General features: G+C 41.3%; 4 protein-coding genes across 13 annotated transcripts in view; all 4 read right to left on the bottom strand.

Annotated features, from left to right (window-relative positions):
* Nucleotides 1-58,667: 58,667 nt before the first annotated feature.
* BMS1 (BMS1 ribosome biogenesis factor) lies at nucleotides 58,668-104,502 on the bottom strand. 5 transcript variants are annotated; one of them, XM_029200978.1, is made up of 23 exons: nucleotides 104,431-104,502; nucleotides 102,344-102,553; nucleotides 101,426-101,616; nucleotides 100,364-100,443; nucleotides 96,698-96,886; nucleotides 95,919-96,061; nucleotides 95,057-95,178; nucleotides 94,552-94,745; nucleotides 93,355-93,494; nucleotides 90,802-91,559; nucleotides 90,485-90,586; nucleotides 89,421-89,578; nucleotides 84,275-84,356; nucleotides 69,205-69,278; nucleotides 68,428-68,604; nucleotides 65,065-65,253; nucleotides 64,796-64,976; nucleotides 64,538-64,596; nucleotides 63,404-63,526; nucleotides 62,498-62,645; nucleotides 61,993-62,168; nucleotides 59,728-59,889; nucleotides 58,668-59,201 (listed from the first exon to the last, which is right to left on the bottom strand). In XM_029200978.1, the coding sequence occupies exons 2-23, from the start codon at nucleotides 102,517-102,519 to the stop codon at nucleotides 58,971-58,973; spliced, it is 3,855 nt and encodes a 1,284-aa protein (XP_029056811.1). In that variant the 5' UTR covers nucleotides 102,520-102,553; nucleotides 104,431-104,502; the 3' UTR covers nucleotides 58,668-58,970. The 5 variants fall into 5 exon arrangements, with proteins under 5 accessions (XP_029056811.1, XP_029056816.1, XP_029056813.1 ...); XM_029200983.1 differs by having other exon boundaries at nucleotides 104,443-104,461; XM_029200980.1 differs by lacking the exon at nucleotides 104,431-104,502 and adding an exon at nucleotides 104,205-104,409.
* A 16,256-nt stretch (nucleotides 104,503-120,758) lies between these two features.
* On the bottom strand, nucleotides 120,759-121,968 carry LOC114908651 (zinc finger protein 33A-like). Its single transcript, XM_029245019.1, is given in 2 exon segments — nucleotides 120,759-121,342; nucleotides 121,345-121,968. Coding segments are annotated over 2 exon segments (1,182 nt in total). The 5' UTR covers nucleotides 121,967-121,968; the 3' UTR covers nucleotides 120,759-120,782.
* A 102-nt stretch (nucleotides 121,969-122,070) lies between these two features.
* Nucleotides 122,071-131,474, bottom strand: LOC114908653 (zinc finger protein 510-like). Its single transcript, XM_029245020.1, has 6 exons — nucleotides 131,407-131,474; nucleotides 130,373-130,504; nucleotides 129,441-129,499; nucleotides 123,986-124,112; nucleotides 123,641-123,733; nucleotides 122,071-122,502 (listed from the first exon to the last, which is right to left on the bottom strand). Exons 2-6 carry the CDS (start codon nucleotides 130,455-130,457, stop codon nucleotides 122,102-122,104), a joined length of 765 nt encoding a protein of 254 aa, XP_029100853.1. The 5' UTR covers nucleotides 130,458-130,504; nucleotides 131,407-131,474; the 3' UTR covers nucleotides 122,071-122,101.
* An 11,543-nt stretch (nucleotides 131,475-143,017) lies between these two features.
* ZNF248 (zinc finger protein 248) overlaps nucleotides 143,018-144,179 on the bottom strand; it is a 20,238-nt gene continuing 19,076 nt past the window's right edge. For all 6 annotated transcript variants that reach the window (XM_029245007.1, XM_029245008.1, XM_029245006.1 and 3 more), the window contains one exon: nucleotides 143,018-144,179. This exon is cut by the window's right edge. The gene's annotated coding sequence lies outside the window, so the exon portion shown is untranslated.

The raw sequence follows: 144,179 nt of genomic DNA, 5'->3' as shown, positions 1-144,179 counted from the left end.
TCTACAACAAATGCTAAAGGAACTTCTCTAAGTGAGAAACACAAGAGAAGAAAAGGACCTACAAAAATAAAACAAAAACAATTAAGAAAATGGTAATAGGAACATACATATTGATAATTACCTTAAATGTGAATGGATTAAATGCTCCAACCAAAAGACAGAGGCTCGCTGAATGGCTACAAAAACAAGACCCATATATATGCTGTCTACAAGAGACCCACTTCAGACCTAGGGACACATACAGACTGAAAGTGAGGGAATGGAAAAAGATATTCCATGCAAACGGAAATCAAAAGAGAGGTGCAGTAGCAATACTCATATCAGATAAAATAGACTTTAAAATAAAGAATGTTACAAGAGACAAGGAAGGACACTACATAATGATGAAGGGATCAATCCAAGAGGAAGATATAACAATTATAAACATAAAAGCTCCCAACATAGGATCACCTCAATATATAAGGCAACTGCTAACAGCTCTAAAAGAGGAAATCGACAGTATCACAATAATAGTGGGGGACTTCAACGACTCACTAACACCAATGGACAGATCATCCAAACAGAAAATTAATAAGGAAACACAAACTTTAAATGACACAATAGACCAGATAGATTTAATGGATATTTATAGGACATTCTATCCAAAAACAGCAGATTACACTTTCTTTTCTAGTACACACAGAACATTCTCCAGGATAGATCAAATCTTGGGTCACAAATCAAGCCTCAGTAAATTTAAGAAACTTGAAATCATAACAAGCATCTTTTCGGACCACAGTGCTATGAGATTAGAAATCTGTTACAGGGAAAATAACGGAAAAAATACAAACACATGGAAGCTTAACAATACGTTACTAAATAACCAAGAGATCACTGAAGAAATCAAAGAGGAAATCAAAAAATACATAGAGACAAATGACAATGAAAACATGATGATCCAAAACCTATGGGATGCAACAAAAGCAGTTCACAGAGGGAAGTTTATAGCAATACAAGCCTACCTCATGAAACAAGAAAAATCTCAAATAAACAATCTAACGTTACACCTAAAGGAACTAGAGAAAGAAGAACAAACAAAACCCGAAGTTAGCAGAAGGAAATAAATCATAAAGATCAGAGCAGAATTAAATGAAATAGAAACAAAGAAAACAATAGCAAAGATCAATAAAACTAAAAGCTGGTTCTTTGAGAAGATAAACAAAATTGATAAACCATTAGCCAGACTCATCAAGAAAAAGAGGGAGAGGACTCAAATCAATAGAAGTAGAAATGTAAAAGGAGAAGTTACAATAGACACCGCAGAAATACAAAGCATCCTAAGAGACTACTACAAGCAACTCTATGCCAATAAAATGGACAACTTGGAAGAAATGGAAAAATTCTTAGAAAGGTATAACCTTCCAAGACCGACCCAGGAAGAAATAGAAAATATGAAGAGACCCATCACAAGTAATGAAATTGAAACTGTGATTAAAAATCTTCCAACAAACAAAAGTCCAGGACCAGATGGCTTCATAGGCGAATTCTAACAAACATTTAGAGAAGAGCTAACACCTATCCTTCTCAAATCTTCCAAAATATAGCACAGGGAGGAACACTTCCAAACTCATTCTATAAGGCCACCATCACCCTGATACCAAAACCAGACAAAGATACTACAAAAAAAGAAAATTACAGACCAATATCACTGGTGAATATAGATGCAAAAATCCTCAACAAAATACTAGCAAACAGAATCCAACAACACATTAAAAGGATCATACACCATGATCAAGTGGGATTTATCCCAGGATGCAAGGATTCTTCAATATGCACAAATCAATCAATGTGATACACCATATTAACAAATTGAAGAATAAATCCATATGATCATCTCAACAGATACAGAAAAAGCTTTTGACAAAATTCAACACCCATTTATGAAAAAAGTCTCAAGAAAAGTGGGCATAGAGGGAACCTACCGCAACATAATAAAGGCCATATACAACATCATTCTCAATGGTGAAAAACTGAAAGCATTACCTCTAAGATCAGGAACAAGACAAGGATGTCCACTCGCACCACTATTATTCAACATAGTTTTGGAAGTCCTAGCCACGGCAATCAGAGAAGAAAAAGAAATAAAAGAGTTCAAACTGGAAAAGAAGAAGTAAAACTGTCACTGTTTGCAGATGATATGATACTATACATAGAGAATCCTAAAGATGCCACCAGAAAACTACTAGAGCTAATCAATGAATTTGATAAAGTTGCAGGATACAAAATTAATGCACAGAAACCTCTTGCATTCCTATACACTGATGATGAAAAATCTGAAAGAGAAATTAAGGAAACATGCCCATTTACTACTGCAACAAAAAGAATAAAATACCTAGGAATAAACCTACCTAGGGAGACAAAAGACCTGTATGCAAAAACTATAAGACACTGCTGAAAGAAATTAAAGATGAAGGAAACAGATGGAGAGTTACACCATGTTCTTGGATTGGAAGAATCAATATTGTGAAAATGACTATACTACCTAAAGCAATCTACAGAGTCAATGCAATCCCTATCAAATTACCAATGGCATTTTTTACAGAACTAGAACAAAAAGTCTTAAAATTTGTATGGAGACACAGAAGACCCCGAATAGCCAAAGGAGTCTTGAGGGAAAAAAACGGAGCTGGAGGAATCAGACTCCCTGACTTCAGACTATACTTCAAAGCTACAGTAATCAAGACAATATGGTACTGGCTCAAAAACAGAGATATAGATCAATGGAACAGGATAGAAAGCCCAGAGATAAACCCATGCACCTATGGTCAACTAATCTATGACAAAGGAGGCAAGGATATACAATGGAGAAAAGACAGTCTCTTCAATAAGTGGTGCTGGGAAAACTGGACAGTTACATGGAAAAGAATGAAATTAGAACACTCCCTAACACCATACACAAAAATAAACTCAAAATGGATTAGAGACCTAAATGTAAGACTGGACACTATGAAACTATTAGAGGAAAAATAGGAAGAACACTCTTTGACATAAATCACAACAAGATCTTTTTTGATCCACGTCCTAGAGTAATGGAAATAAAAACAAAAATAAACAAATGGGACCTAATGAAACTTAAAAGCTTTTGCAAAGCAAAGGAAACTGCAAATAAGACGAAAAGACAACCCTCAGAATGGGAGAAAATATTTGCAAACGAATCAATGGACAACAGATTAATCTCCAAAATATATAAACAGCTCATGCAGCTCAATATTAAAAAAAACAAACAACCCAATCCAAAAATGGGCAAAAGACCTAAGTAGACATTTCTCCAAAGAAGACATCCAGATGGCCAAGAAGCACATGAAAAGCTGCTCAACATCACTAATTATTAGAAAATGCAAATCAGAACTACAATGTGGTATCACCTCACACCAGTTAGAATGGGCATCATCAGAAAATCTACAACAACAAATATGGAGAGAGTGAGGAGAAAAGGGAACCCTCTTGCACTGTTGGTGGGAATGTAAATTGATACAGCCACTATGGAGAACAATATGGAGGTTCCTTAAAAAACTAAACATAGAATTACCATATGACCCAGCAATCCCACTACTGGGCATATACCCAGAGAAAACCATAATTCAAAAAGACACATGCACCCCAATGTTCATTGCACCACTATTTACAATAGCCAGGTCGTGGAAGCAACCTAAATGCCCATCAACAGATGAATGGATAAAGAAGTGGTACATATATACAATGGAATATTACTCAGCCATAAAAAGGAACAAAATTGAGTCATTTGTAGAGATGTGGATGGATCTACAGACTGTCATACAGAGTGAAGTAACTCAGAAAGAGAAAAACAAACATCGTATATTAACGCATATATGTGGAACCTAGAAAAATGTACCGGTTTGCGGGGCAGAAATTGAGACACACACGTAGAGAAAAAATGTATGGACACCAAGGGGGGAAAGCGGTGCGGGGTGGGGGGTGGTGTGATGAATTGGGAGATTGGGATTGACAATGTATACACTGATGTGTATAAAATGGATGACTAATAAGACCCTGCTGTATAAAAAAATAAATAAAATTAAATTAAAAAAAATAAAAGAATCTACCTGCCAATGCAGGGGACACGGGTTCAAGCCCTGGTCCGGGAAGATCCCACAGGCCACGGAGCAACTAAGCCCGTGCACCACAACTACTGAGCCTGCGCTCTAGAGCCTGCGTGCCACGATGCCTAGAGCCCACGCACCACAACAGAGAGTAGCCCCTGCTTGCCGCAACTAGAGAAAGCCTGCACACAGCAACGAAGTCCCAACACAGCCAAAAATAAATAAATCAAATAAATAAATTTACTAAAAAAAAAAGAATTAATATTCTAAACAATATCAAGATGACAGGGATTGAGGGATCAGGAAGAGATTGAAAGTGTTGTGAACATCTAATGTACTTACATCGTTAGGGTAAAGATGTACATATTAATATGCTTAGGAAAATAAAAGAGGTAAATAAACACGTATTTGGATTTTAAGGCAATTGCCGTATGAGTAAAAATAACAGTTGTAACTTTTAAATCAATGAAAAAAAAACATATTCAATGGAAGACAGTAAATGGAAATATGAAATAAGTACTCAGAAATAATCACAATAATTACAAAAATATAAAAGGATTATATCCAACAGTTAAAAGGCTGAGGGTAAAACAACAGCAAGAAAACAGTATCCAACAATATGTGGTCTCCAGAAGAAACTTTTAAAACAAAGAGACACAGAAGAGTTGAAAATAAAAGGTACAAATAGCCATTCCATGGAAATATAAACAAACAAAAAGCTTGTGGAATAATTGTAATACCTATACTGCATTGTATCTGAGGTTTCATCAGTTATATTATTTTATGTATAATTAAGAAAGAAAAAAATCCCTACTGATTAAATCATGACACAATGCTTTCTTATCACTTAGATTTTTATTTTATATACATTAAAATAACTCTTTTTAATTTTTTTTTTTTTTTTTTTTGCGGTACGCGGGCCTCTCACTGTTGTGGCCTCTCCCGTTGCGGGGCACAGGCTCTGGACACGCAGGCTCAGCGGCCATGGCTCACGGGCCCAGCCGCTCCGCGGCACGTGGGTTCTTCCCGGACTGGGGCACGAACCCGTGTCCCCTGCATCGGCAGGTGGACCAGCCCCTAAAATAACTCTTTTAGACCTACTTAGATGTAGATTTTTATCATATATCACCCTTGTTAATATATAAAAAGGAAAAATTAAAACTTCTTCACATAAGAGTATAACTCTTCTGAATTAATGTTTCACTCAGTTACCCAAGTTTTTAAGTACACTAAAATGTCCTCCAGGATAATAATAGATTTTGTGATGAAGCATTGTTTAAGAGTGCTCCGCTCTTCTCTTTGGCACTATTCTCTCTTTTCTTCTGAGACCCTGACACCAATCTGTAAGTTGATGCTAGTGCTTTTCAATCTTACCAGAACTTGCCAGTGGAAGGTTTTCAGACAACAAACAGAAATCATTTTCCTTCTTCAAATAGTTCTTAAATGGCTTGTTGATGGAATCATCAAGGGGTCATACTCTGGTCTTGCCTCATGGAAATAACAACCAACTCAATTCACTTTTTAATGAGTTTATTCTTTAGCTGATCAGATACATCAAAACAGATGTACTTGGTTAGTTGCTTAGGTTCAGATTCTTTAAGTTAGTCTGCTGTCAGTTTACCTAAAGTCCTACTTTTCTTTTCAGAGCCAGCACAGTACCATATTTGGAGAAATATCTCACTCTTAGTTATTGCTCTGTAGTTTAAAATTAAATATGGTGGCAACTTTTCATTTTGGTAGTTATTCATAGCAACATAGTGATGCATTACTTGTTATAACCTGTGCTCATAATAAAGCAACGTTAGCAGTGGCTCCACAAAAGCATCAGGGTTTTATTAGCATTTCTTATTTGATGTAATTCATAGCTTCATGTTTTTTTCCCAACTGAAACATGTGTTACTGGAAGTTAAATAGCTTCAGATCAAGTCAGCAGGAAGTTTCTGACAAATTGGTATTTGACACCATGACTCTAGTCGTGCATGACATATCAATAGGCCATACTAGCCACTTGTTTTTAATTTTCTTCATCCATTCCAAGGAATTTGACAAAGTAGCTTCCCTCTGATTGGAGCACTTGGTGTGATAGGGAGCCCTTCTGTATGAATCTTAGTAATAAAAGAAACATACCTCCATCTACTTGTATCTTCAATTCTTGGGTTCCATGAAGCATTTGATTATTGCTTTGTATAATAATTTAGAATTCATTTTTCCAATGAAAAATATTTATTTTCTTAATATTAAATGTATTTAATATTAAGAGCTCTAATATGCTCTATTTCCATGTCTTTGTGCATATATTATAACGTTCCATTTCAGTTCCAAATGCAACACATATAGTACCAGTGATGCACATAATTCAATTGAAGTAATGACAAAAAGAACAGCTATCATTATGTGCACCTAAATACAGGCAATGACAACTAGGTCACATCTGCTGCCTCCCTGACAGCAAGTGTAAGGAGAAACTCAACTTAGAGATGTTAAAATGTGGAAAAATGCTTGACTTAGAAACAAAGAAATATGGTATCTCACAAAATAGAATTTAGGATAAAATGTTAGGGAAAACTGAGGATACTGTAAACTACTGAAAGGAAAAATAAAATATACATATCACACTTATGAAAATATGTGTAACTGCCATTATAGTATCAAAATATATAAAGCCACAGTGGACAAAATTGCAGCTTACATAGATGAAACAATATTTTAACATACCATTTCCAAAACTGATAGATCAAGCAGACAAAGAAAAGAAGCACCCGTACCAAGACCTGAACACTATACTAAATAGATATATAAAGAACTCTAAACCCAATGGATATTTGATACACATTGAATTAGAGCACACATGGAACATGCACAGAACTTGACCATGCACTAGGACATAAAGGAAGCCCTAATAAATTTCAAGGGATGAATTTCACAGAGAACATGTTTCCTAAGTATAATACAATACAATTAAAAACAGCATAAGAGAGTTTTTTTAATCCCACAATTTTTGGAAATAAATATAGCCCTTGGGTTAAAAAAGATATTGAGGAATACTTAAAACTAAAAGATAAAAACACAATTTGTCAAAAAGCCATATTCAGAGGGAAAGTTATAGCTTTAAATGCATTTTTGAGAAAGTAAGATTAAGAACAAACAAGCCAAGCATTCAATTTAAAAAGTTGGAAAAAGAGCAACAAAGTAAAGCCAAAGAAAGAAACAAGATAGGGGTTTCCCTGGTGGCGCAGTGGTTAAGAATCCACCTGCCAATGCAGGGGACACGGGTTCAAACCCTGGTCTGGGAAGATCCCACATGTCGCGGAGCAACTAAGCCTGTGTGCCACAACTACTGAGCCCACGTGCCTAGAGCCTGTGCTCCACACAAAGAGAAGCCACCTTAATGAGAATCCCGCACACCACAACAAAGAGTAGCCCCCGCTTGCCGCAACTAGAGAAAGCCCACACACAGCAACGAAGACCAAACGCAGCCAATACATTTATAAAAACAACAAAAAAAGAAAGAAACAAGATAGAAGGTAATGATAACTATCAGGGCAGAGATCAAGCAAATAAAACAATGGAGAAGATTAACAAAAGCAAAACTGAAGTCATTGTAAAAGTTAATAAGATAGACACACATCTCACAATACTCCTCAATGAAAAAAGACAAGTATAAAAGCAAACATGAGAGAAAATACAGATCAAAATGGGTAATAACTGCAAACACAGTGGATATGTATTTCTAACATCTTTATTGGAGTATAATTGCTTTACAATGGTGTGTTAGTTTCTGCTTTATAACAAAGTCAATCAGCTATACATATACATATATCCCCGTATCTCCTCCCTCTTGCGTCTCCCTCCCACCCTCCCTATCCCACCCCTCTAGGTGGTCACAAAGCACCAAGCTGATCTCCCTGTGCTATGCGGCTACTTCCCACTAGCTATCTATTTTACATTAGGTAGTATATATAAGTCCATGCCACTCTTTCGCTTCGTCCCAGCTTACCCTTCCCCCTCCCCGTGTCCTCAAGTCCATTCTCTACATCTGCGTCTTTATTTCTGTCCTGCCCCGAGGTTCTTCAGAACTATTTTTTTTTCTTTATTCCATATATATGTGTTGGCATGCAGTATTTGTTTTTCTCTTTCTGACTTACTTCACTCTGTACGACAGACTCTAGGTCCATTCACCTCACTACAAATACAGTGGATATTTTTTAAAATAATAGAGGAGTATTTTATTATACATGAAAAAATTGGAAACCCTAAATGAAATGAATAAAATCCTATAAAAATAGAGAAAGCCAAAAGTTCATAACAAGAATGTGAATAGGTAAACCCAGAAAACTTAAAATTAAATTGATAGTCAAAGCTCTCCCTTCTACCCTCATCCCCTCTCCAAAAAAATCAAACAAACAAATCCTGGCCAAAATGGCTAAATCCAGGACTGAGGCAGGAAAAGTACATTGTGCCACATTTTCTTGTGCCAGAAAGTAAGAAAGTGCTTGAAAACTCATTAGGCATGACAAAGGACACAGTATCAAGAGTGAAGAGGCTCCCACTGGCAAAATCTGAGATAATCTGAGCATGAAAATGAAAAATGACAGTAATACATTATAAGACAGCAAATAAAAATAGAATACATGGTTTCATACTATTAGCGTAAGTTATAAAACGAATTAATGAACACCCTTCTTTACGAGGAATGATCTAGAGTTAGAAACCACCATTTTGCAGCCACCATTGCAATAACTGATTCAGGCAAAAAACCATCAAGGGATGCTAAACCATTAGACAGAAGTTAATTGATGAATAGATTATTTATACAAATTACATATTAGTTTTAAAGGTGAAAAAAGATACCCTTACAATGGAAAAATATGTCAGACACTACCTTGATATTGACTCAAGATTAATATCACAAGTAATAGGACAAACCAGCATCATGATGAATGCCCTAAGAAAGATACAACATAATTCCTGCAATGTTTCTGCCAAATATGCATAACCTGAATTTATCATGAAAGAACATCAAACTTAAATAAAACACATTCTACTGTTCAAAAATGTAAAAGAAAAAAATCAATGTTAAATTAGATAATCGTATTATGGTTATATAAAAGAATGTCCTTGCTTTAGGAGACAGGTTGAAATACTTAGGCATGGTTGTGATAACTGCAACTTATTCTCAAATGGTATAGCAAACGTATATACATGGAGAGAGAGAAAGACAGGGAGAGAAAGAGATAAAGCAAGTAGGACAAAGCATTGGATGGTGACACTAGGTTAGGTGAAGGACATACAGAGATGGATGGTGGGTTGCAGATAAACTCCTCTGTGTTAATCCTAAAACCAACTGAATCATGCCAGCTCAGGGGTTTTGGGCTGTTTGGATGTTTGAAGCCAACTCTCACATATATCACAGGGCTGTAAATAGTGCAGGTGATGTCTGAACATAGCTTACTATTGTCTTGGTTAAGAACTCAGACTCTCCGGGACTTCCTGGTAGTCCAGTGGTTGGGACTTTGCCTTCCAATGGTGGGGTGCGGGTTTGATCCCTGGTTGGGGAGCTGGGATCCCACATGCCTCGGGGCCAAGAAAAGCCAAGGCATGGAGCAGAGGCAGTGTTGTAGCAAATTCAGTGAAGACTTTGAAAATGGTCTACATCAAAAAAAAAAGAAGTTGGACCCCTATCCCACAACCCACACAAATCAATTTCAGGTGTGTTATAGACTCAAATGTAAAATGCAAAATTCCAAAACCTTCAAAAGAAAATATGAGAGAATCTCTTAATATCGTCAGAGTAGGAATGATTTCTTAAATAAGACACAAAACATACTACACATATAGGGAAATTTTTAAAGATATAACCACATTGAAATGAAGAACTTCTGTTAATCAGGGTACCTTAAATGGAACATTTTTAAAAGCCACGATATGGTATAAAATATTTGTAGCACATGTAATCAACAAATGACTAGAGCCTGGAAACATAAAAAACTCCTATAAGCAGTGATGTGCTAGAAAATGTCTAACGACAGACTCTCCAAACCAAAAAAGGTTCTGATTTGTAGCATTTGCTGATTTCCATGATATAAGTACTCCCACATAGCCGATTTCAAGCCACCAACATGAGGTCTCTGAGTACAGAGGGAAGAGATGGGCACAGTCGGTTCTCATGAGCCTGGTATGAGTGGCTCCATCACAGAAGTCAATAAGAAAAGAAAACTCATTGGGAAAACGTGCAAAAGACTTGAGAAGACTTTTATGAAGTCATAAAAGAGAAAGCCTGAATGGACAATAAAATATGAAAAGATGCTCCACCATGTTACTGATGAAAGAAATGCAAATCAAAACCACAATTGGATACTATTTTACATCCAGATCGACAAACATTTAAAAGTTTGGCAATAATACAGTGTTTGTAATGTTGATCAATGGGAACTTGATCAACGGGAACTCTGACTCACCACTGGTGGAACAGCTTGGCATTTCCTAGAAGAGGTGAACTGTGCACACCCTGCGACCCAGCACTTCCTCTCCTGTAAGTATATATACAAACATAAATAAATATTTCCTGCAAATAACACACACACACCCTAGAGAAATTCTTGCCCATGCATCTCATATACTTCCTGGGAGCACGGTGAACAACAGGAAAAAAGTGAAAACAACCCATATGCACATTAGCACAGAAGAAAATAAATAGATTATAGTATATACATATGATGGAATAAAATTGCGTAACAGTGAGAATGAATGAATAGATAGCTACATGCATTAACATAGCTAAATTCCAAAAATTTCATGGAGAGTGAGCATCACAAAAGAATCCATGGGGCTTCCCTGGTGGAGCAGTGGTTGAGAGTCCGCCTGCCGATGCGGGGGACGCGGGTTCGTGCCCCGGTCCGGGAAGATCCCACGTGCCGTGGAACGGCTGGGCCCGTGAGCCATGGCTGCTGAGCCTGCGCGTCCGGAGCCTGTGCTCCGCAACGGGAGAGGCCACAACAGTGAGAGGCCCGCGTACCGCAAAAAAAAAAAAACACAAACAAACAAACAAAAAAGAATGCATGCAATAAAATTGCAATAATATAAAGTTCATTATATATACTAATAAAGAAGAGCAAGGCTGCTTATCACCAAAGTCAGAAGAGTGGTTGTCTCTGGCAGGGGAGTGAGAAAGGAAGGGGGAGGGTATATTCCAAGCGACTGAAAATATCCTACTCTTAAACCAGGTGCAAGTACACAGATGTTCACTGTATTATAATTATGTAAACAATATAATTGCATCGCATAAGTTCCTTCTATATGTATATTCACATTTTGTTTCATCAAAAGGTGTGTGTGTGAGAGAGCGATCACAGGACAGCGTGTGCAGCGTGACACCTGGGGAAAGGCCAGGATGCATGGCAGCAGAGGAGTACCTGTCTTAACCCGGAGGTGGGAGTAGGTGTGGGAGAAGGCTTCCAAACTGCAAACTGAGAAGTGAATTGTGGATAGGAGTTAGCAGGCCAGAAGCAGGGCGGGAGTCTCCAAGGCAGAAAGAATATCATGTGCAAAGGCCCAGAGGTCACCTAGCTGACAGGTGGAACTCCAGTCTATCTGGTTTCACTTTCTTTTACCCCTCACTTCCTGACCTAAAACAGGCACATGTATGTACACACATGCATAAGAGTCTACATATGTATGGCCAAGCTAAGTCACAGAGGTCAATAAAAAAGAAGCACTAGTTTAACCTGTCAATCTTCCTGCTTCCTACCTCATCTCCTCTCTTCCTACCACACACACAGACACACAGACACCACACACAAAGTATGCATAAGCCTTTCCTCTAGTTGTGCCTTTTTATTCAACTTGTGACTTTCATATTCCATCATTACAACAGTCTTCATAATCCAGCTGTCATCCCCTCTGTCTGGCTTTCAAAGGTGGATCCTTGTGTTCACGTAGCTACTGGGCTCTAGTATTGTTTTGCTTGATCTTCTGTGAGTTGGTGAAGCCCTTCCTTCAGAGCACCACGAACACCGCCTTTGTAAGCTGAAATGCTCCGTGTCTTTATTCCTGACAGCACAGCTCAGGGTGACCCAGGCCACGGTGGTCAACAACAGGGAGCCAGGTGGGGTCCTGCCCTGTGTCCCTGTGAAAGGTGTCACCAAAGGAGACAGAGCAGAGCCTGCCTCTGGAGCCGGTGCTCCAGAGCAACTCTCTTCTCAGTGCTCAGCAGAAGTGGCCCCTGCAGAAAGGCAGGGCAGTGAGGGGAAGGGAGGGCCACAACAAGGGCTCAGATCCCATGGCCCAAGCTCCTTTCTGCCCTGCCCAGGGCATCTCTAAAAGTCCCTACCCAGTGCCTGAGACCTCGGACTGTGATGCACACACCTTGGCTTTGCCTTCTGTTGTGGTTGAGCCAGCACCCACTGCTGAAGGAAAAACTTTGCCACCTTCTGCTACCTTCTCTTCTCTGCCCAAGAACATCCTCCCTGCTCAGCCAAAGCCACTTTCCTAGTTCAAAGAGGCAAGCAGGGCTCCTTAGTTTACGGGGATGGATGGGGTGTGGGGCGGCAGACCTGGCCTCGGGGTCTGTTTGTAACAACTTGAGCTTCTGCCAGGCCTAGTTCTGTTCCTTTTCCAAGAAATGAGGGGAAATTCATTTCCTTTTCCAAGGTCAGCATTTAAAGGTTTCTCCTCACTTTATTACAGAAAAAAGGAGAAAAGAGACAGAACGATCCAAGACACAGACTGATGCCTTCCTTGACCTAAAAAGCACCCCCAGCCCCCAGAACTATAAATGATCCTGATTCCCAAAGAGTTCTAGGAGTTATCTCCACCCCAGACGCAGAGTGAGCAGTCGGCACCGCAGGTCCTGAGCCAGCGTTTCTGATGCCCACTTCGCGGAGAAGCCCCATTTCAAGGAGAGTCATCACCCTGATGAGAAAATGGATTTATGTGTTTATAGAAGGAGTTATGGGAGGGGGTTGCTTGGATGTTGGGAAGCAGAAGATTGAAGGAACTTGCCCTCTAGCTGCTGTGACAGGCTGGGCTTCCAGCTCTCACTGGGTCTCTTGCTGGGTGATCTAGCAGTTCTGTCCTCTCACTTTATTCCTGGCAAACATAGGTGGCCAAGACCACATGAAACATGGAGCTTTTTCCCTTTTTAAAAATATTTATTTATTTATTTGGCTGGGCCAGGTCTTAGTTGCGGCACACGGGATCTTCGTGGCCACGTGTGGGATCTTCACTGTGGCACACGGGATCTTCAGTTGGCATGCAAACTCTCAGTTGCGGCACGTGGGATCTAGTTCCCTGACCAGAGATTGAACCCAGGCCCCCTGCATTAGGAGCCTGGAGTCTTAGCCACTGGACCACGACGAAAGTCCCCACGGGGTTTTTTTCCTGTGAGCTATCACTGCTTCTGAGCAGTCCTGAACCCTAACCCTAAACTTCCACCAAATGCTGGCTCATAAGAGAGACAAATGAAATACACATTACAAGGGGATTTTTTCTTAAAGTTTTTTTAATATGCTATCTGTGTTAACATGTAATGGGCTTACTATATTTCTTTTTATTTATTTATTTTTATTTTTGGCTGTGTTGGGTTTTCGTTTCTGTGCGAGGGCTTTCTCTAGTTGTGGCCAGCGGGGGCCACTCTTCATCACGGTGCGCGGGCCTCTCACTATCGCGGCCCCTCTTGTTGCGGAGCACAGGTTCCAGATGCGCAGGCTCAGTAGTTATGGCTCACGGGCCCAGTTGCTCCATGGCATGTGGGATCTTCCCAGACCAGGGCTCGAACCCGTGTCCCCTGCTTTGGCAGCCAGACTCTCAACCACTGAGCCATCAGGGAAGCCCAGATTTTTTCTTTACTTTAGCTAAGAACATACTCATCAACTATCTGCCATGCCCACATCTCTCCAAACTAAGATGAAATAGATCCACACCCTAGTCCCCTTCTTAGGGTCCATGAATTTCAAATTCAGTCCTGTTTCACTTAAATAGGTAGAGACTGTGATGGGGATAAAGGGAGAAATTATCTTAAATAAATGCCTTTACAAATTTTAAATATATCATTCATTCCCTCTCCTCTCCAACATACACATATTCCTGCTGGAACTGTACACTTTCCAAGGTCAAGGCAAAAGAAGTTAGCCCTTCTGTAACATGGAGGGACACACACCCTCTGTTAGCATAAACAGCTAGAAACAGATGAGGAGGTGGTTCATCTTCACAGTGTGAACAGCATAACAGATTCTCTACTTCACTTATAAGAACCTATACATGGAGTGGTTGTCACACAGAAATGAGTAGCTAAAATACCAGGTTTGCTCTCAACTTACAGCGAGCCCCTATAGGAATAGCCAAGTGAGCATCCCATGGGAGACAAATGTTTGTATTCCTTTATTGTGTTACTAAGGCAACATCCAATTGTAGCCTCCTTTTTACCTTATTTGAGACACTAATGGGCAGTTTTCCCCATGGTGTTTTACGGATCTATAAAAAGCAAGCATGACTTCAAACAACAAAGGATTCCTAATAGGGGCCTGGCAAATGGGCAACCCATCTAGAATAGGTCATGAAGACCTTGGGGTACCTTGTTTAACAGGATCCAGAAACAGTAGTCACTGTTAATCCAATCAACTTGCCATGGAAAGGAAAAATTAGTACATGTGGTATAAGAAGGCCTCAGGCAAGGTCCCAGAGGACAGAGTCTCCTCCCTACTAAGACACAGTGTCCTCCCCACACCCATCCAGCAAGAAGCTCTGATGGAACAGATAACACCTGAGGAGCATAGGCAGGAGCCTGGGTGCCAGGGAAGGTGGGCTTAGGAGATAGAAAGGAAGCCAAGAGGGCCCTGAACACAGAGGAACTGTGAGGGGGGTGGTAGAGAGCCTGTGAGATAGATGCTCTCTGCCCTCTGAGGGGATGGTTGCAGGGGTTCTGAGACAGGGAGGGCATCCAGGACACACTGAAGGTAACAGAGAAGGCCTCTTGGCTGTCCCGCACCATGTAGACTCTTTTTGTTTCAAGGTCTGGAACTAATCCTCTGTGGCTCAAGGCTTAGCCCTTTGAGCTAGTGGCTCTGCCTGCAGAGTCATCCTTCTTTTTCCTTAAAGGGTAGCACATGAGTAGTGTTATGGGCTGCCATTTCTTGCCTGTAGAAATTTGGGGGTCCCACAGCCTTCTGTTTTGTATTCATTTCATTTTGTGTTCTCTCTATACTCTTCAGTCCACTCTGGCAGTGTTTCTACTGGTGTAACACCACCAAGAACCATATGAGTTTCCACGTATGTCACAGGGATTCATACCATTAGACAAGAGGATCCTCCCTAGACATTCCCTATGAAAAGCTCAGTACCACCTGCAAGGTGGTACAGATTGGGAGTCCACTATCAATAAATGGCCAGGAGAAGTGCTCACCTTCTCTGCAGGCCTGAGATTTGCCTCCCTAACCAGATATAGCAGGGTAGGGGAGAGGGCACTGGCAGAGGGAATCCCACCACAACAAACACTTAACCTGGGAGGCACTCTCTGTCCCCCACAAGCAGGAGAGATCCTGCCACAACAGGGGCCCAGACAGGAAGACCTCTTTGCCCTTGCGGGCCTGAGACTCCCTTCCCCCACTGAGTGACAACAGGCTGACAAGCCTAGAGAAACCCCTCAGCCCTCCAGGTAGCAAGAGCAGGGACCAATGGGAGCCTGGCAGCATGAGTAAAACCAAGAAAATAAAAATAACACCACAAATTGCCTGAAAATTAAATTGCCATTGGAACCACAGCCCACAAAAGTAAGCTAGGACCTTTTACTAAACCTAAACAAGGTGATCGTCTGCTAAAATAGAAAATTTAAATAAGAATCAGAGTCTTCTTCACACAGATAGCCAAAGAGCACATGAAAAGATGCTCAACATTGCTAATTATCAGAGAAATGCAAATCAAAACTACAATAAGGTACCACCTCACACCGGTCAGAATGGCCATAATTAAAAACTCTACAAATAACAAATGCTAGAGAGGGTGTGGAGAAAAGTTGGTCCTACACTGTTGGTGGGAAGGTAAATTAGTACAACCACTATGGAGAACAGTATGGAGGTTCCTTAAAAAACTAAAAATAGAACTACCACATGATCCAGCAATCCCACTCCTGGGCATATATCTGGACAAAACCGTAATTCGAAAAGATTCACGCACCCCAGTGGTCACTGCAGCATTATTTACAATAGGCAAGACATGGAATCAACTTAAATGTCCATCGACTGACGAAGGGTTAAAGAAGATGTGGTACACATACACAATGGAATATTATTTGGCCATAAAAAGAAATGAAATTGAGTTATTTGTAGTGAGGCAGATGGACCCAGAGTCTGTCATTACAGAGTGAAGGAAGTCAGAAGGAGAAAAACAAATACTGTATGCTAACGCATATTTATGGAATCTCAAAAAAAAAAAATGCTACTGACAAACCTAGTGGCCGGACAGGAATAAAGACGTAAACATAGAGAATGGCCTTGAGCACATGCTGGGGGGAGGGGGAAGGTGGGGCGAAGTGAGAGTAGCACTGACATATATACACTACCAAATGTGAAATAGCTAGCTAGTGGGAAGCAGCAGCATAGCACAGGGAGATCAGCTCAGTGTTTGCGACGACCTAGAGGTATGGGATAGGGAGGGTGGGAGGGAGGCTCAAGAGGGAAGGGATATAGGGATATATGTATGTATATGGCTGATTCACTTTCTTGTACCACAGAAACTAACACAGTATTGTGAAGCAATTATATTCAAATAAAGATCTATTTAAAAAATTAAGGGGAAAGAAAGACATTCTCAGCTAAAGGAAAACAAATAATTTGTCACCTCCAGATATATCCTTAAAAATTGGCTAAAGGATGATCTTCAAACAGGAAAGAAATTATGAAAGAAGGAATCATGGAACATCAGAAAGGAAGAAAGAAAAACAGAATAATCAGAAATATACAAAAATAGACTATCCTTTTTCTCATGAGTTTTATAAAGCATATTTAAAGATTGAAATAAAAATTACAGCATTATCTGATGCTGAAGAGTACAGTATATAGAATTAAGGAAGGTAAATGGACCTGAATGGAAGAAAGGTTTCCACATTTCACTTTAAGTGGGAAAACAATGATACTAGTACTCAGTACTAGTACATTTACCAGTACTGAGTACACTGATACTGTACTAAGTCACACATGTATATTGTAATATGTAGAACAACCAAAATGAAAACTACATTATACAAAATTATACAAAGAAATAATTCAAAAGCACTATAAACAAATAAAAATGAAATACTAAAAATTATGGAAGTAACCAACAGGAAGACAATAAAAGAGAAACAGGAATGAGAACCAGAGGACACAAACAGAAAACAAATAATAAAATGGCAAGCTTAAGCTCTAACATATCAATGATTACTTTAAATGTAAATGGTCTAAATATATAAACACAGAGACAGATAGGAGGAGTAGATTAAACACGTAAAAACCCATAGTTCAACTACCTACTATTTACCAAAACAAAACAAAACAGAAACCTCACTTCAAATTCAATGACATACGTAGGTTAAAAGTAAAATGATAGAAAAAAAATTTAGGGCTTCCCTGGTGGCACAGTGGTTAAGAATCCACCTGCCAATTCAGGGGACACGGGTTCGAGCCCTGGTCCAGGAAGATCCCACATGCCTTGGAGCAACTAAGCCCGTGCATCACAACTGCTGAGCCTGCGCTCTAAAGCCTGCGAGCCACAACTACTGAGCCCGCATGCCACAACTATGGAAGCCTGCGCGCCTAGAGCCCATGCTCTGCGACAAGAGAAGCCACCACAATAAAAAGCCCATGTGCCGCATCAAAGAGTAGCCCCCACTTGCCTCAACTAGAGAAAACTTGCGTGCAGCAACGAAGACCCAATGCAGCCAAAAATAAATAAAATAATTAAAAAATTATTTATCCTATGAACATTAGTTTTAAAAAAGCAGGAATGGCTATATCATCCACTTACGTAAACTTCAGAGCAAAGGTAATTACTAGAAACAAAAAGTAACATTACATAATGATAAAAGAATCAATCCACCAGGAAGTCATAAAAATTCTAAGCGTATATGCACCAAAAACAGTGCCTCGAAATACATGAAGCAAAAACTGATAATGTTAAAAAAAAAAAGCTGATAGAGCTGAAAGGAAGAATAGAAAATCAACAATTATAGTTGAGGATTTCAATACCTCCCTCTCAGCAACTGTTAGAACTACTAGACAGAAAATTGGCAAGGATATAGATCTGAAGAACACAGTCAACTAACAAGATCTGACTGATAGCAATAGAACACTCCACCCAACAACAGCAGAATATACCTTGTTTTCAAGTGTCCATTAAGTAGTCACCAAAACATACCATATCCAGGGCCACAAAACATACCACAACAAAGCTACAATAATAGATATCGTACAGATGTTTTTCTCTGACCATAATATAATCAAACTAGAAATCAATAACATAAAGACAACAAGGAAATCTCTAAACACATGCAAGTAACCCAATTCTAAATAACATGTGGTCAAAGTTGAAGTCCCAAAGGAAAATTTTTAAAATACCAAGAAGTGAATGAAAGTAAAAATACAATATATCAAAAATGTGAGTTGCAGCTAAAGCAGTCTGAAAGGGAAACTAATAGCAAAATGGTCTCAAAATCAATAATCTAAGAAACTAGAAAAGGAAGAGCAAGATAAACCCAAAGCAAAGCAAAGAAATAATAAAGAGCAGAAATCAACAAAATTGATCACAGAAAAGCAGTAGAGAAATTAATAAAATGAAAATCTGATACTTCAAAAAACATCAATATAATTGATAAACCTCTAGCAAGACTTACACAGATAAAAAGAGAGAATACACAAATCACTAATATCAGAAATGAAACAGGGAACTCATAAAAGATCCTGCAGCCATTAAAAGGAAATTACAAGGCCTTCCCTGGTGGCGCAGTGGTTGAGAGTCCACCTGCCGATGCAGGGGACACGGGTTCGTGCCCAGGTCCAGGAAGATCCCACATGCCGTGGAGCAGCTAGGCCCATGAGCCATGGCCGCTGAGCCTGCGCATCCGGAGCCTGTGCTCCGTGGCGGGAGAGGCCACAACAGTGAGAGGCCCGCGTACCGCAAAAAAAAAAAAGTATATTACAAGAATACTATGACCAACTTTATGCTCATATATTCAACAATTTAGAAGAAATAGGTCAAAGAAGTCTCAAAGTAAAATTACAAAAATACATAGAACTGTATGAATTGAAAATACCACATATCAAAATATGTGGGATGCACCTAAAACAGTGCTAAAGGGAAACTTATAGCAATAAATGCTTATATTAAAATGGGGGTGGAGTCTCATTTCTCAAATGAATGAAAAGTAAAATTACCAAAACTCAACAAAGATGAAATGCATAATTTTATAATCCTACAATCATTAACAAAATTGAACTTTAAATCTGTAATTTTAAATCTTCTGAAGAAGAAATCTCCAGGCCCTGATAATCTCACTGGAGAATTCTCCCAAATATTTAAAATAGGAATGACACCAATTTTATACATTATCTTCCCCCCAAATAGAAGAAGAAACACTTCTCATTTTATGAGGTTGGTATTATCACATAAAACCAGATAAAACGAGTATACAAAAAGAAAACTGCAGACCAATATCATTCATCAACTTAGACACAAATTTCCTCAACTAACTGTTAGAGAACCAATTCCAACAACATTAGCAAGTAGGATTTATTCCAAGTATGCAATGTCATCAATTATACCAACAGACTAAAGAAGAAAAATCATGTGATCATATCAGGTGATGCAGGAAAAGCATTGACAAAACCCAACACCCATTTTTGATAAAAACAAAACCCCAGAAACTCTCATCATGTTAGGAATAGAGGGGAATTATCAATACTTTAACTTGATAAAGAGCATCTTTATCACATACAACTAAGATCACACTTAATGATGAAAGACCGGATTCTTTCCCTTAATATGTCCACTCTCACCACTCTTATTTAACATAACGCTGGAAGTTCTAGCTGTTGCAACGAGGAAAGAAAAAGAAATAAAGGCATACCGATTGGAAAGAAAGAAATAAACTGTCCCTATTTGCAGATGACATGATTGTTTACATAGAAAATCCTAAGGAACCTACACATAAAATAAGAAAGAAATAAGAAGGGAGTTCAACAATGTCTCAGGAAATAAGATCAATGCATAAAAATTAACTGTATTTCTATATACTAACAATGAACAAGTGAAAACTGAAATTTAAAATGCAATACCAACTATAATCACTCTGAAGAAAATTAAATACTTAAGTGTAGACTTAACAAAACATGTACAGGGTCTGTATGCTAAAAATTACAAAATACTGATGGAAAAAATCAAAGAACACCTAAATAAATGTAGAGACATACTGTGTTCATGGATTGAAATACTCACTGTTATAAAGATGTCAGTTCTCCTCAAATTGATTTATAGGTTTAATGCAATTCCTATCAAATTCTCAGGAAGGTTTTTTGTAGGCATAAGCAAGCTTATTCTAAAATTTACATGGAAGAACACAGGGCCTAGAATAACTAAAGTAATCTTGACGAATAAAAATAAAGCACCTGATATTAACTAAAATAAAGTACTCTACCCAATATTAAGGCTTACTATATATGCAGTAATCAAAGCTGTGTGGTATTGGTGGATGGACAGAGACATAAATCAATAGAACAGATTCAAGAACTCAGAAATAGACTGACATAAATATTCTCAACTTATTTTTGACAAAGGTGCAAGAGTAATTCAAGAAGGAAGAATTTTAAAAATTTAAAAAAAAGAAGGATGGATAGCTTTTTCAACAAATGGTGCTGGAGCAATTGGATATCCTTAGTAAAAAATAAATCTCCACCGACACCTCATGCTTTATACAAAAATTAACTCAAAATGGATCATAGACTCAAATGTAAAAGGTAGACCTATAAAATTTTAGAAAAAAAATATAGGAGAAAAATCCCTGGGGTCTAGAGTCAGGCAAAGAGATCTTAGACTTGACACAAAATTGGTAATTTGGACCTTATCAAAATTGGTAATTTGGACCTTATCAAAATTTTAAAACTCTTGCTCTACAAAACAAGTGGGAACTAAAATATTAGAGAAGAGTAAGAGAAAAATGGGATACAAGACAGTGATCTGAGGTATTTCTTGAGAGTTTATTGATATTCATTAACTTTGGCCTTTGTCAAGCAAACAAATTAAAATATGAAAACAAAGTAATAAAACTGTTTTCATTTGTAGATGTTATAATGGTATACACAGAAAACCCAAAAGAATCCACAGATAAAATTTTAAATGAATAAATAATTTTAGCAAACTTGCTAGATAAAAGATCAATATAGAAACAACAATTGCACTGTTGGAACACTACACAGCCATAAAAAAGTGTGCCATTTACAGCAACATAGATGGATTTAGAAATTATCATACTAAGTGAAGTAAGTCAGAAAGAGAAAGACAAATACCATATGATATCACTTATATGTGGAATCTAAAAGATGACACAAATGAACATTTCTATGAAACAGAAACAGACTCACAGACATAGAGAACAGACTTGCGGTTGCCAAGGGGGAGGGGGGTGGGGGACGGATAGACTGGAGGTTTGGGATTAGGAGATGCAAACTATTATATATAGAATGGATAAACAACAAGGTCCTACTGTATAGCACAGGGAACGATATTCAATGTCCTGTGGTAAACCATAATGGAAAAGAATATTAAAAAGAATGTATATATATGTATAACTGAAATCACTTTGCTATACAGCAGAAATTAACACAATACTGTATATCAACTATACTTCAATAAGTAAATAAACAATTGCATTGCTATATATCTGCAACAAACATGAATTTTAAATTTTTAAGTGATATAATATAAAAAAAACATCAAAAAAGAAATCAAATACACAGGAATAAGTCTAACAAAGTGTGTGCTGGAGCTCTACAAAGAAACACAATGCCTAAATAACTAGAGGGATCTATCATGTTCTTAGATTGGAGGATTTAATAAAGTAAAGATGTTAATCATCCCCACAATGATAAATAGATTCAATGCAATCAATCAATCACAGCCAAAATCCCACCAGGGTTTTTAGGGGGATTTGCCAAACAAAATGTTTAGAATAGAAATGAAATGGCCCCCAAATAGCTAAGACATGCTTTAAGAAGACAAACAAGGTGACGGGACTTGTTCTACCAAATATCAATAAAAATTATTTTAAGCTGTCTGACAGAGTGGTCTTGGTGCAAGAATAGACAAACAGATTAGTGGAACAGAACAGAAAGGCCAGAAACAGACTCATGCATCTACGGGCACTTGATTTTAGTTGTCATTGTAGGCCAGAGAACAAAGGATGGAGTTTTCAATAAATGGTGCCAGAACAACCACATATCCATTTGGGGAAAAAATAAAGCTTGACTCCTACTTCACATCATGCATAAATATCAATTTTATGGGTACTAAAGATAATATAGGAGAGTGATCTGGGAGGTAGGGAAAAACCTCTTAAACAGGGTACAAAAAGCACTAACTATAAAGAAAGATTGCTAAGTTGGACTACTAAATTAAAGTTAATAATATCTGTTCATCAAAAGATACCATTAAGAAAGTGAAAAAGCAACCCATGTACTGGAAGAATATATTTACAATACATATAAAAGACCCAAATTATTTAATTCTCTCTATATAGCCTACTGATCAATAAGGAAAAGACAGGCAAATCAAAAGAAAAACAGCCTAGAAAACTGAACACGGAATTCATACGAAAGATATGCCAGTGGGTAATATACTTGCAAAATTGTTCAATCTCATTAGTAGTCAAGGATATGCAAATTCACACCTCTTTGAGACACAATTACACATCCACCAGAATGTCTAAAATTTAAAAGACTGACAATATCAAGTGTTATCAAGCCTGTGGAGAACGGGATGGGTACTCACACACTGCTGACAAGAGTTTATATTGTACCAATATTTTGGAAACAGATGGCATCATTGACTAACGTTTCATATAAGCATATCCTATGACCCAGAAATTTCACTCTTAGATATACACCCAATCTAAATGTCTGGACATGTATCTCAAGAGTCATGTACAAGAATGGTCACAGCAGTATCATTCATAATAACCAAAGATCAGAAACAAGCCAAATATTCACCACCATTAGGATGGACAGATCATGACATAATCATTCAATGAAATATTATGTAACAGAGAAAATGAATAAATTACAGCAACAGGTAACCATGTGGATGAATCTCACAAACAAAATACTGAGTGTAAAAAGTGAGGCATATAACAATTCATACTGTATGAATGCTTATAACACATCATCGATGAAAATAATACATATCCAAACCTGAGGGATGCCACTGAAAGGTACTTTTAGGGGACTTTTTAATGTTATCTGTTAGGAAACAATACTTAGAGTCCAAATGAAGAAGTTAATAAAAATAAAATAACAAATCTTCAGATAAAAAGAAGGAAATAATCAAGATCAGAGAAAACATTAACAAAATAGACAATAAAGATAAAATAGAAAGGATCAACAAACTCAAAAAAGTAGTTCTTTGAAAATACTAATAAAAATAAACAAACCGCTAGAACAAATAATGAAGAGAATGAAAAGAGAAAAAATATTAGCATATAATATAAGGACTCAAGAGGATATAATTTTAAAAAGAACAGAAAATTTAAAGGTAACTATAGATCATTATAATGCCAATGCATTTGAAAACATTTAGAAAATGGACAATAACTTGAAGAAACAAAACTTTTTACAGAGTCTCACAAAGAAAGAGAAAACCTGAATATGCCTTGAACATTAAGAATTTAAAATCACGGGGTCCCTTCAAGATGGTGGAGGAGTAAGATGTGGGGATCACCTTCCTCCCCACAAATACATCAAAACTACATCTACATGTGGAACAACTCCTACAGAACACCTACTGAACGCCAGCAGAAGATCTCAGACTTCCCAAAAGTCAAGAAACTCCCCACGTACCTGAGTAGGGCAAAAGAAAAAAGAAAAAACAGAGACAAAAGAATAGGGACGGGACCTGCACCAGTGGGAGGGAGCTGTGAAGGAGGAAAAGTTTCCATACACTAGGAAGCCCCTTCGCTGGTGGAGACGGCGGGAGGCGGGGGCAGCTTCGGAGCCATGGAGGAGAGCGCAGCAACAGGGGTGTGGAGGGCAAAGCGGAGAGATGCCCACACAGAGGATCCGTGCCAACCAGCACTCACCAGCCCAAGAGGCTTGTCTGCTCACCCACTGGGGCAGGTAGGGGCTGGGAGCTGAGGCTCGGGCTTTGGAGGTCAGATCCCAGGGAGAGGACTGGGGTTGGCTGCGTGATCACAGCCTGAAGGGGGCTAGTGCGCCACAGCTAGCCAGGAGGGAGTCCGGGAAAAAGTCTTGACCTGCCTAAGTGGCAAGAGACCATTGTTTCGGGGTGCGCAAGGAGAGGAGATTCAGAGCACCGCCTAAACGGGTTCCAGAGACGGGCGCAAGCTGCGGCTATCAGTGTGGACACCAGACACGGGCATGAAATGCTAAGGCTGCTGCTGCAGCCATCAGGAAACCTGTGTGCGAGCACAGGACACTATCCACAACTCCCCTCCCGGGAGCATGTGCAGCTTGCCACTGCCAGGGTCCTGTGATCCAGGGACAACTTCTCCAGGAGAACACACGGCACGCCTCAGGCTGGTGCAACGTCACACCAGCCTCTGCCACCGCAGGCTCGCCCCGCATTCCGTACCCCTCCCTCCCCCCGGCCTGAGTGAGCCAGAGCCCCTTAATCAGCTGCTCCTTTAACCCCGTCCTGTCTGGTCGGGGAAAAGACACCCTCAGTCGACACACATGCAGAGGTGGGGCCAAATCCAGAGCTGAAACCCAGGAGCTGGGCGAACAAAGAAGAGAAAGGGAAATCTCTCCCAGCAGCCTCAGGAGCAGTGAATTAAATCTCCACAGTCAACTTGATGTACCCTGCATCTGTAGAATACCTGAATAGACAACAAATCATCCCATAATTGAGGTGGTGGACTTTGGGAGCAACTGTAGACTTGGGGTTCGCTTTCTGCCTGTAATTTGTTTCTGGTTTTATGTTTATCTTAGTTTAGTATTCAGAGCTTATTATCATTGGTAGATTTGTTTATTGATTTAGTTGCTCTCTTCCTTATATATATATATTTTTTTCCTTTTTCTCTTTTCGTGAGTATAGATGTATACGCTTCTTTGTGTGATTTTTTCTGTATAGCTTTGCTTTTGCCATTTGTCCTAGGGTTCTGACTGTCTACTTTTTTGTTGTTGGTGGTAGTGGTGTTTTAGTATAGTTTTTAGCACTTGTTATCATTGGTGGATTTGTTTTTTGGTTTGGTTGCTCTCTTCTTTCTTTCTCTATTTCTTTTTTTTTAATTACCTTTTAATTTTTTTATTTTTAATAATTTTTTTCTATTTTAATAACTTTATTATGTTTTATTTTTCTTTCTTTCTTTCTTTCTTTTCTCCCTTTTCTTCTGAGCCGTGTAGCTGACAGGAGCTTGGCGCTCTGGATCGGTATCAGGCCTGAGCCTCTGAGGTGGGAGAGCTGCATTCAGGACACTGGTCCACCAGAGATCTCCCAGCCCCATGTAATAACAAACAGCGAAAGTTCTCCCAGAGATCTCCATCTCAACGCTAAGACCCATTTCCACTCAACGACCAGCAAGCTACAGTGCTGGACACCCTATGCCAAACAACTAGCAAGGCAGGAACAAAACCACACCCATTAGCAGAGAGGCTGCCTAAAATCATAATACGGTCACAGACACCCCAAAACACACCACCAGACGTGGTCCTGAGCGCCAGAAAGAGAAGATCCAGCCTCATCCACCAGAACACAGGCACCAGGCCCCTCCACCAGGAAGCCTACACAACCCACTGAACCAAACGTAGCCACTGGGAGCAGACATCAAAAACAATGGGAACTACGAATCTGAAGCCTGTGAAAAGGAGACCCCAAACACAGTAAGTTAAGCAAAATGAGAAGACAGAGAAATACACAGCAGATGAAGGAGAAAGGTAAAAACCTACCAGACCAAACAAATGAAGAGGAAATAGGCAGTCTACCTGAAAAAGAATTCAGAGTAGTGATACTAAGGATGATCCAAAATCTCGGAAATAGAACGGAGAAAACATTTAACAAGGACCTAGAAGAACTAAAGAGCAAACAAACAATGATGAACTGCACAACAAATGAAATTAAAAGTTCTCTAGAAGGAATCAATAGCAGAATAACTGAGGCAGAAGAACGGATAAGTGACCTGGAAGATAAAATAATGGAAATAACTACCACAGAGCAGAATAAAGAATGAAAATAATTGAGGACAATCTCAGAGACCTCTGGGACAACATTAAACACACCAACATTTGAATTATAGGGGTCCCAGAAGAAGAAGAGAAAAAAGAGGGGACTGAGAAAATATTTGAAGAGATTATAGTTGAAAACTTCCCTAATATGGGTAAGAAAATAGTCAGTCAAATCCAGGAAGTGCAGAGAGTCCCATACAGGATAAAACCAAGGAGAAACACACAAAGACACATATTAATCAAACTATCAAAAATTAAATACAAAGAAAAAATATTAAAAGCAGCAAGGGAAAAGCAACAATTAACATACAAGGGAATCCCCATAAGGTTAACAGCTGATCTTTCAGCAGAAACTGTGCAAGCAAGAAGGGAGAGGCAGGACATATTTAAAGTGATGAAAGGGAAAAACCTAAAACCAAGATTACACTACACAGCAAGGATCTCTTTCAGATTTGACAGAGAAATTAAAACCTTTACAGATAAGCAAAAGCTAAGAGAACTCAGCACCACCAAACCAGCTCTACAACAAAGGCTAAAGGAACTTCTCTAGGCAGAAAACACAAGAGAAGGGAAAGACTTACAATAACAAACCCAAAACAATTAAGAAAATGGTAATAGGAACATACATATCGATAAATACCTTAAATGTAAATGGATTAAATGCTCCAACCAAAAGACATAGACTGGCTGAATGGATACAAAAACAAGACCCGTACATATGCTGTCTACAAGAGACCCGCTTCAGACCTAGGGACACATACAGACTGAAAGTGAGGGGATGGAAAAAGATATCCCATGCAAATGGAAATCAAAAGAAAGCTGGAGTAGCAGTTCTCATATGAGACAAAATAGACTTTAAAATAAAGACTATTAGAAGAGACAAAGAAGGACACTACATAATGATCAAGGGATCAATCCAAGAAGAAGATATAACAATTGTAAATATTTATGCACCCAACATAGGAGCACCTCAATACATAAGGCAAATGCTAACAGCCATAAAAGGGGAAATTGACAGTAACACAATAATACTAGGGGACTTTAACATCCCACTTTCACCAATGGACAGATCATCCAAAATGAAAATAAATAAGGAAACACAAGTTTTAAATGATGCATTAAACAAGATGGACTTAACTGATATTTATAGGACATTCCATTCCAAAACAGCAGATTACTTTCTTCTCAAGTGCTCATGGAACATTCTCCAGGATAGATCATATCTTGGGTCACAAATCAACCCTTGGTAAATTTAAGAAAATTGACATTGTATCAAGTATCCTTTCTGACCACAACTCTATGAGATTATATATCAATTATACGAAAAACTCTGCAAAAAATACAAACACATGGAGGCTAAACAATACAGTACTAAATAACCAAGAGATCACTGAAGAAATCAAAGAGGAAATCAAAAAATACCTAGAAACAAATGACAATGAAAACACGATGACCCAAAACCTATGGGATGCAGCAAAAGCAGTTCTAAGATGGAAGTTTATAGCAATACAATCCAACCTCAAGAAACAAGAAAAATCTCAAACAAACAACCTAACCTTACACCTAAAGCAATTAGAGAAAGAAGAACAAAACAACTGCAAAGTTAGCAGAAGGAAAGAAATCATAAAGATCAGATCAGAAATAAATGAAAAAGTCATGGAGGAAATGATAGCAAATATCAATAAAAGTAAAACCTTGTTCTTTAAGAAGATAAACAAAATTGATAAACCATTAGCCAGACTCATCAAGAAAAAAAGGGAGAAGACTCAAATCAATAGAATTAGAAATGAAAAAGGAGAAGTAACAATTGACACTGCAGAAATACAAAGGATCATGGGAGATTACTACAAGCAACTATATGCCAATAAAATGGACAACCTGGAAGAAATGGAAAAATTCTTAGAAAAGCACACCTTCCAAAACTAAACCAGGAAGAAATAGAAAATATAAACAGACCAATCACAAGCACTGAAATTGAAACTGTGATTAAAATTCTTCCAACAAACAAAAGCCCAGGACCAGATGGCTTCATAGGCGAATTCTATCAAACATTTAGAGAAGAGCTAACACCTATCCTTCTCAAATCTTCCAAAATATAGCAGAGGGAGGAACACTCCCAAACTCATTCTACAAGGGCACCATCACCCTGATACCAAAACCAGACAAAGATGCCACAAAAAAAGAAAACTACAGGCCAATATCACTGATGAACATAGATGCAAAAATCCTCAACAAAATACTAGCAAACAGAATCCAACAGCACATTAAAAGGATCATACACCATGATCAAGTGGGGTTTATCCCAGGGATGCAAGGATTCTTCAGTATATGCAAATCAATCAATGCGATACACCATATTAACAAATTGAACAATAAAAACCATCTGATCATCTCAACAGATGCAGAAAAAGCTTTTGACAAAATTCAACACCCATTTATGATAAAAACCCTCCAGAAAGTAGGCGTAGAGGGAACTTTCCTCAACATAATAAAGGCCATATATGACAAACCCACAACCAACATCGTTCTCAATGGTGAAATACTGAAACCATTTCCACTAAGATCAGGAACAAGACAATGTTGCCCACTCTCACCACTGTTATTCAACATAGTCTGCACAGCAATCAGAGAAGAAAAAGAAATAAAAGGAATCTAAATCAGAAAAGAAGAAGTAAAACTGTCACTGTTTGCAGATGACATGATGCTATACATAGAGAATCCTAAAGACGCCACCAGAAAACTACTAGAGCTAATCAATGAATTTGGTAAAGTAGCAGGATACAAAATTAATACACAGAAATCTCTTGAATTCCCATACACTAATGATGAAAAATCTGAAAGATAAATTAAGGAAACACTCCCATTTACCACTGCAACAAAAAGAATAAAATACCTAGGAATAAACCTACCTAAGAAGACAAAAGACCTGTATGCAGAAAACTATAATACTCTGATGAAATAAATTAAAGATGATACAAACAGATGGAGAGATATACCATGTTCTTGCATTTGAAGAATGAACATTGTGAAAATGACTATACTACCCAAAGCAATCTACATATTCAATGCAATCCCTATCACACTACCACTGGCATTTTTCACAGAACTAGAACAAGAAATTTCACAAGTTGTATGGAAACACAAAAGATCCAGAATAGCCAAAGCAATCTTGAGAAAGAAAAATGGAGCTGGAGGAATCAGGCTCCCTGACTTCAGACTACACTACAAAGCTACAGTCATCAAGAGAGTACGGTACTGGCACAAAAACAGAAATATAGATGAATGGAACAGGATAGAAAGCCCAGAGATAAACCCACGCACATATGGACACCTTATCTTTGATAATGAAGGCAAGCATATACAATGGAGAAAAGACAGCCTCTTCAATAAGTGGTGCTAGGAAAACTGGACAGCTACATGTAAAAAAATGAAATTAGAACACTCCCTAACACCATACACAAAAATAAACTCAAAATGGATTCAAGACCTAAATGTAAGACCAGACACTATAAAATTCTTAGAGGAAAACATAGGCAGAACACTCCATGACATCACTCACAGCAAGATCCTTTGGACCCACCTCCTAGAGAAATGGAAATAAAAACAAAAATAAACAAATGGGACCTAATGAAACTTCAAAGCTTTGGCACAGCAAAGGAAACCATAAACAAGAAAAAAAGACATTCCTCAGAATGGGAGAAAATATTTGCAAACGAAGCCACTGAGAAAGGAGTAATCTCCAAAATATACAAGCAGCTCATGCAGCTCAATATCAAAAAAACAAACAACCCAATCCAAAATGGGCAGAAGACCTAAACAAACATTTCTCCAGAGAAGATATACAGATTGCCAACAAACACATGAAAGGATGCTCAACGTCACTAATCATTAGAGAAATGCAAATCAAAACTACAATGAGGTATCACCTCACACCGGTCAGAATGGCCATTATCAAAAAATCTACAAACAATAAATGCTGGAGAGGGTGTGGAGAAAAGGGGACCCTGTTGCACTGTTGGTGGGAATGTACATTGATATAGCCACTATGGAAAACAGTATGGAGGTTCCTCAAAAAACTAAAAATAGAACTACCATACGACCCAGCAATCCCATTACTGGGCATATACCCTGAGAAAACCATAATTCAAAAAGAGTCATGTACCATAATGCTCATTGCAGCTCTATTTACAAGAGCCAGGACATGGAAGCAACCTAAGTGTCCATCAACAGATGAAGGGATAAAGAAGATGTGGCACATATATACAATGGAATATTACTCAGCCATAAAAAGAAACAAAATTGAGTTATTTGTAGTGAGGTGGATGGACCTAGAGACTGTCATACAGAGTGAAGTAAGTCAGAAAGAGAAAAACAGATACTGTATGCTACCACATATACATGGAATCTAAAAAAAAAAAAAGTTGTTCTGAAGAACCTAGGGGCAGGACAGGAATAAAGATGCAGACATAGAGAATGGACTTAAGGACATGGGGAGGGGGAAAGGTAAGCTGGGACAAAGTGAGAGAGTGGCATGGACATATATACGCTACCAAACGTAAAATAGATAGCTAGTTGGAAACAGCCGCATAGCACAGGGAGATCAGCTCAGTGCTTTGTGACCACCTAGAGGGGTGGGATAGGGAGGGTGGGAGGGAGACACAAGAGGAAGTATATATAGGGATATATGTATATGTATAGCTGATTCACTTTTTATACAGCAGAAACTAACACACCCTTGTAAAGGAATTATACTCCAATAGCGATGTTAAAAAAAAATGAAAAAAAAAAAAGAATTTAAAATCTACTCACAGAACCAACAACAACGAAGTCAGGTTCAGAGATCCCCACAGCTGTGTTCATGAAATGTCTTCAGACATAATCTGATCTCAGACAAGCTCTGCCAGTTTGTGGACAAGGGGACCTGCCACTTCACTCACACTAGGAGACTGAGGGAGCAGTGATGTCCGGGGTCTCCCCTGGGCGGGGTCCGCCTGGCCGGCCCTCCTCCTCCAGCACCCTTGGCTTTGTCTCTCATTCTTGCACACTCACGCCACCAAGGAAGGTAATGAGGCAGTTGTTCACCCGCTTGGGGAACCAGTGGCCACACCACTGTCTCCACTGGTTCATGCTGGTCTCCCCATGAAACAGCGAACTGGCAAACCTGAAGGACACCCTTCCGTCTGTTGTCCCCTCCCTGGCCCTGATGGCCAGCTCTCCCCTCTGCTGTCCATGCCCCATGCCCCCCTCCATGGGGCCCCCTTGCTCTCCCCACCCCCACCTGCCCGCCAGCTGCCCTCAGTCTGCACACTCCCAGGGGCCTCTGGATCTTCAGTGACCAGCTCACTGGGAACACTGCAATCACGGTGACTCCAGCTTGGGTCCCCCGCACTTCTGTCTCACACAGTCAAGGACACCTCCTGTTCCATGGGTCCAACACAGAGCCAGCCAGCTCCCCTGGAGGAATGGATCCCCTCGACCCAGCCCTGGACACCCGAGCCGCACTCTGGGCAGGCCCTTGCCTCACCTCAACGCCCGTTGGGTCCCTGAGTCCTTGATCTTGCCTCCTGCCTGCCTCTCCTTCCCCCACTGTGGCCGACTCAAGGGACTTTGACACCTGGCCTTGATCACCAGAAGCCTCCTGGCCGACCTCTGCCTCCCCCTGCCTGTCGTCCTTGAGTGCAGCCTCAGGACCTTCCAGAAGCACAGTCTGACCCCGTGGGCCCCCTGGATCAAACCTATTGGTGGCTCCACACCACACAAGGGCCCAGTTGAAGCTCCTGGGCATGTCTGTCACCCTCTGAGCTGGGCCTGCTTTCCTGGCCTCTCCTCTTATACCCACACCCTGCCTCCCAGCAGGGGGACCAACCATCCCATTTGGGCTTGGTTTTCTGGCCCGTGGGATTTTTATTGCTAAAACTAGGGAAGTCCTGGTCAGAGGGACGAGCTTTTCACTCTGCCCACCGTGTCCCTCACCTCCAGTCTTGTGCTGGCTGTCACCTCAGCCTGGATCACTCTCTCCCCCTCGAGGTCAGCTCCTCCCTCTCTAGGGCTTACTTGGGGAGCCTGTCGCCCCCTGACCCCAATCCTGTGTGCTCCTGAAGTCCCCCAAGAACTTAATGCCTTAACCCCATAGGCTTTGGCTCCTGGAGAGAAGGGGCCACAGTTTTTAACTCTGCGTCCCCCATCCAGTTGGTGCCTGCAGGCATGGGGACGTATTCACTTACAGCTTGTTTAATAAGCATGAAAGATGGATTTGGTGTGTCTCTGACCTCAGCCCTCGGTCTCTCTTGGGGGAAGCAGAACCATGGAGAACATGGTAAGGCTCAGTGCCTGATTCTCATGACTCACATCCACCTACAGGGAGAGGGGGACGTGGCGGGAGGGACAACAGGGATGCCCACGGAGGCACCTCTTAGGCTGGGCTGTGAATGCGATGGCGATCCCTTAGAGCCCAGAAAGGGGCGAGGCTCCAGGGAGGGGCCCCAAATGCCTTAAGGGTCAGCCCTGGGTCCCTGGGTGTGGGGCAGACACACGGAGAGCCCTTGGTGACTAAGAGCTCCAGGAGGGAGGTGTAGGTGGCACAGGAGGGCCAGGCCGACTCCAGATCTCACTGTCCTCTGACATGAGCACGCCTCTGGCCTTGCGTCTCTGGCATAGCCCCATCCACCCCTGTTTCCAGCTGCCCAAGGGGCACTTCCAGCTGTCGCCACTTATGTAGTAACAGGGGTGGGGGCAGCAAGCAAAAGCTGCCCCACGAACCTGCCAGGAGTGACTGTGGGTGAGGCGTGGCCCAGTTCCCACGTGATGCTCACCAAGGTGGCGGAAGGGGCTCATCTCCAGGTACCATGCCGGCACCAGGGACTCTCAGCTCCCCATTGGCTGAGGCCATCCATCGCTTACCAGGCCCTGTGCCATGCTCCTGACTCCTGCTAGGGGCCAGGAAGACTGCAGGTAACGCTGTGGAAAGACCAGGTGAAGGAGCGTGACAGGCCCTCTGAGCCTGGGCAGGAAGCATGACACTGTCACAAGGAGAGGAAAATAGAAGATGCCCCAGGGAGGGAGGCTGGAGCGGGATACTCCAGATCCTCAGAGCCCGGCAAGGGCTGTGGCTCACGCCTCCCCTGCCCTGGGCAGTCTCTGCCTCAGTGCCTCCTGTAGGATGTAATGAAGACTGAAGATGCAGCCCGTCAGCCTGGCCAAGTGCCAGCTGCCTTGTCTGGGGTGGCTCCTGTGGGGGCTGGCAACTCCCCAAGCCCTGTGCTGCTCCACGGACCTGCTGAGCTTCTCCCACCTTCGCACCCGCACCCCCCCATGAGGCGGTGGTACCCACAGTGCTCTGTCCTCTACAGAGGCTGGCCATCCTCATGCGTCCCCCCAGCATTGCCATGGCCCTGCCGCTGCCGGCACAGGGTCCACCCTCTGTGCCTCTCTACTCATTCACCAGGAACTCAAGCTCCATGAGGACAGACAGGCAGCTTGTCCATCCCTGGTTCCCTAGACCAGGGCCCAGCACAGTGTTTTTTGGATGAAGAAAAGGGAGCAATTCGTGCTTGGAAAGTTTTCCTACTTAATTCCAACAGGGATATTTCATCTGTTTTGTTTTGTTTTTCATGGCTGGCTGGGCTGTTTTGATCACCTTCATATCTATGTTAGTCAGGGTTCTTCAGAAAAAACAGAACTAATAGGAAATGATAGATAGATAGATTAGATAGATAGATGATAGAGATAGATGATGATAAAGAGAGAGAGATGATAGATAGATGATAGATGATATATAGATAGATAGATAGATGATATAGATAGATAGAAAGATAGATAGATAGATGATAGAGAGAGAGATGAAAGATGATAGATAGATAGGTAGAGAGAGAGATGGTAGATAGATAGATAGATAGAGAGAGAGAGAGAGAGAGAGAGAGAGAGAGAGAGATAAGTGACTGACTTATTATGAGGAATTGGCTCCTGTGGCTATGGAGGCTAAGAAGCCCCAGGATCTGCAAGCTGGAGACTCGAGAGAGCCAGTGCTGTAATTCCAGCCTGAGTCCAAAGGCCTGAGAACTGGGGAGCTGATGATGTTAGCCCAAGTCCAAGGACAGGAGAAGACTGGTGTCCCAGCTCAATCAGACAGGCAGGAAGGGAACAAATCCCCCCTCCACTTTTTGTTCTATTCAGGCCTTCAACTGATTATATGAGGCCCACCCACATGGGAGGGCAATCTGCTTTACTCAGTCTAATCTCATCCATAAACAGTCTCACAGACACACCCAGGAATCATGTTTAATCTGGGTGCCCCATCATCCAGTTAAGTTGACACATAAAATTAGCCACAATATCTTAGTTATCCATACCTCATGCCTCATGGCTAGTGGAGTGTCCTGGTGCTCTCTTTGTCCTGTTGACAGAGGCTGCCAGAACTTCAGGGACATTGTCAAGCAAAAGGACCCCCATCCATCAGCGTAAATGCCAGTCACAGCACCTCGTGTTCCAGGCTCACGTGGCCCAAGGAGGACAGTGTTGAGAGGGTAGGCCGCATAACTCACTAGTGCAGAGCTGCAATTTGAACGCCGGTCCAGCAGGCCTCAAAGCCAAAGCTCCCAACCATTGGTCCACTGACTATCAAGGGTCCTGCAACTCTGTGCTTCCACTGCAGGGGGCACGGGTTCAATCCCTGGTTGGGGAACTAAGATTCCCCCATGCCGCGATGCAGCCAAAAAAAGAAAAATAATTGAACATCACAGCTAGACAATGGTTGTGCGTGTGTGTTTATGGAACTGTATCATACAAATACCGATTTGTTGGCTCATGCAGGCACACGTGTGTGTATCATCCACAAGCCCACATGCACGCGGGTCTGCCTATTCTTCTAGAAATGGAGCAGGCACAGCCTTCCAACCATCAGCAGCGGACTCCCTTTGCATTTGGAAAATGTATTTGATGGGAAAGTCCAGGAAAAGAAAATGGCAGTGTGAGGCTGCAATGATTTCTTAAGGACATGTTGCTAAATGATTTAATCCCTTCCTGAGACACTGCCCATGAATTGATGACCTCTGCTTTTCCTTTCTCCAGTCTGATGAGCGATGGCTTTTCTGACAGGCCAGTAAATTTCTCCCATTGCTTCTGTTAAGAAAAATTTTTTAAAAGATGATGAGGGGGAAGTGCTTTATTGCAAAGCACTCTGCACCCTGCCCCCATTTTTCACAGAAGCATAAAGCTACAGTAGAAGGAAGGACAAACCAGTGGCCGTGCTCCCAGAATGAGCCGAGTCCCGTTAAATTAAAACAAATGAGGGCGACTTCCAGATGGTGACTCATACACAAAGGAGGCCAGAGACAGGGGGGAGTCTGGCTGCCTTCCGGAACTGTGCCCAGGCTCTGCAGTGAGGCAGAAAAGGATCACCTCCCAGCCTCCCACTCCACCCAGAGCACCCTGAACTCCACACTCCCATCTTAAGGGGCTGAGGGGATCCCACAGGGACCTGAAGGGAACCTCACTTGCCTGCCAGAACCTACCATCCAACAAACACATTAGTCTGACAACCACCTACTGCGCCTAGCTGTGGGCTGTGTACACTGCCAGCCTGTGCCTGCAGGGACACCTCTACCAGGAAGTCCTCCAGGATGCCGCGCCAAGGAAGTGCTGCACAGAGGCCTGGGGATCGACTGCAGCAGCCGGCAAGGGAAGGGTCGTGGGGAGAGGACAGTACGTGATCAGCGAGACTGTCTGCCAAGGAACCCCAAGGGGAGGGCGAGGTGGGCAGGAGGCTGAGGAGACGCTGGGTCTGCAGAACGAGAAGAGCTAGGAGGGGTCTTGCTCAGTGCCTGTGACTCAGCCCCTCCCTGTTTCTGACTCTGCCGCACAAAACCCTCCACTAGGGGTGCTCCCCACCCCACCCCTACAGTGTCCTCCAGGGCTCATCCAGCACAGACCAGCATGGAGGGCCATATGGCCCCTGAGGGTCATGGGACCTCCCTTCTCAGGTGGGGGTGGAGAGCCACACAGCGCAGGTAAGAATTCCTTTTCAGGGGCTTCCCTGGTGGTGCAGTGGTTAAGCATCAGCCTGCCACTGCAGGGGACGCAGGTTCGAGCCCTGGTCTGGGAAGATCCCACTTGCCGCAGAGCAACTAAGCCCGTGCGCCACAACTACTGAGCCTGAGCTCTAGAGCCTGCAAGCCACAACTACTGAGCCCGCATGTCACAACTACTAAAGCCTGTGCGCCTAGAGCCCGTGCTCCGCAACAAGAGAAGCCACTGCATTGAGAAGCCCGTGCACCGCAACGAAGAGTAGGCCCCGCTCGCTGCAACTAGAGGAAGCCCGCGCACAGAAACGAAGACCCAACGCAGCCAAAAATAAATAAATAAATTAATTAAAAAAAAAAAAAAAAAAGAACTCCTGGGCTTCCCTTGGTGGCGCAGCGGTTGGGAATCCGCCTGCTGATGCAGGGGACGCAGGTTCGTGCCCCGGTCCGGGAGGATCCCGCATGCCGCGGAGCGGCTGGACCCGTGAGCCATGGCCGCTGAGCCTGCACGTCCAGAGCCTGTGCTTCGCAACGGGAGAGGCCACAACAGTGAGAGGCCCGTGTATCACACAAAAAAAATAAAGAATTCCTTTGCAACCGCCCTCCCGGGGCTGAGTGGGGAGCTCACCCACCCTGGTCCTTCAGGAGGCACCGTGTGCCCCCAACCCCTGTCCACGTGTCCACCTTCCCCCAGGTCCCAGGCCTCTGGGGCCCGAGTGGGAATAAAACACGATGTGTCCAGGCCTCAGTTCCACAGGATGTGCCCCCCAAGACCCCTCCCAGCCAGGCTCAGTTGGTCCCCAGACTCGGGGTGGGGAACTGCATCGGGACAGGGACGGTCCCCTCTCACCAGCAAAATCAGGGCCTTGACTTGAGTAGAAAACAATCTGAATTTCTAAGAAAAAACCTAAAATTAGAAGGAAACCAGCTAGAAACTGTCTCTATCAAATATGACTGACCTATAGCTAGTTTTACAAAATATTCACTCAAATTTTAATGAATTCAGCAAGTCCTTGATTGATAAAGGTGTGATGGGTCTGAACACATAGTTTGTGAGAATGAAACACAAATAGAAAAAAAAAATCGCACAAGAACAAAAACTAGAGCAAACTGTCCAACCACATAGCAGCCAAAGAAATTCAGATTCAGTGCTACACCAAATTAGTGTCTTAATGCCAAACCCAGCAGTGACAAGTGTGGGGCACAAGAGCAAGCATCTGGGGGGGCGTGGCCCAGGAACTGGCCCCGTCCTTCAGGCTGGTCCCACACGTTGCCTGCATTCAAATGCTCCTCCTCGGGCACACTAATTACACATTTGGGCGATTACCCCCAGAAATGACTGAAGAGAAGGGAAATGCTCTAGGCTCCAGCAGGCTCACTGTAGCACTATCTACATCAAGGGAAAAAAATAGGGAAAATCTGGGTCTCAGCAAGACGTAAGAAGGCCACTGCCAGACACGAGCTGGTGTAAAGCCTGAGGCTTCTCTTTCTGCAACAAGGTTAGTGAGCAAAGCACAACACAGACACAGGCAATGTCGCCACAAGTACGAGCCAAGACAGTCAAGAAACAGGAAAGTAGTGACCACTGCGATCCGGTTTTCCCTCCCGTGCACAGTGAGGTTCAGTCATGCTCATTTGGAACACTTCTGTGTATCTCTAGTGTCCATGTCACATGACATGCCACGACACCCCTGTAGGTGTGTGCTCCTTGACACCTGTTCCCGGGTTACCACCCCTGAGGCCTTCGGTCCCACTCCTTCCCAGCCCATAAGCCATAACCCATCTTGGGCAGAGAGCCCTTCAAGGACAAAGTCACCTGCTGTCATTTCTTACTCACTCTTTATGCCTGACCTCCTTCCAGAAAAGATGTCCCACAATCCGCAATAATGGGGGAAAATGTACGAAAATCGAGCAACAGCCTCATTCGATAGAGAGAGACCAGGGGCCGTACCAGAGAACCAGGCCAAGGAAAGTCGGTCTGGAGCTGAGCATAAAACTTGGCGCTGAGCTTCCTAGAAGCCAAGGTAAAAAGGAAAACAGGATATATTATAATTCTCATTACCCAGGACAAGCAGCCATAGTCATTTGTTCGGAAAGATCAGTATTTTCCCAACCCACTGCAGGAGACCTGTCACTGCGTGTTTGCTCATACAAAGGCCTGAAGACATTGGAGGGTCCCCAGTGGTTGCCTGACTAATACAGGGACGTTCTTCGTGTGACCAGATCTCACTCCAACCTCCTCAGAATGCCATGTTTTAAGTTCTGCTTCTGGACACATTTCTGTGGGAACTCAGTAATGTAATCAATGTAGGTCACTTTCCGAATTAATCCAAAAGTGAGTACTGTCAGAAACCAGTGGCAGGCAGAAAGCCAAACCATGGGGCTTTCCAGAGGAAAAAAAAAAAAAAAAAATGAAATGGGTGGCAGTCTTGGCCACCGCCCCTGGTTCCCTGACACAGCCTTGCTTTTTGTTCTGTGACAGGCACGAACATAAAGGAGGAAGAAATGGCAGAGCAGCAAGTAGTGCTCGGGCTCCTGGGCCAGGAGATGGGAGGACGCCCGCCTCTCAGGGGTCCTGGTCCCCTTGGGGGCACAGAAAAGCTCGCCGCCATGTGGCCCGAAGGCACCCAGAGGACTCAGGCAGAAAGTAGGAAGGAGGGAGTGCCCGCCCTCCAAACTCTCCCGGGGAGCCCAGCATGCGGTGGCTGGCAGGTCGTGGGGACCCAGCTCTCCCAAGGGAGCCAAGCCCACCGTCCACTGACACCCTTTCCTCTCACAGCGTTGCCTGTGGAGGGAGGGCCAGGGACCTGGACAAACCTGCCTCCAATCCCAGCCTCACTTCCGCGTCGGCACTGTCATCTGGGCCAGGTTACCTGGACCCTCAGGGGAGGGTCACTGAGCCTCCAGGAGCCCCATTTCCTCCTGTGTTGCCAGGAGGGTGATGGAGCATAACCTGCAAGATTGTTTTAGTGAATCTTAAAGCTCCTGGCATGTAGTAGGGTCTCAACACATAGTAACGGTACTTTTTTCTAATTTCCTGGGTTCCATCCTGACCCACAGAAAGAGCAACCATCCCAGCTCTCACTTCAGGCCTGGAGCCCTCAGAACTGTTAAGCAGGAAAGGGAGAGAAATCACAGGTGGGACTGGATCAGGCTGGTGTGGAAATCAACGACGACGTGGCCGTGTCATCATCACCATCCTGTCCATGATTGCCTCCAGGTCCAAGGCCCCGTCTGTTCTCTGTCCAACCGGCAGCTACTCTGCGTGGTCAGAAAGCGGGGCCGTGGAGTGGGCTCGTGGGGACCTCTGCTGAAGCCAGCGGCATCTGTCGGGGGACCCTCAGCCCATGTGCAGATCCGGGCCCAGAGCCCAGGGCTAAGAAACCCCCAGGGGACAGCTAACATCGCACCTCCTTCCTGACAGCTCCACCCTCAGAAGCCACAGCGCGCTGCAGAGGCTGCAAGGAGTGAGGAGGCCAGGCCAGAGGGAATTCCACTCGGGTCACATGGAGAGGGCACATGGGACAGGCAGCACATGCCCCTGGAGCCGGGCCCCGGCCGCCCGATGCACCTGGAGAAGTGGCTCTTCCGGCCACCTCTTGGGAAACCTCCGCTGGTCCTGCATCATCCTCACCTTCAACCTCTAGTTCCTGCCGGGCTGGGAAAACCCAGACCCTCAACTCAGCCCCAGACCCTGACCACCACCTACCCTGCACTGCCCCCAAGGCCCCCGCTTGCCCAGCTGCAGCGCATACTCATCCCTGGAGGCCCTGTCCCCACGTTTTCAGATGGCACGACACCGAGTTGCCTCTGAGGTCAGTCCTGGGTGCAGACTGGAGTGAGGAGGTAGGGGCACAGGGAAACCAAGAGCAAGGTGTGCCCCAGCCCTCCCCGTATCTGCTTCCTGGAATGTTTCACCCCATCAGTGCCCTCTCACCCCGACTCCCCGTGTCTGCTGACGCCACTCTGGGCAATCCCAGGAAGAGAACCCACGGGAATTAATACATCTCTTTGGTTCTGATTACAGATTATACTGGAGAGAATTTCTGGACTCTCCCCAATTTTCCTCTCTTCTTACAATTAAGAGCCTAACCTTGATGGAAAATGGCCATTGCCTGGAAGGTCTAAGGTACTGATTCCTCGTTGCTGAGTGCTTTCTCTAAACAGATAAAGACTCTGCATGATTCTGAATAAAACCAGAGCCAAGGACCTCAAAGGGTGGGAGGAGAGAGGAAAGCAACAACAAGACACTCTGGCGAGGCCGTGCCCCAGAGCCAGCCCCTCCCTGTGGGCACTGGCGTGGATGGTGGAGGGTCTCTGAGGCCCGTCCAGCCTGGAGAGAAGCCGTGAGCCAAGGAGCAGCATGGTCATCCAGGGAGCCAGGCCCGGCTGCCGGCAAAGCAGCTGAAGTCTTAAGGAAACTTCCTGATTGCATTAGCGAGGTGGCACCACCAGGACATAATCAAATCTCCCTGGAGGACGTGGTTTCTAGAAGGGCTACTGCTCACATGGGGCCGATTTAGGGCAACCAGTGCCAGAAAGAGCAGAAGGAGGGAAGGCCGGGGCTTGGGACCCAGGGCAGGAGGTTGGAGGGGCCGCCCCACCTGGGATCAGGGCCATCACAGGGCCAGCGGGTAGCGTTGGTTGCCAAGCCCCAGGCACCCTTCCCAGCGATCACGTGTGCAGACACCTGTCAGGTGAAGGCCCAGTTACCTGCCCAGCGGGCCCACATCCTAGGCCCTCCTAGTTTTACAGGTAAGGAGGGCTGCCTAGAAAACCTGTGTGCAGCAGGTAGGCGTGGATCTGTGTCCACCCCCTCACATCAGGGCCCCCTGCTCAGGGGAACGAGCTCTGGACTCTCTTTCCAGCTCCACCATCCTCGCTCCAGCCTGCCTGCGCCTCAGTGGGGCGGGACCAATCACATCTGCTTGTCAAGACTGCTGTGAAGAGCCTGGCACAGAGATAATACGATGCGGCTTTGTGGGTATAAGCCCCGGAGCTCCGGGGGTGAAGCCAACTGTAGTGCTGCCACCTACTGGCTAAGAGACCTTGGGGGAATCTACTTAACCTCAATGGGGCTCAATATCCTCATCTGTGAAATGCGGATAAGTACAGGGTTGTTTTGAGGTTCAAAACAACAGAATATATATAAAGCACTAAACACAGAGCCTGGCCCAGAGAGATTACTCAGTAGATGATAGTGGCTGTCTTTAGTTGATTGTTATTAGAAAGAGAAGACAGGACCATCCCCCATGGAGTTAATGGCTGGGGTGGGATGGGGTGGGGGTGAGGGGATGATCTCAAAGTCTGCTTCTTCATTTTTGCAGTTCAGTACCCTGGGGACACAACTATTAACCCAACCACAGAAGACTAAGGGATACACCCAAGGCCAACGTCCTATAACGCCACCTCCTGGTTTCTTCTCTAAGAATACTTTATGTTAGCGGCCCAGAATAGCTAACTCTACAGTCCTATGTCCTGACCATGGTGAGAAAGTACATGTGAGAGTTTCTCAACGTCAGTTTGTTGAATAAATGTACAAATGCGGGCATGAAGGAACACACCTGAGGCTAGGACACAGACCTGCTGATGCACACAGGGGCAGCCCACCGTGGGACTCTAACATCGCACCTCCTTCCTGACTGCTCCACCCTCAGAAGCCACAGCGCGCTGCAGAGGCTGCAAGGGGTGAGGAGGCCAGGCCAGGCCAAAGGAGCCTGGGCTCGGCACACAGATTGCACTTGGTAGCTGCACCTGACACAGGAGGGCCCGGCATTCACTAAGCACCTAATGAATGTTTGGTGGCAGAGGACAGCATCACTTCTTCTACGAGGAAGGGAAGAAAAGAGAACCAGAGATGGTGGAGATGGGGTTCTGAGGGTGGTCCTGAAGGATGGGCAAGAATGGGCAAGGGAGGGTACAATTCAAGGTTCAGAGACAAGAGGGCATGGGGGTGCGTGTGTACATATGTGTGTACATGTGTGTGTGCACATGTGCAGGGTGGGGGGCTCATAGAACAAGATCTCTCCGGGACCCCATGCCAGGCCCTGTGGAGACCCTGATGGCAAGACGCGCACCTTCCCAGAGCTGGGAGAGACCAGTCAGCTCTGTACCTCAGGGAAGCCCAGGGACTGAGGGGCTGATGGAGCCCCCAGAGCCCCCTGACTGGACCCAGCGAGGCTCCTGATGGTATCTCTGTTAAGGTGGGAAGGGACGTGGACACAGGGAGGAGGGCTGGGCTGGTGGCAAACCAGATGGAAACAGTGATGCCCTTGGTCTTGTCACTTAACCTCTGCAAGCTCCAGCACATCATCAGTAAAGGGAGTGACGACCGTGCCTCTGCTTCTAGTACAAGGGCTGAGAGAAAATTCCTGTAAAGCACCTGAAACTGGGCTTGGTGCATGGAAAGCTGTCCACCAGTGCTGGCAGTGATGGTGAGGATGGGGACAGCAACGCAGTGCAGAGCGTGGTCCACCCTGGAAAGTCCACGCCAGCCGGCCTCAGGGAAGCCCCGAGGCGGGAGAGCAGAATGCTGACCACAACCAGAGTGCCCAGCCACAGGGAGGTCTCAGCAACAGCAACAGCCGGACTAAGCAGTATCATAAGAGAGAGATCCAAGTCCTAAAATTAAGTGGACTGGGACTTCCCTGGCGGTCCAGTGGTTGGGGCTCTGCGCTCTCACTGCAGGGGGGCTGGGTTCAATCCCTGGTTGGGGAACTAGAATCCCACAAGCTGTGTGGCCAAAAAATAAAAACTAAAAATAATAAAATGAAGTGGATAAGTCAAGACTGCTTAGCAGCGTACCTTTCCATGATTGCAACCATGGAAAAATATGTGGACCTAAAAAAGGCATGGAAGGGTCTAAGCAAGTTCAAATAGGTCCTCAAGCCGCAGTCTCCAGGGTCGGGACTTTTCTCTCCTCCCCAAACCTACGGCAGCGGGTGGCCAGGACACTCTCCGCGGCCCCTGACTTCAGATGCTGCATCTCACCTAACACTTCTCTTACCTGACTCAGGGAGACTGTGTGTGCGAGGCATCCAGACCTCAGAAGAACTTCTGGGGGGAGCAGTGGCAGGAGGAACCCCGATGAAGCTGTCAGCCTCAAAGTCCCACAGTCAGTATCTGACCCACCTCCGCCCGTCTCCACTTGCTCACTCCTGCTTCCTGGGATAATCCCCCAATTAACCACCTTCTCACAAGTCTCTTCTTTTCAGTTTTCCTCTTTTTTTTTACATTTAAAGTTTTAATCTATCTGGAATTTATGTTAACCATAGTGTAAGGAGTGACTTTATGTTTTTTCAGTGGATTTACTAGTTGTCCCAACCACACTTGTGGAATAACCCATCTCTCTCCTGCTTGTGGCACCGTCACTGCCTTATGCCCACTCGGCCGTACTTCATGGGCCTCCTTCTAGGGCTTCTGTTCCAACCGGTGAGCACAGTCCCTACCGCAGCCTCCTTCCCAAGGGACAGCGTCAGCCCAGGTGCCGAGATGCCCTCCCGGCAGCCAGTGCATTTCTCCATGCCCCCTATTTCCACTCCCTTCTCTGACCACTCTCTCCATCTTCTCAGGCATGCTCTCCACCTCCCCTGAAGCACAGGACTGCCCTGGTCCAGCCCCCAGCACCCCTCTTTCCTTACTGTAAGCAGGCTCTGAGCCTCTCTCCCCAGAACACCACCCGCAGGATGCATGGAGATCGCTGCTTCTCTCCTGGGCACCAAATGCCTGGTGTCAACTGCCTTCCTGGCATGTCCTCTAGACTCCTCAAACTCCAACTCCAGGGTCTTTAATGTACACGTGCAAACACACACACACAGACACATCCATGAAAACACATGTGTGCATGCACACACGCACACACTTACACACACCTGTGTGTATGTACACACACACAGGCTAAAAAAAAATCTATTTTATGTAGAAGAATCTCAGGCTCAAACACGTGTCCAAAGTCACACAACTACTGAGTGGCAGAACTCGGGTCTCTATACTTTTAGCTCAACTCTGGGAGCTTTTTAATAACAGATTTACAAAAATACAGGGTTCCAAATATTGGCGAAATAATGCACGTTATGCAGTCAGCCCGGTGCCTGGGAGCATAAGCGCTAAATAAGCAGTAACTGTCGTGATTGATAATTATTATTCCCATTGTCAGCGGTAGGCAAGGATCCGAGTCGTGCGCTACCCGCTCCCTGGCAATCAGGCGGAGGCCCACCGGCCGTCGCCCTGCATTTGCTTGTCTGGGGCGCCCCCTCCCGGCCTCTGCGTGTAGCTCCCCGCGGAGCCCAAGCAGAGCGAGCGGCGAGCTTACTCACCGAAGACTTCGGAAACGGCCCTCCTCCTCTACGCTCCAGGGTCTGGAGAGGAAGAAAGCCTCCCGCTCTGCAGGGAGCTGGGGCCTTCCTCCGTCTGAACACACAAATATGCATATTTGCCCGCACGTACACGCGGCGCACTCGCACCCACGCACGCACACGCACGCACACGTGTGCACGTACAATCTCACCTGGGTGGCCCCGCTAAGCTTACACGGGCTTGACACCGCTCCCTGTCAGAAAGGCACACGGTATCAGAGCTACGATGACCTCGTTGGTTTATATCACCGACGGGGAAAGTGAGGCCCCCAGAAGGGGACCAGTCCAGCCCACAGCATTTGCTGACGGGCAGCAGGGCCGGGTGTCAGGGCAGCAAAGAACGCGATATCTTGGTCAGTTCCCGGGAGGGGGCCGCACTGCCGAGCCCGGTAGGCAGGCAGGCTGCGGTAGCGGAGGACCCAAGAGGACCCCGCGGCCTCGGTCAATCACAGCCGAGCACCTTGTCCAGGACGTTAACGGCCAGTGGGGGAAGCAGGTGTCTCAACAAACAGATGCAATAAAGTGTTGGGAGAAATCAGATGGACGCCTGCGCCGAGCCCACGGGGAACCGAGACGCCAATGGTCAGGGGCTGGTGCCTGTCACTCTAGAGCTGAGCATGAACGAGATGTTATTAGAGGTCAATGAACAAGTAGGGCACGATGGGCAGGGGTGCTGAGGCTTGGGTGGGAGGAGAAGCATGGCCAAGCCCTCCTGGAAGAAGGCTGGGGATGAACAAGATGGTAAAAAGAGCTCCTTTCTTGCAATCCTAGCCCCATGGAGGCACCCCAGGGAAGGTGGCTGCAGTTGTCCCTAACACTGGGCCAGGCCGCTTTAACAACTCTGCCAGTGTTACCCACCAGAGCCACGCTTTAAACGCTAGGATTCCCATGTTACAGATGAGGAATGAGGAACAAGGAGATTTAGCAACCTGCTTAATGCCCAGCGACTTAATGGCCGAGGCAGGATTTGATACAGGCAGACTGGCTCCAAAATCCATGCGTTTTTTTTTTTAATTGTGATAAAATATGTATAAAACTTACATTTTAACGATTTTTAAGTATCCAGTTCAGTGGTATTAATTACATTCACAATGTTGTGCAAACGTCCCCACCAAAACGTCCCCACCATCCATCTCCAGAAAATTTTCACCTTCCCAACCTGAAACTCCAAACCCATGAAACAATTCCCCGTTCTCCCTCCCCGCAGCCCCTGGCAACCACTGTTCTATTTTCTATCCCTTCGAATTTGTCTTTTCTGGGTACCAATATAAGTGGCATCACATCGTTTTTGCCCTTTTGTGTCTGGCTTATTTTACTAAGCATATCTTCAAGGTTCATCCACCTCGTAGCATATGTCGGAATTTCCTTCCCTTTTTAAGGCTGAATAATAGTCCATTGTGTGGATACACCACATTTTGTTTATCCATTCATCCACTGACGGACAATTAGGTTGCTTCTAAGTTTTGGGTATTGTGAATAATGCTGCTGGGAACATGGGTGTGCAAATATCTGTTTGAGTCCCTGATTTCAGAAACTCCAACTCTTAGCACCCTGCTAGAGCACCATGCTAGAGCTGTTTCTCATAAACCTCAGGGAAGACGTGAGTCAGTTTGGGAGAGCAGAGGATAAGGAGGTGACGGAGTGGGGTAAGACGGAGTGCAAGGCAGACAGCTGCAGGCTGAGGGGGGCACCCTGAGAATCACCACAGGAGGAGGACGGCCCGCTGGGGAAGATGTGTGGGGCTTCCCAGACACGCTGGTGTCAGAGCAGCTGTGGCCCTGGGAGGCCCTGGTACTCTCCCAGGAGCCTGCATTCCTCTCCATCCCTGCGGGGACCATCTCCACACAGTGGGCCGGCCAGGAGCCCAGGCCAGGTGGGAGCCAGCTGACCAACAATATCTGTCACGAGGCAGGGAAGTGGGCAGTGTCTCCCCTACAACAGCAGAGATGGCACAGACACCCCCAACCCAGGAGAAATGCACCCCACCCTGCAACTCCTGCCTACTGTGCTCACTACGCTCTGAGACAGGGGAGCACTTACCTGGCAATACGCAAGGAGAGCAAATGAGAAGGTGCCAGTTCTGGACAACAGGTATCTGGCCTCTCTCCACTCTACCCCTTCAGCCTAAGCAGAGAAACATCCTGGATATGTTAAAAGATTCACCAGCGCCAGAGATTTCAGCAAACAAAACAAGTGAGGCTATTACAAAACAGTAAAATAGATCAGAATATCTGTAACTCGCTTTTTACAGAAAGATTTGAACCCAACAGAGAACATATGTTCCTGTCAGGCTCCCGTAGAGCATTTGGAAACATTGATGCTGTGCTGGGTGAGCAAGGAGCCCTCAGCACCTTTCACGATCACATTCTGTCCCCAGGTTGCAATACAATTAGGGACAATAAGAATGTTAAAAATGCATTTTGGAAACAAAATTAATTTCCACAATGGGAATTATAAAACGTTTGGATCTCAATAGCAGTAAGGTATTCATATAAAAATATGGAATTCAACAAAACTGGCATTTAGAGGGAAATCTATATCCTCAAATGAATTTGTAATAAACAGAATAAAAGGGGAAAAAAGAGAAAGGCAACTTATGTTAAAGAGAAAATGAAAAACTCTTTAGAAACAGACTATACAGATGGTCCCTGGCTTAAAATGTTTTGACTTAACGATTTTTCAACTTCACAATAGTGTGAAAGCAATGTGCATTCAGTAGGACTGTACTTCAGATTTTGAATTTTGGTCTTTTCCTGGGCTAGCGAAATGCAATATGGTACCCTCTCGCAATGCTGGGCCACAGCTCCCAGTCAGCCACATGATCAAAAGGATAAACAACTGATAACTTTCAACCATTCTGTACCCAAACAACTGTTCTGTGTTTTACTTTCAGTACAGTACTCAATAAATTACATGAGCTGTTCAACACTTTATCATAAAATAGGCTTTGTGTTAACGTGATTTTGCCCAACTATAGGCTAATGTGAGTGTTCTAAGCGTGTTTAAGGTAGGCCAGGCTAAGCTATGACGTTTGGTAGATTAGGTATACTAAATACATTTTCAACTTATGATATTTTTTACTTACAATGGGTTTGTCAGGATGTAACCCCATTGTAAGTTGAGGAAGAGATGTACAATAAGAGCATGACCTATCAAAACCTATGGCATATGTCCAAAGGGACATTTTATAGCCTTGATATACACATGTATACTTAAATATAAGAAAGCTATAACTAAGCTTTTTTAAAAAGGATGAAATAAGAAGTAAGTTAATTTAATTTGAAAACAACAGTAATAAAAGTAGATTTGATAAATAAAACCAAAAACCAGTTCTTTGAAAAGACCATTAAAATAAGCAAACCTCTGGAAAGTCAAGCAAAAGAAAAAAGGGGAAAGGTACGAAACTGAAAATGTGAGGTTAAACAAAGGGACACGACTGCAGATATGAAGGAGATGATTTAAACCACAAGAAGATGGTAGGCACAGCTTCACTCTGGTCGGTTTTGTTGTATCTGGATGAAATGGAAGATTTTCCTGCAATATATAAATCACCAAAATAGGCTTAACAAGAGGCAGAAAACCTGAAAAGAACAATAAACATAGAATGAAAAAGGTAAAAAGGGATTAGAGGGGCTCCATCAGCCTCCAGGGACAGGGGATGCTGTTATGGATGTCACCAAAACACAGGGGAAAACGCGAAGCTCCCAGTTCTCTACAGGATTAGCAAACCAAACAAGGATCACACACACACACACACACACACACACACACACACACACACTGCAATAATATAGAAAGATCCTCTGAGACACATACAGTAGTTAAAAATAGAAAGCTTCCAAAAGGAATAAAATTGGGTCATTTGTAGACACGTGGATGGACCTAGAGACTGTCATACAGAGTGAAGTTAAGTCAGAAAGAGAAAAACAAATATTGTGTATTAATGCATATATGTGGAATCTAGAAAAATGGAACAGATGAACCAGTTTGCAAGGCAGAGATAGAGACACAGATGTAGAGAACAAATGTATGGACACCAAGGGGGGAAGGGAGGATGGGATGAACTGGGAGATTGGGATTGACATATGTACACTAATATGTATAAAACAGGTAACTAATGAGAATCTGCTGTATAGCACAGGGAACTCCACTTCGCTGTACAGTAGAAACTAACACAACATTGTAAAACAACTCTACCCCAATTAAAAAAAAAAAAAGTAGAAAGCTTCCAAACAAGACAATCCTATCTGTGTTTTTTTTTTAAAGATAACACATGGAGGAAAATAAATATACATGAATATAAGTGTCCAGAAAAGATCTGGAATATACACATCAATCAGATCACTGTGGCTAGCTGTGAAGCAGAGAGTTTGGAAGGACGTTAAAGAGAAAAGCATTCTTTTTACACTATTCCTGTAACATTGGAATGTTTACAAACTAAATATGTGCATATATTACTTCAAAATAAACTAAATGAAAAACAAATCAATAAAAGTAAATTAAACCAATAATTAATAGCTTGATAATATTAATTTGAAGAGAAAAGTAATACTTTAATAATTGCAAGTTAAATATTTTAAGCTAAAAATAAAAATTAAAAATTTAGAAAACAAACGGTAAGATTTTTTTTACAATAGGAGGATATTTAAAATAGAGGGTCATTTTTGTAATTAAATAGGTAGAAATGACTCACCCTGACAAGACACAAAACCTCAAAGCCATAAAGGAAAATACCAGATTTGATTGTTATGGACACTTAAAACCTCTATACAAAGAAAGGCATCATGGACTTGTCAAAAGACAAGTGTCAGGGCTTCCCTGGTGGCGCAGTGGTTAAGAATCCGCCTGCCAATGCAGGGGACACGGGTTCAAGCCCTGGCCCGGGAAGATCCCACATGCTGTGGAGCAACTAAGCACATGCGCCACAACTACTGAGCCTGCGCTCTAGAGCCCACGAGCCACAACTACTGAGCCCATGCGCCTAGAGCCCGTGCTCTGCAACAGGAGAAGCCACCGCGATGAGAAGCCCGCACATCACAATGAAGACCCAACGCAACCAAAAATAAATAAATAATATATACATATGTGTATAAAAATCTTTAAAAAAAACCCAAAAGACAAGTGTCATATTAGGGAAAAAATATTTATAAGGTTTGTAAACAGCCACAGGGTTTACATCCAGAATATATAAGGAGATTCTGCAGATCACTAATGGCCAAGAACCCAACAGGAAAATGAGCAAAGGAGATGCACAAATTACAGAAGATATGAGAATGGCCAATAAACACTTGAAGAGATGCTAAAGCCCTCTAGTTATCTGATAAAAATGCAAATTTAAACAATAATGAAATATTTCTTGTACCCAGCAGACTGGCAAAAATTAAAAACATTGAGCACATGAATCACTGGCAGGAATCGGAAATGGGAAAATTCTCAGTTACTTTACAAATATTTCCTCTTATCTGTTGATCTTTTCCTCCCCCTCTGGCACTCATAGGAGATGAATGTGAACAAGCTTTCCCTTCCCACCTCCGCCCCTCCTTAGCTCTCCATCTCGAGCCCTCAACCCCTTCATGTTCATTCGTTTGTTCTTCTGCCCTTTAACCTTCCCATTGAGTTAACCATTTCAGCACTTCCATTGTTCACAGCCATTTAACCCCAGCTGGTTCTTCTTCATAACTGCATCATCTAGCCTCATATTTCCAATATCCTCCTGAGGATATGTATCATGCACATGTAAATGCTTTTCCTGTCTTGTTTACCTGTTCCCTCTGATGTTCAGTTTGCTTGTGGTCTTTGTCTCTCGGAGTTTACTCTTCTCACAGTCTCGTTTTTCCCTACAGCTGCTCACTTTCCCTGAGGACGGTGAGCCACCTTAGCTGGTCACTTGGGAGGAGGAGCCGGCAGCCTTAGCCCCAGGCAGCACCTTCCAGGGACGGCTAGGGAAGGTGGGCAGGATACTCCTCAGGGCAGAGAATAGGGTGAGATTACCTGGCTCAGCCTCCCCTATTTTACTCATTCCCAAGGGGCTAGTCTGGGCCTCAGGGAACTTCCCTGTCTTCCAGCCTGGGTGCTGTCTTTGTCCAGCGGCTGTCAACCTGCATCATAGTTGACTATCCGCTCAGGTGGGGACGTGCCATGGGGCAGCCCGCTAACCTGCCAAGGTGGTGTGGCACTCACTCCAGGTAGGTTCCGGGCTACTCTGGCATTGCCTAGATGCCTGTGTCTGGCACAGGATCTCCTCCTCACAAGAGCAGTGCTGGGCAGGCAGGGACCCCAGGGAGCGGGTAGGAAAGAAGCTGTCCCAGCCTGGCCCTGGTTAGCTAAGCAGCAGCTTCCAAACTGTAATGTGCCTCCCCTCCCCTCCCTCACCCCACTGGGCTCTGCCTCCACGGGATTTCTCCTGGGTTTTCATCTTCGTTCTGGGCTCTATCAATTAATTATCCCTCTTGTGGCATCTCCAAGGTTTGTATTCATAGACTAGAGCCAGCAGCCCATATTAATTAATCATCTTATTAGGAACAAGAAGCAAAATTTAAAAACAACATCAGCATCAGACGCTTTTCCATGGAAGAAGAAAATGGATGCATGCAGACATTGCCAGTGGGCGTATGAACTGTTACACCTTTCCCAAGGGACAGACATTGTGACGATACGTTCCAAACCCTTGAAAGACTGACTGGGCATTCCATGACAAGATGGTGTACACCACTCACCACTCACTCCTTCCCTCTAAATATGACTAAATGCGCTGGAAATAATCTAAGAGACGATCGTAAAAGGAATCTGTAAGGTGGAAAGAGAAACTAACACAACCTTGTAAAGCAACTGTACCCCAATAAAAATTAATAGATAAAAAATAAATAAATAAAATGTAAGGTGGAAAGAGGAAAGCAGACTGGCTGGGAAGCAGAGGACTTGAGGGATGACACTGCACTGAACTCCTGGGTTTGCTTTTTATCTCCCATTGTCTTAGTCCATTTGGGCTCCTAGACCAAAACCACCATTCATCTGGGTGGCTTAAACAACCAAAGTTTCTCTCTTACAGTTCTGGAGGCTGAGAAGTCCAAGATCAAGGCGCTGGCAGAAGGGGAGGGGAAAGGAAAGACTAGGCAAAGAGTTCTTAGACTTGACACCAAAAGTATAATCCATAAAAGAAAAAGTTGATAAATCTGGACCACACTCCATCAAAATTAAAATTGTTTTTGCTCTGCAAAAGATCCTAAGATGATGAAAAGAGAAATTACAGATGGGATAAAATACTTGCAAATCACATACCTAACAAAGAACTTATGTCTAGAATTTATAAAGAACTCTCAGGAGTCAACATTAAATAAACAAAATTGAAAATGTACAAAAGATTTGAACAGATATTTGACCAAAGAGGCTATATAGATGGCAAATAAGCACATGAAAGGATGGCCAACATAATTAGTCATTAAGAAAGTTCAAACTAGAACCACAATGAATTATGACTACACACCTATTAGAATGGCTTTTAAAAAGCAATAACACTAAATGTTTGCAAGGATGCAGAGAGCTGGAGCATTCATACGTTCCTGGTGAGAATGTAAAATGGTACAGCCACTCTGGAAAATTGTTTGGAAGTTCCTTTCTTTTTCTATTTTTTTTTTTTGCGGTACGCGGGCCTCTCACTGTTGTGGCCTCTCCCGCTGCGGAGCACAGGCTCCGGACGCGCAGGCCCAGCGGCCATGGCTCACGGGCCCAGCCGCTCCGTGGCATGTGGGATCTTCCCGGACCGGGGCACGAAACTGCATCCCCTGTATCGGCAGGCGGACTCTCAACCACTGCGCCACCTGGGAAGCCCTCCACTATTTTCTTTTTAATTTTTGGCCACACTGCGCCACATGAGGGATCTTAGTTCCCCGACCAGGGATCAAACCTGTGGCCCTGGCAATGGAGGCACAGAGTCTTAACCACTGGACCGCCAGGGAAGTCCCTGGAAGTACCTTTAAAAATTAAAAATGGACTTTCCAGTTGACCCAGAAAGTACAATCTTGGGTGTTTTTACAGGAGAAATGGAAACTTACTTTTACACAGAATCTTATACGTGTATATTCATTCATAGCAGCTTTGTTTGTAATAGCTCAAAACTGGAAACTACTCAAATGTCCTTCAATGGTGAATGCTGAACTGCAGAACATAATAGGCATTATGGAATACTATCCAGCATTAAACAGGAAGAGACTATTAATACTAGCAACAACTTGGATGAACTCAAGGAAATTATGCTTAGTGAAATAAGCCAGTTTTAAAAGGACACAAACTATATGATTCCATAAAGTTGTGAAGTAATATAAATACAGAGATACAATACAGACTAATAGTTGTTAGAGGTTAGGGATGCGGTGAGGGTGTGTGGCTCTAAAGTGGTAGCATGAGGAAGCCTTGTAGTGATGGCGCAGTTTTGTATCATGATTGTATCATGATTGTGATCATCAAAGCTACACACATACAAAGCTACACACATGATAATACCACAGAGTAACACACACACACAAATTAGTACATGAACAACTCATGAGATCTGAATAAGCTCTGTGGATTGTACCAAGGTCAATTTCCTGATTTTGATATTGTATTACAGTTATGCTAGATGATAGCATTGGAGGAATGGCACAAGGAACCTCCCTGTAATTTTTTGGCAACTTCCTGTGAATCTTTAATTATTTCAAAATAAAAAGGATTTTTAAAAAAATGGCCTCAGAATCTTACTTGTAGGAATTTAAGGAGAAAAACAAAGAGGATTTCAGATCAGGGAAAAACAGAGTAAGTAACTAAGTACATTTTGCTCTGTTTCCCACTGAAACGCAAGTGTAAAATCTGAATAGAATGCACGGAGAAGCTATTTGAGGACTTTTAAAATCAAATAACAGCAGGAGAATTGGGACACGAGACCATAATTCAAAGTAACACTGAGCTGGTGGTGAGTTGTACCATTTTCCCTTCCCTAGTATCTCACAGTTATCCTCACTCTAGGCAGCCTGAACTCGGAGGTGGACATAGGTGCAAACAGAGCGCTCAGGAAAGCCCTCTGGTTCTGGCTGAGGAGCAGAAAAGTGTCTCCTAACACCCAGAGAGAGTGCAAGAAATACCCCCTCTTCTCTACTCCATTTCTCCTGCCCCAGCCCCCTGCAGCCCACAGGCACACCCTTTTTTTTTGATCCAAGTAGGGTGGGTTTGTTTTTTTCTTTTAACCATTGTTTTCTTACTCTCTGTCCTTTGACTGCTTGACCCTGGATGTGGGCACAGTCATGGTAAGGAAGCTGCAGTGTCTTGGATGGAGGGCTAAAAAGGAGAGCCCAGCTGACTGGAAAGTACCAGGAAATCATGGAACGGGAGGAGTTCAGGACAGTGACCCCCCAAATTTGTTAATTTGATCTCCTGGGCTCCCTCCTGAGCTGTGCATGCATAGATCTGACTCTAAAGAGCGTATCATTGACTCTGAGAATGGGCCTAAGAGACAGATCAGTGTCCCGGTCCTACCCAGGCTATGGGTAATCCACACGTGGGACTGACCCAAGTAACACTGCAAGGACTTTGTAAATGGAACTGACACTGTGACCACAGGCCACAGAAGTCTGGTTGGGATGTGCAGCTACACAGTGCTTACAGGGACATGTATGGCATTGAATGCTTATATTAAAAAAGAAGAAAGGTCTCAAATCATTAATCTAAGCTTCAACCTTAAGACATTAGGAAAAAAGAACAGAAAAAAATCAAGGCAAGTGCAAGAAAAGAAATAAAGAGCAGACACCAATGAAATTGAAAACAGCAAAAGAACAGAGAAAATCAATGAAACCCAAAGCTCATTCTTTGAAAATAAATCAATAAAATTAATAAACTTCTAGGAAGACTAAACAAAAGAACAAAAGTAGAGAAGACACAAACTACCGATATCAGGAACGAAAGAGGTGATATCACTACAGACCCAAAAGATAGTAAAAGGGTAGTAAGGGAATCCTTCCTACAAATAACTTTATACTTATAAATTTGACAACTTAGGTGAAATAAATCAATTCCATTTCATAACCTACCATAATTCACTCAAGACAAAATAATCTGAATAGCCCTGTAACTATTAAAGATATTAAATTCATTGTTAAAAAATTTTTTTTAAATGTCCAAGCCTAGATGGTTTCACTGACAAATTCTGTTTTGTTTTGTTTTTTTTGGCTGTACCACGCAGCTTGCGGGATCTTATTTCCCTGACTAGGGATCAAACCCATGCCCCCTGCAGTGGAAGCACAGAGTCCTAACCACTGGACCACCAGGGAATTCCCTCATTGACAAATTCTATCAAACATTTAATGAAGAAATAACAACAATTCTACCCAATCAATTCCAGAATATAAAAGGGGAGGGAACATTTCCCAAATCATCTTATAAGGTCAGCATTACCCTGATACCATCATCAGATAAAAGACAAAAGAACTCTACAGAACCATATCCCTTATAAATATAGATGCAAAAATCCTCAACAAAACATTAGTGCATGAAATCTAGCAAAATATTAAAATAATAATACACCATCCAGGGATACAATATTGGGATAAACGTCACTCAATTGTAAATATTATTTTTTAATATTTTGTTTGCTACACTTGATGCAATATCTATGTAGGTTCATCTATGTAGGTTCAAATATGGTTTGAAAAATAAATCAATGTAATCATCATATTAACAGTCGAGAGATGAAAAACCACATGATTATATAAATTGATGAAGAAAAAGCATTTGGCAAAATTCAACATTCATTCATGATAAAGATTCCCAGCTAACCAGGCACTGAAAGGAATTTCCTCAAACTGAGAAGAAGCATCTACAAAAAAATTGGGACCAAAGCAAGGATGCCCACATTGAACAGTCCAATTTCCCATTATACTGGAAGTCCTATCCAGTGTAACACATAAGAAAAAAAGGCATACAGTTGGAAAGGAAGGAATAAAAACTGTCTCTGCTTGCAGACAACATGATAGTCTAAGTATAAAATCCCAAGGAATGTGTTCCCCTCCCCCACAGGAAAGATCTAGAACTAATAAATGGGCCTAGTAACGTCACAGAATGTAAGTTCAACATACAAAAATTAATCGTTTTTCTAAAAACTAGCAGCAAACAGTTTGAAGCCAAAAACAGTCCTAAATAAATGGGGAGATATGCCATCGACTGGAGGACCCAACAGAGTGAAAATGTCAATGCTCTCCAAGTTGATCTACAGATTTAATGCAATCAAAATCACAGCAGGATTTTTTGGTAAATGTAGGCAAGCTTATTAAAATTTATACCAAAAGGGAAAGGCCCTAGAACAGCTGAAACAATTTTGAAAAAGAGAAATAAATTTATTTAGAGGAATCACACTTCCCAATTTTAAGACTTACTGTAAAGCTACAATAATCAAGATCTTGCAGCAACGGTATAGACGCATCAATCAACGAACGGAACAGAACAGAGAGCCCAGGATATACCCTCACAAATATGCCCAAATGATTTTTGACAAGGATGCAAATGTATCTCAATGGAGAAAGGATAGCCTTTCAACAAATGGTATTAGAACAATTTGTTGTCTGTAAGTAAAAAAGAAATACCCCAATCTAAATCTCACACCTTATACAAAAGTTAACTCAAAATGAAAATCGTAAAGCTATAAAGCTTTTAGAAGAAAACATAGAAAATCTGTGGTTAGGAAAAGAGTTCTGAGCCATGACACCAAATGCACGATTCATAAAAGAAAAAAGTAATAAATTAGTCTTGACAAATATTTTTAATTTTGCAAAAGACACCGTTAAGAGAACGAAAAGACAGCAATAGACTAGGAGAAAGTATTTGCAAATCACATATGTGACAAAGGACTGCTTCCAAAATATATTAAAAACTCTCAAAATCAACAATAAGAAAACGATCCAGGGCTTCCCTGGTGGCACAGTGGTTGAGAGTCTGCCTGCCGATGCAGGGGACACGGGTTCGTGCCCCGGTCTGGGAAGATCCCACATGCCGCAGAGCAGCTGGGCCCGTGAGCCATGGCCGCTGAGCCTGCGCATCCGGGACCTGTGCTCCACAACAGGAGAGGCCACAACGGTGAGAGGCCCACGTACCGCAAAAAAAAAAAAAAAAAAGATCCAAATAAAAAGTAGGCAAAAGACTTGAACATAAACTTCACCAAAGAGGACATAGTATATGAAAGGCAAGCAAGCATATGCAAAGATGCTCAATATTATTGGTCATTAGGGAAATGCAAATTAAAACCAGTGAGATGGAATGCAAAATGGTACAGCCCCTCCAGAAGACAGTCTGACAGTTCTTTTAAACCATATGACCCAGAAGTGCTACTCCTGGGTATTTTTACCCTGGAGTAATGAAAACTTATGTTCACACGAAAACCTCTACACAGATATTTACAGCAGCCACATTCATAACTGCCCCAAACTAGAAACAACCACAATGCTCTTCCACTGGAGAATGGATAACCAACTGTGGCCTGCCTGTACAGCTGGTAACTATTTAGTAATCAAAAGGAACGCACCATTGATACACAGGACAATTGGGACGAATCTCAAAGATATGATCCCAATTTCAAAAGATTACATACCGTATTGTTCCACTTCCATGATATTCTTGAAATGACAAAGTTGTAGTGATGAAAAACACATCCGTTTTTTTGGTAGTGGGGAGTGGGGAAGCGGGGAAGGCTTGGGTTGCATAGCATGAGGAAGTGCTTTGGAAAGATGGGACTGTTTGGTATCTTGATAGTCGTGTTGATTACATGAATATATAGGTATGTTTTAAAACCTATATAAGTGTTCAAATTCACAGACCTATACAACCCTTTGAAATGGGACCAGAAGGAGAAACAAAAAATTTAAAAATCTGTTCTGTACCAGTCACTTTGCATTTTGTCTCATTAAATCCTCACAGGCTGCAAGATTAGTTTATCATCCCCATATTACTTGGGGATGATAAACTAATCCCCATAAGAAACTTGAAACTCCAAGATACTCAGGAACTTACCCAGTCACACCATGAAGAGTGGCAGAGCCTGGAGCCCTACCCAGACCCTCCTTGCACCTAGCACTGGGATGGTCAGGTCTGCAGGAAGTAGTTTAAGACACTGGGAAAGACAGGCTGCCCTCTTTGTTCATGTCAGTTACGTGTCTGGCTTCTGTGCACAGCCTTGCTAAGCTGGACCTGCTCAGCTTTTAGTCAAATGGACATCTCGGCAGGATCATCTGGGCTTCTTGGGCGCTGGCCTGCATATGCGGATTGGACTTGGTGATGTTCTTTGAGGTAGTGAAGGTGCTGAGGAAAGAACGCTGGACTAAGACCTGACTGTTTCACCTTGATCCCTTCTTATTGCTAGATGATTCTACCCACTCCCAGCAAGGTGTTGATGGCCCTCAGGCATGCATTTTAGACCCAGAGGGTATATCAACATGAACTTCAGAGAGAATGCTAACTACCTCCACAGATGTCATCCCTAGTCTAAAAGCATTAAAACAGTATTTAGTGTTAACTAGCTATTATACTAACTTGAAAAACATGTGAAATAAGATGTAACATGTCCATTAGGGTCAATAATCAAGAATATAACATGTGACAGACAAAAAAATAAAGATAACTATATATCCTTCTCTAAAATTTTACCTTAATGCTGAGGATTCAAGTTAATATTTTTTCCCTTCTGGAAGACTCATCATGAAGGTGGCAGAGTAAGCAATTATCAAGCATTCATTCCCTAATGAAAACTACTAAGCCAAATTAACAAGAAAATATTTTAATGATACTTTTGTAGCACAAAATTAAACTGAGACAGGTAAGAGGAATGTGAGGGAATCTAGAAAACCATCAATTATATCGCTTTATTGTGACATAACCCAGGTGTTGAGAATGAACAGGTGTCCTATCAGCAGTCTCCATGTCTCCTCTCAAAGGCACAGTCTAGGCAATATATCCAACAAAGAGGTTGTGCTTAGGCTCCAGTCCCCTGACCTGTTATTTAAAAGTACTACAATATATGAAACCATTTATCACTGCAGATTCAAATGACTGTCTGTCTGTCTGCCTGTCTGGAGATCACTTCAATTGCTCCTCAGGCCCCTTCAGGCTGGACTTCTGATTTCTTCTTTCTTTCTGACCCTGAATTCGGTAGAGCTTCTTCCTGAGGTCCTTCTGTCGCTTCAGTTTCTCTTCTTCCTCCTTCTGCTTCACTTTGAAGTGTTCTTTGTTGTGTAGATGCCGTTGCTCCTTGGCTTTCTTCATCTTCTCACTGTGCACTGTACTCAGAGCATCCAGCAGCGCAAGGATCTGAAAAGGGCAAAACCCAGTGAGCATCAGAATATTTTTACAGCTACAGCATGCTTTCCTTCTAAGTTTCAGGAGGCCTAAACACCACAGCTGATGGCATCAAAGTTACAATCAATTCATGATCCAAATGAATATTAACCTAGTGAAAATTTATCTAGGAAATTATAATTTGCATGGAAATATAAGTAGGAGCATATTTACTTAGCAAAATACTTAAATAATGGCCTTGACCACAAAACCACCTTTGTTAAATCACTCTGTGGATACTCTGTACAACTAAGAGCGACTTGCCAGCTGTGTGCCTATTATTCCCCATTAAAATGCATAAGGCAGGGCATGACTAAACAAAAGAAGTGAAATGGACTCCGGCCTTTCTTCTAACTTCCAGATCAAGTGCCTTGAATAAGTCTGGCCCTTATCCTTTCCTAATGAAAAGTGAGAATGCAGTAAAAATGCCACGTGTGTTACTGAAAGCATTATTTTCACATCTAAATGCAACATGCTGGAAGCCGTCCATCAACAGTACCTTCCTTTCATGAGGCTCCCGTACGACAGCTGGTCTCAGTCTGTCCTTCGGAATCTTGCCTGCCTTTGCTTGCGTCTTGGGCTTGCTTTTAAATGGCAGGGCCTTCTGCAAGGCTTTTGGAATGTGCAGTGAATTAAAATGTTTCTTTTGCCTCACAACTGGCTGAAAAAGAAAAATAAAACAAAGACTGTGACGTATTTATATTATGATCTATGTACATTTAAAACTTGCATAAAATCTTCTCAATGTGTTGATTTTTCCACAAGATCAGTAACACCACAGTTTGCTGACCATCAGAAATGAGGACTCAATCATCCATCAAATATATATTGCCTCAATGGGCATGCACAGCTGCAAGCAAAACAAAGGAATATATAGAATATACATATTTACAATTCTTCCAAGAAATCAACTGTGCCCATATCTATAGTATGGACGATAGGATCTCAACAGAGCAGATGAAAAGATCCAAAGTTTCTGTTAACGAAAAACTCTGGCCTTATCTTTGGGGCACTGAGATGGTTTTTTCTAGCCTAACAAGAATAACTAGCTTTTCATCTTGACTATAAACCTCTCTGGATTTAAGGACATAGTTATTCCGCCAATGAGCAGCTGAAATGCCCCCATCCCTGATTCTCATTAAGAAGTTTAACTTTATTCTGTTTCTAATAGAAGGCTGGTTGAGAAAAGTGACATTTAAATGACTAATGAAGGCAAAACTCCTTCTACATTCAGTTTTCAAGCTAACCAAATTCTATGCTTAAATTGAGATGACCAAAATTCTTAACTGCCTCAGAAGTAGTTAATAAGTTGAAAGTTTTGCCCTAGACCTTTACCAAGGTCGACAACTATATAGAGAATATGTCTGCTGTATCTTTATAAATTTACTGTTAAAGACATCACCCACAATAATATTCAATACTCTCTGTTTAAGACACCAAAATATTTTAGAATGAAAGAAATCAGAGAAATCGCCTTCTCAAAAACAAGTAAGCACCACAGACTGGACAACAGGTACTATGTCCTGAAGTATATTTTAAGAGAAATTCATGGCAATGTGATTCAAATTTTATTAACTATTTTACAGAAAAACTAATGTCTGGAAAACTTCTGTTTCTAGCAGAATGGCAGACCGATACCCTGAATTGCCCTCTTATTACAAAACAATTAAATATCCTGCATTAACACAAACAAATCTTGTCAAACGCATTGTTAACCTGTGAACAAACAATGGACATTCTCAGAGACCAAAACTTGAATGAAAATGGGAATCCAGACAGGCACTAAGAACTTAACATTTTAAAATACTGATGAGGCCAACTACTGGAAAGGATGTGGAATAACTAGAAATCTGATAAGCTGTTCAAGTCTAACCTGGTATTTCAGTATACTACAGGGATCACACACTGATGTTGAACGCATGTACCCTGTAATCTGGCAATCCCACCCATGGAGATCTATGGAACGGAACTGTGTGCACATGCACACCAAACAAGTTGCATATAAGTGTTCAGGGCAGCATTTATAATAGCCAAAAATTGGAAACACTGTCCATCAATGGATAAAACCGACATTCTCATACAATGAAATTCTACTCAACAATAAAAACAAATAAATGTCTGCTATATACAAGAACATGGATGAATCTCATAATACTGAAGGAAAGAAACCAGGCAAAACAGTACATGGTATATTTTATAAAACTCAAAAAAAGGCAGAAGAAATTTCCGTGTCAGGGGTTGGGATAGCGGCTATCTCTGAGGTGGAGGTGGGGTAGTGACTGGGAGAGGTCACAAGGGGGACTTCTACTGTGCTGGTAATTCTATTGCTTGATCCAGGCGATGGCAACTTAGGTACGCTAAAATTCAATGAGCTGTATACACTTATTATTTGTGTACTTTTCTGTGTGTATGTTAACACTTCAACAAAAAGTTTATTAAAACTCTCAAAAAAAACCCTCCCCCTTGCTTCAATAAGAATCAGTACATTAATGCTTTTCAAATTAATACATGTATATAGTACAAAAAAAAGTTCAAAAGAGGTATATAGTTCAAAAGAGGTGAAAAGTTTAGGTCTCCTTTCCAATCCACAGAAAACCACTACTACCACTTGTCCTGTGTTCCTTCCAAAATAGTCTGAATATACAACATGTTCATTCAAATTTAATGTTAGACTTTCTACTTGAAAATTCAAACCACAAAAAACATTACATATGAAGCTTCTGGGTGACACCCATCTACAGAGCACATGGGTGATTGACTGTACCTTATACAGAGAATCCTTGCTGGCCTTTAGTTTGATGCCATGGGAGAGCCGGAGTTGACCAGTTGTCCGCATTCCTGACCAGGTGTCTTTCTCACCAGCTGGTTTCAACAAAGATGTTACTGGGTTATAGAAGGCTGGAACAGAGACAGGATACCAAGTTCTCATGAAGACAATGTCTGGAAAGAGAGGAAATTTACATTAACATTTTCAAAAGAAGATTCATATCCATCTCGGTAAACAAAAGAACAAAATATTCACTCCAAACTTCTCTAGCTGGCTGCACAGTATTTGAAGAGAGACTTCACCAAGTGAACTACTTTTGAATAACACAAAGCTTTTACTGGGTGTGGCTGGGCGTGCTACACAAGATGCTCCAACTCGGGAGAGCTACAGCTGACGCCTGTTTCTAAAGACATAAACTACCACCTATAGTTCACACTGGCTAGAAATCAATAGTGAATGGTAGGTAACATGCTGTTAAGAACACACCACAAAGGATATTTACCACTCATCAGCAGTTTATCCTCAAAGGTGGCCCGGAAAGCTCCTTCTGGAGCCCGGAGCGCCTTCTTGATCTGTCCCCTTATTCCACTGACAGTTCGAATCACAGCACCTTCAAATTTGGCCACTTCCAAAGCAGAATTAAACATTCCCTACAGGTATATATATACATATACATATATATATTAAAAAAATACATACACACAAAGTCAGATATTTTACTTCTTAGTTCATAAATATATCCTTGGTTAAAAAACAAAAAATAATTCATTGAAAGGTGATAAAAAATCAACTCTATTTTCCCCCTAAAGGTGGAATTACTAGGTCAAAAGGAATACAACTCTATCTTCCCTGAAATAACACTAATTAAGACTCTATTGTGGGCTCATTAACATGTTCATCACTGCTATCTTTGTAGAAGAGAAGATCAAAAAGATATTTATTGGTCTGAACTGGCCTAGATGGCCTTTGCTGTCATCTCACAGGGCTTGACTACAGTTCATATCCTATTACTTAGGTGCACACACTCAGAAAATAAAGAGACAGCAAGATAAATGCTGATGGTAGTATTACGTTATAAGAACATTTTATGATCATCTTAACTCTGTTTTTAATGGAAACACCCTCTACTGATGAAATTTTCAATAAATGTTGCTCAAACTACCCTCCCATGTTATATTGCTCTGTGTTACTTAAATATGCTCAGAAATCTAAAGAAGTAAACTAAATATAAAGAATATAAAATATAAAGAAGTAAACTAAAAATATCAAAGACCAAGTTTATAAAAGATTTCAAATACTTTTCTGAAAACATTAGAACTATATCTTAGACCTATATTAGAATATTTCATTCCTCTTTTAACAATATACACATTTATAAGCATATGAATATACAGATATATATATATACCTTAATGAATGAAGTGTTCTTGAAAATTTTATATGGAAAACCAGTTAGCTTTAATTTCTTCACAATTTTTATAGATTTATCCAGATCAAGGACAACTCCTGTGGCAGCTATCCGGAAATCAGCCTAAAAAGGAACCCCCAAAATGTGAATACAGGAATAATGTCAGCAAGAGAAGAACTACATTTCTCTGTAATGCAACAAATTACCAAAGTGCAATTCACTTACAATCACCTAAGAAAAAGTAAGAAAGAATATATGAACATGCAAAACAGTGTTTTAACAAAAGCTATCTGAAACTATAATACATGTACGCCAAAATTAATGATGATATCTTGAGCATTTTCCTGAGGGTGATTTCACAGTAACACAGTTTCACAAAGATGAATGAATGAAAGGGAATATGAAGATTTGGCTACAATGTTTGAGAAATTAAATTTTGGACATTAAGGATGGATTCCATTTGCCCATTTTTCTGTTTTCTTTTGTGTTAAATGAGGCCAATAAAACCTGCTCTGATTGGTCAAATGAAGACTGCGTGAACATACCTTGCTAAACCAGATTACTAGGGGGTAGTCTTATGTCTAGCTGGTATCCAATGTATGCCAGAACCTAGTTGAGTGGTTAGCTCATGGTGAGCACTGCTTAAATATTTTTAGAATAATATTAAAAAGCATAAAATATAAAAGCATAAAAATATAAAATGTCATCAGTACCATTACAATTCTTCTATTTCCCTTTTCTCTACTCCCACACCTTACTTAAAAGGATGCAGGAAAGGGCTTCCCTAGTGGCACAGTGGTTGGGAGTCTGCCTGCCGGTGCAGGGGGCAGGGGTTCGTGCCCCGGTCTGGGAGGATCCCACGTACCGCAGAGCGGCTGGGCCCGTGGGCCATGGCCGCTGGGCCTGTGTGTCCGGAGCCTGTGCTCCTAGGCAGGAGAGGCCGCGGTGGTGGGAGGCCCGCGTACCGAAAAAAAAAAAAAAAAAAAAAAAGATGCAGGAAATTTAAAAGCAAAGAGTTTACTATAAATACTTAAAATGAATAATCTTCAACTTAAAAGTTTCAGGTACATATCCCATAATCCAGACATTATATCTCAAACACAATCTATAAAATAAATGATCAAAGATAGTTACCATTATGCCACTGACAGACTGTATTGCCAAGAACCCAGTACCCTGCGGAGTGATAGGACCTTAAAGGAAACAGGAAAAAAAAAAAAATACAGTGAACCACACATTCTGGATTCTGCTTTACATATATACTCCAATCCAAAAAAAAGAGAAAAACCTTATGAATTGGGATTTCATGAAAGGAAAAAAGCAAAACTACAATGATAAAGCTTAAAAGATTTAAATTAACCTACAAGCAAGTTTATTCTAATCCCTTTTTACCCCAAAAGGTTGCTCCACAATGCATGTGCTGTGGGGTGTATTTCAGAAGCCTCTGTCTTCCATTGTGGTCTTCAATATAATAAAGTGGGATGGTCTGAAACCTCCTCCACCCTACAGAAAAAATGACTGGATCTCGGGACTTGAGGATTTTCTTATACCAACGATGTTTCTTCAGACGCATCTGAAAGGAGAAGAGATTTCAGTAAGATTACTGGTACAAGTATGACCAAAGAACCTCAATCGTTAAGCATACAGTGAAGGGTACCTACCTGTACATATCCAACATTGCCCTCACTATTGCCCAAACCACCCAAAATAATTGGGTAATGTGGGTCAAAGTTAAGCACGAATTCACAGGGGACGTTTTCTATCTCAATTCGGACATACATCCCAGGTCGAAAACCCTCATACTGAACTCTGGTTTCATCATCTTGATCTTCGAATTCTGCCCGGTTAAGCTATACATGAGAGGGGAAAAATAAAACAAAAACAATTAAAAACCCATAATTCTGTTACTTTTAATAAATGTAAGATTAACATTTTAAAAAAAGAGCAATTTCTAAAGAAAGGAACCATGTACAGAATTATTTAGGCTTTACCCTAATTAAAAATAATATGTTTTATCTATACAGTTTGTTCAGGATATGCCCCAACTGTTTACTTCTCTGTTGCTCCAAGCTATATTATAGTAAATACAAACAACTCTGAAAGCAGCCCTTAATGTTGGTCGACACTCTGAACTTCCCCATCCACACTTCCTTTTCTTACTCTCCCAGTTATTTCACACTTTTTCTCTTTTCATCAAACACCCAGTTATCTCCTCCCTCATCCTCACTATCAGCTGTTGACTGTTTCCTAATTCACTCAAAATTTAAGCAGCCTAAAAGAACTTCCACAGTTAGCCCCTCTACCAGGGTTTGCACCCATATTCAGCCTTTTATTACAGCTCTGCACTGTTCAATATAGTAGCCACACATGGCTATTTAAGTTGAAATTAAATAAAATTTTAAAATTCAGTCATTTAATCACATTAACTGTATTTCAAGTGGTCAGTATCAACATGTGGCTAGGTGGCTACAATATAAGACAGTAAGATATACATTTCCTTAATCACAGCAAGCTCTACTAGGCAGCTGTTAGAGATTATCCATGCCTCTATTTAATGCCAACCTTTACTTGCACCCTAGATCATCCACTCTTGTTGGACTTTATTTCAACAAATCTTTCCTGTTATTTCTCTCATCTTAAAACCTTTTGACTGCACTTCCTCTCACTATTGCCCCGTTTCTCTGCTTATCTTTGAAGCAAAATGCCACAGAAGTTTTCTAAAGTCTGGTTCCAGTTACGCTGCTCATATTCTCATAAATCCCCTAAAATTGTACTTGAACCAATATTCCATTGAAACGCTTGCCAAAGTCACTAAAGGCCTCCATGTTCTTAATCCAGTGGTCAATTCTGTCTTCACTGTAGTTAACACATCAGCAGGATTTGAAACAATTTATCACTTCCTTCTACAGCGGTTTCCAGCATACTGCACGTCCTCTTACATTTCTTCTATCTCCTGGGAGCTGCGCAGCCTCCACTGCTGCTTTCTTGTCTCTGCCCAGTCTCCTGAAGTACCCAGTCCTGGTCCTCTCCTCTCCTGACTCCATGCTTACTCCCCAGGTCATTCCACCTATCTCATAGTTTTAAAAAGCACCCAGATCCTGAGTACATCACATTTAAGTCCCTGGCCTCAACAGCTCTCCAGAACTGACCACCTGACACTCCTCTTGTCTGAAAGGTATCTCAAAGCTAACAGATCCAAACTTCATCCTCCCAGGTAGACTGACATCAATGAAAGGCTTTCCTATCTTACTGATGACAACCCAATCCCTCCAGTAAGTCATCCTTATCTTCCCTCTCACACATCTCACATTCAATCCACCAGGAAATCCTATTGATCTACCTTTCAAAAAAAGTATAGCCAGAATTTGACTCTTTCTTTCCTCTCATCACTGCAACCCCCCACGCCCTCCCCAGTGTAGGTCATGTTAATCTTACTGAACTTGTGCCAGGGTAATCCTTTCAAGGGGTAAGCAGATCATGCATGTCTCTCCTCTACTCAAAACCCCCGATGCAGGCTTCCCTGGTGGCGCAGTGGTTGAGAGTCCACCTGCTGATGCAGGGGACAAGGGTTCGTGCCCCGGTCCGGGAAGATCCCACGTGCCGCGGAGCAGCTGGGCCCGTGAGCCATGGCCGCTGAGCCTGCGCGTCTGGAGCCTGTGCTCCGCAACGGGAGAGGCCACAACAGTGAGAGGCCCGCATACCGCAAACAAACAAACAAACAAAAAACCCGATGGACCCCCATTTCATTCACAGTAAAAAATTCGGAGTTCTTTACAATGACCCACAAGGTTTTAGGTGATTTTATTTTATTATTATTATTTTTTGGTTGCATTGGGTTTTCATTGCTGTGCACGCACGGGCTTTCTCTAGTTGCGGCGAGCGGGGGCTACTCTTCATTACGGTGCGTGGGCTTCTCATTGCAGTGGCTTCTCTTGTTGCAGAGCACGGGCTCTAGGTGCGCAGGCATCAGTAGTTGTGGCTCGTGGGCTCTAGAGCACAGGCTCAGTAGTTGCGGCACACGGGCTTAGCTGCTCTGCAGCATGTGGGATCTTCCCGGATCAGGGATCGAACCCATGTCCCCTGCAGTGGCAGGTGGATTCTTAACCACTGCGCCACCAGGAAAGCCCCTAGGTGATTTTAAATTATAAATGGCCTAAAGCAAAGACTTCAGAACCACCTTACATTTCCTAGTCACTTCTATCAAAGGTCAGTACACACTTTGAATCACTATGTTAATGACTAACAAGGAGATACTTCTTTAACTAGATGAAGACCTAGGTTGAGCAAACCCTGTCAGCTGCATTTTCACAAATCATATACTTAATCTGCAGAAGACATGTTAAGGTATGCTCCCGTTTACAGGGATTCTTGGTGGCCCCACTTGTCAAAGCGCATCTCAAACACTTGCCATCAACTGTACACATCTTTGCCTCCTTCAGAGTCAGTTCATCAACTCAAACAGCCTGCTCAGCATCCCCGGACGGCAGGGCCCCACTATCTCCCTTTCAGCATTCCACAGACTCCCTTTATCTTTGCATCTGACCTTACATTCGAAGTATCCTCTGAACTCTGACCAAGGTGGGTTTTCAGAAAACCATCCCCAGAGAGCACTGGTATATGCATAAGCCACACAGGCCAAGAATCACGTACACATTCAAATTATTCAGTTATGGTTCCAGGGAGTGGCAATCAGAATACTAAGGCAATGCTTGCATGTAAATAAACACACTGTCTCAAATCACTACTCTGTAAGATCCTCAAAAATGGTGGCCGTGTCTCAGCCATTTCTGCTTCCGCAACATTTAATGCTTGGTACAAAACAGACACTGATATTTTTCTGGTAAATGTTTGACTGAAGAAACAATTAGATAACTGCATGAATAAACACACCTATTTGCATCTTGACCTAGGAGCCCAAACAGGAGGCCCAGAAGCAGGCAGGGAGCAAAGACCTAAACAAAGTTACGTATTCACAGCACTATTACAGCCCTGAAATGAGGCTGATAGGAACTGAGTTTTCTCACCTGTGCTTGTTTCTGCATTTCTCCTTTAAGATCATCAAAGTATGTGTTTTCTCCTTCATCATATTCTGCATCAAACATCTCTTTCAATTTTCTCTTTTTATCCAAATGCTTTTTCTTGGCACTTTCCTCTGCATTGGGGTCAATTTCTTCTTTAACTTCTTCCTCCACATCTTCAACCTTAAATTTCCAGAAGAGAAAATTTTGTAAAAATTTGTGGAGAACTTCTTCTTTAAACATTAAGGCAGATTTTAAAAGTTCTATCTGAGCTGCAAAAATCTTAGTTATGATCATCATGAAAACAAAATAAAACAGCCTTTGTTTCTAAATAACATGTACTGCAACAAGAGACATTTAGACATCTGCATTACAATTAGCCGCCATTCCTTAATATGGCTGGGAATGCCAAACATGAATAAAAATAATAGCAACTGTTCCCAACCCAGATGCTCCCAGATACTGTCCTAAAGAAATTTTAGGGAGAACAGGGAATTATTATTTTTTTAAAGCGGCACTTAAAATTAAGTGGAGGAGAATAATGGCAAGACAGTGACCCAGGAGCTAAAACTTTCAATGACTGAAGAATCATAACAAGAAGAAGAGGTAATAGGTATCACTCAAGAAAATTAACAATAACAAATAAACCAACAACTTTTGGTCCGTTCCCACCCTCTTCACTTTTAGGAAGGAATCCATCCATCTCATATGGGGCCTCTTGCAGAACATACTGACCACAGATCAAGGACCAGTGGCTGATGGCTGGCCATGGCCAGGTCATACCTGAGTATCCGGGCCTGATTTTCCCTTGTGCACGTCCCCTGTTTCCAGGTCTTCAAAGTCACCATAGAGCTCCTCTGGGAAAAGAACATCCAAATGACTCCCCTGTAAGTAGGGCCTGTATGTGACACTCTAGCACCACCCAGCACCAAGTGGACTATGTGCTCGGCATCTCAAACTTCATTTTTACTGTGCTTATTGCTACACACCCCTAAAGAATCCTGCACTTACACAGCCTTCTTTTTCTTGTTAAATTTTGTCAGTATTTCATCACCTGTTTAGGTTAAGGAAATGGGCCCAATCCACTTTTCCATATTCTATTTCAAAATGCCACTTAGCCACAAGCTATTTTTCCAGGATAGGTGATGAACATTCTGTAGCACTGATGCATACAGAGGTGGCATGCATGGCCCTGCATGTCAGTCCCCAAACCAACAGTTCAAAGAGTGACTTGAAAAGTCATGGCATGATAACAGCACATACGAAAAAGAGTCTCAACAATGAGATCAACACAGCACAACCATGTGACATACCTAGGAAAGATCTGAGATTACATAAAATACATCATTTAGAGTAACAGTAGTATCCAAAACAATGTCAAGCCCATAAGAAGAGCTCATTAATTTAAGTTTAGTTATGGATCCTACCCTTAAAAGAAACAGGCAAGTTAAAACCCTGGGAGGCAACATTTAGAAAGGTATCAAAACATTTTCATATAAGAAAGAGCCAAAGAACCAAAGGACGTATAAAAGATGGGAAGATTTCATTTGTAATAAAAAACAAAAAAGGATAAAGTACTTAGGAATAATCCTAACAAGAAATGTACTAGAACTTTAGTTTCAAAATTTTTAAAGTTTTAATATGCTTTTTTTTTTTTTTTTTGCGGTACACGGGCCTCTCACTGTTGTGGCCTCTCCTGTTGTGGAGCACAGGCTCCGGACGCGCAGGCTCAGCGGCCATGGCTCACGGGCCCAGCTGCTCCGCGGCATGTGGGATCTTCCCGGACCGGGGAACGAACCCGTGTCCCCTGCATCGGCAGGCGGACTCTCAACCACTGCGCCACCAGGGAAGCCCTAATATGCTTTTTAAAGGACACATGGAGACACAACTAGGGTGCCAGTGGGACACTGGTGGGGGCCCTCGATGCCCAAGGTGACGGGAGGAACCCCAGAGCGTCTGGGTAGGACATGGGGGAGTGAGGGGGGAGGAGAAGTGGAGGTCGGACAGGAATGGCACCCCTGAGGAGTGGCTGGGATGGGGGATGGGTTCCCACGCCTAGAGGGATCCTCAGGGGCTCGGAGGATCAGGCATTTCCCCTGTCCAATTGGGCCCCAGGAGGCCTGCAGGGCTCCTGGGCCAGGTCCTCCTCCCTCCAAGGCCCCCTCCAGTCCGCATTGATCCCAGGGGCATAGGAGGGAGGTACAGGGAGGAGAGGTGGGATATTGGGGCCCTCCAAGACCAGAGGATCAGGGGAGGTGCCGTGGGCGTTTCCCCCACCCACTCGGCCCTGGGAAGTCTGCTGGGCTCTCAGCCTAGTCATCCGTGCTCGTTCTCCAGGGTCCCCTCTGGCCTCATGGGTCCTAGGGGTGTGGGAGGGAGGGAGGAGGGGGTAAGAGGAAAAGAGGTGGACAGTGGGGGAGAACCCTCTAAGACCAGGTCAGAGGAGGTGCCACTGGTGTTTCCCCAGCCCACTTGGGCCAGGAGGCCTGCTGGGCTCCCAGGCCAGGTCCCCAGCCCTCTGAGGCCCCCTCCGGGCTGCACTGGTCCTAGGGGCGTAGGAGAAAGGGAGGAGGGGGGAAGAGGGAAAGAGGAGGAGAGGTGGACAGGGGAGACCCTCTGGGGCCGGGGAATCAGGGGAAGCACCGCAGGCATTTCCCCTGCCCACTCAGCTCCAGGAAGCCTGCTGGGGTCTGGTCCCCTGCCTTCCGGAGCCCTCTCCTGCCGTGTGGGTCCTAGGGGCATGGGGAGGGGTGGGGGTGGGGGGGACAAGAGAGGCCAATGGGGAGGGGTCCTCTGGGATCGGAGGACTAGGGGGAAGGCGCCTAGCATTTCCCCTGCCCACTCAGGCCCAGTGAGCCTGCTGGGGTCCTGGACCTGGTACTCTGCCCTCCAGGGACAGAGGCACTCCTGGCACCTCCTGCTGTGTTGAGCCTAAGCCCCAACCCCCACCACCCCGCAGGGCCTGTTCCAGCCCTGTGGGTTCTAAGCATAGGCCCCACCCACCACCTAAACCCTGTCCCTGCATAAGCCCCACCCCCATAGCCAAGGCCTTGTTTGGCTTTTTTTTTTTTTTTTAAACTCCTGTTTTTTACTACTGCAGTTTTCTTTTACCTTCCGGTTGTTGTTTGATCTATATTTTTCTTTTTTTATTCTTTCTAACATATCTGTTAGTTTTCTAATCTTATTTTCTCTTTGTTATTGTTCTGCTCCTTTTTTCCTTTTCCTTTTTTTTTTTTTTTGCCACCCCACATGGCTTGCAGGATCTTGGTTCACAAGCCAGGGGTTGGGCCAGAGCTCCTGTGGTGGGAACTCTGAGTCCGAACCACTGGAGTAACAGAAAACCTCATACCCCAGGGAATAGTCATCAGAGTAAGGTCTCCCAGAGGTCCTCATCTCAGCACAAAGACTGAGCTCTACCCAACAGCCTACAAACTCCAGTGCTGGAAGCCTTAGGCCAAACAACCAGTAAAATAGGAATACAATCCCACCCATTAAAAAAAAAAAGAGAGAGAGACGATAAAAAAATATGTCAAGTGTCAAGATGAAGGAACAAGGTAAAAACCTACAAAACCAAGTAAATGAAGAGGAAATAGGGAAACCACCTGAAAAAGAATTCATAGTAATGATAGTAAAGATGATCCAGAACCTCGGAAATAGAATGGAGGCGCAGATTGAGAAAATTCAAGAAATGTTTAACAAAGAGCTAGAAGAACTAAAGAACAAACAGAGATGAACAACACAATAACTGAAATGAAACATACACTAGAAGGAATCAATAACAGAATAACTGAGGCAGAAGAACGAATAAGTGACCTGGAAGACAAAATGGTGGAAATAACTGCCGAGGAGCAGAATAAAGAGAAAAGAATGAAAAGAAGACAATCTCAGAGACCTCTGGGACAACGCTAAATGCACCAACACTTGAATTATAGGGGCCCCAGAAGAAGAAGAGAAAAAGAAAGGGTCTAAGAAAATATTTGAAGACATTATAATGGAAAACTTCCTTAACATGGGAAAGGAAACATGGGAAACCACCCAAGTCCAGGAAGCACAGAGAGTCCCATAAAGGATAAACCCTAGGAGAAACACACCAAGACACATATTAATCAAACTAACAAAAATTAAATTCAAAGAAAAAATATTAAAAGCAGCAAGGGAAAAACAAAAAACAACATACAAAGGATACCCATAAGGTTATCAGCTGATTTTTCAGCAGAAACTCTGCAGGCCAGAAGGGAGTGGCAGGATATACTTAAAGTGATGAAAGAGAAAAACCTACAACCAAGATTACTCTACCCAGCAAGGATCTCATTCAGATTCGACAGAGCAATCAAAAGCTTTTCAGACAAAGAAAAGCTAAGAATTCAGCACCACCAAACCAACAAGTGCTAAAGGAACTTCTCTAGGCGGGAAACACAAGAGAAGAAAAAGACCCACAAAAACAAACCCAAAACAATTAAGAAAATGGTAATAGGAACATACATATCGATAATAACTTTGAATGTAAATGGATTAAATACTCCAAACAAAAGACACAGGCTGGCTGAATGGATACAAAAACAAGACCCATATATATGCTGTCTACAAGAGACCCAATTCAGACCTAGGGACACATACAGACTGAAAGTGAAGGGATGGAAAAAGATATTCCATGCAAATGGCAATCAAAAGAAAGCTAGAGTAGCAATACTTGTATCAGATAAAATAGACTTTAAAATAAAGACTGTTACAAGAGATAAGGAAGGACACTACATAATGATCAAGGGATCAATCCAAGAAGAAGATATAACAATTATAAATATTTATGCACCCAACACAGAAGCACCTCAATACATAAGGCAAATGCTATCAACCATAAAAGGGGACATCGACAGTAACACAATAATAGTAGGGGACTTTAACACCCCATTTACACCAATGGACAGTTCATCAAAAAAGAAAATTAGTAAGGAAACACAAGCTTTAAATGACAAAATACACTAGATAGATTTAATTGATATCTATAGGACAATACACCCGAAATTGGCAGAATAGACATTTTTCTCAAGTGCACGCGGAACATTTTCCAGGATAGATCACACCTTGGGTCACAAATCAAGCCTCAGAAAATTTAAGAAAATTGAAATCGTACCAAGCATCTCTTCTGACCACAGTGCTATGAGACTGGAAATCAATTAAAGGAAAAGACCTGTAAAAAACAAATACATGGTAGCCAAACAGTGCACTACTATATGACCAAGAGATCGCTGAAGAAATCAAAGAAATAGAAAAAATACACAGAAACAAATGACAACAAAAACACGACGACCCAAAACCTATGGGACGCAGCAAAAGCAGTTCTAAGACGGAAGTTTATAGCAATACAATCCAACGTCAAGAAACAAGAAAAATCTCAAATAAACTATCTAACCTTACATCTAAAGCAACTAGAGAAAGAAGAACAAAGAAAACCCAAAGTCAGTAGAAGGAAAGAAATCATAAAGATCATAGCAGGGTGGGATAGGGAGGGTGGGAGGGAGGGAGATGCAGGAGGGAAGAGAGATGGGAACACATGTATATATATAACTGATTCATTTTGTTGTAGGGCAAAAACTAACACACCATTGGAAAGCAATTATACTCCAATAAAGATGTGAAAAAAAAAAGATCATAGCAGAAATAAATGAAATAGAAATGGAGAAAACAATAGCAAAGATCAATAAAACTAAAAGTTGGTTCTTTGAGAAGATAAACAAAACAGATAAACCTTTAGCCAGACTCATCAAGAAAAAAAGGGAGAGGACACAAATCAACAAAATTAGAAATGAAAAAGAAGAAATCACAACTGACAATGCAGAAATACAAAGGATTTTAAGAGACTACTACAAACAACTGTAACCCAATAAAATGAACAACCACAAAGAAATGTACAAATTCTTGGAAAGGTACAATTCACCAAGACTGAACCAGGAAGAATTAGAAAACATAAACAGACCTATCACAAGTAATGAAATTGAAACTGTAATTAAAAATCTTCTAACAAACAAAAGTCCGGGACCAGATGACTTCACAGGCGAATTCTATCAAACATTTAGAGAAGAGCTAACACCCATCCTTCTCAACCTCTTCCAAAAATTGCAGAGGGAGGAATACTCCCAAATTCGTTCTACGAAACCACCATCACCCTGATACCAAAACCAGACAAAGATATCACAAAAAAAGAAAATTACAGACCAATATCACTGATGAATACAGATGCAAAAATCCTGAACAAAATACTAGCAAACAGAATCCAACAATACATTAAAAGGATCATACACCATGATCAAGTGGGATTTATCCCAGGGATGCAAGGATTCTTCCATATATGCAAATCAATCAATGTGATACACCATATTAACAAATAAAGAAATAAAAACCATACGATTATCTCAACAGACGCAGAAAAAGCTTTTGACAAAATTCAACACCATTTATGATAAAAACCCTCCAGAAAATGGGCATAGGGGGAACCTACCTCAACATAATAAAGGCCATAAATGACAAACCCATAGCAAACATCACACTCAATGGTGAAAAACTGAAAGCATTTCCACTAAGATCAGAAACAAGGCAAGGATGTCCACTCTCGCCACTCTTATCCAACATAGTTTTGGAAGTCCTAGCCACAGCAATCAGAAGAAAAAGAAATAAAAGGAATACAAACTGGAAAAGAGGAAGTAAAACTGTCACTGTCTGCAGATGACAATGATACTATACATAGAAAATCCTAAAGATGCCACCAGAAAACTACTAGAACTAATCAATGAATTTAGTGAGGTTGCAGGATACAAAATTAATGCACAGAAATCTCTGGCATTCCAATACACTAACAGTGAAAAATCAGAAAGAGAAATTAAGGAAACACTCCCATTTACCAATGCAACAAAAAGAATAAAATACCTAGGAATAAACCTACCTAAAGAGGTGAAAGACTTGTACTCAGAAAACTATAAAACACTGATGAAAGAAATCAAAGATGACATAAACAGATGGAGAAATATACATGTTCTTGGATTGGAAGAATCAACATTGTGAAAATGACTATACTGCCCAAAGCAATCTACAGATTCAATGCAATCCCCACCAAACTACCGATGGCATTCTTCACAGAATTATAACAAAAAAATTTTACAATTCGTATGGAAACAAAAGACTCCAAATAGCCACAGCAATGTTGAGAAAGAAAAACAGAGCTGGAGGAATCAGGATCCCTGACTTCAAACTATACTACAAAGCTACAGTCATCAAGACAGTATGGTACGGGCACAAAAACAGAAATATAGATCAATAGTACAGGATAGAAAGCACAGAGATAAACCCACACAGACTAGTCACCTAATTTACGACCAAGTAGGCAAGAACATACAGTGGAGAAAAGACAGCCTCTTTAATAAGTGAAGCTGGGAAAAGTGGACAGCTACATGTAAAAGAATGAACTTAGAACACTACCTAACACCATACACAAAAATAAACCCCAAATGGATTAAAGACCTAAATGTAAGACCAGACACTATAAAACTCCTACAGGAAAACATAGGAAAACACTCTTTGACATAAACCACAGCAAGTTCTTTTTTGACCCACCTCCTAAAGTAATGAAAATAAAAACAAAAATAAACAAATGGGACCTAATGAAAGTTAAAAGCTTTTGCACAGCAAAGGAAACCGTTAAGCAAGACGAAAAGACAACCCTCAGAATGGGAGAAAATATTTGCAAGTGAAGCAACAAAGGATTAATCTCCAAAATATACAAACAGCTCATGGAGCTCAATATTAAAAAAACCCCAAACAACCCAATTAAAAATGGGCGGAAGACCTAAATAGACATTTCACCAAAGAAGACACACAGATGGCCAAGAGGCACATGAAAAGCTGCTCAGCATCACTAATTATTAGAGAAATGAAAATCAAAACTAAAATGAGGTATATCACCTCACACCAGTCAGAATGGCCATCATCAAAAAGTCTACAAACAATAAATGCTGGAGAGGGTGTGGAGAAAAGGGGACCCTGTTGCACTGTTTGTGGGAATGTAAATTGATACAGCCACTATGGAGAACAGTATGGGGAGGTTCCTTAAAAAACTAAAAATAGAACTACCATATGACCCAGCAATCCCAGTACTGGGCATATAGCCTGATAAAACCATAATTCAGAAGGACATATGTATCCCAATGTTCACTGCAGCACTACTTCCAATAGCCAGGACATGAAACAACCTAAATGTCCAATGATAGAAGAATAGATAAAGAAGATGTGGTACATATATACAATGGAATATTACTCAGCCATAAAAAGGAATGAAATTGGGTCATTTGTAGAGATGTGGATGGACCTAGAGTCTGTCATACAGAGTGAAGTAAGCCAGAAAGAGAAAAACAAATATCGTATATTAACACATATACGTGGAATCTAGAAAAAGGGTACAGATGAACCTATTTGTAGGGCAGGAATAGAGATGTAGACATAGAGAACAGACATGTGGACACATTGGGAGAAGGGGAGGGTGGGACGAATTGGGAGATTAGGTTTGACATAATTACACTACCATGTGTAAAACAGATAGCTACTGGGAACCTGCTGTATAACACAGGGAGCTCAGCTTGGTGTTCTGTGACAACCTAGATGGGTGGGATGGGGGAGGGTGGGAGGCCAAGAGGGAGAGCATATAGGTATACATATAGCTGATTCACTTAACTGTACAGCAGAAACTAACACAACACTGTAAAGCAATTTTACTCCAATAAAAAAATAAAATAAAATAAAGGACACATGGAATAACCTTAGCTAATGCTTTTAAGTGCTTCACATACCAGGCAGGCACTGCTCTAAGTGTTTTACATGCCTTAACTATATTCTTCAACATGACTCAATGAAGGAGGTATTATTAATGTTATCTACTGAACAAGTAAAACCACCATGTGTTTGGAAAGGAAGCCTCAATATCATGAAAACTCTAATTCTCTCTTTTACATAGTAACTGATTCACTTTGTTATAAAGCAGAAACTAACACACCATTGTAAAGCAATTATACCCCAATAAAGATGTTAAAAAAAAAAGAAAGAAAGAAAAGAAAAGAACCACCAAGGATTTCCAGTCTGGAAAAGATGGTGTAGACATATCTCCTCTGTTCGTCCTGACTGTGTATAACCATCAACTCCAGAAACGATGCAAGAGCACAAGAGACAACCAAAGGAGAACTCTGAAAGGTGGAAAGACAAAGATGGGCTGGTGAGTGTCCCCATGACCAGAGGAATGACATAGTGGCCTATGTCTCACTATACCACAACCCACAGAAAGGCAACTTAGGGCCACCATTTCCCAATCTGCAAGTGGCAACAGAAGGCAGCCGCAGAATGAGATAGGCCCATTCTTCCTTCAGATTGAACCAGATCTCACCAGCAATCCAGGTAAACTGGGTATCCCACTGACAGCAAGTGATGAAGGAAAGTGCTAGCCTTCCCAACGAGCTTGAATCTCCTTTCCTCCACCAAGATGTACCGGGGCCCAAGGGTTATCAGCAAGGAGGGATTCCACCAGGCGTGAGACTCTCCTCTTCCACCTTAAAAACAATATGCGTCCAGGCAGGACCAAGCAAAGGAGATGCCCCCAGAACAAGCAAACTGGCCCCAGAGGCCAAAACCACTTTCCCCAACCTAGCCACACTAGGTGGCCCAGCCTAGGGAAGCTCCTCTGTTCCCCCCAGGTAGCACCAGCAGGAACCAGTAGCACCAGCAGGAACAAGTAGCACCAGATAAACCAAGTACAGCAAAACAGTACCACAAAGGCTCTGAAATTAAATTGTCATTGGAACCACAGCCCATGAAGTAGACCAGGGCCTGTACATTAAACCTAAACAGGATGATCGCCTGCTAAAATTTAAAAATTACATAGGACCCAGGGTCTCCAAACAAAATGTGTGGCTACAATAGAAAATCACCTGTCATACCCAGAACCAAGAAAATCATCATTTGAATGTGAAAAGACAACTGAAAACACTGAAATGAATCAGATGTTGGAACTATCTGACTTGTACCTTGAAGCAGCCATTATAAATAAAATTATAAAAGCCGAAAAAAAAAAAAAAAACCTTCAACAAGCAACTATAAATCTTACAGCAACAACCAAAAAACTGAAAACCTCAACAAGAAATTGAAGAACAAAATGGAAATTATAGAACTGAAAAATACAGTAACAGAAATTAAAAAACTGGCTACATGAGCTCAATAGTAAGAGTAGAGATGAAAGAGGATGGACTTAGAGAACTTGAGGCCACATAATAGAATTCATTCAGTCTGAACAACATAGAGAAAGCCTAAAAACAAATGAAGAGCACCTCAAAGACCTGTGGGACAGAAACAAAAAAATCCCAACATCTGTATCATCAGAGTCTCATAAGGAGTCTGGAGCTGAAAGAAATAATGACTGCAGATTCCTAAATCTGTTGAAAGACACAAACTTACAGATTCAAGAAGATGAGTTAATCTCAAACAGAGTAAACCCAACAAAATTCACACCAATCAAACTTCTGAAAACTAAAAACAAATTAAAAATATCTGAAAGCAGCCAGAAAGAAATGACAGATTACCTGTAGGCGCACACCAAGTAAAATGACAGCCTATGTATCTATTCTTTAGAAATGAAGAAGGAAACAGACATTCTCAGATGAAGGAAAGCTACAGGAATTTGTAGCTACCATACTTACCCTTAAAAAATGGCTAAAGGAAGTTCTTAGGCAGAAAGGAAATTATAAAAGGAGAAATCTGAGACCATCAGAAAAAAAAGAAAAAACAAAAGAGAAAAAGAACAGAAATATGGATACACAGAACAGACTATCCAGCTTATGAATTTGTAAAATCATATTTCATAGTCAAAAAAATTATACCACTATCTAATATTCAAGCCAATATTTAAAAGTGGGGAAACTACAACAAACTACTAAATATAACAACAAAAAAAGGAAACTCACAGATACAGAGAACAAACTAGTGGTTACCAGTGGGAAGAGGGAAGTGGGGAGGGCCAATAGAGGGGTAGGGAATTAAGAAGTACAAACTATTAGGTATAAAATAAGCTACAAGGATATATTCCCCGTACAACACAGGGAATATAGCCAATATTTTATAATAACTATAATGGAGTATAACCTGTTAAAAGTGTGGATCACTATATTGTACATCTGTAACTTACATAATAATAAAAAAAAATCTTTTTAAGTGGGGAAGATAAAAGGGCCTAAATGGAAGAAAAGTTTCCACATGTTACTCAAAGTGGTAAAATGTTGGTTAACAGTAGGTGTAATATTACAATATGTATATAGTCTATTTTGACCACTTCTAATCAACAAGTTTAAGCCAGTGTACTAAGACAAGAAAAATAAGTCATCCAGATGGCACAGAAAGAAGTATAACTGTCTTCATTCACAGATCATATATGATGGTCTTTGTTACACAATGGGCAAAAATTGCAAATTCCATGTGATAAAGGATTGTATCAAAAGTAATTTAGAATTAAACTTCAATAATAACACACAACCAAAGTAAAATAATGGGCGAAAGATTTGACAGACCCTTCACTGAAGAAACACAGATGGCAAATATGCATGTAAAAAAAGGCTCATTATCATTAATCATTAGGAAAATAAAATGAGGTACCACTCTAAACCTTAAAAAGTGTCTAAAATTAAAAAGACCAACATATCAAGCACTGGCAAGGATGTGGAGCAACTGGAAGTCTCATAAAGTGCTAGTGGCAATGCAAAATGGTACAACCACTAAGGAAAACAATTTGGCTATTTCTTAAAAAAAATTAGAACTACATCTACCATATGATTCATTTAGTCCACTCTGAGATATGTACCCAAGAGAAATGAATGCAGTTGTTCATACAAAGACTTGTAGAAGAATGTTCACAGTAGCTTTATTTGCAATAGCCCCAAACTGGAAATAACATAAATGTCGATCAAAAGGTGAACAGATAAACAAACTGTATTGCATTATACAATGGAATACTACTCACCAATAAAAAGAAATTAACTACACAGCAATAAAAAGGAATGAAGATGCAACAGCATGGATGAATCTCAAAATGATTATGCTGAGTACAATAAGTTAGAAAAGACTGCATACCGTATGATTCCATTTATATCAAATTACAGAGGATACAAACTCTTGTATAGTGACAGAAAGCAGAAGAGTGGTTACCTGGTAATAGGGAAAGGACAGAAGGGAGGGATAACAAGTGGCATGAGGAAACTTTTGGGGTGAAAAGTATGTTCATTATCTTGATTGTGGTGATTGTATACTCATGTCAAAGCTTATCAAACTGTACACTTTAAATATGTGCAGTTTACTGTATATCCATTAAACCTCAATACAGCTACTATAAAAGACACAAATCCACCACACTTTCTTTTGGAAACGGAAAAGATGATTCTTAAGTTTCTGTGGAAAAATAAGTAAGAGAATCGTCAGAAGAATTCTAAAAAACCTAGCAGAGACAGAGAGAGATAGGAACCAGTCATACCAGTTTTAATAGTTGGTGTCTTAATAGCATACTATAAAGCTATATAAGGGTTTTAAACATAGCAATGATGAATGAACCAACAGAAATCAATGACATAAACTAGAAAAGTCCAAAAACTTTTTTCTATATCTATCAATTAAGAATATGACAAAAAGAGCATTTTAATCAGTTGGGAAAAGAACAAATAGTATTGGAAAGAACCTGGTGGCCACCTGGGAAAAACTCTATCTATGACTCTCAACTCACACTAAAATAAACAGCAGATGAGTCGGTGATTTAAATGCTAAAAAAAAAAAAAAAAAAAAAAAAAGGAAATCAGGAGGCACTAGAAAAAACAATGGAAGATTTTTCTTCTCCTTTTTTAGATTTTTTTTTTTTTTTTTTTTTTTTTTAAAAAAACCTTTTTAAGTATAAGACAAATCCCAAAAGTCATTTAAGGCAAAACTGATAAATCTAACTTCATTAAAAAAAAAAAAATTCCACATGAAAGAATCATAAAGTTAAAATACAAATGTTAAAATAAGGGGGTTAAATGTGGCACCTCATATCACAAGACTTATTTCTCTAATATATAAAAAATTCTTATAAGTAAGTATGAAAAAATATCAACAATAACCCAAAAGAAAATGGGCAAAGCATATTCAAAGACAGTCATGGAAGGAAATACAAATGGCCCCCTAACACACAGAAAGGTGCTCAAACTGGCAGAGACCCAAGATTTTGTTAGTGCTCTGTTCATTAATTGTGACAAACGTACCATCCATATGTAAGATGATAATAATCGGGCAAACTGGGTGTGAGGTATGTGGGAACTCTGTACTATATTCACAATTTTTCTCTAAATGTAAACTATTATAAACTTTAAAAAAATAAGCAAAAGACTTAAATGGATACCTCACAAAGGAAGATATTAAATTGGCCAATATGCACATGAAAAGATACACAACGTCCTTAGTCATCAGGGAATTACAAATTAAAACCACGAGATATTATTTCACACCCACTAGGATGTGAACTGAAACTGTCATCCACTGCTGGAGTTCTCTTTGAAGAACTGTGGGGCAGTTTACTTTGTAATCAACCCACAGAGACAGGATGAACCTCCCACCCAAAATATGGTTTGCATATTGAGACAGATGACACACACATGAATCAAGAGGATATGGAAAGATTTATAATTCACATAATGAGACTTTTTGGGGAGAGTTGGGCAGACCTCCCAAGCTAGTTCAAATACAACTTGGGAGAGCGGGCGGAAAAGGAGAATAGCTTGAGCTATTGGTAGTTAGGAGGTGGTGGGGCTTTGGTGACAGCTGGAGTGTATATGGTTTGAACTCCCTCCTGATGCCAAAAGAGGAAGAACTTGGCTTTTTTATCAGCTTGCCCAGATGTAGGACAGAAAGGGGGACAGAACAGGTGGGGCTTAAGAGCTGTCATCAGTCTAACATTAAAAATGGAGTCAAACTCTGTTAGTTTCTTATCAAGTTGGTTGTCCATCTACCCACCCCATAGTTCCGCCATTCTACTCCTAGGTATTACCAAGGAGAAATGAAAACCAATTTCCACAAAAAAAGACCTATACGTGAATGTTCAGAGCAGCCTTAATTGTAATAGTCAACTACTGGAAACAACCTAAATGGCCATCAAGAGAAAAATGGATAAACAATTGGCATACCCATGCAACAGAATACTTATTCAGCAATAAGAAGAAACAAATTATAATATGAATGAACCTCAAAAACAGTATGCTAAGTAAAAGAATCTACAGACAAAAGAGAGTATTTTTATTATGTAATTCTAGAAAAGGCAAAACTAATTTATAGTGAGAGAAAGCAGATCATTGGTTGCCTTGGGACTGCTGTGATGGTGGGAGTAGGGACTGACTGCAAAGGGGCATGAGGGTTCTTTCTGTGGTGATGGAAATACTTTATTTCTTGATTGTAATGGTAGTACATGAACATATACAATTGTCTAAACTAGCCAAATAAGAATACTCTTAAAACAGGTATACTTAACTGTATGTAAAACATATCTCAACAAGGTTGATTTATCAAAAAGTAAAACACTGTGTTGAGGGAAAGAACCCAAACACTAAAAAATACATACTGTCTGACTACATCTGTATGAAGTCCAAGATCAGGCAAAACAAATCTATGGTGACAGAAATCCAAAAGTGGCTGCCTGGGGTAGGGGGTGGGTGCTGACTGCAAAGGACACAGACAAACATTTAGGGTGTGACAGAAATGTTCTTATTCTCGTTTTGGGTGATGGATATAAATGTATGTAATTGTCAAAATATATTAGGTTGAACATTAAGCTATACCTTAATTTTTAAAAGTGCTTTCCTTGAAAACAAAACCAAAAAATTCCTTTTCTAATCCTACAACTAACAAAGACAAGAAAAAGAAAAAAAATCAAACCTTGTTTATTTTTTAATCATGAGAAAAATAGTAAAATGAAAAATCAATCCAAAAGTTTTGGATCTAACAAAATAGAGAATGTGCAAATGTAACTAAAACACAAAAAAAAGGAACAATGTTAGAAATGAGAAAGTGCAAATAACAGATGAGCGCTTTATTCTGTTATAAATTCAAAATTTCACTGAAAGTCTTGTCAGAAAATATTATGAAGAATATCTCATGGGCTTCCCTGGTGGCGCAGTGGTTGAGAGTCCACCTGCCGATGCAGGGGACACGGGTTCGTGCCCCGGTCCGGGAAGATCCCACATGCCACAGAGCGGCTGGGCCCGTGAGCCATGGCCGCTGAGCCTGCGCGTCCGGAGCCTGTGCTCCGTAACGGGAGAGGCCACAGCAGTGAGAGGCCCGCGTACCGCAAAAAAAAAAAAAAAAAATCTCATGAAAATGTCAAAATATAAACACAAAAACCACAACCACCACTACAAGAAAAGCAAATTTGACCAATGATCATAGAAGAAACTGAAAATGTTTCTTAGGAAGCCTCTACATACCTATGCATGCCTGCCAAAAATGCTTAACCTGAATCTTAACGTGAATCTAACCACAGCACATAAACAAGAATTACTATTTTTAACAATGCATGATAAAATTTATGGAGAGCTTCCCACTCTTCTTCAATGTCCATATCTAATAAGTCAACTAACCAGAGGGAGAAAATAAGACCATCATGAAAGGAGGAACTAGAATGTTACTCCTGTCAGAACTCTTGTCAGAGTTCCCCAAGCCATTTCACAAGTGACTAATATTTTCAAGTTGACTATTAAAGATATGGAAGAAAATAATATAGAGAGAAGGCAGTCTTCTCTGAAGAATACAGCCGTTTACTTACCATCTTCTGCTAAGATCTTGGCTGCATCTTTATCCTCTTCCCACTTCCCAGTCACGAAGCAATCTCTGATACTGTTCATAACCTTATACAGAAAAGTCAGCTTAGTTGACAGGCTCCAATCATTCAATAAATAACTGCTTTGAGAAACAGTAGGTGACAATTTGCCTTTAAATACTTTTCAAGACAGTTCTATGGATATTTTCATTCCAAGTGGGCCTATGAAATAACTTTGATGTATATAGTATAACAACAGATATAAAAACATTAATATTATAGCATTAACCAGTGGATAGGGAAAATAACGTCAGCCCAGTGACTTCATAAGTAAACAAACAGATATTTACTAATTCTTTAATCCAGACTTATCATGGCTGTTTGAAAACGTAATTCCTCTGCCAAAGACAAAATGTCTTGTATGAGCCCAACAGTACAAAGAGTATTGATGAGGCTCCCAGTCCCAGATCTGCCAGATCATCCAGTACACACATGTAGTGGATGCTGGATGCACCTCTCAAATACAGGCTAAAACTTGTACACAACTCTCTATTTCAGACTGCTTCCTGGGGAACCTGACTTAGGACAGCACACGTCAGTCACTGCCAAGGGCTCAAAAGCACACATAAAGAAATCTTCACATGGGTCCCGGCTTTCAATCACATTTTGATCATGATTCACATTTTTCAGATACAACCTCACTCTCAAAAAGAGTAGCCTTGAAGCTAGCACGATTACAATGGATGCAAAAGCAAATCTGCTCATTTATTCATTCCTTCATGCCTACAATCACTCAGTATTTACTGAACATCTACTCTGTGCCAAGAAGCTTTGCAGGCACTGAATGGCAAACTGTTCCAAAAGATCCTTGCTTTCATGAAGCTTAACAATTGACTTAGGGGAACCAGAGACCAAATAAATTTTAAAAAACAGACCCTCCAAGATAAAAACCCTCAACAAACTTAGAAGGGAACTTCTTAAATCTGATAAAAGGCATCCATAAAAAACCCCACAGTTAACATCACACTTAATGGTGAAAGACTGAGAGCTTTCCCCTTAAGATCAGGAGTAAGACAAGGATGTCTCCTCTCATCACTTGTATTCAACATTGTACTAGGCGTTCTAGTCAGGGCCATTAGGCAAGAAAATAAAATAAAAGGCATCCAGTTTAGAAAGAAAAACTATCTCTATTCACAGGTGGTATGATCTTGTGTACAGAAAACCCTAAGGAATCTACTGAAAAACTATCAGAATAAATGACTTCAGCAAGATTGCAAGATACTAGATCAATATACAACAGCAGGGCTTCCCTGGTGGCGCAGTGGTTGAGAGTCCGCCTGCCGATGCAGGGGACACGGGTTCGTGCCCTGGTCCGGGAGGATCCTGCGTGCCGCGGAGTGGCTGGGCCCGTGAGCCATGGCTGCTGAGCCTGCACGTCCGGAGGCTGTGCTCCGCAACGGGAGAGGCCACAACAGTGAGAGGCCCGCGTACCGCCAAAAAAAAAAGAAAAAAAAAAAAAATGTATATATATAAATATATATATATACACACAATAGTAAACTTTATTTCTATACACTAGGAATGAATATCCAAAAATGAAATTCAAAAAACAGTTCCTTTTACAATCACATCAAAAAGAACACTAGGAATAAATCCAACAAAAGACGTGCAAAGCTTGTATTCTGATAACTATAAAACATTCTTGAAAGATCTAAATAAATGGAAAGGCATCCCATGTTAACAGATTAGAAGACTTGGTATTGTTAAGGTCTCAATACTACCCAAGTCAGTGCAATCCCTATCAGAATCCCAGTTGGTTTCTTTGCAGAAGATTCTGCAAAGAATTCTTTGATTCTAAAATATAGAAAACCCAAGGGATCCAGAAAAGACAAAACAATCTTGAACAAGAACAAAGTTGGAGGATTCACACTTCGTGATTTCAAAACTTATTACAAAACAATAGTAATCAAAATAGTATGGTACTAGCATAAGGACAGATGTATAGATCAATGGAATATAATTAAGAGTCCATAAATAAACCCATGTATCTACGGTCAAGTGATTTTCACCCAGGGTGCCAAAACAAGGCAATAGGGGAAAGAACAGACTTTTCAACAGGTGCTAGGACAACTAGATATCCACATGCAAAAGAATGAAGTTGGACTCATCTCACACCAAATACAAAAATTAACTCAAAGTGTATCAAAGACCTAAACGTAAGAGCTAAATTATAAAACCCTTACACAAACCATAGGAGTAAATCTTCATGATTTTGGATTTGGCAATGGTTTCTTAGATATGATACCAACAACAACAAAAATACAGAGAAATTGGACTTCATCAAAATTTAAAACTTCGTGCTTCAAAGGGCACAGAAAAGATAACCTACAGAATAGGAGAAAATATTTGCAAATCATATACCTGATAAGGGACTTGGATCCTGAATACATACTCAATGATAAAAAGACAAATAACCCAATTTTTTAAATGGGAAAATAGTATGAATAGATATTTCTTCAAATAATATATACAAATGGAAAACAAGCACATGAAAAGATGTCTAACATCATTAGCCATCAGGAAAAGGCAAATCAAAACTGCAATGAGATATTACATCACGCCTCCTAGAATGGTTATAACAATAAAAAACAAGAAAAACAACAGGTAATAACAAGTGTTGGTGATGTTATTCCAATGCGGAGGACTCAAAAGCTATATATACTGCTGGTGGAAATGCAAAATGGTGTAGCCGCTTTTGAAAAAACAAAAGGGAGAACATATAAGAAAAAAACTTCAGGGGACTTCCCTGGTGGTCCAGCAGTTATGACTCCGTGCTCCCAATGCAGGGGGCCCGGGTTTGATCCCTGGTTAGGGAACTAGATCCCGTATGCTGCAACTAAAAGATACCGCACACGGCAACGAAGATCCCGCGTGCCACAACTAAGACCCCGCACAGCCAAATGAATAAATATATTTTTTTAAAATAAAGGAAAAAACTTTAACTGTTTTTAGTAATCATATTAATAGAAACATGTGTTATTCTGACACTTCTATGTATAACTGGGATAAAGCAAATAATTACACAATTTTCTAATTTAATCATCTTCAAGTTCAAACAGGAACTAATTCTACAGTGGAAAAACAAGAGATATAGACAGAAGATAAAAGAGATTAAGTAAGAAGCCTGTAGTCCTGACTCTGAATTGAAAATGTATGTATGAATTTTCCTATCTCTGGTTACTGAAAAGGCCTAGAAACAATGACCGACCCATAGCAATGAGTATACATAGACCTAGACTGTGATGTTGAAATACCATTTTGTGCTAAGAAAAATCAGGACTTCTTATGGCTGTTTCCAAGTCTGGCATCAGAAATGTACAAGACGATACTGGAACACCTTATCATATCAGACAGCAATGAAGCAACCTAAGGACTACTAGGATCATGTCAAAAGGACTCAGGACCCAATTTGAAGAGACTCTCACTGGTCACATATGCGATAAATATGATCATCAGCAAGGATAACAAGCGCAGTGAAAGGAAACACATCAACTATATTTAAATTCATGAGTTAAAAAAAAAAACTTAAAAAAAAAAAACAGTCACCTTTGGGGAATCGTTCTGAAAACTGATAAAAATAATCAAGCATTTATACTGCTTATATGGAACTGGGTAACCAAATAGTAGATGAGAAGTTTCTCTTTATAGAAGTATTCCAGCTAACAAGAGGAATTTGAACAAAATATCACCATTTTACATCCTTAACAAATTAATGGATCTAGGCATTGAGCATCAATAGCTAACATCACAAGATGATTTTATGTGCCTCCTAATGAAAAATCACCACCACCTAGGAAGCAGTCTTGCCAAAAACTCTGAAAACAAAAAACGAAAACCTCAAACCTAAATCTAATCAAACTTCTAGATGCATTGTCCAGAGGGTAGCTACAACATGTGGTTATTTAAATTCTAATTAGAATTAAACAAAACTTAAATAAAATTAAAATTTTAGTTCTTCTGTCTCACTAGGCACATTTAAAGTGCTCAATAGCCACAAGTAGCCACATAAGCCAATTCTTTACCCATCACCATAGACAATTCTATTGATATTGCTCTGTACCAATTTATAGGAAATACAGAGAAGAGTGAAGTCTGACAGACCGCACATAGGGATGCCCAGGAAATCCAGAATATGAGAAACTCTACACATCAAATACTTGGTTTCTTAAACAAGTGAAAAGGTAAGGAAAAAAGAGATGGGTGGAGGGGAATATTGTAGATTGAGAGATTTAAAAGGCATAGAGAAAAATAAACAAAAATAACCTGGTAAAACTAAACTTTGGTGTTCACTGATACACACTTGAAGGATGAAATTATAAAGAAAAGAAGGAAATGATTACCATAAGAGTCGTGATTCCTTCTGCAGGGAGGATAGGCCTATGACTAGGATGGACACATGGTGGTTACAGAGGTACTCACCTAGTAATCCATTAAGTTAAACAATTACTTTTATGTGGTTTTCTATAATCTGTATTAAATTTTACCCAAAAAATGCTTACATAAAAATCTCATAAAGTGCACAAGTGCTACCCAGTGAATTAAAATACATAATATGATAGTCATTGGGCCTCCCTGAGGAGTGACATTTCAGCTAAACCGAATGATCAAAAGAAGTCAGCCTTGGGAAGATCAGAAGAACATTTCAGAAAAGAAAACAGAAGACAAGAGGTCTAAGATGGGATTAAACCTGGCAAGTTTAAGAACTGAATGAATTCTCTAGTGTGACTACAGGGCGATGAGTGGGGGAAGAAAATTTACCAGTGTCATGGATTCCTGTTTGCTTACAAATAGGAGAAATTATAAATGTTAACTCAGGGATACTACGTATCTCCTAGTTATAAAACACAAAGTATCTCAAATGTATGAAAACATAGGTGCAATGCTTCAAAATAAAGATTAACAATACTATTCACACTAAGAGTTGAAAACTAACACACCATTGTAAAGCAATTATACTCCAATGAAGATGTTAAAAAAAAACACAAAAAATAAGAAGCAAATAACAGGTAGGCAATACTGAAATCACATAATCTTTTAAAAATATTCCCTAATTTTCTCATAAGTCAAACACACTATTTATATTCAGCCTCACCTCCTCTAAATCCCAATCATGGGGCACCTCCACATGAAATCTGGAGCAGTCCAAAGAGTCAGCCTTGTGCTTACACTCGCTGGCAGACTGGCTGACACGAAACAACCCTCCGAGCTCTTCCTTGGTATCACCATCTTCTTCTTCGTTATCCTCTGTCACTAAAGAGACCACCATGATAGAAAAGTGAGAATAAATCCACCCACTAGAGGACTAGGGACTGAGGGTCTCTGTTTGCAGTAGGTATGGTGTGTGCCCCTGAGCGCATCAGCCACAGACACAGAAAGGCCATGGAACTACTGCTGAGCAGGAATGGAGGACATCTGCCCTCCTGCAAGGCAGCAGCAAAGTGTCCATTGAGGAGGGAGAATACTGGGGGATGGGGCAGGGAGGGGACATTTAAAGACAGAGCTTTCAATTATAATAAAGAGTTTCTCTTGAAGAGTGCCGAGTCTCTAATCACTAAGAGTACTTAGACAAAACCTGAATGGAAGTCAGTAAATACCAACCCCCGATTCCATGCTCCTACCTCACATATACTCCTTGGCCTTGTTCTAACCATACAGTAAATAGGGACCACAATATCAGGTTCACCACTTTATTTTTTGCATTACTGAGTCAAGCTCTTTCCAAAAAGAACATATAGACAAATTTAATAAAATATAAAATCAGAGGAGAAAGGCGAAAGGAAAAAACAGAATGAGTAATACAGAGCACTCATTCTCAGAGAGGAAAAAACACCTTTTCAGGCAGAATTATTTTTCTGGTACTAAATTCTACAAAAAAATTCATGAAGGATTTTCTACAGGGGGTACAAAATGGCATAATGAAGACTATTCTTATCAAAAGTTTTATGGCAAACCCATAAATCTACTTCGTACGACTGATTTATGGTCCTCATGAGCTGATGATTAAAAACATCTGCCAAATATAAACTATGATGCCCAGGAATATCTTATGGATATCAAAAGTACCACCCAAATCCTCTAACCAATTTCTTCATCTCCTTTTCAGAAAGTAGTCTAAGAAACTAAAATGTTTCTAGATCTGAACCAGAGCTCCTTTACCTGTCCCATAAATGAGCTTTCGAAGGTTTGGAGTTGTTTGTTGCTGCCTCAGAAAGGCCTCAGCTGCCTTCCTGGAAAGGTCTTCCTTCCACTTGAGGGCACCTGAAAGGACCAACACAGACATCAGTTAAGTCTGTTTGTCTGTCCTCTCTGCTTCAAGCTCATCACTCATTCATCCTGAAATCCTTTAATGAGGTGTAATACTTGAACAGTTAACAAAGTCTCCAAAACAGCAGACCCCCAATGGTAGACACTCTATTTGTAGAACATTTTCAGTGCCAAGTTTGTAACGGCAGTTAAATTAAATTTAAGCATACCTGAAGTCTCTGTGGAATAGTCATTTTCTTCCTTATAATCTTCCTCTCTGAGTAAGTCTTCTATATCACTGGTCTCATCAATTAAGTTCTCTGACCCCAGTTTCTGACTACTGACCACTTGAGAAGGCTTTGGAAACTTTTTCCTAATAACCTCTTCATTTTCTGAGTCCTCCTCCTCTGTACTGAGAGAGTTTTCTTCAGATTCATCTTCAGATGCAAATGCCTCTTCAGCTGTGCAATGACCTGAATCTGAAGTGGTGAGGGTTGCTTTTTTCATTGTCAAAGACTTCTCCAGATTCAAACTATCACTCAGATCATTAGTGTGTAACAGTCCTGGCTTACCACCTTCTCTAACAGCTTTTGATTCTAAAATATCCCTCTCTTCCTCTGCAGTGGAATCCTCTTCTTCAATGCTTTCATCAGCTTCCTCTGTTGCTTCTTCTACTGAGCTTCTCTCAAGGTCATCATCACTGTCAGCAAACGCTGGCAAATCCACCTCAACGTCTTCTTCCATCTCAAGTTTTTGCCGTTTGATACCTTTACCAGACATATACTGTTTACCAGTCATTTCAGCATCTTCCCCCTCTTCTGTTTCATCATCACTAGAGCTATTTTCCAACCTGTCACCTTCAGACATTTCTTTATCATCTTCATCATCACTATCTCCGGAATCATCTTCTTCATCTCCAAAAATGGCTTTCCGACGCACTCGACCAGTTTTTAAATCCACCTGCTTTTCCTCTTTTGGCAGCCACAGCCTATATTAAAGAGAAAATGCAAAATAATTCTGTTTGTACAATAACCAGCTAATCTGCAAGTCAATAAATATGCAAAGAAATAGAAAATAATGTCAAGAAATGGCTTTAAATGACATAGCATATAAAGGAATGATGTGATAAATACTGGAATAGTTAATAAGCAAACTCATGCATATTTCCATAACACCACTCTACAAAAGAACTTGTAGAGAAAATAAAGAGATAAACTTTATTAAAAAACGTCTAATTTTAGAAAGAAACTGCTCAAAAGGGAAGTGAGTGCTTAATAGATCTTTTAGAAGACCCATTAGTTCCAAGCTTGAAACAGATGATCCTTAGAGAAATGGCTGACTGCAGGTCCAAGACAGGGAAAGTACAAAATAAGCCTGGAACATCCTGCCGTCAGAAAGCAAAAAGTGCTCAAGCACTAACAAGGACACGCCAAAAGGACACAGAAGACAGACTGAAGGGACAATATAAGCATCACAAAGACTAATGATAGTAATGGGATAATAACAAATATTTTTTTAAAACTCCATTCGTCAACAGTGATACTAAAATAAAGGGGTGAAAGCTCTTTGTTAAAGAATGCCAGCTAACGAATGAAGAAGGAATAACTAAGAATATTCCCATTTTGAAATCACCAATGCAATGCTTGATAAAGAAGAATCATCAAGATGCCAAAAATATGGGATGAAATAAAAAACTATCAAGCTATTTAATGTAACAGTATTATATAAAACTGTAAAAAAAAACAATTAGAAAAATACTAAAAATTGTACTAAAAGAGAATGGATAAGTTTGAATACATCAATAACAAAATGATGACTATATATGAGGAACTATATAGAAAAAGGAAATGTTCACAATATAGATATAAAAATTTTACCTGTATTATAACTGTAACTATGTTAGAGTACCCATGTACACAAGGATAATTACAGGAATGCTCAAAAATGAAAAGAGCTAATAATAATGATCATAATAACAGGGATCTTTTAGTGATACTTCTTATCTGTCAGGCACCATGATAAGTAGCTTATGTGCACTATTGTGTTTAATCATCACAACTCCTGTGAGATATCAGGAAATTAATTGATTTCCTCAAACTAGTAGGCCCACTGCACTTAATTACCATGCTATACCATCTGCTAGTTAGGGGGCAGCAGATGATTTTTTCCAAAAAATTTTTCCTGCTTTTGTATATACTTATAATAAATGATAAATCAGATGATCTCAATCATTTTCAGACTAATTTTTATTGGCAGTCATAAACCACTACAATGAAACCAAAATACCCACTATGTATAAATATACAAATTCCCAACCCAGACTGATAATAATTCACATAAGCCCTATATTAGTGGAAATTAAGCCACAGGAGATATTACAACACAATCTAAGTAAAAATTTTAGAGACAAGGTATGTGGCTTCTGGACAGCAACCTGAAAAAGTTCCCTGACTCTGCTTGTTATTTTGGCCATTAAAATAAAGCCAAGTGGCCTCAAGACTCCTAAGAAACAAAAGCAACCTATGGAAAAGGTTTTGTGAAATTTAAGGAATATCCTGAGTTTGTTAAAAAACTGAATCCTTCGTATGATTTCAAGAAAATACTTCCATGTAATGTCACATAAGTAAAGAGCCCTCAGAAATACAAGCATGTACAAAGCAAAAGGCAAAACCAAACAACCTGGAATGAATCCCACCAAAACGTTTTATGATGGCTGAATGATGTATGATATAACCTTATGTAATATAATTTTTTTTTTAAGAACACAAAAACAGCACACTTACCCTTGATTATCTATATCCTCTGACACCAGTGGTTTGGAATCAGAAAACAGTGTCACTCTACTTGAAGCCATCTTGGCATCAATAGTGGAATGGGTGGAAATGAGACTCTGGACCAGTTCATGGGTGGGCCTCACCTCCTCCTGTCAAGGCCACCAAGAAAGGGAAAGTGAGGAATGCACAAGGATTCTGAAGAAAAATACACTGGTTTCAATCAGTTTCCCAAAATTACCTTAAACACAGTTCCTGAGAACCTTTCTTACTGCCTCAAAAAAAAAAAAAAAAAAAAAGACGAAGAAAAAGAAGAATTCTTACAAGGCCTAAAATTGATCTCTGTCCTCATTAAACTTTTCCAAAGTGCATGGGGTATACAGTCTGATAACCTAAATACTGTGTTGCCAATGCTACAGAAAGCATTTACAGAAAAATCCCATTTCAGAACAGTCAAAGAAATAAAAATCTGGAGTCTATTTTTTAAAAATCTGTTACCTTTGATACAAAAATTGCACTTCAAGGAATTTACTGCATAAAAAGACCCCTCCCAGTGGGCAAAGCTGCATGTGCGAAGGCACTCACTATAGTACTTGCTCAAACCAGGGGAAACTGGGACTGAGCCCCATAGCCCTCCAAGGATTGGTTCAGTAAACAAAGTTTATCTATACGATGAAATACTACACAGCTATGAAAAAACTGAAGCAGTTCTATGAATACTAACAGGGGAAAAACAGATTCACATATTCTTAGGTGCCCTCAAAAAGTTGCAAAAGCATTTACAGTTGGATCCCATATAGCAAATACTATTTCTAACACACACACAAATACCATATATATGGTATCTGCAAATAATATATAATAATTTAGATATATAATCTAAATAAATATGTATATGTTTAGAGAAAAACAGAAAAAAAAAAGAGAATGACCAAAGAGAGCTGGAAAACATATTGATTTTATATGATGAGAAATGGGAAGTACAGGCACCAAACTGCTTCCAAAGCTCACATTGGGGACATGGGATCCCCTGTGTGTCTCGGCAGCAGGGAGGTATGGAGGCTGTGACTTTTACTTTCTGCTTGGTGCAATTTAAGTATTTTGAACATTTACAATATGCACTGTGGCCTTTATCATAAATATGACTAAAGATAAAAAGCTTCAGTAAATAAAAGGTGACTACATAACTTCCCGTGACTTCCCTCTCACCGATTCCTGGAAGCCATGGCTGCCCCCAAGGTCGACATAGACCGCATCTTTGTCATACAGCACACCACCAACTCCAGAGAAAGGTGCATACACCAACTTCTCCTTCTCATTTAAACAGCGCTTCTTTTGCTGTTCAGGAAGGGCACAGGGGTCTGGGAGGAAACTGACGTCACTCACAGCAAAATCTCCTACACCTGGAAGACAGACACAGGAAGATAGCTTCAGCTGACAAGTGACTGGTGGCAGAAATGGCCCACGGTCGGAAGGCTTCAACCGCAACAAGGGCACGGTTTGACACCAGCACTGTATCTCTTTAGCTAAACACCATCAGAGCAGAGGAAATTTGGTCAACTCAACACCTTGGGTGGCCAATGCAGAGCTGAGTTAACTCTTAAAACCTCCAGGAAGATGGCTCTATCTTGTTTGGCCATTTTTCAGTTTTCCTGAGAAATGAAGTCATCCCAAGAGTTTTACAAATATAGTATATTTTACAACAAAAGGATACCTGGTATGTGAATTTGGCTTTTATTTTTCAAGTGTCCTCCTCTTAGATAACCATAAAGAGACACCTTTCGGTCACACTTGATATTTGTTCGAATATCTTCTGGGTTTGTCAAATCTTCCATCCTAGAGAAATAAAACCCAATTATATGGCAGAAATAAATGTCATAGTTCTTGTACCTCTCTTCACATTTCAGTGATTCATCACATTCAGTAATCCACTACACATATTGTTTAGAAAAGTATAGAAAATACAGAAATAAGGGAGCAGAGTTCACCATCTACCAGGGGCAAAGGGAAAAACACATGACTGCATCTCTCTCAGGCTCTACAGGATACACATTCCACAAGCAAGACACCAAAAATGGGAAACAACATGGCCCTGGAGTTGAGGAAAAGTAGAGAACATATCCAGAAAAACCATTTATGGAAGAAGATTAAGCTTTGACCTGGATTTTTTAGTGTGGCTTGGATTTTGGCAGGTGGAGAAAGGGTTTTCCAGGCTGACAAAATATATGAAAAAAGCATAAAGGAAGGAAAGCACAGGGCACATCTGAGTGACTGGAGGACTACAGTCCAAAGGCAGCATCACTGAAAATTAAGGATAAAAAAGCAGGATGGGGCCCACATCCTGTAGCCTTAAATGCTTCAGAATCCTCACATTTTTCTAAACATTTCATACTTTACTCCTGAAGCCACAGCATCTTTAAGTAATGATACAAAAAAAGTAGATATTTTCCATCAAGTACATTTCTCTCACCACTATTCAATAATAAGACAAAATAAGCTCTATTATTTTTCTTTTCCAAACTTTTTAGCCTTGAAACATATGGGTCAGGAAGAAAAAGTTTGCATTCACTTTTTACCTGTCTGCCAGAATATAAGGGTGAGAAGTCTGCCATGTAAGAGGCCTAAACTTCATAACTGTAATAAAACGGCCCAGATTGTGAATTTCTTGGTTTTGATATTCTCCGTGTACCATTCCAGAAAGGTAAAATAGCTTGGCACCCTAAATATTAAGAAAAACAAAAAATTAAATTTCAATGAAATTCTTGTCAACACTGCACCAAAATAAAGGGCTTTAAATAAGAAGCAATCCTAAGAAAGGGAGACTTCTATTGACCCACTATGCCAATGCTTCCAGAACTTCTCTGGCTTCTTTCAGGACTCATCTTTTTAGGGCTTTGTATGGACAGAACTGCAAATATATTTAGTTTCAAGTCAAGCGGTGGCATCTATCTGGAGTATGGATACATAAGGAACAGTGAGGCTCCAGGGCACAGAAAATATTTTATGACCGATGGGACACAACACAGTAGTATGGGGGAGAGGAAGGAGTGGCAGTATGTGTGCGCTACAGTTCCTGGTCCTGTAACAAGGAAAAACTTTGGACAAATTCTATTAAATTACAAATCCAAAATACTTAGAGCCAGACACTGCCTGGTGCTGGGGGATGCAGAGACAAATGAGACACATCAAGAGGTCCGGAATAAAGACTATCTCAAGGAAATATTCTAGGGACTATGAACAGATATAATAAGGAAACTAAGGAGGTGATCCTGTAAAGATGTTTGTTAATCTCTCCCACTCATTCTATTTTTAAAGGATTAGAGTGTTAGTATTCAATAACTAATTCGCTTCCTACCGGGTAGACTTCTGTCCAGAACCTGTGTTTTAGTCGCTTCTTTGTCTTCTTCAGTTGCTTATTATACTTAAAGGAATCTAGGTGAGTGAGAACACCCATAATTTTAGGAAAGCCATGTACTTGACAGATGTTTAGGAACTCGAATGTTTCCATTTCAAACCCAAAGCTGGCATCTATAAGCATCAGAACCTAAAAACAGAAGACACAATTTCTCAAGGAGGCTACCCAAAATAGACCATCACCAAACTATGGCTCATGAGCCAAATGTGGCCCATCACTTGTTTTATAACTAAAGTTCTATTGGAACGCAGCCATGTTGACTTGTTTACATATTGTCTACACCTACATTTGTGCTACAACCACAGTTCAGTGATTGCAATAGAAACTGGGACCTACAAAGCCTAAAATATCTACTATCTGGCCCTTTATAGAAAAAGTTCACCAACTCCTGCTCTAGACTAAATCAAATGATTATTTAGGGAATCACCATGATAGAGAAAACACTATCCTTTGACTTGCTCTAAAAGGCAACCTTGACACAGTCTCAACCATGTTTCAAGAATGTGCATATATGAGAAATAACTCAGAAAGGACCGGATCTAATTTGGCCCTTACCTGCAAAGTCCTCACTTCAAGAAATAAAATTTGTTTGTTTGTTTGTTTTTTGTGGTACACGGGCCTCTCACTGTTGTGGCCTCTCCCGTTGCGGAGCACAGGCCCCGGATGCACAGGCTCAGCGGCCATGGCTCACGGGCCCAGCTGCTCCGCAGCATGTGGGATCTACCTGGACCGGGGCACAAACCCATGTCCCCTGCATCGGCAGGCAGACTCCCAAACACTACACCACCAGGGAAGCCCAAGAAATAAAGTTTTTTGTAAGGTGTTCTTAAGCCAAATAACAGATCTCTAACAAGGAAACCAAACAACAGATCTCTGATATCCAAAAGAATGGGAGGAAGTGGTAATCAATGAAAAAAAGCATCAAAAACATGAAGAAAGCCAAACATTTTTGTTTCAATCTCCTCAGGGGAAAAAAAGTTTTCCACTGGGAAGTATGTAGTAAGAAAGCTCTACCTTAGAAGTTAATTGGTAACATGCAATTGCTCAGAAACTAAAAAAGTCTACCAGTTCAGAACTGAGTCAAAGGACAGTCATGGATGGTAATCTGTAAGAAAATATAAGTACATAAGACCAATTTTTAAAATTTATACTCTTCAAACATGCAAAACAATTTCATAGTTGATTCCTAGCGACTTAAGACATCTCTGTCCTCATCTTTCTGTAGCTAACTAAAAATAATTGAAAAAAAAGAACAGAAAAACTTAATCTTTGATTAAACTAGGGAACATTCATAATCCTAAACCACAAAATACATGAAGGTGGACCACTGAGCACTGTGAGGAAGCATAGCTGTGTGGGCTGGCTGTGGAGTATTCCTACACCCCATTTGATACCATGGCGTGACAAGTTGCAAGCAATCAGTTGTAGAGTCAGAAGAACAGGTGGGTGGCAAACAGTCCCTGAGCTGACAATCTTTGTCGACTAAAGATAAGTAAAGCCTCTATTACTCCTCCAATGTTCATACATGTGCACGCGCGCGCACACACACACACACACGCGCGAATCCATGTACTGTGTGCCTTCACTGTGACTTAGGAAGCTTTATGACCCAGAACAGAGCAATCAACATTAAGCTAGGCTGGGCTTCCCTGGTGGTGCAGTGGTTAAGAATCTGCCTGCCAACGCAGGGGACACAGGTTCGAGCCCTGGTCTGGGAAAACCCCACATGCCGTGGAGCAACTGGGCCCATGCGCCACAACTACTGAGCGTGCGCTCTAGAGCCCACGCGCCTAGCGCCCACGCACCTGGAGCCCATGCTCCACAACAGAAGCCACCGCAATGAGAGGCCCGCACACCGCAACCAAGAGTAGCCCCCGCTCGCCGCAACTAGAGAAAGCCCGCACACAGCAACAAAGACCCATTGCAGCCAAAAATAAATAAAACAAAAATAAAAAACATTAAGCTAGGCTAAATAAATAATGGCACATACAACAGAATACTTAAAAATAATGAGGTTGAACTTAGTGCTTATTTTACACCTCCAAGACATGTTAAGTGAAAGAAAGCAAAGCACAGAACACTGTGTATGATAAACAGTGTGTGCTTTAAAAGGGTTATATGTCTATTTATATACGTATCTGGAAAATACTGCTGAGGGGGACTGAGAGACTAGGGGTCAGAGCAAGGAAAGCAAAATCATGCATCATGCATACCCTGTAGCACAGTTTGAATATCTTACCAAATGCATGTGTTCCTTTTTAAATCTTAAAAAGATGTATATGAAAGGCATCTTTCTTAATATGTGTATGCTTTTAAGATTAGTATACAATATATGTTACATAAAAGAGAAACTAATGACATGCTGAACTATTTCAATCATTTCAAGTACACAAGATTTAATAAGTTTATACTATTTTGTGTTGGCAATAACACACTTATTTTTATTAATGGCAGCATTACATATTCAAAATTTGAATGGTACTTATTTTCTGATATTAAGATGGTACAACTGTAACATCTATATTAAATTACTTTTTATTTTAGTTTTAGGAGACTTCCTGAGTCAAAGGGTAAAATCTGTAGCTCATTGTCCCAAACAGCTCTTCAAAGGTGTTAAAAAAAAAAAAAAAAACCAACGAGGTATCCGTTACCCCACACTTCCTAATCAATACGGTTTAATTTTTTTTTTTCCTTTTTGGCTTATTTTTGCTAGTTGTTGTTTTTTTTTTTGCGGTACGCGGGCCTCTCACAGTTGTGGCCTCTCCCGTTACGGAGCACAGGCTCCGGACGTGCAGGCTCAGCGGCCATGGCCCACGGGCCCAGCCGCTCCACGGCACGTGGGATCTTCCCGGACCGGGGCACAAACCCATGTCCCCTGCATCGGCAGGCGGACTCTCAACCGCTGCGCCACCAGGGAAGCCCTATTTTTGCTAGTTTTAAAGGTAATTAACAGACATTAACATTTCTGTAAATGCAATCAAGGCTGTACAATTTCCAGATGCTGAGTGCAGTATAGATTTTCTATTATAAACTCTGACAACTTCTCAAGGGTAATCCATGAGATTTTTTACCCAACATGGTAAAAAGATCCATATTTTATCATAATCATTAAGAACAGAGTTTCTGGCACCATCAAGAGCAGAATTCTCATCCTCAGAAAAATTGCTTGACTTCTGGGAGCCTCGACTTCATCATACGTAAACTAGAGATAACACCTACTTACCTCTAAGGCATACTGGGGAATTAGATGAGCTAAATTTGTAGAAAGCTGTTAGCACAGTGCCTACTAGGGTCCAAGAAATGGTCCTATTATAAACTTGTATGTATGTATGCATATCTTAATGAGTTTTTATTAGCTACATTCATTAAAGGTTTTCTCTGACCTACGGTCTACTTTTAGATTTCAGAATACATTTCATTATGCACATTCTATTTTTACTATAACAATTATTGTCATCATCAATTCAAACACATCTTTTGTATCCCTGATGATACTCATCATTTTTTTAATAATCTTAAATCTTTCTTCCCTTCAACATGGGATAAATAACCTATCACATTGCTGTAAATCCCCATCAGAAACCCATGCTGCCCCCAATGACTTACCAAATCTGCTACTTTAGCCAGATCAATCATCATGTTAATGTCACATCCACATTCAATAATGGTGAGTCTGCGCTTTTTACCTATAAGTGAAAAGATGAAAATTTTACTTTTAAAAAGCCTTGGAAAAAAATCTGTTAACTCTAATTATTATTTTAATTGCATCTAGTAAAGCACCTTGTACATTCACAAGAGTATGCCAGAAGTTCATTTTTATAGGAGAAAACTGATCAAATAAAGTAAATATCAAATAAAGTAAATTAGTTTTCTTGTTATGTTCTCTAATTTTAAAATAATATCAAAAGCCCACCCATAAGAATCAAGTGCTCAAATAGGTAAAATTCCAACTGGAATGGGCAGACAAGTAGGCTTCATGATGGCTGTGATCCTACTGTTCGGCAGTGGGCCAAAGCTTCTATCTCTATCAAAGCTTCCCCTGTTCTCACTAGAGCGAAAAAAACCCTCAAACCTAATGCAACAGAATGTTCATGGAGCAATCATTATTTCTAAATTAAGCTAAAAGAAATCAGTCAAAATGATGGGAATGCCTTAAAGAAAAAGAAAAGCCTCAATCCAACTATATTATTACTATGAGAAGAGATTTCAGATTCTACCACTGCCATCTGGGAATTTGTTTCATCCTCCCTCAGACTTTAGAAACATCACCATTTCCCAGAGCAGACAAGTTCTCACAGGAAAAAGAAAGGAAAAACTCCCTCACTTCCACAAGAACGTGGCTTCAGGAGGGCAAACAGGTGCACCTGGTACATAGCAGGTACTCACTATCTGTTAAATGAAGGTGCTCACCATAATCAAGCCAGCCTGCCCAGGCCTGCCGCGGGCAAATCCATACAACAGTTACAATAGGTATACATCTACACCATTATTATCTCTGGGAATCTATCCTTTTCTGAAGCTACAGCCACCTTAATAAAAGTACAAGAGCAGTAACATGGAGTGACAATATTACTTTACCATTTACCAGTGAAGAAAATGTGAAACAAAGACATGCATGTCCCACAGATGACAACACCTGCCATGTCAGTCTGTGACAGCACCTCCTACCTGACACGATTGTTACGGGGCCTCTGATCTCTGTCAGCTTCTGCCTGGTAAAGTTCCGAATGAGGCACTGGATCAAAGTGCTCTTTCCAACTTTTGGGGGCCCCATCACCACTACCACTATTGGTGGGGGCTCTAGTGGAGTTCGATCAACCACTGGAATGTGATGCTTTTTTGTCTTCAAATCCTGAGTCCTATTTGTTTAAAAAAAAAAAAGTAAATTCACCTTCAAAATATAAAAGGCATCATCCCTAGAAGCACAAACTTTAAAGAGAGCAGAACAGACAATATGTGAATACAATTAGCTTGTTAACTTCTGGCGCCAATCCAAATAACCACTTCAGTAAATACATACAACACAATAGCAGAGCTGAAAACTGTACACACCTTAAATCTGACTGCCTTATTAGTTGACTTTAATAGTTTAAAAAGAAAACAAGAGGCAAACATGGAGGCAGTGTACCATAATAAATAAAAGGAGAGGCTATTGGGTTAAATTTGGCTCTCCTACTAGGAGAAGTTAATTCAATAATGTTTAAAGTACACTGCCTTTAAAGTACATATAATAAGGACCCATTAAATAAAGCTGTTTAATACTACATACTCCAATTATATGAAACATATCCAGAAAATAACACAAGCACACCTGTTACCATAGAGATTGTTTAAAGTTTACAAACAAAACAAATTTTATAAAGAAAAACTCTTTTTCTCTTGGACAAAAGAACCCAATCAGTGTGCAGATGCTGGAGGCAAAGTGACGTCCACAGCAAAGACTTCTCACATTTCAGTAAAAGAAATATGACTTGCATCTCCATGTCCTTCAGAGTTGGAACAGACTCGTGAATCCAAACCTCTGGAGAGGCTCCTACTATTTAAAAAGAATAATTGGAAGAACCACTAGACTCCAGCTAAACATACCTGTGAAAGGATCTCGCCATCCGCACAGCAGACTGGACTGCAAATGCTTTGGGGTTTCGCTTCCGGGCATCTTCCTCATCTCCAAGTTGGAGATCCTGCAGATGACGTTTCTTCTTCTTTTCAGCTTTGGGCCCACTGTTTTTCTTTCTATGTTTCTTCTGGTCCTTCGTCTCCATAGTAGCTTTTTACCAATCCACAACTAACTCTAACCTACAGTGAGTTGGGTGGGGGCAGGGGAAGCATTTTACAATCCAGAAAACACCCAGAGAAAAACAGTAAATTTCATTTACTTCTTTACGAAGAGATATATATTTATTTACCCAACAGGTGTGGAAACTGCTTAATATTATCCCGACTTTTGGCACTTCCCTGGTGGTGCAGTGGTTAAGAATCCGCCTGCCAATGCAGGGTACACGGGTTCGAGCCCTGATCTGGGAAGATCCCACGCGCCGCGGAGCAGCTAAGCCCGTGCGCCACAACTACTGAACCTGACCTCTAGAGCTTGCGAGCCACAACTACTGAGCCCTCGTGCCACAACTACTGAAGCCGGCATGCCTAGAGCCCGTGGTCCGCAACAAGAGAAGCCACCGCAACGAGAAGCCCGTGCACTGCAACGAAGAGCAGCCCTCGCTCACTGCAACTAAAGAAAGCCCGGGCGCAGCGACGAAGACCCAACGCAGCCAAAGACAAATAATATAAAATAATTATCACCAATTTCACTTATCTCTATTATGCTATAAATTAGTTACCTCTGCTTAAGTTACTTTTTATTTGTCTTAAATGTCTACATTAGCACTGTCCATTTCTGCAATGATGAAAATATTCTATATTTTTCAGCACAGTAGCCACCAGCCACATGTAGCTACTGAGAACTTAAAATGTACCTAGTGAAACTGAGAAACTGAATTTTAAATTTTATTTAATTTTAATTAATTCAACTCTAAATTTAAATAGCCATATGTGACTAGTGGTTATCATACTAACTCAGCCCTAAATATCAACTGGACTAATGAAGTGGCCTCCAAACTTACACTATTTTTAAGATATTTTATTCTGAAAAACTAAATCATTTTAACAACCCTCCAACATAATAGCAGTATTACTTTTACAACTGTTGAATATGTAAATTTTCAAGTTCTAATGCTCATCTATATGCCTTTAAAAAACAGCAGTATCTCCGTGCGTGAGATCTGACTGACTCTGGATGATGCCTGGACACCACATGGATTTGTAGAAACCCTTACAATGATTTCTGAGAGGCCCAGGAATTTATGGCCCATAAGTGGGAAACCAATGGATTAGAGAGTTCTTTAGAAAATTGGGTCACATACAATCTGCTGCGCTTGCTTGAAAAAAAGAAGGGGGGGGTCACTTCATTCAACTAAGGTACTGAATTCATTTCAGTTCGATATATATTTGCATCGGCCTATAATGCACTAGGCATTGTGCATGGAGATGGCTACAGTTGCGATCTGAACTAGTGGAAGAAATACAAACCCATGTCTTCTGTACCATGCTATAAGGGCCGCATCAGAAGTCTGCACAACCGCTGGAGGTCAGCCAGAGGTTTCCCACGGACACACACCAGAGGAAACAGAAAGTCCACATATACCAGCATAATGTCAAAAAATCCTAGCCGGGAGTCAGGAGAGCTGGGTTCTAGGAACGCTTTCACTAAACAGCTGTAAAATTCCAGAGACATTATTTTTCATCTCCACTATATTTGGGTTCCGACTTGTACTGATGCCTTCCTCCTTTTTTCGAGGTTATAGGGGTGGGAAAAGCACAATTTGGAGTCCACAGATCTGGCTCCGGTTTAAGTCACCTGCTAGGATTACCCCGGTAGGAAACGACCTCTCACCTCTCCCTGTCACCTCCCCTCCCGGTCCCGGCTCTCTGCGCGAATTCATTCAGCACTTCTCCGGCAGGTACCAAATATGTCTGCCCGGGCCACGAGGCGCTGCCCGGGGGCAGACTGTCCGGGAGAACCGAGCGAGGACCTTACCACGCGCGCGACTCGCGACCCTCCCGGAGTCCCAGCCCCGAAGACCCCACTGCCGCCGCCTAACCCAGCACGCGACCGTTACCGGGAACGCAACTGCTGCTCCTCCTCAGGCCCGCACAGACAGCGCCGGAAACGGAAATGCAACGTACCCGAGGACTCTACACGCCGGGGGGAAACAAGGAGGCCAAAGAAAGAGAACTGCGGAGGGACGACTTTCAGGGGAAAGCCGAAGGACGGCTCGTGATTGGCTGAGGGCGGACGCCGGCAAACTCTGCGCGGTGCTCTCCACCTGGAGCCCCGCCCCGCCCCGCCCCGCGGCCGCGCCGCGGGGCGCCGCTTTGCAGCGCAGCGTCCTCACTGCACTGGTGATGCCCTGAGTCTCCGAGCCGCGGGTGCTGCGCACGACCGAGTTCACCCGGAGGCCGTGGTGACGGTGCGGCATGGTACCCGCTCCCTGGTTCGGGACAAAAGCCAGAAATAACACATTTATCCTGGTCATCCCGGAGTCACTGCGCCGGCCCACTCCTAAAGCCCCAGGCACTGCGTCCTCCGACTGGCCCAATGGAATAGCACTCGGCTGGGAGTCTCAGTGGTTGGTCCGCTTGCTCATCCTTAAAGATGACAGAGCTGGAGATTTCTCGGACGTCTTTAGTGCTAGGACCCTCTTTTGCTGGGACCAACAGACTCTTAGGGCAGGGACAGACTCTGACCCAGCACGAAATGCTTTGGCCTTTCTCTGTTGCAGGAAAAAGCTTTCCCTGGGGGATGCCCGTCTTGCCGTTTTCTTGAAGCACAGCTTTGCCTTCCCAGGGCTCTGCCCATTCCCACCTCTCGGGTGAGCTGGAATGCCCTAGTGCCTACAAAGCTAGGTACATTTTCAGAGTTTGAATCTCCCTCGTCTTGGAGGCTTTCTTTTCAATATGATCCCACCAAAGCACCCGAGGCTCAGTTCTTCTACCTCACAAAACTAGGCTCATCTATGCTTCATGCCTTTTCACAGCGGACCTGTTCTCTTCCTCAGCATCCCACAGGTATTCACTCTGCCTACACTACACATTCTGTGCTGTGCTTGGGAGGCTACTGTATAGGGCACACACTTCTCTCATCTGTGAAGAGCTTATAATTTTGTGACACCCTGCAACACTGTTCCCCTCACTTCTTGGAGATTTCAGTGTACAGGTACGTAATCCTTCTAACAACCTCTTGGCTCCATGAATCCCACTCCTATCCTCTTTCTTACCTCAGACTCTCACTCTTCCTGTGATCACACACCCTAGACTTTGTCCCGTTCAAGGAATGGAAACATGGAAGCATCCCACTATAACCACCACCTGCTTTCTTTACAGGTTATAATGCCCTCTAATGCCTGTTATAATGCCCTCTATAACCTGTTATAATACAGGTTATAATGCCCTCTAATGCCCTGAAATCAAGACTTCGTAACCCTGCCCACACCTCCAACCCACATCGTACTACCTTATTCCCTTATGACTTCTCCCTCCCTAGTAACCTAGCTTAAACTCCATGGTCAATCATTATCAGCAGTGTCTTGCATCCTCAACTCCCTCACCTCCCTGTCGCCTCATCATACCTGTTTGGTAAATTGAGAGCCCTGGATAAAGCCAATTGCCCATCTACTCCATACTACAGCAGTGCATGGCTGGAGGAAAACCCAGAACCATGCTGACTACCCTCACTTTAATAATTCTAACTTTGCCTGGCCTATGCCATTCTTCTAAATGTGTATTTCACACCTCCTCTTCTCTCTTCAATCCTTCTCACCACCTCCCCCTTCCTTGCTTTCTACTTCACTGAGAAAATGGAAGTGGAGACTCCCGCCACCAAAGACTTCCACCACATCCAGCTGTGTCCCTCTCTGCTGCCTGCCTGTTACTGTAGATGAACTACCCCTGTGTCCACCTAAAGGAATTCTGTACTTGAGTGCTGGATCCCATCATCCCTTACTACTCCAGGGCGTCACTCCAGCCCGTCTATTCTCTCCCCAGCATCATCAGTCTTTATTGGACTATTCCCATCACACAGCACGTAGTTATTTCTCTCATCTTCAAAACGAACTCCACTTGACCCCATTTCCTCTGTCTGTTACTGCACCTTTCCCCTGCTCCCCTTTGAGGCAAAATTTCACAAAAGAACTGTCAATATGTTTTCTGGTTCCTCTCCTCCTATTCTTTGATTCACTTTGCTCCCAGAATACCACCTACCACCCTGGCTGCTCCTCCATGGTGGCCTTTGCTGGTTCTCCCACTCCTGCCTGACCTATTAAAGTGACAGCCCACAGGGCTCAGCCTTTGGTCTTCTTCTGTGTCTATACTTATTCCCTTGGTGATTTCATTCTGTCTTTTAGTTTTATATGCCATCTGTATCAGTCACTGATTGACTGTAACTGTGCTACAAATTCATCCTTCATTACCCACTCTGCAAAAATGGAGTTAGGCCCTTTATATTTACTTTGACACTGGTATGATGTTAGGTTTTGTCAATAGAGGGTGACGGAGAGACTTTGCAGGAGGAAGCAGTCTTTCTTCCTGGTTCTGCTGTGCTTCCTGGCTGGGCTTCTGAAGGTGGGTACTTCTCCAGGGCCAGCTCCTCCGGTATGTGGTGGCCAGCAGCCCCCCATTCCCTCATCCCAACTTCCCAGCAGTTCTGTCGTGGCGTGACTCTCCCAAGACACCGCCCCTTTCCCCAGCACCTAAAGAGGGATTTCCAACAAGTTCCAGTGATGCAGCACCACAGGGACTCCCCTGACACTGGTAGGCCATGGCCACACCCCTCCAATGAGGTCTGGATCTCAGCGGTTGGGGGGCAAGTATGGGGCTGGGGGAGGGACCTCTTCCTGGGCCCTCCACCTCCACCCTAGGGTAGCGGCTGCTCCTCACATCTGCTGTTCTTATAGGCTTTAGAGTTCTCTTTACTTCTTACTAAGTCCATTACTCATTGCTCTAATTCCCTGTTGTAGTTAATAATTCTTGGGGTTTTTTGCACAGTTAATTCAGTAATTTTATATTCTCCTTTTATCATTTGTTATGTTTCTTAAATAAGAGAATTTCATAGGCTATGATATGTCACCAATGACATGTACAAAATAAGTTATAGGAAGAGATTATGTTTACACACACTTCAGCAATAGTGATACGGATGATTTATTCTGGAACACACTACAAGCCTTAAAATTCAGTAATTGGGAAATTAAAGGCTAAAAATATGCAGATTTGTAGCAAAACACACTGCAGAATAAATCAAATATCTCTCAGCAATGGAAAATAATAACCACTATTTAATTGTTAAACAGTAAAAATAGCTAACATTTATTTAGCATGTGAAAGACACCTTAGTAAGCATTTCACATTTCATCTCATGTATTCCTCACAAAACCACTGTCAGTAAGGTATATTTTTATTGTCAATTTATTACTAAGGAAAATGAGGCAAAGAGAGTTTTAGTAGCTGGTGATTTCTTAACAGTGTCAGGATCAAGACTTAAACCAGGTAGTTTGACACCAAGGCTAATACAGGAGAAATGAGAAACTAATATTTCTCAAGAAAATACTGCAAACACACTGAAAACTAAGCATCTGTATTATAACTCTTCCTGTAGTATTAGAAAATAGAATCCAAACTGGATTGGGCAAATGGAGAATGTATTGGTTAATAGAGCTGACAGGCCCAAGAGTATAAATTACTTCAAGAAAAGCTTGATTCAAGGGCACACATAATGGCACATCTCTCCATTTGCGGTTATGTTTTCCTTTATCATGGATTCTGTATTTAGGCTTCATTTGGTATCAAGATGGCTCTCAGCAGCAATAAGTCAACATCCACCAGGTTAAATTTCAAAGAGGAAAGGGAAGGAGAGGGTTGAGGAAGAAGGGAAATGAGAGATACTTCCACAGAAGTCCTAGCCTGTAACTGTTGAATTGTAAAATACCATCCTGTAATAATTCTTAACATAAATTTTGCCTGTTCAAATTACAGTGTGGTTTCTTTTTCTCAATTGGACCCTGATCAATATATCATTTGCCAATGACTCCCAAATTTGTATCAATGACTCAGACCTCTCTCCTGAACTCCAGCCACCTCCCTGACAATCCAGCTGGATGTCAAATAGACATCTCAAACGTAACAGGCCCTAATGGAACTAATGATCTTCTCTCTAACCGGCTGCCCAGCTTTTATCTCAGGTGATGACAGTTCTGTCCATAAACATGATTAGGCCAAACGCCGTGAACACATCCTGGCCTCCTCTCTTTTTCTATCCTCCATATCCAACCTGTCAGGAAATTCCTGTTGATCCTACCTTTAAAATATAACCAGTATCCAACCACGTATCACCATCTCCAATACTCCTGCTCTGGGCTGAGCCCCATCTTACCACACATGGGTTACTGCACGACCTCTTAGTCCTCCTCCAACCACCCTTACCCTTGCACAGTCACTTCACAATGCAGCAGCCAGAGTGATCCTGTAAAAACGTAAGGCATCAATCGCAATTTAAACTGGTATAAACACCTTGGAAGATGGTTTGGCATATCTATTATTACTAAGCATACACCTACTCTACAAGCCAGCAACAGAAATATATACTGAAAGACATGTACAAGAATGTTCATAGCATTGTCCAAACTTGGAAAACCCCAAAAGTCCATCAATAGAAGCAGGAACAAACTACAGTATGTTCATACAATGGAATAATACGTAACGATGAAAATAAGCTGCCTTGAGCAACAACACAGATGATATTTAGCAAAAGCAGCAAGACACAAGAGAATATGTTGTATGACTCCATTTATATAAAATTTGAAACTAGGCAATAGAAGTCAAGATAATTTACTTTTGTAGAGGAGGGGATGTATGACTAGGTTGGGCCCTGGGAACAGCTTCTCGAATGCCAGTGACGTTCTCTTTCCTCATCTGGTGCTAACTGATGGGTATGTTTACTTTGTAAATATTTATTGGGCTGTACACTTGTGCTTTGTGTGCTTTCTGAGTGTACTTTTCAAGTTTATAAAACAAGTAAGATCATGTCATTCATCTGCTCAAAGCCCTTCAACAGCATCCATTTCACTTCAGGAAAAAGTCAAAATCCTTACAATAACCTCCTAGCTCTGCAGACTTCGGTCCCATCTTCTCAGACCTCATTTCCTATTACACTCTCCTTTGCTCACTGGACTTCAGTGCCACTGGCCTCCTCGCTCTTCCTTGAAGATGCAGGCATGTTCCTGCCTTTGAGTCTCTGCACTGGTTTCTCTTCCTTCAGATATTCATGTAGCCAGTTCCTTCACCTCCTTTAAGCTTTTGCTCAACTGTCCCCTCTCTCTGAAGCCTTTTCTGACTTCCTACCCTCACCCCCAGTGCTCTTATCCTGACCTAATTTTTATAGCATTTATCACCTTGAAACATACAAACATGTAATTAACTATCTCTCTCTGCTAAAGGCAGGGAATTTTGTATGTTTTATTCACTGGTACAAGTGGCTAGAACAGTGCCTGGCATATATAATACCTGTTTGTTGAATAATAAATGGATTTAAATGAAAATGTGGTGGCATCTTCTGACATGATCCCAATGACCCCCACCCGCTGGTATTCACACCTTTGAATTCACCCTGGAGTTTGAAGCCAGACCTACTGACTCGCTTCTAATGAATGGAATCTAACAAAAGTGATGGGATGTCACTTCCGTGGTTAAGTTATAAATGACTGTGACTTCCTTCCTGTGGGTATACTCTCTCCTGCCATCTCACATTGCACACTTTCATGAAGCAGGCTGAGGACAGCCTCCAAGTGTTCCTCTCAGTGAGGGACTGAGGCCCTCAGGCTAAGAGACTGCACAGACCTTGAATCCTGCCAACAACCATGGTGAGTGAGCCTTGAAGCTTATCTTTCCCCAGTCGACCTTTGAGATAACAGCCAAGACTGTGGTCTGTCAGAGACCCTAGGCCAGAGGCACCCATCTAAGCTGTGCCCAGATCCTGACCCACAGAAACTGTGAGATAAAAGTGTTGCTGTAAGCCACTAAGTTTGGGGGTAATTTGTTACACAGCAATAAACAACTAATACAAGAAAACAAAACATGAACCTGTTATACAGATAGAAAGCAGAAGTCAGAGAAAAAACATGAATGCTTATAAGTACCTACAATTTGACAGGCACTTCCAGATTCTTTTAATATGTTATCTAAAAAATGGATATACAGTAAGTGACATGTTAGAGTTCTCCAGAGAAACAGAATAAATAGGGGTGTGTGATTATGTAGAGAGAGAGAGAGAGAGAGATCTATTTTAAGGGACTGGCACACATGATTGTGGGAATGGCAAGTCTGAAATGTGCAGGGTAAGCCACCAGTCTGAGACCTAGGGAAGAATTAATGTTGCAGCCTGAGTCTCTAGAGACAGAATTCCCTCTCTTAAGGCCTTCAACTGATTGGATGAGGCCCACCCACATTATGGTACATAATCTGGTTAACAAAGTCTACTTATTTAAATGTTCATCTCATCTCAAAAAACAAAACAAAACAAAAAAACCCTGCAGAGCAACATCAGAACTGGTGTTTGATGAATTATATGGGTACTGTGACCTACTCAAGTTGACACATAAAATTGACTATCACAAATGGCAAAGCTATCGGATTTCAGGTAAGGGAAAGAACAGCATGGGCTAGAGCTGTCAGGCCAGTTTTCAGAAGATTCATCAAAAATGGGTTAACAGGGACTTCCCTGGAGGCACAGTAGTTAAGAATCCACCTGCCAATGCAAGGGACACGGGTTTGAGCCCTGGTCCGGGAAGATCCCACATGCCACAGAGCAACTAAGCCTGTGCGCCACAACTGCTGAGCCTGCGCTCTAGAGCCTGCGTGCCACAACTACTGAAGCCCGCATACCTAGAGCCCCTGCTCTGCAACAAGAGAAGCCACCACAATGAGAAGCCCAAGCACTGCAACGAAGAGTAGCCCCCGGTCGCCGCAACTAGGGAAAGCCCCCACGCAGCAACGAAGACCCAACGCAGCCAAAAATAAAAATTAATTAATTAATTTTAAAAAATGGGTTAACATAGGGACTTCCCTGGCGGTCCAGTGGTTAAGACTCTGCACTCACAATGCAGGGTGCATGGGTTCGATCCCTGGTCAGGGAACCAAGATCCCACATGTCGCAGCCCCCCCCTCAAAAAAAAATGGTTAACATGGTTGAAGAAGATAAGGAAGAGGTTTACATATGAGAAAAAGACACATGAGCAAAGACTGCAAGCATTTAGGGTAAAGAGAATTAATATTTTTGTCTATCAAGTACTTATTTCTTTGCATTATGAAATAGTGCAATGCCCCTGGCCACCAGTATAAGAAAATGCAATGTAAAAAATACATATATGATACAAAGAATGAAACACTGGCATACACATTACCCAACTTAAGGAAAATAATATAGCCAATAACCTTAAAGCTCCCTATGTGCCCTCCTCAATGAGATCCTGGAAAAAGCAACCCTTATTAATAATTTTATCATTATGAATATCATATTCATTATAGTTTTATTGCTATGTACACTTCCATAAATTATGTATTAAGTTAAATATTTTTAGACTGCTACATAGTATTCTATTATATGAATATAATATTATAAATTTATTCACTCTTCTGTCTACTATATGTTTGGGTTGCTACTAGCTTTGGGTTTTGCTCTCATAAACAATGTCTCTTGGTACCTATGTGAAATTGCCAGATCAGAGGAGCTCACGTGATACTGCCAAACGATTCTCAAAGTAAGTCTACCCCAACGATGAGCTAATACCACACGCACATTAGAATGACTAAATTTTTAAAAAAATCTACAAGACCAAATGGTGGTGAGGCCGCGGAGCAACAGGAATGCTCATTCATTGCTGGTGGAAATGCAAAATGGTGCAGCCCCTTCGCAAGGTAGTTCGGCTATTTCTTACAAAGCTAAATATACTCTCACCACACAATATGGCAGTCATGCTCCTAGGTATTTGGCCAACTTACCTGAAATTTATCTCCATGCAAAAACGTATTCATAATAACCCAAAAGTGAAGCAACCAAGATGTCCTTCAACAGGTGAATGTATAAGTATGATACATCCAGACATTGCAATATTATTCAGTGTTGAAAGGGAATCACACAACAATATGAATGAATTTTAAATGCCTTTTGCTAAGTGAAAGCAGTCAGCCCCCCAAATATGACATTGCAGAAAAGGCAAAACTCTAAGGATGGAGAACACATCAGTAGTTGCCTTATTATTGTCAGTAACCCTTATTTCAACAAAAGGACAGTGGGGTCAAAAGAACACAGGAGTCATTTTGAAAGGACTCCCAGTGACCAAAGATGGGACCATTTAAGCATAGAATAGACTGCAATTGATTGAAAACTTTTAAATATGTAAAAGTCCAAGAATTCAAATAATACACAGGAGATAGATGGAGAGGTAGCAGAAGAAAAACAGAACTTCATTGGTCAGCATTGGAGATAGCTAGAAAATCAACCCTTTACTCTGAAATTAATGATGGAGAATTTTCCTTTAATAACTCCAACCATAAATACGGAAATGATCTAATTAGAAAAATACATTTTTGACCCTCATGAAACAATTGTTTCATGCTGTAATTATTAATGATGATATAAGGTTTAGAAGAAAGTTGATGGGGAACTTTACAAAACCACCAAGCTGTCATCACCTAAAACCAGTGATCAATCTTAGGGTCACTATAAGTGTGAGTGTCAAAGATTATACGAGTGTCTACTCATATGATGATGACGACGTATACGGCACCACCTATCAAGTATTTGGGCCCTCAAAAGCTGAACCTGAATCTAGTCAAGCCTTCAGTTCTAACTTCCCGCTTATAGGAAATACAAGGGATTTGAGAACAATTTCAAATGCCACCACCAGGAAGCAATCAGCCAAATCAACAATCAAGCAATATATTACAGGGCAATGGACCTGTTTTCTTCAAGTCAATGGCATAAAAAAGAGGGGTGGGAGACAGCATTCAATTTTAAAAAGACTTGAGAGACCTAACCACCAAATGCATACTGTGGACTGTGTTTGAATCCCGATTTGAACACACCAACTATAAAAAGATATTTTTGAGACCATCAGGAATTCTGAGTGTAGACTGGACATTAAATAACATTAAAGAATTACTAAAGTTGTTGGGTTTGATAACAGCACTGTGGTGTTATACAAGAAAATGTCTATTTTTTAGGATCCATACTGGAGTATGTAGGAGTAACATGACATGGTATCAGAGATTTGCTTTAAAAGTTGACAAGAAAACATAAAAGAAAAAAAGATAAAAGAAGTGTATCAAAATGTTGACATTTGTTGATCCAAGTGAAGGGCATCATCCAATCCCCCCTACTTTTGTATATATATTTTTAAACTTCTATAATAAAAAGCTTTTTAAATGGCCTCTCTCCTTTGGCCTCACATTATCCAGCAGCCACATACTTTTTCTTTCTTCCCTCATAAAGAAATGCTTCTTAAAAGTGTTGTCAATTTTCAGTCTCCATTTTCTCACTTTACCTTACTTTTCAATGCACTACAATTTTGATTTCACACCCACAGCTCTAAATTACCTTCAGTAAATTCCCCAGTGATTTCTGTGTCATCACATTGCAAAGTTTCAATTTTTATTTCATTAGATGTCCAAGGACCATTGAAGAGTTACACATTTTGCTCAAAAGTGACTTCCTTGGGCTTCCTGTATATATATATATCTCCTACTGATTCTGATTCTCTGGAGAACCTTATCCTCTTTTTACTATATTGAATACCTTCTGTGCTTACTGGCTGCTTCCACCACAAGAATGAACTTTGTCTCATTTGCTCACTTTGTGCGTAAACCATAGAACAGGATCTGGCACATAGTTGACGCTCAGTAAATAATTACAAAAGCGACAGAACATTTTATTAATATTTTAAAATACTTTTGACAGGTCAATTTTTAAATTCTAAATCTTGAATCCATGTGAAACTTTTTGTTACATGCTAAAGAGCTAGCCTTACCGAGATAGTTAGCAGTACTTTTTAAAGCCACTAGTATTTGGTATCCCAGGAGCTAGGAAACCCATCCCAAGAAACTCCACCATATTTCATCACATTTATGGTACCTAGACATTTGGGTGAATTGCTCTTTCTCAAAATCCTCTAAATCTGCGAATGTTCTTGGCGCTCCAGAAAATCATCTTTCTGACTGCAAGGTAAGGCTGGAATTCAGTAAGACACTATCAGGCTAGTTTTCCTTTGAGGGCTTTGTAGGCACTGGCTTCATAAATAGACCTTGTTCCTTAAAAATGACACCATACCCAGGACTTCCCTGGCAGTCCAGGGAACTGGACTGTTTTAATGTCTCAGTTTCAGTTTACAAAAGCAGAGTCTACTAAATTGTTTTGGATTATAAATAGAAAAGTTTCCTCATAAATCCAGTGAATTATTTTGCTAGGCTGCTGTAACAAAATACCAAAGGCTGAGTGGCTTAGACGACAGAAATGTATTTTCTCACCGTTCTGAAGGCTAGAAGTCCAAGATCAAGGTGTCAGTAGGTTTGGTTTCTAAAGAGGCCTCTCTCCCTTGGCTTGCAGATGGCAACCTTCTTGCTGTGTCCTCATGTGGACTTTCCCGTGTGTGTGTGGTTGTGTGTGCTCCTAATGTCTCTGTGTGTCCAAATTTCCTCTTCATATAAAGACATCAGTCAGATTCATTAAGGCCACCCTAAAGACCTCATTTTAACTTAATCATATCTTTAAAGATCTTATGTCCAAATACTGTCATGTTTGGGGTACTGGGTGTTGGGACTTCAATATATGAATTTTGGGGGAACACAATTCATTCCATAACATACAGGAAATAGAAAATTAAAACAACATAAAATATTCCTATGAACAGCAATAATAAAATTTTTCTCATCAATTCATTTGATCCAATGTAATATATTCTTGTTCCTCTGGGTCTTGGGTTACTAGCCTGCTCTCCTGAGGCCATCTACTTTTGGGCTGAAGAGTCTTGGAAATCCTGAGTCCACTGGTAAAGTCTGAAAGTTGTCCAAGTGATGTTATCTCAGAAGCTGTAACCAGGAGTCTATTCTTTGAAGTATCCATCATTGAAGTACTTTGGACAGTACTATACCATGAGGCTCCATGACTGTCCTTTGCTGAAGACAGAAACTCTGACCTGTTGAGCTTATAGCAGAGTGCTCAGGCAAGCCTCAGAATGAAAAACTACCTGCAGATGACAGACACTTGGTGGCTGTGGTTAATTTATATCTGTAGCAAATAATAACAGAATGAGAATACACTTCTCTGTTGAAGAATTGTACGTAACTACTTCATAAGAATTTTATTCCTAAGGTTATAAACATATTATCAACAGAGAGGGCACTGACAAATCTCCAGAGGTATCCATAAAGTATAAAATTTCTGAAATATTTATATTAATAACACTTTACCTTTACAAATTTAACCTAGGGCAGACTGAGGAGTATCTCTTCTGATTTGTTAACTCTTCGCATGCAACTTTTACAATAGTAAATCATCAAACCAGCCTAGTTGTTACTAGCATCTCTCCTAAGTTGAAGGAACAAATCTTTGCGATTTTTATTTGAAAAAAACCTCAGACAGTTGTGTTAAAGCTATGCTGCCCACACAAAGATCATTGTCCTTACCTATCCTCAAGCAGAAAGAGACCTGATATCTTGTCCTTTATCCCTCACTTCAGAGGAAAAGGGCTCTGATTGAGCCAACGAGGGAAAGCTCCTTGTTCTGTGCTAAGAAAGATCACAAGACAAGGAAGGATCAGATGGATTCCCTTGAACCTCTCTTGGAGCCATCTACATGATTTTTCATGGCCACTTAAGTTGTCAAAAGAGCAATTGCTGAGTCCACACATTTGATCACAAAATTCCAAATGAAGCTCTGACACTCAGCTCCAACTCTTTAACCTTGCTCTCCAGGCAGACTGAACCAGTGAAATGGTGATTGGGGGGCATAGTGTAGGACATCTGAGAGCTTCCTGGGGGTCTCATTTGAACTGCATTCTTGAGTTATCAACTTTTCAGAGAATATGATGGAAACTACTGACACTCCCAAGGAACATGCAGTTCGTGTATGAACAAGATTATAAAAATCTAGGGTTGCTGGTTAGGAAGTATGCTGAATTAACAATGTCAGTTTCCTCATACCTGCTTATGAAACCCTGAATATATTCCAAAGGGGAGATGGTGGGAGCTCCAGAACCCACTGACCTCCAAACCCAACATCATTGCATAGAACTGAAATTCCAGAGGAGTGTCAAGTGACCAGATGAGGCAAACCATTTTTTATGCACGATTCTGGTGCTCAAGCTGAAAAAAGAATTCTTATTTACACAACTTATGACAATATTCACTATATCAGTGCCAGTACAACAAGATTCACTGATGGCATCTTCAAGATGACACCAACACATGTCACTCAATTATTTACTGTGCACAGTCTAGTACTGGGTTATACTATGCCACTGATTTATGCACTGACAATGAAAGGATGAGAAGACACAGATAAACATGTATGAGAAAGTACCTGAATTTGCATGGGAAAGAAACCTCAACATTAACCCTTCATCATGCATGATGAATTTCAAGATTGCAAATATCAGTAAGATTCAATTACCCCTACCAAGTGCATAAGTAAAAGGATGCTTGTTACACAATCACTGTGGTAAAAAACGTCTTCTTTGGATCTAACGCCAGGGTATATGACAATGTACAGTAACACCTGTACATCCCTGTTGTTTGAACTTCCATTTGCCTATGGAAGTTATAAATGAAACTTCTGAGTACACTGTGGAGACTGCAAAAGAAAATTTAGATACCTAATGGATTACGTAGAGAGAGTGTATGTTCATGGAAGGCATGGCAGAAGCAGAAAACCAGAAACTGCAAGATTTCCACCAGAAACTTGGAATGTGTATACATCAGTACTAACTGGTGATCAGAGGACAAACAACACAGTGAAAGGCTGGCATAACACATTTCCAAAGCTGATGGTAGTGCATCATCCTTCAATTTGGAGATTTACTGAAGTGTTAAAGGATGAATAGCAAAGCAATGAATAAGTTATCACCCAGTTCTTGGTGGTCACATTCAAAGAGGGCCACCAATTTCACAACGATACTAACAAAATCAAATTCATATAAAAAATTGTTAGCAGATATAACGAACATGAAACCAATAATCAGGTCAATATATACTCAGGAGCAGTTGGTCATCGACTGAAGAGTAACCCTGCCAAACTTCACGACGAGGAAGAATAAATGTGAAATCCAAAATGCATCATGAATTACAACAAAAATTACATAAATTTTTAATGAAGTTAAATGTTTGCATTATTTAATGGATCAGGGACCAAATGTCTCAATGGATGTTTTGGACAGGACCAAATGTCCTGAAAGGGTTCCAGGACCCACATCAGATACCAAAATTCGTGGATGCTGAAATCCCTTATATAAAATGGTGTATTACTTGCATATAATTTATGCATACCTTCTCATGTACTTTAAACCAACTCTAGATTAAATACTACCCAATACAATGCAAATAATATGTAAATAGTTGTAAACACAACTCTAGATTAAATAATACCCAATACAATGCAAATAATATGTAAATAGTTGTAAACACAATGTAAATGGTATGTAAACAGTGCTGGCATGCAGTAAATTCAAGTTTTGCTTTTAGGAACTTTCCAGAATTTATTTTTCAAATATTTTCAATTCGTGGTTGGTTGAATGCATAGATGTAGAACCCTCGGGTATGGAGGGCCAGCTGTATCTTACAATTTTATTTATCAGTCATAGTCGAAAAGCTGAAAATAAATTAGGTTAGATCATTATCTCCTGTATCATACAGAGGAAAGGTGGACAGTGAAACAAAAACAACATTCTGCTGGCATGGAACAAGTGAGAGACAGCTGGTGAATAACTAATCCCAAGTCTGTAAAAGCTCCTACAAATCTGTTGCAAGGAAATTATGCTACTCATAGAAAAGCTAACACTACACTCTACCCAATGGTCTAAGTACTTTACATTTACTAACTTACCTAATCTCCACTAGAACCCTGTGGGGTACGTAATATCATTATCATCATTTTGCAAATAAGGAACTGTAGAACAGATAAGGGATTTGGCCCAGGTCACACAGCTAATATGCAGAAGAACTGGGATTTGAGTCTAGTAACTCTGGTTCCAGAGTCCATGCTCTTAACTGCTACATCAGAGGTTAGAAAACTTTGGCCCACAGGCCAAACCTGGCCAACAACCTGTTTTCCAATGGGCCATGAGCTAAGAATGGTTTTCACAGGTTGTAAAAAAAAAGTGACAGAAAGCACATGTGGCCTACAAGGTTAAAATATTTACTATATGGCCTTTTACAGAAAACGTCTGCCAACTTCTACACCATACCATGGTTGCTAATACTAGGAAGTAAAGACAACGATATATAGCATGTTACTATACAAATAATTCCTAATTCCATCTAAACTGGGCTGGTACACTCAAACCTACTTAGGGTCCCCATTTAAACGTTTCAGGATATTGAAAGAGGGGGTTGTTTTCTCAAGCATTACTGTTCACAGCTGCTTTCTTAAATTCAGGCTTATGCTAGAGGTAAAAATTGTGAACTTAGCCTCTATTTTGTATGTAAATAATTGTTATTAGAGAAACATGTGGCTGGCAAAAATACTGTTGGCTTCTTTACTGAACAGACCATTTAGTAACAATGGCCATACCCATTAATATACACCAGGACATAGTAGAGAAGATGTGTGTACAGTTCACCTTTGAACAACACAGGTTTGAGCTGTGTGGGTCTACTTATATGTGGATTTTTTTCAATAGTAAATACTACAGGACTATATGATATATGGTTGGTTGAATCTGTGAATGTGGAACCATGATACAGAGGCCAACTATAATTTATACTATTATTTTCAACTGCACGGAGGTTCAGTGTCCCTAACCCCTGCGTTATTCAAGGGTCAACTGTAGCATGATACTTTAAATGTGTCACATATAATCTCACATAAAATATATATTGTGTTTGGACTTCCCTGGTGACACAGTGGTTAAGAATCCATCTTCCAACGCAGGGGACACGGGTTCAAGCCCTGGTCTGGGAAGATCCCACATGCCACGAAGCAACTGAGCCCATGCGCCACAACTACCGAGCCTGCACTCTAGAGCCCGTGAGCCACAACTACAGAGCCCATGTGCCACAACTACTGAAGCCCACGCACCTACAGCCCGTGCTCCACAACAAGAGAAGCCACCACAATGAGAAGCCCACGCGCGCACCGCAACAAAGAGTAGCCCCTGCTCTCCACACCTAGAGAAAAGCCCACATGCAGCAATGAAGACCCAAGGCAGCCAAAAATAAACTAATTAAAATATATATATATATAGTGTTAAAATATAAAAGACTGCAGTGACATTTACAATGATAATTATGTCATAATGGTCATTAAGTTAAGGATCTTGATGTTTTAGTTTGATTCTATTGGGTTCCAGTGAAAATTTTAAACACGGAAAATATTATACAATACACTCACATATAAAAGTCTCCCACAGTTCAAGGACTTTTCACACATACATAACGCTGTATACATGATTCATTCAAAATATTTGATATTTTACAAAAACACATGTACTACAGCGGCTACATACATATATTTTATTATATTTAGCAAAAGTTTTGTTACCAAAACAAACATTTTTCTAAAAAAAAAATTTGTTTTCTAAATTGTTTCCCTCAGTAAAAATTCTCTGAAATATAATAAAGTATGTTTTACTGAAAACTTTCAGAAAGCCAAACGTTTATAAAGTTTTACTGTACTCTGATTTACCTGAGGTTCAGTGAAATATCACACCTTTTAGTAAAGCCTTTCTACATTTGTTGTAACCAATAGATTTCTTGACTCTGATTTTTCCCATTACAGTGAGTTTGATTCATGGATGAGCCTTCTAAGCATTCAGGATTTTGACAGGAGTCTCCACTCTTGTGTGAGTTCACCAAGATACAGTGCATACAGACCTCTCAATGGAAGGCAACTACATTCCTACCCCGCAGAGAACACAGAACACAAAGGACTGCCACGGAGCCCATTATGTCTCAGACCTAGAAGTGAATGACGTCATTACGCTCACATCCCATTGGCCAGTTCTCATTCACATTGTCCCACGTGGATGCAAGAGAAACTCAGAAATACAGACTAGCAATGTGCTCAGTAGCAAAATGAAATGTATATTGATAAAAACACTGCCAGGGTTTCTTCCGTGTGAGTTCTCTGATATAAACTGAAGGCTAACTTCTGGCAGAAGGACTTCTCACTTTCATTACATGCATAGAGTTTCTTCCCCAGATATAGTTTCTGTCATACCAAAGGCTCTGAATTGTGGGAGGAGTGTTTTGTATAAATGTCTTTACATTGTTTCTCTTCTGTGTGTATTCCCTGATGTGTGGCAAGAGTGGGTCTGTGGCTGAAGGTCTTCCCACACTCATTACAATTATAGGGTTTCTCCCCTGAGTGAATTCTCTTATGTTTAACGAGGGATGAACTATTATAGAAAGATTTTCCACATTCGTTACAATCATAGGGCTTCTCTCCTGTGTGTGTTCTCTGATGTACATTGAGGGAGGCCTTCTGGCAAAACATTCTCCCACGTTCGTTACATTCAAAAGGTCTCTCCCCTGTATGAATTCTCTGATGTTGAATGAGTTGTGACTTTTGGCAGAAAGCTTTCCTGCATTTGTTACATTCAAAGGGTTTCTCCCTGGTATGAATCCTCTGATGTTTACTGAGGGTTGACTTCTCAGAAAAGGTTTTCCTACATTCAACACATTCGTAAGGTTTCTCCCCTGTATGAGTTCTCTGGTGTTTAAGGAGAACTGACTTCCCACAGAAGGTCTTCCTACATTCACTGCATTCATATATTTTCTTCCCGTGTGAAGTCTTTGATGTTTATTGAGGGTTGACTTCATATAATACATCTTCCCACATTCACTACATTCGTAGAGCTTCTCCCCTGAGCCTATTCTCTGATGTATAGTAAGTTTTGACTTTATACTGAAGAATTTCTCAAACTCATAACATTTACAAGGTTCTTCTCCTGTGTGAGACCTCTGATGCACAGTCAAGTCTGACTTTTGGGAGAAAGATTTTCCACACTAACTACATTTATAATGCCTCTCCCCTGTGTGTGTTCTTTGATGTTGACGATGGAGAGCTGACTTCTGATAGAAGGTTTTCTCACACTTAGTACATTCATAGGGTCTCTCTCTTGTATGAATTCTTTGATATACAGTGAGGGCTGGCTTATGGTAAAAAGATTTCCCACATTCATTACATTGATAGGGTTTTTCTCCTGTGTGTGTTTTCTGGTGTACTGTGAGGTTTGACTTCTGGAAGAAGGCTTTTCCACATACGTTACGCTCGTGGTATTTCTCACCCATGTGAAGTTTATGACGTTTCTTCCAGAGGACTGACTTATCACAGGTTTCCCCACATTCATTAAGTTTATAGTGATTCTTCCTTGAGTAAATTACCTGATGTAACATGAGGTTTGACTCATCCTTGACCGTTTTCTCACATTCACCATAATCACAGAGTTTCTCTCTTGTGTGAGTTCATTCTTGAGTAATGAAGAGGGCATTACCGTGGAACGCTTTAATGTGTTCATTATATTCAAATAGTTACTCCACACTGTGACTCTCCTGTTGCTGAATAAAATCCTCATTATGATAGCAAGTGCTCTCATTTTTATTAAAATCATTAAGTTTCTCTCCAATATGAGTTTTCTCATGATTAATTTCAGGAATCAATTGCTCACACCCATTGGTATCATCAGATTTCTTTCCTGAGTAGTTTCTATTATTATTGGTTAACTCTGATGTATTTTCTAAACTGATTCCATCTAGGTTATATTTACTGGGCATTCTTCTGGAAGGAATACAGTCTATGCAAAAATTAAATGGTTTTCTTAATACATTCTCTTTCACAGTAACTACTTTTTTGTTATTGATAAATGCAGCCTGCCATAAATGTCTGTCTTGGTTTTCTTTGCTCTTTATCATGCCATCAACTTTCAATTCATCTAAAAATAAGAAAAATTAAACATACATTATGAATTAAACTACTTATTAAATTGGGCTAATACACAAATACTATTTATCTGACTCTTTGGTTTCAGAATCATTCTTTTGAGATAAAAGTTCCAAATAAATTTTTCCATTTCCTCCACTTTTCCGAGGAGCTGAGGGGACGGGGTGACAGTGAACCAAGTAATCAAAGCTACTGGGGTAGAAAAGGGGAGAGTAAAGTTGTCAATGAATGTACATATATTTATGTGGCCCTTCACGAACATACCTTCCAAAATGGATAGAAGGGGTGAAAGAAACATCAGGAATAGAGAACTAAAGGTTCAATAAGAATGGATGAATTACAAAGAGTGGAATTCACAGTAAAATATGCCCAATCAAGAGAATTACGCAGTAAATGTGACAGGGAGCACAAGTAGACAAGGATGTTGTTCTAAGAAATTACCAGAGGAATGAAGTATTTAGAGGAGGTAGATTAGAGTCCATGTGCCAATTTTGTTAACCCCACTGTCAACATACACCCAGAACTCCATCACTTTATACACTCTGTCCCCCTAAACCTAGTCAATGGCATTATCTCTTTTCCTGACTGGTCTCCTTGCTTCTACTCTTGCCACCCCTGTACATCATTTTCTCACAGGGCAGTCAGGTTCCTGTGTCTGTTTCCTGCTAATAAGTAAATTCCCTGAGAGCAAGGGACTTATTTCACCCACTGCTGTATCTCTTTCATTTACAGTATGATTGGCATGGACCAAGTGCTCAAGCAGTATTGGTTAAGTTAATTAATTAATTAACTCCTGAAAACAAAAGGAGTCCTTGATAGAAGGGAATGTGGGCAACTGAGAATGCTTAGAGGAAAGGGGACTAACTAAGATAAAATATTTATTATGAGATAGGAATGAAATTCAAGGTACAGGTAATAGGGATTAAACTCCTAAAAAGCCAAGCGAAAAAGAAAACATTTATGTGTGAGACTATATCTGGTGGTGAATTTAGGTATCTGAGGCATGTAGGCTAAATATCCTTAGTCAATTCCAAACAGATGGAGCCTCTAAATAGACTTGTTCAAAATGCTCCAAAGATGCTTATATCTAAAACAACCACCTGGGATCTAATTTCCCCTGGATTACTCACCTGGGTAACAATGGCTTGCAAATTCTTCCTCTAATATCCATGGTGCTTCTTGCTCTAACTTGAAGATCTCCTCCAGTTTGGTAATGCAATGCTCTGATAGTGGAAAGTGATACAGGACATAGAGAACACTGCCTGGCTTCAGGAACTCAGAAGAAAAACCAAGGACCAGCTTCAGGAACTGCACAATGAAGGAGCCCACTGGAATCTTTCAATGGGGAGGTGAAAACACAAACAATATTCCTAGTGTCCAAACCTAAATATCATTAAACTCTACAAAAGATCCATATGCTTTGGTAACAAAGAAAAGATAGGTCTGATGTTGTTACTTAGAGAAGCTCTGCTTACCCAATGAGATGAGGATTCTGTAGTTCTCCAGCGTCACATCCCTGCACAAAGTCCTCTGATCAGGGTCCAGCTGACCCCACTCCTCCTGGGTGAAGTTCACAGTCACATCCTCAAATGAAATTGATCCCTGTTAGAGCATATATCTGATCAATCTGAAATATTCACAACTGTATGACAGAGAAAAGATATTTAGGAACTAATTCCTCACCATGTTCACTGTTGAGTTTATTAGAAAAAGTTTATATGTTTACCATATTCCCTGTTTTGTGTATATGTGGTGGGACAAAGAGAAACATAGTGAAAATACCCAATTAATCTATTAATTCATGCGTAATGTTGTCAGAGAGGAAGAAATTTTCCTCCACCCTTCTGGGTTCTTCTGGCTGCTCTAAGAATTAAATTGACATGAGAGTTTTACCTCTTCATTTCCAATTTGGATACCACAGAGATATAAAAAAAAATCGTAAGAGAGGCTTTGACACAGTTATATGCCAACAAATTGGACAACCTAGAAGAAATGGACAAATTTCTAGAAACACAGAGCCTGCCAAGACTGAGTCAAGAGGAAACAGACAATTTGAACAGAACAACCACTAGAAGTGAAATTGAATCTGTAATTTTAAAACTCCCTTCAGGAATTCCCTGGCAGACCAGTGGTTAGGACTCAGTGCTTCCACTGTAGGGGGCACGGGTTTGACCCCTGGTCAGGGGATCACAGGGGAATTCTACCAGATACATATCTCAAACTATTCCAAAAAACTGAAGAGGACGGAACACTCCCAAATTTATTCTATGAGGCCACCATTACCTTGATACCAAAACCAGACAAAGACACTACAAAAAAAGAAAATTACAAGCCAATATCTTTGATGAATACAGATGCAAAAATCCTCAACAAAATATTAGCAAACCGAATCCAACGATATGTAAAGAGGATCATACAACATGACCAAGTTGGATTTATTCCAGGGTCACAAGAATAGTTCCACATTTGCAAATCAATCAATGTGCTACACCACATGGATAAAAGGAAGGATGATATTCTCTAGGTCAAGCTTGTTTTCTGTATCTGTGAGTCTGTTTCAGTTTTGCATATGCATTCATTTGTATTATTTTTTAGATTCTGCATAAAAGCGACGTCCTACAGTACTTGTCTTTCTCTGCCTGACTTATTTCACTAAGCAAATATTCTCTAGGTCCATCCACATTGCTGCAAATGGCAGAATTTCATTCTTTTTTATGACTGAGTAACACACAGCTTCTTAATCCAATCATCTGTTGGTGGGCTTGTGGGTTGCCTCCATGTCTTGGCTATTATATATAAAGTTGCTATAAACATTGAGGTGCATGTACCTTTTTTTTTTTTTTAAAGATTTTTTTTGATGTGGACCATTTTTAAAGTCCTTATTGAATTTGTTACAACATTGCTTCTGTTTCTCATGCTTTGGTTTTTTTCGCCACGAGGCATGTGGGACAGCTCCCCGACCAGGGATCGAACCCATTGGAAGGCGAAATCTTAACCACTGGACCACCAGGGAAGCCCTGGATGTACCTTTTTGAATTAGTGTTTCCATTTTTCTCTGAGTATACACCCAGGCGTGGAATTCCTTGGATAGTATGGCAATTCTATTTTTAGGTTTTTGAAGAACTTCTATACTGTTTTCCATAGTGGCTGCACCAATTTACATTTCTACCAAGGGGAGAGGGAAAGGAGGAGGGGTATGGGATTAACATATACAAATTACTATGTATAAAATAGATAAGTAACAAGGATATACTGTATAGCACAGGAAATTATAGCCATTATCTTGTAATAATCTATAATGGAGTATAATCTGCAAAAATACTGAATCACTATGCTATATAACTGAAACTAATATAATATTGTAAATTAACTATACTTCCATAAAAAAAATAAACTGACATGAGAGAGATTAACAAAAGAAAATCAAACAAAAGTTTAATAAAATGTATACAGCGGAGAGACCCAGGAAAGCTAAGTAACTTGCGAAAATGGCCAAAACCCTCACTTTAAATACCATCTTGAGCAAAAGATAAAAAAGGATGTTGGTGGTAGTGATTTGGGACTTCAAAGGGGAGGAAGGCAATTTACATGGAAATGGAAAAGCAAAAGTTTGGTGAACAAAGGTTTACTGGGCCTGCAGAGACAATGGGACACAGAATAGACTCTCATCTCTAGGCCCTGTAGAGCAGAGGTCCCCAAACCCCGGGCCTTGGACCCGCACAGCAGGAGGTGAGTGGTGGGCAAGGAAGCAAAGCTTTATGTGCCTCTCCCCATCGCTCCCCATCACTCACATTACCGCCTGAACCATCCCTGAACACCGTCCCCGTCCCATGGAAAAACTGTCTTCCACAAAACTGGTCCCTGGTGCCAAAAAGGCTGGGGACCGCTGCTGTAGAGTTTCCCCAACCACATGTAGCCTTCATTCTTTGCAGCTTCTCTGGTGACAGCTCTACTCCAGGAAAAGGCCCTATATCTAAATTCTTTAGGTAAAAAGAAAGACTTCCTGAGTCTTCCGTTTCTTAAAAATAATCAGCCTAATGTATATACAGTGGAATATTACTCAGCCATAGAATGGAAAGAAATTGAGTTGTTGGTCATGAGGTGGATGGACCTAGAGTCTGTCATACAGAGTGAAGTAAGTCAGAAAGAGAAAAATAAATACCTTATGTTAACATATATATATGGAATCTAAAAAAAGAAAAAAACCGTACTGATGAACCCAGTGGCAGGGCAAGAATAAAGATGCAGACGTAGAGAATGGACTTGAGGGCACGGGGAGTGGGAAGGGTAAGCTAGGAAGAAGTGAGAGAGTGGCATGGACATATACACACTACCAGATGTAAAATAGATAGCTAGTGGGAAGCAGCCGCATAGCACGGGGAGATCAGCTCAGTGTTTTGTGACCACCTAGAGGGGTGGCATAGGGAGGGTGGGAGGGAGACACAAGAGGGAGGAGATATGTGGATATATGTATACAAAGTCTATTCACTTTGTTATACAGCAGAAACTAACACAACATTGTAAAGCAATTATACTCCAATGAAGATGTAAAAAACTAATAATAATAATCAGCCTAAATTAATCCTCATGCCAAAGAGACACATTTTGGTGTGGCAAATTTTGCTCCCTTACAGTGTATATACATACATAGATGTCTACACAAGCATAAAATACATTATATGTATGAAAGTGTCCTAGTTTCTGTGGATATATAAAGTACACAAAACAGTTTCTACCCTCAGAAAGCTTAGAAACCGGTATGGATGCAAACTGGATTAACAAATAGCATAAAATCAGGAGAGAACTGAGTTTGGGGCTTCAGTGATATAAAATGCCCTGGTCTAGGGACTTCCCTGGCAGTCCAGTGGTTAAGACTCCACGCTTCCACTTTAGCGGTCATGGGTTCGATCCCTGGTTGGGGAATTAAGATCCTGCATGCCGCATGGCATGGCCAAAAAGTAAATAAATTTTTAAAAATGCCCTGGTCTGTTCAGGGAATAAATGATGTGTAATCTTGGGGTTATTCCTTTACACAAGAGTTCTCCTAAGTCTCTGATAACCTACACTGCCAGGAAAAACTTTTAAGCATCTATAAATTTGTGTTAATAGATAGGTATGTATGAATGTTTATGTCTATACAGATAGTCCAACTTTGCATGGTTCTAATAGGCACAAATTTCGGTCACCACAATTTAGTTAAATAACACCAGCCCAACAACACGGGTCAGATTTTTAGTTACTAGGATAACTGTAATTGCACAGAGTAGAAACTTCACTGCTTGTTTTTCAGTCCACAAATCTCTACGAAATAACAGACACACATCATGAACAATGATCAATCATGTCGGTTTTTCCAAAGTCTGCCAGTGACTGGTTGCTGTGCATTCACCACACACAGCAAAGCATGTAGTTGTGTTGCCTCCTTGTCTCTCAGCAATAAGACATTTGCAAAAACAGTTAACTGCAACAGGGAACTGGCCAACAAAGATGAAGGAGCAATAAAGAAATGAAAAGGGGTTTTTTAGAAATGAAATTCAAATTGAATATAAATGGTGTTTTAGAAGAAATAGCTGTGGGACTGCTGACATTGCTGCCACTGGAGACATTCTAGACCTGCAGCTAGAGGAACTCAGGGAAGGGGAACTCGGTACTAAATATTAGCTGTATTATTTTTCAACTTCCATATATATTTATAACTGACAATTTCCAGCCTACCAATTTGCCCTACAAATTTTAGACTTGCCAGTCTCCACAATCACGTGAGCCAATTCCTTAAAATGGATGAATATACACATGTATGAATATATATGGGTATGTGTACATGTGTTATATGCATATATGTGTACACACACACACACACACACACACACACAAACACACACTATTGGTTCTGTTTCTCTGGAAAACCCTGACTGATACAGGGTTTAAGGAATATTTTTCTTCATCTTGGTTTTCTTTCCATTCCATCTCCTCCCTCTCTCCCAACAGCCACCAGAAGCCAAAAGAGATGGGGAACAGAGTCTTCTCTAGAACCTTAGGCAGGAGAGCGGCCCTGACAACAGCTTGATTTCAGACTTCTGGCATCCAGAACTGCGAGGCAATAAATTTCTGTTGTTCTAGGCCGCCAAATTTGCAGTAACTTGTTACAGCAGCCATAGGAAACTAATATACTAACTCTTTGCAAAAACCCTATAGGAAATCAACAGTTTGCTTTGAAAATACGTCTGGCCAGTGATAGGTCTTACTTACTTAACGAGGCACAAAATTCAGCTTTTGAATTTCAGATTTGGAGTGGCTGTTTCATCCTCGGATATAGTTAAAAATCCAAATGGTATGAAATTAGTCAAGAACAATAGTAAGGTAAGAATTATAATGGACCAAGGAGGAACGCGTGGGGATAAGCTTTGCTAAAAGGCAACAGGAAGAAGACCATACCAAGAAGCAGACAGAAGAAATCATCAACTTACATCAACTGAGTCATGCTTTGGCTCTCTGCCTCCTGGGCCCACTAAAGAACAGTCAGAGAAGAGAAACAGAGGTAGCATTCACTTCACGCTTGTTAAGTGAGGTTGTCAACTACCACACTTTCATTAAGACAAAGAAATTTTTTTCAGACTTCAGGCCAGAAAGTCTTTATGTTCCATGAAGAGTTACTTTTGTTTATTCTTAGAGTCAAAGCAAAGCATTTTCCTTTTGTACAAAGTATCAGACATAAATCCGCACATAATTATTATTGTAAAAATGAGAGTTATACAATATGTGTAATATATATACTAACAAAGCAACTATGATTACCTCCATATAATTAAATGTTGACTTTTCCTTGTTTTAGATCTGTTAACTCTATATATTCCTTAATAATTTTTATCATTTTAATCTTGAATCATTTTTGCAATGGAAGACAATGTGAGAAATGAATAAACAACTCACCGGGGACTTGTTCTTCTTCTGTTCCTTTTGGGAAAGTACAGAGAAGGCTGTATGTACAGCTATAGGAAAAGAAAACAGGAGTGAGTCATGTGAGACCTGGCTGCTAGGAATCTTTGAGCTTCCTAAGAACTTCTGCCTACCAGCTGGTTAAACACCCCTCTGTGTGAAAAAGTTTCTCTGGCCTCTGAGGAGTCAGCAAGAACTATGTGGAGGGAGAATTCACATGTGCAACTCTGACAGCCAAGTTATAGAGCTTGGCTGAGCAACTTAACCCTGGGTTTACTTCCTAATGATTTATTAATTTCATTTTTCCTTTAGAACCAATTCAGGACTAATTGAACAAATAATATTACATCAGAAGACAAACCATTATTTTCATCATCAGTGTTGCAGGAAAAGTACTCAAGATATGTTTGCTTATATCCTACTGAGTTGCCTATCCTCTGAATCAGAGAAATCACCCTGCAGAAAGGGATGGGGGAGTTCCTTCAGGAAAAGGTCTATTTAAAAACTTGTTTGTTTCTAACTGAGTTGTAATAAAACCTGGTGGGTGACTTACCCGTTATAACATGGACTACTATAACATGGACTGTTTTCTACTCCTGGCTCCACCACTAACAAACTGGGTGTATATGGGCAGGTTACTTGCACACTCACAGTCAAGGTTTCTCAGCTTTGAAATGAAGCAGACACAGATGACCCTATTCTATGATGTCAGGGTAGATGCAGCAGCCAGCATCCCTCTAGAGGGCACACATCATGACGGATGTCATAGGAGAGCAGCTCAGAATTTGGAGAAAGTGAGTGGAGGCTGAAGGCATGGTATGCTCATTAAAAGCTGGGCCTAGTGATCTCTCTCTGCAGACCATGCCCACGTGAACCCTCCAAAAAATGAACACTTCCTTGCCCACCACTCTCAGGGCCCCACTCACCTATCTTTCCTGAAACTTGGTCCAGACCTTTCACCATCATGGTGAGGTCTTCTGGATGTAGTGATATTAGCGAAGCATTGCTCATTCTGAGCAGGATAAAGACTGCTACTTGCAAAGGAACAGGAACCTAGGCTTAAAGGACAAAATCATCTTATTTAGAAGTTTCATTCCGGGCTCCAAATGTCACAGAACTTACTTGTCTAAACTCCAAGGCCACTGAGGATGCTGAAGACTGGACAGTGTAGCAGTCCAAGCAACACATTATGTAGTCTGCCCCAAGGGTTCTGAGATGGCAAGAAATCCCAGAATACCTGACCACAAGGTGAGAGTCACTCCACACACTTTGGGATTGTTTCCCTGTGCCCCGCGGGAAGTGCTGTGAGGAATACAGTGCTGGTTTTAGGCTGGATATCTACCGTGGCTGTGTGACCTGGTGTATTTCACTTGAACCCTCTGAGCCTCAGTTTTCCTTTTTTGTCAAAATAGAAAACAGTTACATAAAGGCTGTTGTGAAGATTAAACAAAACAGCTAATGAAAACAGCAAAGTATCTTCCAAACACCTTATCAGCTAATATCAACTATACGTTCTGTGCTATATGTAAAAACTTTACGTCTGTATTTTCAAAACGTATGTAAAAACTTAATCCTCAAAACAACCCCGTGTGGTACATATCAATACTCTCGTTTTACAGATGAGAAAACCTCGTCTCAGGTAGATCAATCATCTTGCCAGCAGTAATTAATTTACACCTGGCTCCGCCTGGATACAAAACTCACGCCCCCCCTCCCGCAGTCGCGTGGATTCGGCAGCCTCTCGGGGCTCCGTACGTCCGCACCCCACGACCGAGGCCGCCCCTTCCCCTGACAGAGGCGCCCCGACCTCGCCATCCCTCCTCGCAGCCGAGGCCGCCCCCATCCTTCCTCGCAGACTCTCTCACCGGGGGTCACACCGCGGGGTTCCTTCCCACTGCCACCTCCCACCAGTCCTCAAGCCGCACCGCAACCCCTCGGCCCTCACCCAACTCGGGCTCACCCGCAGCTCTGACTCAGGCAGCACCCGCTCCCTGAGCGCGCGCAGACCTGGACGGTCCAGGATTTTCTCCGCAAGACCCGGAAAAGCGAGACACCGGGGCTAGTGAACTGCACGTGCGCAGGACGAGCCGCGGCAGAGGGCTTACTGAACCACGCGCAGTGTGAGCCAGGGAACGTAAGACTACATTTCCCATAAGCCCTGGTGCCACACCCTCCCGGAGGGTTTAAAGGGTTATGCACGAAAGAGGAGGCTTCTCTACCCCGCGTGGCTTGGCTCTGTAGCTCACTGAGGCTAGTTCTTTCAGGACTGCAAGAGACTGCAAAACACCGCAGTGGGATGCGGAGCCGTTGAGTGAATCTGTTTAAAAGAATAACTTTTAGTGCTTCCCTGGTGGCGCAGTGGTTGAGCGTCCACCTGCCGATTTAGGGGACACGGGTTCGTGCCCCAGTCCGGGAAGATCCCCCATGCAGCGGAGCGGCTGGGCCCGTGAGCCATGGCCGCTGAGCCTGCGTGTCTGGAGCCTGTGCTCCGCAACGGCAGAGGCCACAACAGTGAGAGGCTCACGTACCGCAAAAATATAAATAAAAATTAAAAAAAATAATAATTATTATGGCAAAAAATGTTCAAGAGGAGCTACAGAGGACTTGAGATGGTACAGGGCCCAATTGTAAGCTTTCTTAAAAGTGATGGGCAGGTGGATTCTTAACCACTGTGCCACCAGGGAAGTCCTCAGCACCAGAATTTTTTCCTTTTTGCTTTTTTACCTCTTTACTGGTATTTCAATTTTGTTTATACATTGTTTTCTTGACTTTGTCCATATCATCTTTTAGCTCTTAGAGCATGTTTCAGACCGTTTTAAAGTCTTTATCTACTACGCCCACCATCTGGTGTTTCTCAGAGACATTTTCTTTAAATTCTTTTTTACCTCTTTCTTTGTATGCCTCGTGGTTTTTTCTTTTTTTTTTTCTTGAAACCTGGACATTTGAATCGTACAACGTCGTGTCTCTGAAGATCAGATTTTCTCCCTTCCCTGGCTTTTAAGTGTGTTATTTGTTTGTTTAATTGTTATAGGATGTCTTTGGGCTGGGATCAGTGTGAGGTGAAAACTTAAGGTCTTCTCAAGTCTTTTCTGAGCCTGCACCTCTCCTTGGGCATGTGTGGTACTTTCTAAATTTTCCTGTATTTGTGGTTGCTTTTGAATATCCTCGTCTTTAAATGTATGACTCCCAAAGGGTGAAAAAGAGAAAAATGAAGGAGAAAAGAGTGCCAGCCCTTTAAATCCTAAGAAGTCAGTTTATTCAGAGGGGGAGTGGCTTACAGCAGTGGTATGGGGTGTGCAACAGTGGCTGCCTGTCTCTGTGTCTGCCCCTCCACAATCAGAAGCAGCAGTGAGCAAACAGAGCACAAATCCCTCATATTTAGAGGACAGGGTTCTTAATGTCCACGCTGTCTCCTGCAAGCTGCATGCAAGGCTCCTGCAACCTGCATGCTCCAGGAACATGTGAATAGCTGACTGCCACAGGACTAGGAAGTGGGGAATGGATAACCACTACTATGCTAATAACTAAAATTGACTTAAATTAACTGAAATTTACTACCAAAGCCTTTCTGTGAAAAGTTTTTGAGGTATTTGGGGCTCATTTTGATCTCAGGTAGACTCTTACTCGTCTTTTCCTTGCTTCTCTCTAGTAAACTACCTGTTCTGTGGTTTAGCTTAGATCTCTCATGAAACTACCAGCCTCTTTTTAATTGCTTTTCACCATACCTTCACTGATTTTTGAGTGCCTTTAGGCTTAACCATCCTGTACACTCTTTTAAATAAAGTCAGTACCTTGGAGAGAGCTTTGGACCTCTTGATTCTATGACCTGCCTTTCCCCCTTGGCAAAAATCTCTGAGGCATGCCCCAGATATAGGAGTGGATACAGCAGCATTCTTCTCTCTGTGACACCGGTATTTTAGGAGCATAGTGCCATATGGGCATAGTAGCCTGTGGTCTTCTCATTTCCCTTTTGGCCTGGAACCTCTACCCTACTTAGTCAAAATGAGGGTGACTGGGATCTCAGTATTCTCAGCATGGTACACCTGAAACAGGAGTGGGGTCTGGAGGAACAGGAGCTCTTGACTTCTCTTTAAATGGCACTCGCCTACAAGGCAGGCTCTAAAAGAGGTTGCTGGGGCTTCCCTGGTGGCGCAGTGGTTGAGAGTCCGCCTGCCGATGCAAGGGACATGGGTTCGTGCCCCGGTCTGGGAAGATCCTACGTGCCACGGAACGGCTGGCCACGTGAGCCATGGCTGCTGAGCCTGCGCGTCCGCTCCGCAACGGGAGACGCCACAATAGATGCCACTGCATGCGTCTGGGAGCTGGGAGGCAAGACAGCTGTTCTTTTGGCTGCACGTGACTGGAGTTACTGTCACACTGAGCTGGGGGGCAGGGGAGCTAGTTGAGGTTCAAATATGACAAACTCTTGCTGTTCTTAATGAGTTTTAAGTAGATTTTCTTGAATGTTTCTTTTTTGCCATATGCCTTTAGGACAATTTCCAGAGACTTTACTTTAAAAAAAATTTTTTTTTCATCAGTTTTGCTTGCTTCATGTGGGAGTGGATCTGTGGAGTGAGTCATAAGTACCTGTTTGTACTTTTGTTGTCCCCATTAGAAAATAAGCTCTATAAGAAGACAGAGGTTTTTCCGAGCTTTATTGAGATATAATTGACATATAACATTGTGTAAGATTAAGGTGTACAATATGATGATTTGATACACTTGTATATTACAAAATGTATACCACAGTAAGGTTAGTTAACACATTCTTCACTTAACATTAATTACCATTTTGTTGTTATGGTGAGAACAATGAAGCTATGCTCTCATAGCAACTTTCAATTATACAGTACAATATGGTTGACTATAAAGTCCCCATGCTCTTCCTTAGATTCATGGAACTTATCTTATGAATGAGTTTGTACCCTTTGCCCATCATCTCCCCATTTCCCCCACATTTCAGCCCCTGGCAACCACCATTCTACACTGTTTCTATGAGTTTTTATTTTTATTTTATTTTATTTTTTTTGCGGTACGCGGGCCTCTCACTGTTGTGGCCTCTGCCGTTGCGGAGCACAGGCTCCGGACGCGCAGGCTCAGCGGCCATGGCTCACGGGCCCAGCCGCTCCGCGGCATGTGGGAACTTCCCGGACCAGGGCACGAACCCGTGTCCCCTACATCGGCAGGCGGACTCTCAACCACTGCACCGCCAGGGAAGCCCTCTATGAGTTTTTAGATTCCACATATAGGTGAGAACATACAGTATTTGTCCTTCACTGTCGACTTATTTCACTTAGCCTAATGCCCTCAAGGTCTATCAGTGTTGTTTCAATGGCAGGATTTTCTTCTTTTTTAATGGTTGAATAATACCTCATTGTATGTATGTGTATATATATATATATATATATATATAATATGTATAAATTATTTCTGTATTTTCTGTTTATTCATCTGTCAGTGGACACCTAGGTTGTTTGTGTATTTTGGCTATTGTGAATAATGCTGCAACGAACATGGGAGTGCAAGTATCTCTTTGAGATAGTGATTTCATTTCCTCTGGATATACAATGAGTGGGGTTTATGGATCATATGGTAGTTCTATTTTTAACACTTTGAGGAATCTCTGTACTGTTTTCCTTAGTAGCCTTACCAATTTATATTCCCACCAGCAGTGCACCAGACTACCCTTTCCTCCACATCCTCACCAGCATCATTTGTTAACTGTCTTTTTGATAAGATTCATTCTAACAAGTGTGAGGTGATATGCCATTGTCATTTTGTCTTGATTTTCCCTGATGATTAGTGAGGCTGAGCACCTTTTCGACATCATTTGTATGTCTTTTTTGGAGAAATGTCTATTCAGTTCCTCTGCCCATTTTAAAATCGAATTGTTTGGGGTTTTTTTTGTTTTGTTTTGTTTTTTGGCCATTGTGTTGTGTGAGTTCCTAATATATTTTGGATATGAACCCCTTACCAGATATATGATTTGCAAATATTTCCCCCCATTCCATAGTTTGCTGGTTCATTTTGTTTCTTTGGTTGTGCAGAAGCTTTTTAGCTTGATGCGGTCCTACTTGTTGATTTTTTCTTTTGTTGCTTGTGCTTCAGGTGTCTTATCCAAAGAATCATTGCCAGTGCCAAGGAGCTCTTTCTCTATGCATTCACCTGGGAGTTTTACAGTTTCACGTCTTATGTTTAAGACTTTAATCCATTTTTATTTTTGTGAGTGTTGTAAGATAGGGGTCTAGTTTCATTCTTTTGCATAAACACAGCCCAATTTCATTCTTTTGCATAAAGTATACTTTGATTCCCTTTTCTTTATCTTGAGTGTATCTACTATAGGTTTCTGTTTTGTGGTTCCCATGAGGCTTACTTGAAACATTTTATTGACATGACAGTTTATTTTAAGCTCAAAACAACTGAACTTCCATCGCATATAAAAGCTATACTTCTTTATCCGTCCCATTTTATGTTTTTGTCAATTTACATTTTTGTACTGTATATCCATTTACTATTATAGCTATAGCTATTTTCAATGCTGTTGTCCTTTAAGCTTTATACTAGAGTTAAATGTTTAACACACCACCATATTATAGTGTTAGAGTATTCTAAGTCTGACTTAGAATACTTATATTTACCAGTGTGTTGTATATTTTCATGTTATTAATTAGCACCTTTTGTTTGTACTTGAATAACTCCTTCTATTGGTAATGAATTCCCTCAGCTTTTGTTTGGGAGAGTATCGTGCCTTCATTTCTGAAGGACAGTTTTGCTGGGTAAAGTATTCCTGATTGGCAGCTTTTTTTTTTCAGCACTTCAAGTGTATCATCCTACTCAGTCCTGGCTTGCAAGGTTTCTGTTGAAAGATCCACTGATAGCTTTATGATGGTTTCCTTGTATGAGAGAAAATTTTTTTCTCTTGTTGCTTTTTAAATTATCTGTTTGGCTTTGATTTTTGGCAGTTTTATTATAATGTGTCTTGGAAAACATTATTTTGGATAGAAATTATGGGGTGATCTATTAGCTTCATGTAACTGGCTGTCCAAATCTCTCTCTTGGTTTGGGAAGTTTCCAGCCATTATTTCTTTTTTTAAAAAATAAATAGATAAATAAATAAATAAATTTATTTATTTATATTTGGCTGCGTGGGGTCTTCATTGCTGTGCGTGGGCTTTCTCTAGTTGCAATGAGCGGGGGCTATTCTTCATTGCGGTACGCAGTCTTCTCATTGTGGTGGCTTTTCTTGCTGCGGAGCACAGGCTCTAGGCATGTGGGCTTCAGTAGTTGTGGCTAGCAGGATATAGATCACAGCTCAGTACTTGTGGCACATGGGTTTCGTTGCTCCACAGCATGTGGGATCTTCCTGGACCAGGGCTTGAACCCATGTCTCCTGCATTGGCAGGCAGATTCTTAACCACTGCACCACCAGGGAAGTCCTGCCATTATTTCCTTCCTTCCTTCCTTCCTTCCTCCCTCCCTTCCATTCATTTATTTTATTTTATTTATTTTTGGCTGCGTTGGGTCCTTGTTGCTGTGCACAGGCTTTCTGTAGTTGTGGCTTGTGGGCTCTAGAGTGCAGGCTCAGCAGTTGTGGCACATGGGCTTAGTTGCTCCATGGCATGTGGGATCTTCCCAGACCAGGGATCGAACCCATATCACCTGCATTGGCAGGCAGATTCTTAACCGCTGCGCCACCAGGGAAGCCCCATTATTTCTTTAAATAAGCTTTCTGTCTCTTTCTCCCTCTTCTCCTAGGTCTCCAGTGATGTATACATTGTTTCACTTAATGGTGTCCCATTAGTCCCATAGTCTTTCTTCACTCTTTTTTTGTTTTCTCCTCTGACTGGATAAATTACAAGTGATATTTTTTCTTTTTGGGGGGTTCATTTATTCTTTCTTCTTTAAAATCCAGTCTGCTGGTGAAGCTATTCAATTCTTCAGTCATTGTGTTGTTCAACTAAAATCTTGTTGTGGTTTTTTTTCATGTTTTCTCTTCATTGAACTTCTCAATTTGATTTTGTACTATTTTCCTGATTTCACTAAATTCTTAATCTGTGTTCTCTTACAGCTCTCTGAGGATATTTAGAACAATTATTTTGAATAATCAAGCAATTCATGAATCTCTATTTCTTTGGGGTCAGTTACTGTAAGTTTACTGTGTTCCTTTGGTATTGTCATATTTCCCTAATTTTTCCTGATCCCTGTATCCTTGCATAGGTGTTTGTACATATGAACAACCAGTCACCTCTTGCAGACGTTATGGACTGACTTTAGTAAGGAAAGACTATCACCTGTGAGTGGGGACATGCCAGAATGTTCTGTGATGCAGGTTTACTGGTGCAGGGTGCCAAGTGCTAAGAGTGTGTGGCAGCACTGGCTTGGTGGAGGGGAGGTGTGATGTCTCACTGGCTCAGGCCACTGGGGGCAGGGCACTGGCAACTATGTGGCCCTTGGTGAGTGCTGTGGGGGTCCCCAGTGGCTGCAAGGACTGATAGGGCTCTCAGCAGCACCTCCAGGTCCAGCAGCTAAGGATCAGGGCAGGCAGCAGTGGTGGCCAGAGCCAGTGGCACGCATACATTCAGCTCTGGGGCCGGCCGCAGTTGCTGTGAAGTGGCAGGGGTTGGTTGCAGACACAGAGTGGTGAGGACCAGGGCCAGAAACAAGGACCTCGGCCAACTGTGGGCACACTGGCTGCCATGGGGCCCCTGGCTGTCGGTGTGCACTCCTGGGGCTGCAGCGTGTCTCCACAGGCACTTGCATGGCAGTGAGGCCAATGAAGGGAGTCAGGCCAGGAGCGTGCAGGTGCACAGCTGCAGGGGTAGCTGCAGGTGAGCCCAGTGGTGCAGACCAGTGGCGAGAGAGGGCCGAATCTGGGCCCCGATACAGTTAATGGGGCCCTGTTGCCGTGCACTCTTGTGGCCGTAAGGTATTGCCACAGGCACACAGCAGCGGATGTTAGTGACAAAGTTCAGGCCAGGGAAGTGCAGGTGCACAGCTGGCAGTGGGCCTAGCTGCCTGTGAGCCCAGTGGTGCAGGCCAGTGACTTGAGATACAGCTGAATCCAGGCCCACCAGCATTTATGGGGACCTTGGCTGACAACATGCACTTCCATGGCCGCGGGACGGCATACCAGGTGTGCACATGGCAATGGAAGCTGCTGACAAGAGTCGGGCTGGCAGCATGCAAATGCACAGCTGGAGGAGGTAGCCCCAAGGGTGCATATGGTGGTGGGGGTTAGCTGTGAGGGCCAGGCTGGTGCCTTGCACTCCTGCAGCTGCGGAGGCCTTCACTAGCTGCTGCGTGGATCTCAGGCTCTGGTGGACGGTGGTGGAGCAGAAGGGCCTTGAGGCGGACTCAGGCAGCTGGTGTCTGTAAATGCAAATACCTGTTGGGCAAAAACGGGTGACACCTGCAGGGAGTCTGTGGCTGTGCTGCCTATTGGTTTCTTCAGTGGGAAAGCTGCAGGGATCCTCTGCAGAACAGGTCACTGGGAACCGTGGTTGCTACTGCTGTGTGGGTGATACTGGTAGCCTCTGTTCTTCTTCCGTGTTCCTAGCTACCTCTATACATCTCACCTGTGCCGGTCTCTGGGTGGAGCGAAACTGAAGTGGGTCCTTCCTCTGGAACCCTGAAAGGCTGGGGAGGCTGGTTGCTCACCTGCTCCTCCTTTTCCAGTGAGAGCTCTTTCTAGCTGGGTTGGTCCTTCTGGCATTGAGCAGCGCGGGCCAGCGGGGTGGGATGATGCAGGCAAAATGAAGTGGTTCTTCCATCCCTTTTTGAGTAGTTCTTCTCAGGTTTTTTGTTCTACTCTGTTGCTGAAGTTTGTTAAGTGGATTCCTGAGCTCTCCCACAGCTGTTTTTGTTCCTGGATAACTTGTCTAATTGTTGACCTTTGTTGGGGAAGGCTGGGGTCTCCTACTTCGCCGTCTTGGTGATGTAACTCTCCACAGAGTTTTTTCTGTTTGATTTTCAAATAACTCCTAATCAACTGAGAAACTGACTCATATCTATTGATTGAATAAATATATTTAGAATTTACTTGCTTATCTTATTTAAGTCCTACAACTCTATAAAGTAGGTACCGCCGTCATTCACATTTTAGGCAGGGATAAACTAAGGTTTTCAGTGGTTAAACTGCCTATCTAGACTCACAAATGTATTAAGTAATAGAATCTGGACGTGTATGCAGACAATAACTCCAAACTCTATGCTCTTGAACCGTGTGCTTTACTACAGACCACTAACACCCCACAGCCCCAGCTCTTACCGGACAGCCTTTAACAACCCTTCTCAATCACACTCATGGACCTCACGCCCTGGCGTACACAGCTTCAGAAAGATCTTCTGGAATAGAGACGTATACATTTTACTGCACACATCTGGCCACCGACATAGGGAGCTTTCCTCAAAGAAAGTAACAAATGCAACCACAGCTGATCCCCTGCTCAATTCCAGTCCTCACCCTCTCTCCTCTGCACCCTCCCCTTCACTCTAAAACACAGACCCTGGAGCACAGCCTATCCTCAAAGGCCTTTATCTGAAGGTAAGTCCAGGGTAGGCACAAAAATATTATGGACACAAATTAAAACATTAATGGGCCCAATTCAGAGGCATTTGGAGAAATTTTGGATCCTACCCACTGTAAGCCAGTCTCAACTCCTTTTCTCTCTGCCAAATTCCACAGAACCCAAAAGTGCACAAACTTCCTTTCCCGTTCTCTGTCCTGAACCAGGTCTCCAGAAGACAAAGGCTGGAGGCTGGAGACAGTGAACTGCACATGTGCTGAGCAAAGGGCTGCACCTTCCTTCCCCAGTGTCATCAGAGGCCCAATATGTCACATTTCTGAATTCAGCATCCATTAGCCTCAATGATCCCTCCTTTAGTGCTCCCCAAAATAATCTCTTCTCTCTGGAGGTATTGCTCTTTTACAATCCCAAGGACATAGTTTAAAAATGGGCTATAATCACACCCTGACTCTATACTAACATAAAACTACTGCAAATATATGCCACAAATATATCCATTTCAATTATGGATATACGTAAAACATTTAAATAAAGCTGAAAACAGAGGCCAACAATTAAAAAGTGTCATATCCATGATCATCAGGGTTTCTCCTGGGTTGCAAAATATGTTAGATTCGAAAAATTACACAATTATTAAACAAAAATGGAAAAAAATCCAAAAAAGAAATACAATCCAAAAGAAGACCCCTGCTCTCAAAGTTAACTTTAAGCACCAACTCTGACTTTTTTTACAAAGGGTATAATGCTGTGTGACTGTCTTTTCATTAAATATATAGTGAAAATCTTTATTGGTAAATATATATATATATATATATATATTTTTTTTTTTTTTTTTTGGCGGTACGCGGGCCTCTCACCGCTGTGGCCTCTCCCGCGGCAGAGCACAGGCTCCAGACGCGCAGGCTCAGTGGCCATGGCTCACGGGCCCAGCCGCTCCGCGGCATGTGGGACCCTCCCGGACCGGGGCACGAACCCGTGTCCCCTGCATCGGCAGGTGGACTCTCAACCACTGCGCCACCAGGGAAGCCCCGGGAAATATATTTTAAGAATATAAAGTGTCCCCCTTCTGTCCATGATGATAATATAGTCAAGAGGTATACAAGTTCAAAGAAAATAATATCTAGACATAAATAAAAAATATGCAGAGTCTATATGAAGGAAACGAACTTTACTGAACAATAGTTTAAAAGATTTGAGTAATAAGAGGTACAAATCATTTTCCTGACTACAAAATGAAGTATGTTACGGCACAACATTCCAAACAAAATCTCAACGAAGTTATGTGTCTTCACATTTTTTTGTTCCATTGCTAGAACAAATGTAAATTTTATGTGGAATAATGGGAAGAGCCAAACATTTTGTGAAAATAAAGACTAACGCTTATCTAAAGATGTGTCGTTAATGGCTATAATAATCTAAATATTTTAGTTTTGAGTCGGGTAAAAAAACATGTGAAGTCCTAAGATTGTCATAGGAATTCAGTATATGATATTGGTAGTGTTTTTAAAAAAGTGAAGAGAAATGGGCCTATTTAATAAATGGTGTTGGGGTGGCAGACGATTAAGTGAAAATAGCGGATTCAACAGGATAAGCCTTCCCCAGAAAAACACAGATAAAGGGGTAGGTTCAGCGTAACTACAGCTGCAGTCTCCAACTGGGGGCAATAAACAGGGGTAGTGGCTGAGGACATCTAGGATACCCATGAATTAAACCCTCCCAGAGGCTATGGCTCCACCTTTCCCTGCCAAGCATAGGCATGATGATAGCTCATACCAAGCAAGGGGAGGTCAAGTTCAAGACAGAAAACGGGCCCAATTTTAAAAAAAAACCAACAAAAAACAAAAACAGGTTACACATGTGTATGTATTACACACATATACACACAACTTCCTCCAGATATCCAAGTGGCTCTTTTCCTCCACGTTGGCCTCCCCAATGAGGTCTTTCCCTCTCCACACTACATAAAATCAAACCATCTTTCTGACAACTTTTCCCATTTTATTTTTATAACACTTGTCACCATCACCTTCTCCCTTGCAGATATATTTTCTTGATATGGCTGCTGGTAACAAGAAGGACACAAACTATCTGGTCACGATGACTTCTCAATAAAAATATTCTAGGATGGGTTCTCATTGGCCTATTTTAACAAAGGATCATTCCTGGATGAATACAGATGTGGAGCCAGGAATAGATGGTGCCATCTGGAGTAAATGCCAACTCCATGCTCACAAGAATAGGTTACATTACTAGAACAATGTAGAAAAGTTGCAATAGCCACTACATAATCTTGAGGAACTGACATCTACTCTTACACACCACTGTTTGAGAGCAAGTTCCCCTCAGATGCTTGAGGAGGTAGAGAAGTGATGCTTAATATCCTGCATGCCCCACATTGAGCATGTCTGGAGTCCACAGGATGGAATGGTTGATGCTCTCTGGGCTCAGTATCCTCATCTACAAAATAGGGGTAGTTATCCCTAAGTGAAAGAGCAGATCTTACCCTGAACTTACTTCCAATAACACACAGCCAAAAATTCTCAGTTGTCTAACCCCCTGCAAAGAAGCCCAAGTCCTTGAAGAATAAGACGGGGTTCAGAATTCCTTGAAGCCCCTTGTGAAGACATGCTCTGCTCTTGTCAGTCTTTAATCACATTCCTTAAAATAGAAGAGGAACTTGGAGAAGCATGGTGGCCATGACTGGTGCCCAAGGAGGTAGCGAAATTTTCTAAGCTTTCCTAGGACTGTGCTGATTAACCAGGGCCCATACTGAGAGAAGAGGGCATAAATACTCTTTGGAGTATAACGGATGACTATTCTTCAGACTCTACCCCAACAGTTACCTCCCCTGAAGTAACTATTGGCTTTTAGTTCAGCAGGTATCCTGGGCCTTTTGCCATGTATTTTAATCCATATATATCTACCTATAGAGAATTTATAATACACTGGAGTCTTATTTTATGGGCATTTGAATTTTGTCAATCAGAAATATTGTCAAAATATTATATTTCAATTAAAAAGCCACACAAAAATGTACTCATTATAATATGCGAGGTAAACACCTAGTCTTATTATGCTCTCGAGGGGGGTAACCAGTTATTCCAACTGGTCATATCAAGCCAACAAGAAAAAGGATGAATTAATCAAACAGTGCAGAGAGGACTGGCTATTTGGAAGAACAGAGAGCTGCTAACCTCACACCACATAAAACAAGAAACACCATGTAGGGCTATATGAATAATCAGTTTAACATGTCTGCTTCACATATGCCAAAGGAATGACATACCTGCCACAGTGCTCAGTTCCAAAAGGAATTTACTTTATGACAACGTAACAGCACAATGAGGCAGAAACACTTAACTTTCAACTAGTAGAATAACTTTATTTCTAATACTGAGCCTTTATATAGGAATTTACAGGAATAAAAAACATTGTGATGCTTATTCTCCAATAGCTCCACGCAGACCTTCCCTTCTACATTCTCTGAGCCCACTTGTGCTCACCTGCACGTGGCACCTGAGGGCTCTGGAGATTTGGTGCCAAAATTTTGGTAGTGACAATATCTCCTATGAGGAGGCCCCTCCTCCATAAGAGCAGCTCTTATTGGGCTCTGGTAACACTTGCTTCCATCCTTTGCCCCTTAAGGACTTAGAATGGTAATGGCTTCCTGGTGACACTAGTCTCTAGGTGCTTCAATATCCCTTGTTTTTGGCCCAAACTACTGTACTGTAATAAGTCTGCCACTAAAGTCTTCTTAGTTGAAGCAGAATTCTGTTTTTCACCAGAACCATGGCTGATACTAACAGCCATCCCTATACTAACTTGTCAAAAGAAGTAATTCTTCCCTAAAATTGCTGTATAGAACATTAACACAGACAAGAATTCATCTGTATCAGGGGACTGCCTTCAGGTCTAAGTAACAGACATCCCTGAGAATAAATAAGAAGCCACTATTGCCACAGTAATACAAATTCCTAGTAGAGAGCAGGTCCAAAAAGAGTTGTGCAGCTTAGTGACGTCATCTCTGAGCCAGGCTTTTCCCATCTTGTGTACTGTTATCTTCAAGCTATTGTCCTTCAGGGTCATAACTATAATCTAGTGTAACATACAGACATGAAAATGTCCAGCAGAAGAGAGACAATCTCTTCCCATGTCATGACAATACTTTATCACTGAGATCTTTCCCCAAAGCACTGCAGAATATTTT

Source organism: Monodon monoceros, unplaced genomic scaffold (genome assembly GCF_005190385.1).
Source record: "Monodon monoceros isolate NGI ecotype Baffin Bay Population unplaced genomic scaffold, NGI_Narwhal_1 Super_Scaffold_4, whole genome shotgun sequence".
Classification (NCBI taxonomy): Eukaryota; Metazoa; Chordata; class Mammalia; order Artiodactyla; family Monodontidae; genus Monodon; species Monodon monoceros.
This window is presented reverse-complemented; position numbering and strand designations above follow the sequence as displayed.

Excerpts from the sequence above, each read along its gene's own strand:
- BMS1 (XM_029200978.1), bottom strand. The coding sequence starts at position 102,519 with ATGGAGACGAAGGACCAGAAGAAACATAGAAAGAAAAACAGTGGGCCC. Across the intron at positions 93,495-94,551 it reads GCCATGGCTTCCAGGAATCG|GAGGAGGTGAGGCCCACCCA; the intron begins GTGAGAGGGAAG and ends TGGCCTTGACAG. Across the intron at positions 62,646-63,403 it reads AGAACACTTCATTCATTAAG|GGAATGTTTAATTCTGCTTT; the intron begins GTATATATATAT and ends ATATACCTGTAG.
- LOC114908653 (XM_029245020.1), bottom strand. The coding sequence starts at position 130,457 with ATGAGCAATGCTTCGCTAATATCACTACATCCAGAAGACCTCACCATG. Across the intron at positions 124,113-129,440 it reads AGAAGAAGAACAAGTCCCCG|GGATCAATTTCATTTGAGGA; the intron begins GTGAGTTGTTTA and ends ATGCTCTAACAG. Across the intron at positions 122,503-123,640 it reads TGCAAGCCATTGTTACCCAG|ATGAATTGAAAGTTGATGGC; the intron begins GTGAGTAATCCA and ends TCTTATTTTTAG.